This window comes from Bufo bufo, chromosome 7 (genome assembly GCF_905171765.1).
Source record: "Bufo bufo chromosome 7, aBufBuf1.1, whole genome shotgun sequence".
NCBI lineage: Eukaryota > Metazoa > Chordata > Amphibia > Anura > Bufonidae > Bufo > Bufo bufo.
Window position 1 is genome coordinate 214,165,573 of NC_053395.1, and position 133,327 is coordinate 214,298,899.

At 41.7% G+C, this 133,327-nt stretch overlaps 1 protein-coding gene across 1 annotated transcript; it reads left to right on the forward strand.

Moving 5' to 3' along the window:
- The first annotated feature begins 17,870 nt into the window (after positions 1-17,870).
- NXPH2 (neurexophilin 2) lies at positions 17,871-111,223 on the forward strand. The gene is made up of 3 exons (XM_040440244.1): positions 17,871-18,025; positions 18,228-18,360; positions 110,483-111,223. The coding sequence occupies exons 2-3, from the start codon at positions 18,310-18,312 to the stop codon at positions 111,221-111,223; spliced, it is 792 nt and encodes a 263-aa protein (XP_040296178.1). The 5' UTR covers positions 17,871-18,025; positions 18,228-18,309.
- Positions 111,224-133,327: the final 22,104 nt, after the last annotated feature.

A 133,327-nucleotide genomic window follows, 5' to 3' on the forward strand; every position in this document is an offset into this window, starting at 1 on the left:
CAATAAAACTGTGGTGGGATTGTGTTTTTTTTTTTTTCCCAATTCCACCCCATTTGGATTTTTTTTTTTCTGCTTCCCACTACATTGTATGCCAAAATAAATGGTGGCATTAGAAAGTACGACTTGTCCCACAAAAAAAATTAAACCCTCATATGGCTATGTGAATGGAAAAATAAAAAAAGTTATGGCTCTGGGAAGACAGGGAAGAAAAATGAAAACACAAAAACCTCCGGTATTCAAGAGGTTAACATAAACTGGATACGTTGCGTTATTGTTAAGATTTGGAATTGAATGTGTAGTATTTCCAGTGCATTTGCATTTCTGAAAATAAGCTAAGATAATGATTTTGCAATTCATTTGCTTTTAAGCTCACTGCTTATGTAAGGGACTGAAGGCTTTGGGCCTCATTTATCAAAACTGTAAGGACAGAATTGCAGGACACATGGCTATAATCTTACAATGTGCCACTAGTGGTGCATCAAAAGAGGTCCCTTTAACGGTCGTCGTAAAAACACGAGGCAGTGATTAAGGCTGAGTTCACACGGGCGAGTATTAGGCGCAGGTGCGATGCGGGAGGTGAACGCATTGCACCCGCACTGAATCCGGACCCACTCATTTCTATGGGGCTGTGCACATGAGCGGTGATTTTCACGCATCACTTGTGCATTGCGTGAAAATCGCAGCATGCTCTATATTGTGCGTTTTCCACGCAACGCAGGCCCCATAGAAGTGAATGGGGCTGCGTGAAAATCGCAAGCAAGTGCGGATGCGGTGCGATTTTCACGCACGGTTGCTAGGAGACGATCGGGATGGAGACCCGATCAGTATTATTTTCCCTTATAACATGATTATAAGGGAAAATAATAGCATTCTGAATACAGAATGCATAGTACAATAGTGCTGGAGGGGTTAAAAAAATATATATATATTTAATTCACCTTAATCCACTTGCTGGCGCAGCCGACATCTCCTTCTGTCTTCATCTTAGCTGTGTGCAGGAAAAGGACCTGTGGTGACGTCACTCCGTTCATCACATGATCCATCACCATGGTAAAAGATCATGTGACGGACCATGTGATGACCAGAGTGACGTCACCACAGGTCCTTTTCCTGTACACAGCTAAGATGAAGACAGAAGAGAAGCTGGGCTGCGTGATCAAGTGGATTAAGGTGAGTTAAAAAATTTTATTTATTTTTTAACCCCTCCAGCGCTATTGTACTACGCATTCTGTATTCAGAATGCTATTATTTTCCCTTATAACCATGTTATAAGGGGAAATAATACAATCTACAGAACACCGATCCCAAGCCCGAACTTCTGTGAAGAAGTTCGGGTTTGGGTTCCAAACATGCCGATTTTTCTCACGTGCGTGCAAAACGCATTACAACGTTTTGCACTCGCGCGGAAAAATCGCGCATGTTCCCGCAACGCACCCGCACCTTTTCCCGCAACGCCCGTGTGAACTCAGCCTAAGGGTTTAAAAAATTTTTAACTTGTCCTGAGCCTCGTATAGCCGTGTCGAGTGAAAAGTCCAAAAGTTATGGCTCCTGGAAGGCGGGGATGAAAAATCCCCCCCACCCCAAAAAAAAGCTGCATAATAAGTTGGTCTTCAAGGGGTTAAAATTTGCCTTTTTTTGAACATTAGAATTTTTAGTGAATGAACGCATCACAAACCCTCACAATGGTGATCTCAGCCACAAATAGAGATTCCCAGAGCACCCTGTCATCTATCCAGACAAAGCAGCACAGATCTGAGCCTCCCCGAGGAGAAGCTGCAGTGTTGGGGCCCTAGGGCCAAACCTCATTCCCATTTATTTCTACATGGTGACGGCTGTATGTGCCATCAGCTATGCGTAACCTACATTTATGAAATGTAAAAAACAGAGCCTGCAATTCCACTTTCTACCAGTAGATGGCAGAATAGACACAGGTAACGAACCAAAGTACTAATCAAACTGAAGAAGTAAAAAGATTTATCATAAACCTGCAGTGTAATATTAATAAAATGAGTAAAACCCAGATTAGAGAAGAGCAAATCGATTTGTCTCATTAGCCAGAGTTCTTCACCTGGTGAAGAAGCACCCACCTGCCATTTGATTGACGGGGCGGGATATCTAACCAAGCCCTGTCAATCTTCTGTCCGTGCTACTGCTCAGAGTACAAGTGCTCATTTGGCTTCTGGAGCAGCAACTGTATGTACACCCAGATGTGTAGCGGGGCAGTCGTTGCACCCACAGCTGAATCAGCGCTTCTACACTTTCGCTGCTAACTCTGAGCAGATGTCTGGCCCAGTCAATCAAATGGCAGGTGGACGCTTCTCCACCTGTGGCTAATTGATTTGTTAGCATCAGTTCACTCACCTCTAACCCAAATAAATACAATTATAGTTAATATATTAAAGAGTTCTTCTGTCATGTAGGGTAGGGAGCAGTGCAGGCATGTACTCCACCCGCACCACTGTCCCTACCTACTTGCATGATCCACCCTAAATGGCTGCCCACAGCTCGTCGACGGTCCCTGACTTAGTTAAATACAAAGGCCTAAACCAAGTGAGGTAAAGGACTCGTCAGACAGAAATAGGGCAAAACCAGAATCTAAAATTAGGCCAGAGTTTATACCACAGAGATATGTCAGAGCCAACACAAAAAACAAACACAGAGTCAAATACCAGAGAGGGTCAGTGCCAGAAGATAACGTCATAGGAATAATCGGCAGTCAGAACCAGGGTCAGGGACAATTCAGAAGTCACATTACCAGGGATCCAAACAATAGTGAGAAAGAAGACAAATCACATCTGTTGCCTGCAGTTTGAGAAATACAGTCAGGTCCATAAATATTGGAATATTGACACAATTCTAACATTTTTGGCTCTATACACCACCACAATGGATTTGAAATGAAACGAACAAGATTTGCTTTAACTGCAGACTGTCAGCTTTAATTTGAGGTTATTTACATCCAAATCAGGTGAACGGTGTAGGAATTACAACAGTTTGCATATGTGCCTCCCACTTGTTAAGGAACCACAAGTAATGGGGCAATTGTCTTCTCAGCTGTTCCATGGCCAGGTGTGTGTTATTCCCTCATTATCCCAATTACAATGAGCAGATAAAAGGTCCAGAGTTAATTTCAAGTCTGCTATTTGCGGTCAACTCTCAAGATGAGATCCAAAGAGCTGTCACTATCAGTGAAGCAAGCCATCATTAGGCTGAAAAAACACAACAAACCCATCAGAGAGATAGCAAAAACATTAGGCGCGGCCAAAACAACTGTTTGGAACATTCTTAAAAAGAAGGAACACCGGTGAGGTCAGCAACACCAAAGACCCGGAAGACCACGGAAAACAACTGTGGTGGATGACCGAAGAATTCTTTCCCTGGTGAAGAAAACACCCTTCACAACAGTTGGCCAGATCAAGAACACTCTCCAGGAGGTAGGTGTATGTGTGTCAAAGTCAACAATCAAGAGAAGTCTTCACCAGAGTGAATACAGAGGGTTCACCACAAGATGTAAACCATTGGTGAGCCTCAAAAACAGGAAGGTCAGATTAGCCTTCACAGTTCTGGAACAACATCCTATGGACAGATGAGATCAAGATCAACTTGTACCAGAGTGATGGGAAGAGAAGAGTATGGAGAAGGAAAGGAACTGCTCATGGTCCTAAGCATACCACCTCATCAGTGAAGCATGGTAGTGTCATGGCGTGGGCATGTATGGCTGCCAATGGAACTGGTTCTGTGGTATTTATTGATGATGTGAATGCTGACAAAAGCAGCAGGATGAATTCTGAAGTGTTTCGGGCAATATTATCTGCTCATATTCAGCCAAATGCTTCAGAACTCATTGGATGGCGCTTCACAGTGCAGATGGACAATGGCCCAAAGCATACTGCAAAAGCAACCAAAGAGTTAAGCATGCATTTCACTTGCTGAAGACAAAACTGAAGGGAAAATGCCCCAAGAACAAGCAGGAACTGAAGACAGTTGCAGTAGAGGCCTGGCAGAGCATCACCAGGGATGAAACCCAGCGTCTGGTGATGTCTATGCGTTCCAGACTTCAGGCTGTAATTGACTGCAAAGGATTTGCAACCAAGTATTAAAAAGTGAAAGTTTGATTTATGATTATTATTCTGTCCCATTACTTTTGGTCCCTTAACAAGTCGGAGGCACATATGCAAACTGTTGTAATTCCTGCACCGTTCACCTGATTTGGATGTAAATATCCTCAAATTAAAGCGGACAGTCTGCAGGTAAAGCACATCTTGTTCGTTTCATTTCAAATCCATTGTGGTGGTGTATAGAGCCAAAAATTTTAGGATTGTGTCGATGTCACAATATTTATGGACCCTACTGTATATGGCACTCTTTGGGCACAGTATCATGCTGTTTATCTGATGGATTATACTTTTTTTCTGAAACTTTTCTACTGATGACATATTCTCTGGATAAGATATCAGTATAGGATCAGCGGGGGGTCCGCCACCCAGGACTCCTTCCGATCAGCTGTTTGAGAAGGCGCCGGTGCTCACAGTAGCGCCACTGCCTTCTCACAGCTTACCTTAGGCCATGTGACGTTATGTTTATCAGTTATGTGGCCTAGGTGTTAATAGGGCTGAGCTGCAATACCAAGCACGGCCACTTTACAATGGATGGTGCTGTGCTTGGTGCCTTATTGGCAGGGGGTCCCGGGTGTTGGACCCCCGCAAATTAGATACTGATGACCTATCCTGAGGAGAGAACATAAATAGAAAAGTCTCAGAAAAACCCTTTAAAGCGGTTTTCCATGATTTCCATACTGACGGCTATCCTCCTCTCATGGGTGGCGGTTTTACACTAGGCACACCCGCCGATGAGCAGTTTGAAGAGGCGCTACTTTTGGTACGCTGGGAGGAGGCCGCAGTGCTCACCAGATCACAGCGGCCTCCACAAACAGCTGTCCGGCGGTGGAGTTGTCAGATCCTATTCATCAGATATTGATGTACCCTGAGGATTGGTCATCAATAGTTTCGTCCTGGAAAACCCCTTTAAAAAATGATATAGATAGAGCAAGAAATATGATCATGGTTGATGACAATAGATTTTTTTTTAAATAGGAATATTGGGATTTTTATAAATTTTTCAATACGTATTATTATTTTTACATTGTATTTTCAGTTCAGATTGATGTGATTCATCGTCCGTGGCCCCATCCATCTCAATCAGTTGTAAGGCACAAAAAGTGGTAAAAATAAATGGCGGCTTTACTTTTCCTCATTTTGAAGTTCTTCAAATTTTAAGTGGCTGTTATAAATCAGCGCGATGAGCGGAGAGTCGTTTGGCGCTACCTGTTCAGCAGATCCAGGTTAAATTAAACCTTTAGAAGGAGTCGTCATTAATATACTGCGAAATTAATGAGGCCATAGAAATGCAACTTCTACCTCAACCTATTAATAATGTTTGAATTGTTACATTAATGTAGGATCTAATGGAGCATAAAATTTGTATCCTCTCAGGAGTCGGACAGATACGATATTAATTGTTATCCTAGACGAAGGTCACAAAATAAATTTCAAGATTCCTCCTATCTTAATGTGCAGGGAAATAAAAGACCTGAACTTTTTGGATTTAAAGGGGTAGAACGATATTAAAAGATTCTAAAACCGGGGATAGCCTGTAAGGGCGGGTGCAGATAGATTGTGTCATACGGCAATGGATATTCACCCATTGATTCTAATGGAGTCTTCCTTGACCCCCACTTGCCTTTATAGAAGTGTCTATCTAAAGCGGCCTGTACCTTGCTCAGAGTGGTCGCTTTTCCCTTCCCCCCCCCCCATTTTTTTGCAGGCAATATACATAATGTTACTCAGCAGGGGGCGACGGTGAGCGCAGGAGGAAATTCCCAGGGTCAAAGGGTCAAAAGGCTATGAAATGTGAGCTCCACCCTGTGTTCAGAGGAGAGTGAAATTCAATTCAGAGTTGTGATTTTATAGAACGACATTGATGCGATGACGCAAAAAAACACATTTTCTCAACATAAAATTGGTCACACATTTAGCGTTTTTCCTCTACAAAATAGATTTGGTAAGAAAATGGGAAGTTGAACACATACAGATCCCATAGAGCCCCAGAGCAAAACAGTATGGGCCCCAGTGAGATTTCTGAATTTATGATTTAAAAAAAAAAAAAAAATATAGACAGTTACCATTGAAATCAATGTAAACTGTAAAATGTCAGCATTGTGCTCACTCTAGAGTCCAGCATGGGGCCCCCTTTCACCACGGGCCCCATAGTAGTTGCGTGGGCTACCTCCATGGTAAGTACAGCACTACATGAGAACATTTTTATATAGATTCAGAAGCTGCAAATTGATAGAGACCTTCTCACTGGGGAAGTTTTGTTACAACAGTCAGCTGAGGCTTCTTTCACATCTGCGCTTTTCCTTTCCAGTATTGAGATCCGGCAGAGGATCTGAAAACCAGAGGAAACGCTTTAGTTTTGTCCCCATTCATTGTCAATGGGGACAAAACTGAACGGAACAGAGAGCACCAGAATGCATTCCGTTCCGTTGCGTTCCCATGACGCACCCAAAAGCGCTGCAACTAGCGATTTTGAATGCGTCATGGGATACGGAGCAAAACATTTTTCTCGGACACAAAAGAAAACGGATCCAGCACCCATTGACTTACAATGGATTTAGTGACGGATCCATCTTGGTCATTTTAGAGATAATACAACTGGATCTGTTCATAACGGGTGCAGACTGTTGTATTATCCTAACGGAAGTGTTTTTGCTAAGCCCTGCCGGATCCAGGGCCGTCTTTAATATTGATTGGACCCTGGGCAAGAGGGAGAGCACAAGTGCCGCTGCCGCATTCATGGGTCCATACTTTATTAACTAAGTAGCAGGACATGTAGGGCATACATGGGGTATGTCCCTGCACTTACTATTATTTCTGGGCTCCACTCCGTTGCGCTGCTGTGGCCCCCGTTACATTCTCCCGCACTGTATGCTAAGTAACAGCATCGGAACACCAGGGAGGAGACATCAGCTTTTCTCAGCTTGCGATTGGACAGCGCTAGAGCCAGGAAGAAAAAAAACCTCACCTTCTCCCTGACTGTGACTTTCTGCGCTGCGATTGGACAGCGCTACAGCCAGGAAGAAGGAACGCCCAGGGAGAAAAGCTGATGTCTCCTCCCTGGTGTTCCGATGCTGTTATTTAGCATACAGTGCGGGAGAATGTAACGGGGGCCACAGCAGTGCAACGGAGTGGTGCCCAGGAATAATAGTAAGTGCAGGGACATCCCCCATGTAGGCCCTACATGTCCTGCTACTTAGTTAATAAAGTATGGACCCATGAAAGGTCCTGCAGTGGCCAGCGGGGCTCAAGAGGCAGCTGCCTTGGGCCCCCCAGGAGCAAATGCGCCCAGGGCAGCTGCCCCTTTTGCCCCGCGTTAAAGACGAACCTGGCCGGATGCATCAAAAACGCTGATGTCAAAGTAGCCTTACTAAACACTCAGGACTCCAGACCGATACATTAACCTGTACTGATACATTGTAACAATGTCCCTAGGCCAGAGGGATGATGCACACAGCGATGTCACAGCATAGAGAGTATAACTGTGGTAATGTCGTACTAAAGAGAAAATCCACTTAAAGGGGTTGTTTCATCTCTAGGATATGCGCCCAATGTCTGGTTCCACCTACAGAGCCTGGAAAGTGAAGGAAGACGCAACACGCAAGCACGGCCAGCCTGCATTCATTTCTATGGTAGTACCGAAAATAGCCAAGCGCTGGCTCGGCTATTTCCGTCAGCCCCATAGAAGTGAATAGAGCGGTGGCCGCGCTTGCCATTCATTTCAGTGGAACAGACGAAAAGTTTAAAGGTGGCCATGTTTTATTATGTGGGGGCACAAAGTTGGTTGCAATGACTTTTTTCTTTTTAGAGCAGAAAGGGAACGTATTAATAACAATTCCCCCTTTTTAGGGCAGAAAGGGCACATAATTGTTTGTAGGGAACCCAGTGGTGGACATTAGTACTATATGGGGGCACTAAGAGGTGCACTCACTGTGCGGGCCCACATGGGGCACTATTACTATTTCAGAGTACTAAGAAAATCACTATTAGGGCTCATGCACACAAACGTATTTTCTTTCCGCTTCCGTTCCAGCTTTTTTTGCGGACCGTATGCGGAACCTTTCAATTCAATGGGTCCGCAAAAACAACAGAAGGTACTCTGTGTGCATTCTGTTTCCTTATTTCCGTTCCGCAAAAAAGTAGTGCATGTCTTATTATTATCCGCAAATCACAGTCCGAGGCCCCATTCAAGTCAATGGGTCCGCAAAAAATACGGAACGCACACGGAGCACAACCGTATTTCATCCGTATTTTGCGGATCCATACTGTAGAAATGCTAGGCCCAGCCTATATTGCTCGTGTGTTTGGTGATTAATAAGTTACTATAGTTTCCGATCCGCAAAAAAACTATCACATACGGAAACCATACGGATATGTTTTGTGGAAGAGGACTTAAATCAGAGGGGAAAAAAACTCGGATACGGAAGAACGGATCCGTGAAAAACAGACCGCAAAACAACAATGGTCGTGTGCATGAGCCCTTACAGTGTAGAGTACAAATGGTGATACTATTACTTTATGGGCCATGAAGGGGTGCACTATTACCACATGGGGCACAATATGGGGCACTATCTGTCTGACGCTTGTTTTCAGGGGTGCTCCCTTTGGCACTATTTTGGGGGCTCATAGTTTTATATATAGTTATGATACTATTACGGTGTTTCTGAATGTTTGGGGGGCACTATGCAGCAGGTCAGACGGGGCAGCAACAGGCAGGATGAGGAGGTTGTGTAGGTTGGTATTATTTATATTTTTAGTGTTCAAACTTTTGCTTTTCAGATACTCGCTGCCTTCCCGGAGCCATAACTTTTTTTTATTTTTCCATTCACTTAGCCGTATGAGGGCTTGTTTTTGCAGTACAAGTTTTACTTTCTAATGTCAATATTTTATATTGCATACAATGCAGTGGAAAGCTGGGAAAAATTCCAAATGGGGTGGAAATGAAAAAAAAAAAAAATGCAAGTCCACCACGGTTTTATGGGTTTCGTTTTTTGTGGTGTTTCCCATGTGGTAAAACTGACCTCTGCCCTTCCTTCTCCGGGTCCGGATGATTACAGATTATATAGTTTTTCTTGTGTTTTAATACCAAAAATAAAATAAAAACTTTTGAAAAAAAAAATAACTTTTCTTTGCATTATATTCTTCCCCGAAAACTTTATTATAGTTATGTCTACAGAACTGTATGAGGGCTCGTCTTTTTGCAGAGCATTTTTATTTATACCATTTTGAAGCGTGTATGACTTTTTGATCACGTTTTATTCAAATTTGTATTTATTTATATGCTGTAAAAAGATGTATATATTAATAGTACGGTTGTTTTAAGACATGACGGTGCAATTATATTTTTAAAATGTGTTTTCCCCATTTCCTCCTAGGAGACTCTCTTTATAGTCCTCCTCGCGAGTGGGCTCCATTTTTAAAATACCAGACTTTCACCGTACATGTACGGGGTGAGGTCCAGAAAGGGTTAAAGAAAATGTCAATCAATTTTGCAGGACAATCTGATTTCCACCACTAGATGGCGATGTTTCATTGTGAAGGATATATTCACATTTCTTCTAGAATTGAATGAGAGCAGAGTCTAGATTTATAGAACAGCCGCAGGGATTGTCCAGGATTGATAGGCCATCAACATCAGATCGGCAGGGGTCCGACACCGCATACCTGCAGCTGCACATCTCCAACCATTGTGTAGTGGGCGAAGCTGGTAACCGCAGAGCTGCTCCCATTGAAGTGAATGCAGTAACCAGCTCTGTCCTCTTCCAGTGCCTGCTTCTGGCACCAGAGCTACAATGATACAGCTGATCGGCAGAGGTGTAGGACCACCTCGATTTTAAGGACCTCTCTGTCTAAGCCAAAGGTGGTGGTTTGCTAGAGCGACGACATATGTGCAGCTGTACATGGGCCCAGTAGGTAAGAGGGCTCGCTGCAGGGCCAGCGCCACCCATAAGCAGAGTAGGCCACCACGTAGAGCGCACTCTGCCTGTGGGCGCCGGCACTCTGGAGTCCGAATCCCAAGCACTAGCACCCAGCCGCCGCCCGCGCCCCCGCCCCCTACTTGTAATCCATCTGACATCATCTCCTTGATTCCTGTTTGGGTACTTGCTGGCCGGATGCGCTGCGAGTGCGAGCCTGCACGGAATCCCGTGAGACCCGTGACCTCCCGAGGTGGGTCTCGCGGGATCACGCACCGAAGACACATGATCTTGGCAAGAGCCAAGGCAATGTGGACCTGGAGCATAGCGAGGAGCAGAACCTGGTGAGCACCCCTGGCAACCGCACTCTGACAACCTGCACTAGGGTGTCAGAGGCTGCGGGACAGTGACTGGCAGCAGCAGGGTGGCACACACTTGTGTACAGGGGTCAGGGCACACCTGCTGCTTGACTAGGGGCCATAGATTCTGACTGGCAGAGGGTGCCCAGCAGTGGCACATAGAGCCTAATAGGTGGCACAGACTGTCTAAAGGGCTATGAATGGTACAGGGTGCAGGACAGTGCCAGACTGGCAGAGGGCACAAGGCAGCATACTGTTTTATGTTGCCCTGGTGGCACAGGATTTCAGACAGTGGCTGAATGGCACCTGGCAGTGAATAGGTGGCACTGCTCATGTTTGGTGTGCCAACCTGCTGAACAGCATAGAGTGATTGGCATCACTGGGATGGTACTAGGTGGCAGACAATGGCTGGATATTATATATACATGACCATGATCAGACTGGCTCAGGGTACGTGATCATAGACTGGCACAGGGTACGCGATCATAGTCAGACTGGCACAGGGTACAAGACCATAGACTGGCACAGGGTACACGACCATAGTCAGACTGGCACAGGGTACATGATCATAGACTGGCACAGGGTACACGACCATAGTCAGACTGGCACAGGGTACAAGACCATAGACTGGCACAGGGTACACGACCATAGTCAGTCTGGCACAGGGTACGCGACCATAGTCAGACTGGCACAGGGTACAAGACCATAGACTGGCACAGGGTACACGACCATAGTCAGTCTGGCACAGGGTACACGACCATAGTCAGACTGGCACAGGGTGCATGATCATAGACTGGCACAGGTTACACGACCATAGTTAAATATTGCATGCAATAGGTGGCAGAAAAAGGGGCGGGTAAAAGGGCGTGGTCAATGGGCGGAGTCAAGGGGGCGGCAAAATTTGCTTTTGCCTAGGGTGGCAAAAATCCTTGCACCAGCCCTGGCTCACTGCCACCTTAAAAGGTACATTCCCAGATTTGATGTTCAATTGAAAAATCCCTTCTGTAATCCAAACACAGTTCTGGTGGATGCATTGGCTGTCACAGCAATTTTTGCAACAAAAATGGACAATTATTGTGAGAGAGACATGAGGGTGGCTATCTTCGATGTACCACTGGAAGACAAAGGGCCCATTTACTGATCTTGCCCTATGTTTCCCTTTGGTTTGCTAAAGTAATCAGTTCAGACAATCCTCTGTGAGCCGAACACAGCAGCAGCAGCACAAATCTCTGTCCCGTCATGGGCTCCGGACCGACGTCTCTCATCTGCATAGATATGCTATAAAATATAAGGTGACTGGTGGGACTCTGTGAGCAAGGCATGGTCGGGGTGGGTTTTCAGCCTCAAAATGAAAATAAGTTGTTTTCCATTCACTGACACTATAAGAGATCTTGAAACTGGTGAGCCATTGTTTTTAATATAAAATGACTGAAGACAGATGGTCCACATTCACGAAAGTGGTCTGATCTTCGACAATTTTTTACATGTAGTGCGGTCTTATTTCCACCAGATGGCGCAGTAAGAACAGATGAACAATGAGCAGAAGAATCGGAAAGTTTTGCAACATTTTAGACGACTCGTTACTTATTATAATTGTCTCATTTATGAAATAGTACTGTCAGATCTTAAACGAATGAAATAATATTAGGTGCTGATTATGAATTACACTAATGCTGTATGACTACCATTCGTACTAATTATATGCAGCTTTAGTAAGTTACAATAACAGTTATAATTAGAGATGAGCGAATTTCATATTTTAAAATTTGTTCACGCTTCGGTTGGTGGTAAAAGCAGAATTGCGTTATGGATTCTGTTACCACGGACCATAACGCAATTCTATGACGGAATGCACAACGGAATGCCTTTAGAGGCATTCCGTTATTCATTCCGTCATAATAGAAGACTACGGAATGCATAACGGATCCGTCCCGTTTCCGTTATGCAGGAGAGGACTCCCCTGCATAATGGAAATGGGACGGATCCGTTTTGCAGCCCATAGACTTCTATTATGACGGAATGAATAACGGAATGTGCATTCCATCATAGATTTGCGTTATGGTCCGTGGTAACGGAATCCATGACGCAATTCACCTTTTACCAACAAACGAAGTGTGAACGTATTTCATAAGCGGAAATTCGCTCATCTCTAGTTATAATTATAGGGTTATTCTGGTTACATTAAGTTATCCACTATCCTGTGGATTATTAGATCGTTGGGGGTCCTACTGCTGGGATCCCCACCGATCACAAGAACGGGGGCCCCGTACCCCCTGCAGCCCCAGAAATGAACGGAGCGGATGGTCGGGCATGCGCATGGCCGCTACATTCATTTCTATGGGAGTTGTGTTCAGCTATCTCTGGAATTCCCATATAAATGAATGGAGCGGCAGCACACATGCATGACTGTCCACTCCTTTCATTTCCGGTGGCTGCAGGGGGTACGGGGCCCCTGTTCTTGTGATTGGTGTGGGTCCCAGCGGTAGGACCCCACCAATCTAATAATTATATCCTATCCTGTGAATAAGGGATAACTTAATGTAACCGGAATACCCCTTTAAGATATATATATACATACCCCTGGTCAAAATTACTGTTACTGCGAACAATTACGCAAGTAGAATATGAAGTGATCTCCAAAAGTCATAAAATTTAAGATAAAACTCACTGGTCAACATTTTAAGTAATGTCAGTGTATTATTTTTGTACGTTGCAAAATTATGGGAACACAAGGAGATTTGAGCACTCTAATAATTTTGACCGAGGTCTCACACCTTAAATAGCCTGTTAGGGTTAAGGCTTGTTCACAATCGTAGTTAGGAAAGGCCAGGTGATGCAAATTTCAAAGTTTTATAAATTCTCAGACTACACTAAGCATGTCCCAAAAACAGCAGCCATGGGTTCTTCTAAGCGGCTGCCTAACACTCTGAAAATGGTTAAGGTCCACAAAGCAGGAGAAGGCTATAAGAAGACAGCAGGTTGCCATTTCCTCAGTTTGAAATGTAATTAAGAAATGGCAGTTACCAGGAACAGTGGAGGTCGAGAGAAGGTTTGGAAGACCAAGAAAAATTTGAGAGACAGCTGCCCGTATGATTGCTCGAAAGGCAACTCAGAACCCCAGCTTGACTGCAAAAGACCTTCAGGAAAATTTATCTCTTGAGATACATTGTTCTACTGTTCAGCGACACTTGAATATGACCTTCATGGAAGAGTCATCAGAAGTAAACCTCTCCTGCGTCCTCACCACAAAATTCTGCGTCATAAGTTTGCAAAAGAACATCAAAACAAGCCTGATGCATTTTCGAAACAAGGCCTGTAGACCAATGAGATTATCCCCTTTGTGACCAGCAGCGCTAATTTTCAGCATAAGTAGCACAATAACTTTATTCTCTGGGTCAGTACAATTACAGCGATGCCAAATACATGTAGTTATTTTAGGTTTTACTACTTTTGTGCAATAAAACCCCTTTTTAAAAAAAAAAAACTAAGTAAATCTTTTTGCATCCCAAGACCCATAAAAAAATTTTCCAAGACCCTTTTTTTTTCTAAAGAGCTGTATGAGAGCTTGATTTTTGCAGGATAACTTGTAGTTTTCTTTGTTATAATTTTGGGGTACATAACACTTTTTGATTGCATTTTATTACTTTTTTGGTGGCAACTAAGCAAAAAAGCAGCAATTTTGGCATTTTGTTTGTTGTTGTTTTTTAACACGACGTTCACCGTAGTGGGATATTTGCATAATGCGGGCGGTTACAGACATGGCGATACCAAACTTGGGGAAAAAAATTTTTTTGCAACTTTTTCCATTGAAAAGCATTTTTTTAATGGAAAAAAAAACAAAAACATATTTCACATTTTTTTATGTAATAAATGGTTCTTTTTCTTTACTTTTTTAACCAAATAATAGTCCCATAAGGGGACTTTAATAGGCGATCTTTTGATCACTTCTAAAATACTATAATGAAAACCTCTATAATGGGAGGAAATGGTGCAGTAACCAGGTCTGTCCACTACACGATGGATGGCGCTGCGTAGTTCTGTTGCCGACTTCCAGCACCAGAGCTAGTTCTGACCACTGATTGGTGAGGGTGCAGGGTGTCGGACTTCTGCCAATCAAATATTGATGGTGAATCTTGAGGATAGGCCATCCATATGAACATTCTAGAAACCCCTATAAGTTTCAGATTCAATACTAGCCGCAGCCAACTTTAAAGGCATTTTCCGACCTCAAAGCGATTTTAGTTATGCCCCCAAAAGTGCTTAGCATTAGGATAAAAAGCCACTTGCCCATTCAGGGTCCAGTCCCTGGTCATTCTGATCCTCTATGGATCGGAAGTGTGACATCACATCTGTCCTGCACAGCTGCAGCCATTCACTGACCTCAGTGGTGGAATGCCTTGGGACGAGGATAAAGAGCCCAGGGAATATACTGATGTAGTCATGGAGGCTTATAGAATAAGAAGTAAATGATGGCAGCTCCGGATGGAGATTAAGCTACAGTTCTCATCTCCTCCTACAGTACTCATCTCCTCCTACAGTACTCATCTCCTCCTACAGTACTCATCTCCTCCTACAGTTCTCATCTCCTCCTACAGTACTCATCTCCTCCTACAGTACTCATCTCCTCCTACAGTACTCATCTCCTCCTACAGTACTCATCTCCTCCTACAGTACTCATCTCCTCCTACAGTACTCATCTCCTCCTACAGTACTCTCATCTCCTCCTACACTACTCATCTCCTCCTACAGTACTCATCTCCTCCTACAGTTCTCATCTCCTCCTACAGTACTCTCATCTCCTCCTACACTACTCATCTCCTCCTACAGTACTCATCTCCTCCTACAGTTCTCATCTCCTCCTACAGTACTCTCATCTCCTCCTACACTACTCATCTCCTCCTACAGTACTCTCATCTCCTGCACCTTTTGTGTTCTTAAATTGCTACTAATCTTACTGAACTTGTCAGAGGCGAAGCTATCCAAGCCCTGACCCTATATATCCTTCCACATTAGCATTAATTGAAGTGTAAACATACTGCAGACAACTAGCATCTTCAGCATTCAACCATGTGCCTTTTACAAAAATATTCTGTATCTAGTGTAAAGGATGGTCTCATCAGGACGCCACCTTCTATATCGCCTATTAGCACATATGGATGTCATCGATAAGGATCCGCCATCCAGAATTTATGAACACTAAAGGCTGTATTACATTCAGCAACATGTCAGGAGGGATACCTTCCTTCCCGGCAATCGACTGATTTTCTTGCAGTAAATATGGCTGGTGGCAGGAGTAGGATGGAACTGAGCATGTGCGACCAGCTCAGTAGGTGGACGTACACACTATTATACAGATTAAACACCAGGGGTCGCCATTATAACGAAGTAAAATACCATTTATTGGTGGCACAGCCATTTCACATTGTGTTCACAAACCTTACTAGCTGATCATAGGACAGAGTCTGTGCAGGTGCAGAGATCCCCAACCTCTCATCCTCAGACCATAGTGCACGCGCCCTGTTCTAAGGAGACCCATGCACAATTCTTGTGGGATGTCGGGCGGTTGCCTCGGCAACTGAGCGGTCAGGGGAGAAGCAGCATTTGTCCCCGTCCAATGGGGTGGAAGAGAGAGAGGCAGTGGGCGTTATATTCACTGAGGTGAGACACCGCGAATCTACTTCTCCCGCGTGTTGATGATTTAGAAATACTGTGTCACAAGATGTCTATCCCATATGTGTTTATGTGTGGTTGTGATGTGAGATAAAGAGATAGATAGATAGATATTAGATAGATAGATAATAGATAGATAGACAGATGATAGATAGATATTAGATAGATAGATAATAGATAGATATGGGATAGATAGATAGATAGATAGATAAATAGATAGATGATAGATAGATAGATAAATAGATAGATAGATATGAGATAAAAGATAGATAGATATGAGATAGATAGATAGATAATAGATAGATGATAGATAGATAGATAAATAGATAGATAGATATGAGATAGATAGATAGATATGAGATAGATAGATAGATAGATAGATAGATAGATAGATAGATAGATAGATAGATAGATAGAAATAAAAAAGAAAAAAAGCAGCACACAATTCACCGGGTGTAAAACAATCCTCCTGGGGACCTGCGACCAAGATCCCAAATTGTATAGAAAGCGAAAGAAGGCAGCACTCCAAATAAACTTGAAAAAAGTGGACGGTTTATTCACTCATTCAGCGACGTTTCAGCTCTCCCAATGGAGCCTTTTTCCAGCTGGGAGAGCTGAAACGTCGCTGAATGAGTGAATAAACCGTCCACTTTTTTCAAGTTTATTTGGAGTGCTGCCTTCTTTCGCTTTCTAGATAGATAATAGATAGATGGATAGATAGATAGATAGATAGATGATAGATAATAGATAGATAGATAGATAGATAGATAGATAGATAGATAGATAGATAGATAATAGATAGATAATAGATAGATAGATAGATAATAGATAGATATGAGATAGATAGATAGATAGATAGATAGATAGATAGATAGAAGATAGATAGATAGATAGATAGATAGATAGATAGATAGATAGATATGAGATAGATAGATAGATAGATAGATAATAGATATTAGATAGATAGATAGATAGATAATAGATATTAGATAGATAGATAGATAATAGACAGACATTAGATAGATAGATTTGAAAGAAACATATAAGGCAAATCACTGAAATATAGATATTAGAAGAAAGAAAGAAAGACAGAAAGAATAGATAATGAGATAGCTAGAGTAATATATATTGTTAATAATAATAATAGATATGAGATTAATAAATAGATAGATAATAGATAATAATTATGAGATAGATAGATAGATAATAGATAATAGATAATAAATAGATAATAGACAATAGACAGACATTAGATAGAAATGTTTCTATGTTTTCCTCCAGTTCCTTCTCTTTTTCCTGCACATTTTTCACACAATCTTCCATTGACTTATTTTTCTCTTTCTAACAAGAAGCTGGAATCCATCTGAATGGCGGCTCAGTCCCAGGCAGGGGCGAGGGACGTGTCCAATCAGAGCGCTGCCAGCAGGACCGGGCTCAGGACCGCAGCCGACACGTGCCAGGTAATCAGCAGACTCCACAATGGACTGGGAGATGAATTAAAAGTGAGGGCTGGGATGTGAGAGCAGCAGTCCAGGCTGAGCAGAGCTGTGGATGCAGGATACTCTGGATCCATTGGAGATAGTGGCACTGGCAGGCGCGGTGCGGTGGGTAAGGGCTGCCAGTGACATGCTTGGAGGTGTGCCCAGCCCCTGATGTAGCACTGAGAGCTGGATACTGCTGTGCACTGCTGTCATACAGCTGCTTACATGGGGATGCTAGCACGGAGATGAGCCTGGCTGCAGCTGACAACCTGGAATTCGCCCACAAGACAGCGGCAGCCCAACTTACAATGCACCTGTTTACTTAGGGCACAATACCTGGCAAAGTTGGCAGAACCAACACTACATCTCCTTTGGGTGCCCTGCATATTTTATTCTCTGAAGCTAGGAGAACACTATGCCTTTAAGTTCTGCATGGGACCTAGAAAGAGGAATGAACCGTCCTGGGGTCACCGTCTGAGATAAAGGTAATGACTATACTCAGCATCAATCCCTGTTATAGATGTAGCAGAGTTGACTGTGTCACTGAACTCATTGATGCATGAGCTATTGTGACTAAGAGCTGTCAGTTTACCCGGAGTCCTACACTATGTAAAACAGATGACAAAGTCAGCTCCGCTACATCTGCATGTTGATTGCTCGGTAAAATACGGTTCTTCTTGTCCTTAGGACGTTCACAGGACATTCCCAGACTACTCAATGTAAAGACACAAGCTCATGAACTAATCTCCCAGACTCCTGAAACACCAAGATGGAACTACATCTCTTCTCTCTTCTCCTGGTCAAGTGTCTCCTTCATCTGGTAAGTCCACAGAAAACTAACAGACAATGGATGGACGGAGAAAAACATAGATTGATATATAGATAGATAGATAGATAGATAGGAGATAGATAGATAGATAGATAGATAGATAGATTGATATATAGATAGATAGATAGATAGATAGATAGATAGATAGATAGATAGATATTAGATAGACTTACCACATTTCTTAATGAATTTCTTTAAGAATAACCACTGTAGAACAATTTCAGCTCTGCTACATCTGTATATAGCACATGAAGTCTAGTTGTAGAGCCAGCACCCCTGACCTGGGGCAGCTCCTGCTCCTGATAAATATTTCATGTCTGTATTCGGCACGTATCTCGCTCACAAGGTGTGTGTGTTACCGGTTGTCGCCGCCGCTCTGCGTTGCCTTATTGTGCAGCAGGGAGGTTTCTTCACGGTGTCATTGAAGTTCCTGAAACGACTGATATTTCTTTTTGAATTGTTGCTCGTCTGTTCTCTGGAGTTCGGTAGGAAGGAGATACAAAGTACAGAGTCACCGAGAAAGGAATCTAAAGATACTGTCATATTACATCCATATTATATGTTTAGGACATCAACTTGAAATAATCTGTCTATTATCTCATATCTATCTATCTATCTATCTATCTATCTATCTATCTATCTATCTATTATCTATCTATCTCATATCTATCTATCTATCTATCTATCTATCTATCTATCTATCTATCTATCTATCTATCTATCTATCTATTATCTATCTATCTCATATCTATCTATCATCTATCTATCTAGTTATAAGGGGTTCATTTGATTATTATGTTTTATTACAGATTTCCTAAGTTATTTATATGATCTTTGTGCCCAATATCTATATCTATCTATTATCTACTATTTGTAGTGTTTTATCACCTTATGTTTAAAACGTATATCAATAGTAAATATAGAAAGACAGACAGAGAGAGTTGTTGGATAGATAGATAGATAGATAGATAGATAATAGATAGATAGATAGATAGATAGATAGGAGATAGATAGATAGATAATAGATAGATAGATAGATAGATAGATATGGGATAGATGATAGATAGATATGAGATAGATAATCAGGCCAGGCCTATAATACCCCCTGCAGACTGGTGTCATATAACGTCCATATAACTCCCCCCCCCCCCCTCCCGTGGTTCTGCTGGCCCAACCTTACCACGTGGCCTAATCTCAGTTCAGTAGAACCACAGGGAGTCCAGTTGTTGCGGCGGTGACAGATAGCGGTTGTATTAGCAGCAGATATATAGCTTAGTGGAATTTAAAGGTCATCAACTATATGGTTATAGCATGTGCAGCAGAGCCAAATTTGTTATTTGGTCATATCCCAATCTGGCATGGGTATCCAAATATATAACCAGTGTAGGCCTAAAACGTTAATGACAAATTCAGCTCTGCTACATCTATATGTATCGGTGTGATTATACGCAACAGTCTGTTCTATTCTGATTATTATTACTACATGGTAATATTAGGGCATTTTCAGTCACAGCCTGGGCTTCCATCACCTTGGGCAAAGATTTCATCTTGTTGCCCCTGCCCAGTATCTCAGTTCCCTAGCCAAGGTAGAATGGCGTGTTGATGCCCCCCCCCCCCCCCCACCCCCAGCAAGCTGAAATACTTCTCTCTTGCCAGAGTGTGTTTAGGTCTTTAGGCTCCTCGGTCTACCCTACATAATGTCCACCCTACATAATGTCCACCCTACATGATGTCCACCCTACATAATGTCCACCCTACATAATGTCTACCCTACATGATGTCTACCATACATAATGTCCACCCTACATAATGTCCACCCTACATTATGTCCACCCTACATGATGTCTACCCTACATAATGTCCACCCTACATAATGTCCACCCTACATGATGTCTACCCTACATAATGTCCACCCTACATGATGTCTACCCTACATAATGTCCACCCTACATAATGTCCACCCTACATAATGTCCACCCTACATAATGTCCACCATACATAATGTCCATCCTACATGATGTCTACCCTACATAATGTCCACCCTACAAAATCTCTACTCTACATGATGTCTACCCTACATAATGTCCACCCTACATAATGTCCACCCTACATAATGTCCACCCTACATGATGTCTACCCTACATAATGTCCACCCTACATAATGTCCACCCTACATGATGTCTACCCTACATAATGTCCACCCTACATAATCTCTACCCTACATGATGTCTACCCTACATAATGTCCACCCTACATAATGTCCACCCTACATAATGTCCACCCTACATGATGTCTACCCTACATAATGTCCACCCTACATAATGTCCACCCTACATAATGTCTACCCTACATAATGTCCACCCTACATAATCTCTACCCTACATGATGTCTACCCTACATAATGTCCACCCTACATAATCTCTACCCTACATGATGTCTACCCTACATAATGTCCACCCTACATAATGTCCACCCTACATAATGTCCACCCTACATGATGTCTACCCTACATAATGTCCACCCTACATAATGTCCACCCTACATGATGTCTACCCTACATAATGTCCACCCTACATAATGTCCACCCTACATAATGTCCACCCTACATGATGTCTACCCTACATAATGTCCACCCTACATAATGTCCACCCTACATAATGTCCACCCTACATGATGTCTACCCTACATAATGTCCACCCTACATAATGTCCACCCTACATAATGTCTACCCTACATAATGTCCACCCTACATAATCTCTACCCTACATGATGTCTACCCTACATAATGTCCACCCTACATAATCTCTACCCTACATGATGTCTACCCTACATAATGTCCACCCTACATAATGTCCACCCTACATAATGTCCACCCTACATGATGTCTACCCTACATAATGTCCACCCTACATAATGTCCACCCTACATGATGTCTACCCTACATAATGTCCACCCTACATAATGTCCACCATACATAATGTCCATCCTACATGATGTCTACCCTACATAATGTCCACCCTACATAATGTCCACCCTACATAATGTCTCCCCCACATGATGGTACAGATAGAGGGAGAGGATCATGAACTATGCTTTATAGAGCCAGTCACCTGTTGATTTATCCACATCTTCTGCAGTATAGCTGGTCATATACATTAGATAGTTGTCAACTGAACCCTTAGGGAGGGAGGAGGCCAACATATACCTGATGTGTGAGAGCAGCTTAACGGAGGTCAAAATATAGACTGGAAACGTAAAAGCCCCCAAAAATATATTCATCTCCTATCTATCTATCTATCTATCTATCTATCTATTATCTATCTATCTATCTATCTATCTATCTATCTATCTATCTATCTATTATCTATCTATCTATTATCTATCTTATATCTATCTATCTATCTATTATCTATCTTCTATCTATCTATCTATCTATCTATTATCTATCCATCCATCATCGATCTCATATCTATTATCTATCTATCTATCTATTATCTATCTATTATCTATTATCTATCTATCTATCTATCTATCTATCTATCTATCTATCTATCTATCTATCTATCTCCTCCCATAGCACCTGTAGACTGGGTGTTTGTGGCCCCTTTGGCCCCCTGGGTCTGGGTGTTACACATGTAATAGTCTGCGGTGTTGGCTGATAGTGGATTGGATCTGCACGAGAGCCGCCCGGGTGTCGGGAACATCTTGACATCCAGACATTGTAAAACTTTTCCCTTCTTCTCCGTCCTGCATCTTCTGCCGCAGCCGCACTTTACCTAAACCGGTGTAAAAAAAATGTAATAAATAAATGAAGGGAACCTTGAAGAGATTAAACACCCTCTTAAAGAGGCGATTTCTCCTCCGACTACATGAGTTGATTGATTAGTTCCCGAGAACTCGTGTGTCAAATATTAATCCGCCTCTGGATTGTGCTCGCAGTGTAATGGGGGGGGACAATGAATTAGAGAACTGCAGTCCGGCGATAAGAGGAACAGTTCTTTCAGAACTGGCAGATTGGCGGACAATGGCGTCCTGTTTACCGTCCCCACATTGCACTGGAGGGGCTTTTCTTTGCCGCTTGATGAACAGAAGACTGAGATGCACATGTTCTCCGTAGCTTTGGGGGATGGAAATGATAAAAAAAGACTTGCGGTGGTGTATATGTCACATAGAGCGATTATACTCTGCAGAGTTTCAGGCGCTGAGAAAAAACCTCTCTAAATGAGAAAAAACCTCTCTAAATAGGGAAATTCCCATAATCTGGCATCCGATAATCCAGCACTTTGACCCAGAAGCAGAACAAGGTTAGGCCGGGTTCACACATTGTTTTTTATGCATTTTTCCTGTTTGTTTTGTTTTAACCATTTTTCACAGCAATTTTTAGTTTAAAAAAAAAAAAACTCTTCCAGATTTTTCTGAATTCTGAAACTTGGGACAAATATGTTTTTTTTTTGTGTTTTTTCTCTTCACTTGCAGTGCGTTTTTTGGGTCCATGCTCTGGCTGGAATGTTTGTTTTTTTTTGGGGGGGGGGGGGCTCATTTGCTTGTGCCGTAGACATCCAATGTTTTTTATGCCAGAAAAAGTGCCGAGGGCGGTGTAAAAAGAGGCACTTGCGACTTTTTTTATTTTTTTTCAAAAAGTCGCATTTAAAACTCACTCATAAACACAGCTTGTGACTTTTTAAAACCACTTTGTTGGTGCAAGAAAGATGATAAATCCACCCCCATCGCGCAGATTTGCGACATTTTGATGGGAATTCCAACATTTTCCAACAGTTTTTACACCGGTTTGTAGAAGAAGAGCAGGAAGTACTGAATCTGTCCAGCTCTTTGTTAGCAAAAAGTAGCAATTTCAAATACTGCGTGTAATTTTTCACGAGTTTACGCTCTCTGGGTATGCTTACATCATCGCCTATATTTGCGCCTTTTCTATGGAACACATTCATGAATGTGACGGTCCTAAAGCCGCTTTACTAACCACGCCCACTTTATCTCAGCAGATTTCTATTTTGCCGCAAATCCTTCCTTATGGCGTAAATACTGATGTTAATATGTGATAAATTTGGCGCAAACTGTATGAATTATAATTTTGGCAGATTTTGGCACAGATTGATAGGTCTACCCTTTAGGGCTCATGCACACGAATGTGTTTTCTTTCCGTGTCCGTTCTATTTTTTTTGCGGACCATATGCAGAACCATTCATTTCAATAGGTGCGCAAAAAAACGGAAGTTACTCCGCGTTCATTCCGTTTCCGTATGTCCGTTCTGAAAATAAATAAAACATGTCCTATTATTGTCCGCATTACGGACAAGGATAAGACTGTTCTATTAGGGGCCCACCGTTCCATTCTGCAAAATACGGAATGCACACGGATATCATCCGTATTTTTTGCGGATCCGTTTTTTAAGGACCGTGAAATAGATACGGTCGTGTGCATGAGCCCTTGGCCAACATGCTCAACATTGGGTAGGGCTCATATGAAAGGGCAGAGCTTTGACAGATGGGGGGTAGAGCCTAAGGTGAGCCATTTTGCGATTATCAGTAACGGAAGCGTTTTTACTGAACCCTACCAGATCCAGCAAAAAACGCTAGTGTGAAAGTTACTTTAGAGACAGATCTTGACACCAGAATTGTGGTGCACAATGGCGCACGTTAAGTCTGCCCCTTTTCCACTAAGCCTCATCCCTTGTTTTTCATGTCGGAAAAAAGAGTAGAAACACTGGGGCTCATTTACTAAGAATGGCTTTTTATGTCGGTCTTAGTTTCCCCCTCTGCGCTGCCGCTAGATCGTCTAATTTATGATGAGGTGTGCACCTTGTCAGAAATTAGGCGCGTCTGTGGTAGTCCGTGCGCCTGGGGTAAAAAGTAGGCCAGCCCGTGTTTCCAGGGGCAAATGTCAGTAAGGGCTCATGCACACGACTGTATGTATTTTGCAGTCTGCAAAAAACGGATCCGCAAAAATTACGGATGACGTCCGTGTGATTTCCGTATTTTGCGGAAACTGAACATCTGGCCCCTAATAGAACAGTCCTATCCTTGTCTGTAATGCGGACAATAATAGGACGTATTCTATTTTTTTGCGGAACGGACATACGGACACAGAATGCACACGGAGTAACTTCATTTTATTTTTTGCGGACCCATTGAAATAAATTGTTCGCAAACAAACGGAAACGGACACGGATAGAAATCACGCCCCCCACCCTGCCGATATCACACCCAACTGGTTTACACAGTGCAAAACAGGCCATGCGACAAAATACCGTCACATGGCCGGACAGAAAAGGGAACCTGCGACACTTTTTACGTCTAAAAGTGTTACAAATCCATCAGTAAATGTGTCCCACTAGATGTACCAAATTGCACTAATTTGTGCCACTTCTTAGACAGATTTTTGGAAGAGACACAATAGTAATTCTGGGCCACTATTCAAAAAAATAGCCACAAAAATGCCAGAAAAACATTGAAAACAATGCATGTTCTATACTATTTGCAAAAAAAAGTCACAAAACACCTCACAAATTCCATAAAATGCATGTACTGTCTAAAACACAGTATTTGTAAAAAAGAAAGCCAAACAAAAATGCATGTACTAAAGTACACAGTTTGAAAAAAATGCCACAAAACAAGAACATTTTTAAGAAACAAAGATACATTTTACTCATCTTTGGCGGTTATATCAGAAATTGAAATATATAATTTGCATGTTAATTTCTGTTACAGGCAAAAAAAAGGCATAAATTATAGCGCAACTTTTTTTGCTGCAAAAAATTTGTGTAAGGCCTCTTTCACACGACAGTATAGCTTTTTCAGTGTTTTGCGGTCCGTTTTAAACGGATCCGTTGTTCCGTTTTTTGTTTCCGTTTCCGTTTTTCCGTATGCCATATACAGTATACAGTAATTTCATAGAAAAAATTGGGCTGGGCATAACATTTTAAATAGATGGTTCCGCAAAAAACGGAACGGATACGGAAGACATACGGATGCATTTCCGTATGCATTCCGTTTTTTTTGCGGACCCATAGACTTTAATGGAGCCACGGAACGTGATTTGCAGCCAAATATAGGACATGTTCTATCTTTCAACGGAACGGAAAAATGGAAATACGGAAACGGAATGCATACGGAGTACATTCCGTATGCATTCCGGAAACGGCCCGCAAAACGGAAAAAAAAAAAACGGTTGTGTGAAAGAGGCCTAAAGCTGTTGATAAATTGCCTGAATTCCACCATGAAAAAGGTGGATGCCATTTCTTACATAAAATTGTGTAAAATGGGTGTGGTTAGCTATGTTAATTAGGTGTATGTCAGATTAAACGGGCTGTGCGCACCTTTGGGGACAATTTTTTTTTTTTTTTAGCATTTCTATTTCACTCATTGTTGGCGGAAAATCATTTTTTCTCATTGGTCTTTATTAGAAATTTTCAACAGCTTTTCTTCTACGGCCTTTCAGTGTACCTGCAGAGCATTTCTTTTTGCTTTATTCTGAATCTATCGGGGAGCTGCTCTGTCAGCTGGATCTGTAGCCCTTATCTCTGATCTCCTGACAGCTCATAGACTCATTATAGCTACTGTACAGTCTTATCAGCTGAGAAGAATTTGGCTCTAGTGAGTATTTATGTCAGGAGATCAGAGACAAGGTCTACAGATCCAGCCAACAGAGCGGCTCCCTGTCGGATTCAGTGTAAAGCAGAAAGAAATGCTCTGCAGATGCACTGAAAGTGAAGGCTGTAGAAGAAAAACTGTTGAAATTTTTTAATAAAGACCAATGAAAGAATTGATTTTTAGCTCAAAATGTGTAAAATGCAATCATTAAAAAAAAAAATGAATCCAAAGTTGTCATTAACCTTTAAGTCTGGGGCTGTACAGCAGCATCTGTCACATGAGCCACTACCGGGCCCTACCATGCAGTATATCTGGTTTAATAGGGTTGATCCTGCTGAAAAGCTGCTCGTTAATCCCAGTTTAGAGGAATTTTATTGACTATACTGTAGCTACAGGTGACCATACACCCTAATTTCAGGGGTTGGGTCATCTCAGACATTGATGGGATATCGCTAGGATTTGCCATCAATGTTACGCAGGTGCAGGTCCCACCTCTGGCGCACGCTGCTATCTCCAGAACGAGCCCCCAAAGTAACTGCACTGGTGCTCTCCATTAAGCGCTATAAAAGTTCCTAAAATAGCTGAGCAAACGCGCTTGGCTGTTTTCGGGAAGTCTCATAGCGGTGAATGGAGAGCACTGGGAGCAATGGCGGCCACCGCTCCATTTATCACTATGAGACTGCCAGAAATAGCCGAATCGGCACTTGGCTATTTTCAGAACTTCCATAGCGGTGAACAGAGGGTGGCGGCACATGCGCAGATACTCTGTGTTTACTTCGAGGGCCCCTTTCTGGAGATAGGAGCGAGTCACAGAGGTTAGACTCATACCTATCTGACAGCGATGTCATATACTAGCACAAGAGCTGGCAACCTGCAGCATTTGTGCCACAGATGGCAAGCAGGCCATGTTCTGCGGGCACGCCAGCGGTCGGCAAATGTCAGCAAGACTTATCAGTCTTGCCGCCATTTGTTGTTAGCCCCACCGCCGTGCTGTATCTTTTATTAGGGCTCATTCACATGACTGTAGTGTTTTGCGGCCCGCAAATTGCAGATCCATGCAACACGGATACCGGCCCGTGTGCGTTCCGCGATTTATGGGCCGCACATGGCCGCCATTATGATAGAAATGCTTATTCTTGTCTGCAATAGCGGAAAAGAATAGGACATGCGCTATCTTTTTTTGCAGGCCCGCGGAACGGAACTACGGATGTGGACAGAGCACTGTGACCAGATTGGGGGTTGGGGGCGGATGGTGAGCCTCCATGTAATTGCTGGGAGGGAGATGGTTGGAAAATGGGAAGCCCACTCTCTGACCACTTTGGAGGTTGAATGGGACGTTGACCACAATTGATTGCTAGAAAGATGATGGGAAGCAAGCTTTCTGACTACTTTTGGGGGGTGGAGGGGATGGTGACCCTACATGTGGTCACTGGGGAGGACAATGGGGAACTATATTTGTGAGTAATTTGGGGGATGGGGGAAGTGGCGAGCCTGAAAGCGATTGCTGGGGGAATGGAGAACAAGCTTCCTGACCACTTTGGGTGGTAGACTGGGTATTTGGTGAGCCTGCATGTGATTGCTGGGGGGAGACGATGGGGAACTAGTTATGTGACTAGTTTGGGGGGTGGTGGGAGGATGGTTAGCCTGAACGATATTGCTGGTGATGGAGGCAGATTATGATGAGAAAGCAGCTTTCTGACTGCTTTGAGAGATGGGCAGAGTGGCGATCCTGGAAGTGATTGCTAGGGGGATGGGAAACAAGCCTTCTGACTACTTGGATGGGTGGGGGGAGGTTGGTGTAAGGGATGGTGAGCTTGCATGTGATCGGTGGGGGGGACGATGAGGAACTAGTTTTGTAATTAGTTTGGGGGTGACAGGAGGATGGTGAGCCTGTACATGATTGCTGAAGGCTTCATATCATGGGAAACCAACTTTCGGACTATTTTAGCGGATGCAGAAAGTGGCGGGCCTGAAAGTGAATGTTGGGGAGATAGAGAACCAACTTTCTGACAACTTTGGAGTGGGGGTGGGGGGTGGAGAGGTGACACGGTGCGGTTCACAGCGAAGTGTGTTGTCTGTGCAGGCTGGCTGCAGGCCCCTTGAGTACTGGCTGCAGGCCGAAATCCTGTGCAGGCTGGTTGCTAGGGGCTGCGTTCTGGCTGCGCTGTCGCTAGTGTGTCCCCTGTCCACGTACGTGTGTACACCTTTAACTGTATCTGTGTCTGTTCTAGTATTCTGTTTCGGTGTTCCTGGTTACCATAGGCAACGCCCGGTACTGCAGCCTTGTGCTGTGTTCCGGTTCCCTGACCTGTAAGGGTTAATTCCCCTGAGTTGCTCTGTGGGTGTGTTCCTCACAGGTGCACTCGTTGGGCGGGTTTATCGCCCTGTGATCCGTGTTTCTGGGTCAGTCTTCCTGGTTCTGTTCTGTGAGTCTGTTCCTTGCTATGTCTTGTTATGCCCCTTGCTGCTGATCCTTGGGGTTCTGTCTGCCATACTTTGGTGTGGTTCTGCCTTGCTCTGCATTGTTGTTTTTGTTCTGTTTGTATGCCATGTTCTGTCCTTGTCATTTTCTGTCCATGTCCTATGTCTTGTCCATGTTTCATCCTAGCAGTGCGTAACTGCGTCCGTTATTCAGTTTCTGCCTTTGTTCTGTATGTCCGTCTGCCTGTGGAAGTGGGTTCCTGGCTTCCCCGGAGGGGGAATCACCATCCTTGTGGAGCTCTGCCTGGGGCTGCTTAGCTCCCACTGCTTGCGGCGCAGGTAACTGCTTCTGGCTCTGTCCTGTCTTTGCCTGGATTCCGTTCATGCCTGGTCACTTTTTGTACTGTCAGTAGGTATCTCCTGGTCCTCCTGACCGGTTGCTACTGTACGGGTGTGGCTCTGGAGTGGCACCTGGCAGCTACCCTAACGGCAAAGTCTATCCCCACCATCAGGGGCCCTAGTGAAGTCCAGGTAGCTGCTTAGTTAGTCACACCTCTTCTGGGTACTTACCGTCAGTAGCACAGTGGGTTTTCACCCGCTGATCTGTACAGTACTCTGCGGCACGTCTGTCATTGTCATGTGCTTCTGTTACCTTGCATTAATGTTTCCATGTTCAGTAGCCTGTTTTGCCCGTGTCCTGCCTTGCCTGACGTCTCGGGGGTTCCCCGCGGGATCCCCGGCACGTTACAAGAGGAATGGCAAGCATGAATATAATTACTCTTTGTATGTGTGTAGGGAGGGGTGGGAGATCTGGATGTGAGTGGTGCATGGGGGTGAGCTCTGATTGTTATTGTTGTGGGGGGACACCAGTGTATGGCGGACAGTGGTGGGGGAGGGCAGCCGTCATCCGGTTAAAACTGTCAGTAAGTGTATGCTTGGCATGGTGCGGTCTCCCATATACTGGTCCCTTAGGTGAATTCAGAAGAGCAATGACATGCTGTATCATCCATATATTTGCCGGAATGCAATTTAAAAAAAAAAATTTGGAAACCTCTTTAAACCGTGCACGTTGGGGCAGTGTTGCCGGGAATTTTGGGATGTAGCTAGGAAATACCTGCTTTATGTCACCTACAGTTTGTTGCACGGCACTGAGCGTTTCAGTGTTGACGTTTTTTTTTTCCTTAGGCTACTTTCACACTAGCGTTAATATTTTCCAGTATTGAGATCCTTCATGGGGTCTCAATACCGGGAAAAAAACGCTTCCGTTTTGTCCCCATTCATTGTCAATGGGGACAAAACGTAACTGATCAGAACCCAGTGCTCCAAAATGCATTCTGTTCCATTTGGTTGCGTTCCCATACCGGAGAGCAAACCGCAGCATGCTGCGGTTTTATTTCCGTCATGGGATGCGGAGAAAGACGGATCCGTCATGACCCACAATGCAAGTCAATGGGGACGGATGGGTTTATCTCTGACACAATATAAAACGGACCCGTCCCCCATTGACTTCTAATGGAGTTCATGACGGATCCGTCTTGGCCATGTTAAAGATAATACAACCGGATCTGTTCATGCAGATGGTTGTATTATCAGTAACGGAAGCGTTTTTGTTGAACCCTGCCGGATCCAGCAAAAACGCTAGTGTGAAAGTAGCCTAAATTGGCACTTTGTACAAAAATGCTGCCCACCCCTTTCCTAGAGATATGCTATTAATGCCCAATGTCTGGGCCAACCCTTAAACTTTGTATCATTTTTTTTTATTTTATTTTTTAACTTCTTGCCACTCTGAAGGTTGTGGTGCCTCAGGAATCCTAGCAGTCTCTTGTCTTACAGACTGGATGACCACCACTTGAGCTCATGTAGTAAAGTCCATGTAAGACGTGGTCACAGGAAGCTCTGCTTTACGTTATACTACTTCTCCAGGTTGTACAGACTTGTCTTAGGTCTCTTCAGGACTTTAGATAGTGTTGTACTGAACAAATCCTCCCATCATGTGCCTCGATATACATACCCAGCATGCGCCATTTCCACCACTTACACAGTACGATGGAGGTGCCTTGCATCCCCTTTGTTGCACTTTAATTCACTCTACAAACTGTGAATCTGTAATTATTACAGAGAAAAACAACAAACTGAACCGTGAAAAAGTCCAAGCTTAATTGTATGTAAATTAAGGGTTTATAGGAGTGAAGAGCGGAAAGATGAGCTGTATCGGTTTTGTACTTCATCTCTTGGAGATATACGTCAGCAGAAGTGTCCTCATCCTGGGTCGTAATATTATATGGCTATATAAAATGAGGGTCTTGAGGTATGCCAGATATACTGTATTATGCAGCATGTATGGGCTGAGCATGACAGTAGCGGTGGCAGGAGATCGAACATTCGGTAGCAGCTGGAGAAGAGTGTGCTGATCTTGTGGGTGAAAGTGACCTATCTACTCATGGGATTCTGTTGGTAAAGTCAGATCTACCTATGACAGGGGTGATATCCTGAAGTAGGGCGAAGCAGGTGCAAAGGTAGCAGTCACACCTCTTAAGTTATGCCTCTGTTTGGAACAGTCTAAAACCAATCAGGTCATGGAACGGACAGCAGCAGGAGAAGAGCGGAAGACAGTCTTGTGAGTGTCTGTGACCTATCTACTAATGGTATTATGTTGGTAAGGTAAGACCTACCTATGATAGGGGTGATATCACGAAACAGGTTGAGCTCAAGAAATTCGGAACAAATCCTGAACCAGTAGAATCGATTTGTTCATCCTTACTCTAAACCAATTAGGTTACAAAAGTGACAGCAGCAGGAGAAGAGTGTGCTGATATTGTGTAAAGCAGTGACCAGGATCCTCGTGTGATTATGTCAACAAGAACTGGGACAGGGTCATGAAGTGGGTAGTGGCATCATTGTTATGATCCTTCTGCAAATCAAAGGAAAGATGTCGGCAGCAAGAGAAGAGTATGCTGATCTTGTGAGAGGAACTGACCTGTCGACTACTGCAGGACTGCTGGTCCATATACCTACCAGAGGGAATTGTTCTGAGGGTCTCCTCCCCAATCCATACAGAATATGTATAAAATCCGTTTTAATTGCACCAGAAATCTGTATATAATCTAATAGGTTGGTAGTCATTCAACCCAAGCAATGGGCTCCAAGAGAGTTTTTCTTCTGCTGGACCTTTTGGCTCCTGTTGCATTAGAGTCCTCTGGTGCCCCAGTCCAACCTTGCTGTCCACCCATGTAGTTTTCTTAGACAGAGTTGCCTGTGACCAATGAGTATCATGGGAGGAGCAATACTATTATACTTTGTAGCCAGATATTGTAGGAATAATGACAGCAGTGGAATCTGAGTGTGCTGATTTTGTTGGAGAAAGTGACCTATTCATTCGTAGGATTATGTTGTTAAAGACATAAATGTAAAATGGGCAGTGCTGCGATGGAAAGTGGTCAAATAGAAAGAACTGTGCTTACTATAGTAACTAAAATGCCAAGTTCTCAACAGTAAAGCCTCTTTTGAACTTATGAAAAGATTGTGAAAAAATTGCGTCATATGAAAAAAAATCATATTTGCATATCTCACCCCCCCCCCCCCATCCCTTAAATCATATGTCAACACTTCCAGCTATGTTCTGTAAGTTACAAAACAATAGTGAGAAGGATTCTATTTAGAACATGGATCATTTCAGGTGGTACCATGCGTTGTGCATGCTGGTTTCACAAGATACTACACCCATATGGCTTGGGTTGGTTCAGGGCCCGAAGGTTGGGTCGGCTGCATTTTTATACCGAGAAGTGTTGCTTTTGCATTTCTTTTGGTAATTGATGCCTTATACACATGGATGTATTGAGGATCTACACAATTTCCAGATGAAGAATTGGAGATCAAGGGTCTCATATCGTTTTTCTACCATGGGGCCCTCGGGTGTCTGTGCCCACCCCCGAGTTATCCGTTTAATCCTTCCTACATCTATAGATTTAAAACAAAACTAAAATAAAGTTCAAGAGGCAGGCACAAGAAATTTGCTGATATGGAATGTGTTGCCGGATTCACACCACACAAAATGTGCTGATTTTATTAGTCACAGTGCGACGTCGTTGGCTCCTTTTAAAATCTTCAGATAAATCAAGCTCCTAGTTATGTGCCGTAAAACCAATGTAATTGAAAACATAAAATCAATAAATACGACCAGTGAAATAAAAGGCTGCATGGAAGTCCCATTACTAGCATGAATCTATTAATACCTTAATCGCCTATCACTGGCTGAAATTTGCAGGATTCGTTGCTGGCGACCGGGTGGTGTAAGTGTAAACATTACGTTGTTATGGGGGGTTTTATACTTGCAATGGCGAGAACATAAAAAGAATACAATGAGGAATGTAAAACGGTTAGAATAAACGCTCAGTCTCAGGGGCGTGATTTAAGGAACATAAATTTGCGGATTCCTGTGAAGATATAGGAAGGTGATTCAGGAACATGACAGGCGTGTAAATGACTTCTATGGGACGCACACATTCACTTACAATTAACCCACTTCCCATAATTTGCCAATATCAAGATAAAAAGTCCTAGCTAGTCTTTTCATGTAGTCACTTTGCTGCCCTAAACCTGCAACTAAATACCCTGTCCAAGGCAGAATGGATTCTTTGCACTGTGCTCATGGTGCCCAACACCTGGGGCACGTGCCCAACAGCCTCCGTCCCATCTATGACTCTGTGAGGCAAAGAGGCATTCAAAGAAAGCCATTTAAAGGAGTTGTCCAATCAAGATAGCCTCTCCCTTTTTAGCAGGAAAAAAAATGGTGGCAGTGTGCTCAGGAAGACTAAAAAAGAACTAATACTCCTCTGGCCGATCGCTCACCGCTCCTGTTCCTCTGCTCTTCAAACCCATATAAAACCGTCCCTTTTTCTCGTATATATTCGTGGCAGCAGGATCCTAAAAAAGAGAATAGGTCTATATTCTCACTGTCAAATACCCACACATTACCGGATCTGTGCCGTGCTGGTCTCTACTTCCTGGTCCTGTTTTGACACACAGGAAATAGATGCCCAGCCAATCACTGGCTAAGGATTGAGAATCTCCTTTCTGTTGAGATGAGACCAGGAAGTAGAGACCAGCAGGAGCCCAGGCCACAGCGGAACAGGCAGAAGACTCTTGAGAGGATTCGAATATTCTTCCCAACGTGAAACAGCTGCTCTCCTAAGGGTTATCCACAAACACGCCCTTCCTTGTCTTCAGTCTCCACCATTCCTTCATGCTGCAATTAATCATTGGCATTGGTTTCTTTCCTTTTTTTTTGTGCCTATGTCTCCAGCAGTACCCCTCGGACAAGAAAAATACCACAGTGACATACCAGATGCACAAAATAAATAAAACACTTGAATTCACTCACAAGATAAAGACTTTTAAAACGGCATATAAAAACTCCTTGCGGACTTGCCCAACCCGGGTTTCGCTCTCCTTCATCAGGAAACTTGCACTGCTTCATCAGGGGACTCAAGTTTCCTGACTAAGCGGAGCAAGACCCGGGGTAGAGCAAGTCCGCAAGTAGTTTTTACATGCTGTTTTACAAGTCTCTATCTTGTGAGTGAATAAAAGTGTTTTATTTGTATTGTGCATGTGGTATGTCACTATGTGGTATTTTTCTTGACCGAGGGGTACCGCTAGAGTCATAGGCACAAAAAAGGAAAGAAACCAATGCCAACAATTGATTGCAGCATGAAGGAATGGTGGAGACTGAAGACAAGGAACGGCGTGTTTGTGGATAATCCCTAGGAGGGCAGCTGTTCCATGTTGGGAAGAATTTTCTGAAACTCTCGAGAGTCTTCTGCCTGTTCCGCTGCGGCCTGGGCTCCTGCTGGTCTCTACTTCCTGGTCTCATCTCAACAGAAAGGATATTCCTAATCCTTAGCCAGTGATTGGCTGGGCATCCATTTCCTGTGTGTCAAAACAGGACCAGGAAGTATACACCAGTGGGGAACCCAGTAGCTACTGTAAATGAAAGCGGCAAGGAATCAGGGAGGTGTGCATCGGTTCTTTTATTTAATTTTTTTAACCTAATCTGATCCCACTGTCACCAAATTTTTCTTGCTGAACCCATCTGATTTCCAGATGTCTGGAGGTTGCAGGGAAAGTGTAGAATTATGCATTAAAATTAATAGAAATGTTTTGTTCAGTAGCTCTTTGTCCTGGAGGATTGAGGAGCTGAGCAGTACTCCATGATGTCCATGCACCCTAGTAGAGCACATAGGAGGGGGTTGTCCTGATGGGACAACTCTTTATTTCAAAGGGGTTTCCTCACTGTAATCATTTATGAATTTTCTGCAGGATTGAACATAAATCATTGATCGTAGGGGGAGTCTGATCATCTTTTCATCAAGTGGGAGCAACCCATGTGTATGCACTCTCTGACCACTGAAAGGAAAGGGTTCTTCCACATTTTGAACAAATGTGGGTCCCCCCCACCACCACGAAACCTGTGGAAGGAAGTATACTTTACCTACTCTTCGCTGCTTTTTTCCGGCTCCTTCGATTGGCGGTACTCCAGTCTCCACTTCTCAACTTCCAGCATAAAGCCTCATTCACACAGCAGTGTTTTGGTCAGTTATTTCCATCAGTGATTGTGAGCCAAAACCAGGAGTCTAGACTACACAGAGATCAGATCTAGTGGAAAGATTTGCACCTGTTCTGTGTTTAGAGCCCCACCTGGTTTTGGCTCACAATAACTGATGGAAAGCACTGACCAAAACACTGACGTGTGAATGCGGCAAAAAATCTTTACTAAGGGTTTGATTGCTTTCAGGTGGTGGTTTCTATGGCTTCCAAGGAGTTCTTCACCTCTGATCCCTGCTTGTCAACTTCCGGATCCCATTTGCGGCTGGAGCCAGTGCCTTGTCCCAACGATGACATGTCCCCCAAAAAGCATGTGCCACTTGGGGGGCAAGTCACTGCTGTAGCCAGTCATTGACTTCGGCAGTACACTTGACCTCTGTCTACGCCAGAAGTTGACAAGTGGGGATCTGAGGTGGAAAACCCCTTGGAAGCTATTGAAACCACCAACTGAAAGCAATCAAATCCTTCGTGAGGAATTTTTGTTATGACCTGTTGACGTTGTTCTGGTGACATTTAAAGTCATGACCCCAGTGATACCGGGGGAGCTTCTAAACCCAAAATTGAGATTTCACATTGCCAAATGAGAATATTACAATCAGAAAGGGGTCATATTTGTAGATGTTCTGGTCTGGTGATGTTCGCATTTCCATCTGAATATGAGCTAATGTCTCAGCTTCTCAGATTCCAGTTCTCTGTACTGATGATGAGTTATTACATGTATAGAAATATTTGCACTTAGGTTGATAAAATAAAATAAATGTACCTATTGTGGAGATTTCTATTTGGACGTTTAAAAATAGCCACAATTGTATCTCCCCAATATGGACTTCCCTTTTGTTAGTCTAAACCAGGCATGCTCAACCTGCAGCCCTCCAGCTGTTGCAAAACTACATCTCCCAGCATGCCCGAACAGCCTATAGCTATCAGCCTACAGCAGGGCATCGTGGGAGTTGTAGTTTTACAACAGCTGGAGGGCCGCAGGGTGAGCATGCCTGGTCTAAACAGTTTCAAAATTCTGTTCCAAATAGATTCCTAATGAATCTTTATAGCAGTTGGAGCTTACTTTGTTTTCTGATATAGAGCTCTAACATTGACTTATAGGATAGCTACTTTTCTTCTGGTGGCATCAGAGGCAGAACTTGCCAAGAGCTCATTTGCATACCTTATTCCCAGAATTCCAGAGGAGCATTGCCTTGCCTATAAGATTCCTCACGCCCATTAAGGCGCTCTCCATAAGGAGATACAGTACCCCCCAAATCCTGACCTTGGCCTCTCACCTCCTGACCTAGGCCTCCGTTATGCCAGTACTCTCTGTTCTGCACTGATGAGGGTCAATCACCGTGAAACAGCTGTCTGCAGATGAGATGTTGGCTTAGTTATTATCCAAGTCATGTCTCAAGGCCTACTTAAAAGGTCAAACACTGACTTATAGGATAGCTGCCTTAAATCTGGTGGCATCAGAGAAATGTATTCTTCCTGCGGTCATTTCTAGGGGAAGCCTACTGCACGCTTCTGATGCATTGAACTTCATAAAAACACAAGGGTACATTTATTAAGACTGGCGATTTAGACGCCAGTCTTAGTCTCTCTGCACTGCCGGTGGATGCGCCAAAGTTATCTGGAGGCGCAGGGCTCTACATTACTTTGGTGCTTCCTTCAGCAGGCCGTGCTACTAAAATCTATGCCAGCTCCCTTGCTGTTGTAGATTTAAGTCATTTTCCACACCAAAAACTGGAGTAGAAAATGATAAATGAAATGGGCCTCCTGGCCCATCCTCTTCCAATTACACGCCACGCCCCCTGTTCTTGGCACTTAGGAAAAGTGGCGTGAGCGGCAAAAAGTTACAGGTTTTGCTGGAAAAAAAAAATTGCAACAAAATCTGCAAGAAAAAGTGGTTTATAATTCATAACAAATGTCCCCCATAGTGTGCACTTACCTTCTCCTAGTGGTGACAGGAAGACAGACTTTTATCATTTCTGGTGAATGTCTGGAGCTTTGTATTAGAAAATGTTATATCCACCATCTATCTACCGTATATATATATATATATATATATATATACACTCACCTAAAGAATTATTAGGAACACCTGTTCTATTTCTCATTAATGCAATTATCTAGTCAACCAATCACATGGCAGTTGCTTCAATGCATTTAGGGGTGTGGTCCTGGTCAAGACAATCTCCTGAACTCCAAACTGAATGTCAGAATGGGAAAGAAAGGTGATTTAAGCAATTTTGAGTGTGGCATGGTTGTTGGTGCCAGACGGGCCGGTCTGAGTATTTCACAATCTGCTCAGTTACTGGGATTTTCACGCACAACCATTTCTAGGGTTTACAAAGAATGGTGTGAAAAGGGAAAAACATCCAGTATGCGGCAGTCCTGTGGGCAAAAATGCCTTGTGGATGCTAGAGGTCAGAGGAGAATGGGCCGACTGATTCAAGCTCATAGAAGAGCAACGTTGACTGAAATAACCACTCGTTACAACCGAGGTCTGCAGCAAAGCATTTGTGAAGCCACAACACGCACAACCTTGAGGCGGATGGGTTACAACAGCAGAAGACCACACCGGGTACCACTCATCTCCACTACAAATAGGATAAAAAGGCTACAATTTGCACGAGCTCCCCAAAATTGGACTGTTGAAGACTGGAAAAATGTTGCCCGGTCTGATGAGTCTCGATTTCTGTTGAGACATTCAAATGGTAGAGTCCGAATTTGGCGTAAACAGAATGAGAACATGTATCCATCCTCTGATGGCTACTTCCAGCAGGATAATGCACCATGTCACAGAGCTCGAATCATTTCAAATTGGTTTCTTGAACATGACAATGAGTTCACTGTACTAAAATGGCCCCCACAGTCACCAGATCTCAACCCAATAGAGCATCTTTGGGATGTGGTGGAACGGGAGCTTCGTGCCCTGGATGTGCATCCCTCAAATCTCCATCAACTGCAAGATGCTATCCTATCAATATGGGCCAACATTTCTAAAAAATGCTATCAGCACCTTGTTGAATCAAAGCCACGTAGAATTAAGGCAGTTCTGAAGGCAAAAGGGGGTCCAACACCGTATTAGTATGGTGTTCCTAATAATTCTTTAGGTGTATATGTATATATATATATATATATATATATATATATAAAAGAAGGACGTATATATGTGTGTGTGTGTGTATGTATGTATGTATTTTCTGCGATCACTCAAAAACGCAACCATCGATTTCAACAAAACTTGGTATACACATCCCTTGCCACCTGGAATGAATTCTTGTTGGGGGTCATACGCCCCTACACAGCAGCTGCATGGAGTTTGTATGCTCCAACTGTTTTTGCTACACACATATTGCTCTGTAACTCAATAACTTATCGATCAATTTCTACTCAACTTGGTGCACATATTACTTACTATCTGGGAAAGAAAACTGTTGAGGTAACATGCCAGTACACAATGAGTTTCTGTCTGTCCCGACGTCTGTCTGTCTGTTCTTTATGCGCGACCAAACGACTGGACCGATCTTTACTAAAATTGGCACACAGGTACATCAGGTGTCCGGGAAGGTTTTAGACCAGGTATCAGCATTCTAGGACGTACCGTTCCTGAGATTTCCCAAAAAATTACCTGCATTAGCCAATACAAGCCTGCAAGTCTTTCTTTTCATATCCCAACTGCCATACACATGGTCACATGTCCCTTATCTGCCAAAAGATGCTCGCGGGCTCTTAGTCTCCACATACACACAGTTTTACTCCGGGTTTCCATAACAACCCAGCCATTTTTCTTCACTGCTTTAGTTTAGCTTTAGGCTAGGGCTACACAACGACATGTGTCGCGCGACAATCGCACGACACATAGGGCACAGCTACACTGCTACATGTGTCACGGGACATTGATGTCGCACAACAATTTTTATAATGATAGTCTATGGTGTTGCACTGCGACATGTGATATGCTGCGACAGTCGCAGAAAAATCCATCTTCGATGGATTTTTTTCGCGACTGTCTCAATGCGGTCGCAGCATGTCACATGTCGCAGTGCGACACCATAGCCGATCATTATAAAAGTTGTTGAGACTTCTGCTAGTAAAGACATAAAAGTAATGAGCACATGACTTTGGCCCAAAAACAACATGGCACACATTCATTTCATAGCTTCCTCTCAAGTTTTCTTTGTGATTGACAGAACCAGGCAAGATGCCTATAGATGACTATGCAGGTACCTTGAAGGAGAGGTAAAGGCTAGCAGAGGAACCATGAGAAGCAATGGTGCACAGAGTGTCTTGGGCCCACCCTTGGTGCACCTAACTGCTCATTTGCATATGCATTTAAAGTACTTTTTCTCCAGAATGAAGCTACGGATCGCTCAATAAAATGTATCATTGCATTCAGGTGACAGGTTCCCTTTAAGTTGCCCATCAACTGCCAATCCTAATCAATTGCAATGCATGTGCTACTGATGACCTCTGCTATTAATGTTGATTATCCTCTTGAATTCAAGAGTCATTACCAAGCATGGTGGAATATGCAGAGAGAAGAGGACCATCAATAGCCCCTCATGCCTTGGCACTGTGCCATTCTTCAACTCCACTAATAGAAAACCTATGGAGCTGGAACCAAGCAGATGCTTGTTGAAATAGTGTGGTCTCGTCCCAGTTTGTTACTCACATGTAAAAAAAAAGGCAATTCAATTTTATCATTTTGTTTTGAAAAAAGGCAATTCTTTACAAACTGATAAACAGAAGGCAAATTTCAGATTGGGATTGACATGCACTGCATGACATTCAGTGACTGCAGCACGGGTAAAGGGGGTCATCAACATTCAGCCCGATCAGTGACAATGATAAACAGTTCTCAACTGATCCTAAATTAATTCCCCCTCATCACTTACAGATGTGTCCACCCTTAATTTCCCCCCAAATATTGCTAAGAACTCAATTGTCTCACAATACAAATTTAATACAGTACAGGCTAGCAAAATCACTTTCTCTGGGTGGCCTCACATAAACACCTATAGCATAAACAACTCCCAACAGAGTATCACAGAATCATTCTTGGTTAGCCAAGCTGCACCACTTACATTGGGCTATATCATGTGTGAGAAAAGGAAGGATACATTGGTGTGTTACACACCCACTCGTGTGTCCTGATCCCCGCCGGCTCAGACACTCCTCCTGTTCCCCCTCCTTCCTGGTGGGCCCAGAGCTATGGGGTAGCACTGTCCCTCCGCACAGGCTGTGGCCTGCTTGCCAGCTAGGCCTCTCTCACTCTGCCTCTAAGGCATGTGGGTCCCCCTCTGGTTCTTAAAATGCCAGTGTGCACGCACCATAATCTTCACCGGCCAATATCTAGCCACTGTTGGATACTTTGGGCACCTTGCCCTGTGGGAAGGTGCCTGAGCAATATGTTCCAGTTTGCTAGTATCTTGCAAAAGTGTGCATTTATACGTTTGTCTTCTCATTTACCAACTTCTGCCTGTTTCCCAGATTTGACCTTTTACTGCCTGACCTCTACCTGATCTCCGAACTTACCCCGAGCTGCCTGCCCTGACCTTGGACTGTTTATTGGATTGCACATTCTCGGCCTGTCCCTGACTATGGTTTTGCCCGATTCCTTGATGCTCTGCACCTGTTTCTCTGACCCCCATCAATCAGAGACTACTCCAGGAGGTAGCTACCTGGTGGTTCCCCTGCAGCGAAGTCCAGATTCCTGTATAGAGGTAAAGGATGAATTCCAGGGGGGCCCTTAGATAGCGCCCCTGGGAGTAGCCCCAAATGGAATCTTTTCAAGTGACATGGTGGAGCCACAACTGCTGCTAAGTCAGTGGGAGCAGCCTTGCAGTGACAAGCTCAGTCCATTACAGAGTAGACAGAGCTGTCTGCTTCTGGTGCCAGAGCATCTCACACAATTTATTATTTACAGAGCAGGTGCTTTTTAAACAAGCCAGGTTAAAGGGAGAAGACCAAGGGACTGCCAGGATAACGCCCTTAGGAGTAGCTCCAAGTCAAATCTATTCGGTTGACACAGTTGGTCCACACCCAGTGCCTAAGAGTGTGCATGCAGAAACTAAGCTATGCCTACAGAATCTAAAATTGCTTGTGGTTCTCAGATTGTAGAATAATAAGCTTTAGAAGTCTCATTCTCATTACTGCAATTCTAACAGATTTTTAGTGTAATTTCACAAAATGTAATAACTAACTAGTGGTTTCAGTCTCAAGTATCACAGGGATCATCAACCTACGGCACTCCAGCTAATGTGAAACTACAGACCCCAGCATTCACACTTACACAGGTGTTCTTGTATCTCCCATAGAAGTGAAAGGAGGATTCTGGGAGTTGTCGTTTCAGAACAGCTGTAGTGCCGGAGGTTGCTGATCCATGAAGTATCTGAATCCTCCTGTGCATGGTCATGTGTTTTGTGTGATTCTTATATTCTCTTTGGCTTTAGGTTGTCCTGGTCATTCTCACATTAACTTGAGAATGACCTTCTAATATTTCATCTCTTCTCATCTTCACAGCCCCAAATGAAATGGTTAGCTACTGGCTTCAACTTTGTCTCTATGGTCAGATTAGGTTATTCACCAATACACACAATGTACATGTGCAACTATAATTTGGTGCATCAAAGTAGCTTTCACGTAAGTGCTATGAATGATTCTTCCACTCTGGTTGACTGTGTGTGTGAGAACGATTAGGGTTACCCATGGTATTCTCACCCAGATCAAAAAACATGAGATAATCTGCACTCTCAATAATGCAATATGCGGACTCATGAGCAAGCAAAGAACAGATCTACTAGATCAAGGTTAGAGATCGAATTTTTGATACTTTGCTAATTTCAAATATCCATCATAAAATTAAACACTGGTTTCAATATCTAGTGTCACAATCAACCTGCACATGGCCGACTGACATTTATACCTCATAACTGATCAGTTCATTTCTATACAAAGAGACTAAAATTGGTGCATCGGGGTAGCTTGCATTGATATGTTATGCATGCTTATTACACTCTGGTTCTCAGCATGCAAAAAGGTTTTGGAGTTACCCAGGTCATTCTCATACAGAACCAAGAATGTGATAATGACCCTGCATCCCATGTTTAAACCTTACAGATGTGTCCATCCTTAACTTTTCACGAATTTAAGATCTCAATTTCTACCTATGTAGATTCAATACATTATTGCAACATGTTAGCAAAACCCTTGACAGGCCACCATACACATGTCCTTATAGGCACATACAGCATAAACAACTCCTAACGAAGTATCACAAAATCATGTTTTTTTTTTTCCAAAACGTGTCATTTCGTGCCACTCTATCTTGGATATGTCGAACCAAGGAAAGAAATGTGTATCTGCAAAATCTAGCACACATCCCAAAGTGGATGCACAGACTGCAGCATGCAAAAACTATTCTTGCAGAGAAGTTAAAGGGGTTGTGCACCTTTTATTAAGTGATGGCCTATCCTCATGATAGGCCATCACTATCTGCTTGGCAGGGGTCCTACACCGAGCACGCCCGTAGATCAGCTGCTCAGCAGGAGCTCTGGTGCTGGTACTTTGTAGTGGATTTAGCTCACCACTGCAATGCTACATTATGTCGGTGGCCAGCACTCTGGCAGGCACGGGCACCGCTCTACTCACCTTCCCCTCTGCTCCCATACTCCCACAACAAAGACCCAACGGTCCCTTCCTGGCATGCCCAGCCACCGTAGCAGCCCGGCTGTACCTTCTAGCCGGCCATGGCCTGCTTCTTGCCAGCAGCGCCTGTCACTGCCCGTAGGGTGCTCCCTCTGACTCTTAAAGGGCCAGTGTGCGCACACCCTAATTGTTCCCATCCTATAATCAGTTACCCAGGGATACTTATGGCACTCTCCCTGTGGAAGGCTGCTGAGCAATAGATTTTAGTCCACTAGTGTCCTGCAAAGGAGTGGTGTTCTATGTTCCTCTGTCCATGTACTGACTTTGGCCTGTTTTCTGGTTTTGACCCTTTACTTCCTGACCAGACCTTTGTCTGATTTCTGTTCTGACCCTAAGCTGCCTTCCCTGACCTTGGTCTGTTTTCTGGATTTGACCCTTTACATCCTGACCAGACCTCTGTCTGATCTCTGTTCTGACTCTGAGCTGCTCGCCCTGACTTTGGACTGTTAATCTGTTTGCATGTACTCTGCCTGCCCTAGCATCACCTGTGTCTGACTATGGTTTTACCTGATTCCTTGTTTACCTGATTCCTGCTAATCTGAGATTTAGCAGCCTGGTGGTTTTCCTGCAGCGGAGTCCAGATCACTGTACAGAGGTTAAATTAATAATGTATTACTAAGCCAGTTAAAATGGGTGACTTAGAGCGCAACCTTTTTTTTCCACTTCATAAAAAAAAATTGTAAATTGATTTTACCATCGGGTACTATAAGATCCATGTACACCCCATGCAAATTCTATTTGATGTTTAGATATGTATCCTTATTATATACCTGGTAATTTGTTTCTGTATACAGGCGGTTGCATATAAAATTCTGATTTGCAGTGCACATGTCTGGCAGTTGCAATCAGATGCGGTTTATTTGTTATTAAGATCTATTTTTGAGAAGAGCGGATGATGCATCGGCCTTGAGATGCGTTGAGTACAGCATGATTATACGGAGGGTAAAGGTCTCTGTTTAGAACACGCTACAAGCTGTCCACATGTACAACCTTCTATTAAATTTTGCTAATTGCAATTATACGGTGTCAGTCCCTGAACGCTACATTTAGTGTCTGAGTTTGATGAAAAGGTATCTCTTAACTGCTCATGGTGAATGATCGGAAGATTATAAATGACAATGGCTGGTGGCGTCGCTTGCATGGAATATCAATTGGTTCTCCCGTTATTTTTTTCTTTTTAACATGCAGATGCCTGGTCAGATCTGAGATGGCTCTCGTGTCAGACACATTCTTTTGACTAATGGTTTCCATTTACCTGTCTCTGAGTGAAAGGTCCTAGGTGTCAATGACAAGTGTGTTATGCTGTGGACATTAGTGCAGTGGGGTGACGCCGAGGCGACCCTTGTAAACAGAAATCTTTCATTAAGCTGAAGTTCCCGATCCTGTCTTGTTTAATTTTTCCCGACTCGAGCTTACCCCTTACTATCCACGCGCTTCCATTTGCTTCTAAACACATCATTAAAACAGTGTGTCATCACCTTGTGTTAAGTCTTACGTGACTGAGAAGTCTTCATTTCATCTCTTACTGTAAATGGTGATTGAAAAGTGTTATTTTAACGATTTCACTATCACCAGACACATTCATATTTGTAGATTGTCTTCGGCATGTCACAGACAAGGCCCATCATCCTTTGCTGTTGAGTCAATGGGTTCTTACATTTCAACTCTGTCAACATTGTATTAAAATAAAAGCCATCCCAGCCCCAACATGCTCTCTCCATCTGTCTAGTTATTATGTGTATATATATATATACAAAGAAACTCCTAACTGGATTCCAGAGATCATAACCTTGATCAGGGGTCCAGGCTAAAAAGAGCTGTAATTTCTTTGCTCTTTTTATGATAGATAGATAGATCGATAGATAGATAGATAGATAGATAGATAGATAGATAGATAGATAGATAGATTAAACTTGTATTACAAATTCTTAATTTATCTTTTTCAAAACACTTTTAAATAAAAAGTATTAGATTAATAATTCTAAGTCATTTATTCATTTGGCACATGGAGCATTTAACCTACAGGAGAGGACATGTCATGCGTCAAACTGATAGATTATAGACAAGCGATATCATTTTACAAGCGCTGTCCATACGCTAGCGGTTACATTAAATTTAAATGACATATTAAATGAATTCCTAATTAATGTATTAGCGCAGCTTTAATGGCCTGTGACGTGGCTGATCACAGAATATCACTATAATGGGGATTTTAGCGCAACTCAATGTGATATATTGTGTTTTCTTCATCAACTGTGTCCAGGTTTTAATTGGAGTTAATCAGCCTGCTGTAATATCACATTCCGAGAGGATTTTTATAACAAACTTGAGTGTAGAAGCCATGCAACGTGATTCTGAGATCATTTCTGGTGTACAGTAAATGCCTTAAAGGAAACCTGTCATCACCTTTATGCAGCCCATACTAACGGCAGCATAAAGTAGAGACAGGTGAGCTGATTTCAGCGATCTGTCATTTATAAGTTAAAAATAAGCGGTTGACGAGAACCAACATCACAATCATTGGAGACTAGGCCTGGAAAAGAGTCTCGGCCACGTGAGAAGAGTCCTGGTTAATCATGGATTCCTGCTGATGACTGGCCGGCTTCTACCTAGTTTTCTCCCTTTCTCTCTAGGACAGAACTGCCAATCATCAGCAGATGGGCGAGGAGAGCAGGAGATTAGGAATAACCAGGACTCTTCTCAGGTGGCTATGACTCTTTCCCAGGCCCAGTCTGCAATGATTATGATGCTGGTTCTCAGAAACCACTGACTATTAGCTCATGAATGACACATCGCTGAAATTAGCATTTCTGTCACTAATTTATGCTGCCCTCAGTGAGATCAGCGTAAAATTGATGACAGGTTCCCTTTAAAGTGGATTTCATGTACGAGATGAGTCAATTAACCATATACTGGGAAGGTACTGACTCTACATGGCCATGTTAGTATCAACGAAGGTCACACTTCCAACTGCACCTGTTTTCACAGGAAAGCCAAGGGCAAGGGTTCCATAGATGCAAGCCATGTGGCTAATACGATGTTCTTGGGTGCTGGGAGAGAGGGGGCAGCCCTGGTTCATTACATCTGTATTAATATTCAGTGGCAATAACCTGTTTGGGCCATATCTATAGGCGAGGGGTCTCATCATCTCAAGCACTGACCTTTTCAATGATCTAGGTCTAGGTCATGAAGAAAGCTGATATTAACATCTTCGCTTCCCTTTAGCATCAGGGTAGTAGGCTGATTATTATTTTTTTCAAATCTCAGAAGAAGCTTAGCGTAATAAAAAAAATTCTATGCTCATCTCACCAATCCTCTGCTTCTCCCGCTCCGAAACTTACTACTACTTACTGCTTCCTGGGGAAAATAATCACTCAGCCAATCACTGGCAGAGGCGGGTCATCACTGCTGTCTGTGATTGGCTGAGCAGGCATTGATCGAGACAGATCAGGAAGCCGACATCAATGGAGACCTGGTAAGTGTTCTATGACTGCAACAGGGGATCATTCAGTATGACTTTTTTATTTTGTTGAGCCATTCTGACCCTTTCTATGACAATTTCATACGAAGTCAATTAATCCTTTGCCGCTAAAAGACGTAGCTGTACGTCCAGTTTGCAAATGACTAAGCGCAATTTGATGTACAGTTACATCAAGTGAATGGCGCAGGCTCAGCAGCTGAGCCTGCACTATGCCCAGTGGATATCCACTGTGATATACAGCGGATACTTTTCCAAGACTGCTGGAAATGGAGATAGCTTAAATCCTGGCAATTTAACCCCTTAGATGCTGTCAGTAGCCTCAAGAGCTTGTTCTTGATCTGGAGGACATCGCATGACTATTCATTACATACAGGGGGCCCCAGGAGAGGGAACAACCATGATCAGCTCACCTTGGCGAGAGATGCAAAATGAAAGGGTGTTGTTCTGGACAAGTATACATTTCTTCTGTTGAGTCCAGATATAGAATCATAATTGAATGGGGGTGGTGTCCTGAAGATAACTTCTCCATATGCTCCAATTGGTCATATGGATATCATAAAGGAGTTCCTTCTACTTGGCATCCCCTTCCACTAACAAACAGCAGGTCCCTCTATGGTGGACCCAGCCGTTTGTTATATTACATGGTTGGCCATTCAGTGACTAATGCAGAGGAAACGTATGGCCATCCACAGCTTCTCCCAGTGATGAAAGCTGATCACTGGAGGTTTCTGACCACTGATGATCAACTGACCACTAGGAGGGCTTTGAGCTATAAACAGGTTGTGGTGATGAGACATGTAACTCTACTTCCTTCTTTTGTAGGAGCCTATGACCTAAGCCCCCTAAAAATCACAATAAAGGAGTTCCTTCTACTTGGCATCCCCTTCCACTAACAAACAGCAGGTCCCTCTATGGTGGACCCAGCCATTCGTTATATTACATGGTTGGCCATTCAGTGACTAATGCAGAGGAAACGTATGGCCATCCACAGCTTCTCCCAGTGATGAAAGCTGATCACTGGAGGTTTCTGACCACTGATGATCAACTGACCACTAGGAGGGCTTTGAGCTATAAACAGGTTGTGGTGATGAGACATGTAACTCTACTTCCTTCTTTTGTAGGAGCCTATGACCTAAGCCCCCTAAAAATCACAATAAAGGAGTTCCTTCTACTTGGCATCCCCTTCCACTAACAAACAGCAGGTCCCTCTATGGTGGACCCAGCCGTTCGTTATATTACATGGTTGGCCATTCAGTGACTAATGCAGAGGAAACGTATGGCCATCCACAGCTTCTCCCAGTGATGAAAGCTGATCACTGGAGGTTTCTGACCACTGATGATCAACTGACCACTAGGAGGGCTTTGAGCTATAAACAGGTTGTGGTGATGAGACATGTAACTCTACTTCCTTCTTTTGTAGGAGCCTATGACCTAAGCCCCCTAAAAATCACAATAAAGGAACTATTGTTGAGCTACCTACATTTACATTGATGTTAAGGTCAAAGTTTTTTTTGTTTTTATTAAATATTTTTATTAACATTTTGACATAGTAACATAACAAAGAACCCCCCCCCCCCAACACAGACACACACACACACACACACACACACATAACCCTTCCCACCGCCATCCCCCTGACAGTGTCATATAGCAATAATGTATGTATGTCCATCTCCTACCGACCCCTCCCGGGATATAATAAAATAACAAACCATTTTTTACATTTGTAACCCCTGTGGATTAAGGACATGCCTCAATGCACCTCCACCTAATAGGTGGTGTCATGTTCGGGTGTGGGAGGGAAACACCAAACCGAACATAGGAGTGAAAGGGGTGAGGGAATAAGGCCTGGAAACTAGGGAAAGGAGATGGACACCTCCTAGTAAAACCAAAGTCCTGACTAACTACCAGTATGAACAGACCCAAGAGGTAGGTGAGTTCATACACCGGATACCTAGTGTCCTAACTCACCCTATAGGTTCCTGGTACTAATGTCAGGACTGAGACAACCTGTTCCTCCAAAAGGAAGGACGAACAGGAGTCTCCCTCAGGCCTTAATACAAATGACAGGGAAATGCAACACACAAAATAACCCAAACAAAATACAAAAGGGAAAGAAAACACTTAACTTCAAGTGGCTATGGCAGCACCAGGAACTCAGCCGAGATCCACACATCAGCTATCCACAACTCCAACAGAAGCTATAAACTGTATAGCATAGTGGGAAAAAACAACCATGCATAGAGAAGGTTAAATGACCATAATAACCACACCTGGGGAAAGAAGGTGTGGCAAGCACCACAAACAACACAGATGTCATTTAATCCAAACGGAAAACATGTCAGATCAAACCACGTGTTGCCAGTCTCACCGATCTCCTGTCACCTATTGGGGGAACATCCGTGACAGGTGGACTATCGATACAAAGTGGGTCATATCAAGTGTAACATAATAAAGAGAATTTGTTGTACCACAGAGCGACAAAAGCCCTCCAGAGCTGAGCACGATTATAGCATATGCAGCATACCCCCCCTCTCCTTCCCTTCCACACCGGAGACATCTAGAATCCAAGCGAGGTCCTTTGTCAAATACAAATGTGATAACCTGTGTGCTTCAATGAATGAGAACTGTGGGATCCTATCTAATATCTTCTGCCATTGGTTCTCCTCTAGGTGCCCTACCTCTGCCTCCCACCTCTCCCTACTTCGCATTGGGTAGTATTTCAGTACCTGATCCAATATTTAGACTGATAAAGTAGGGAAATAATCCCAGACGAGGAATCTGCCGGTCTATTAGCCCAACCATTTTGTTCTGGTGAAGAATGCTTACGATACCACAATCATGGTCAGCTCGGAAGGCATGGCGCAGCGATACCTATAAAAATCTGAAGTAGACAAACCATAATGTATCTGAAGCTGCTCACAGGTTTTCAGGACTGTGCTATCAGTTAGGATCAAAGTTAAAAGCCATAGGGACATAGCACCATGGCCTTCATTCTATGGATTGATGGAGGTTCCAATTCAAGGACCACCATTGATCATCATTATCATCTGACACACAAAATGAAGGTGAAGGTACATTTGAAAGGTAATGCTGCTGTAGATACATGAATGGTCCTTGTAGATGGTGTATAATTACCCTTTCCCTTAACTGAAATAAAAGCCTGGACCTAAACACTGTTTACTAATGATCATACTTCCTTTGAACGGGAGACGACGAGTAATGTAGAGGCTTCTAATGGTTTCACCTTTGCAGATGGGGTCTTCACGAATTAGTAGGTGGTCATAAATACTGGTCATTATTGACTTTATTTCAATATCCGCTCAGGGTAAACACTGTTAATCACATTAATTTGTGAATATGTTGGAGAAACGAAATTTGCTACATTAGAAAGTAAAATCATCAGCTCCATCTATTCAATGAGCTGTAGGAATACAGGTTGAGTGTTGCGTATCAGATGGTGAGAGCACTTTATTCCTGAATACAAATATTTTACTTGCATTTAAAAATTCTATTGGAAATTTGTAGCAAATGTGAATTTTTGGGCTCATTTTAACCCATTGCTGGTTGATGTTTAATGTAATTGACTTCTCTATAATCCACTAAGCACTAACCTTTCCAGAGTTGATGTTAGTTGTCCTGTTACCAGTTGAGGGCAATGACCGGTCTTTGTTGATTTAAACTGGTTGTAATGTTCATTCTTCCTCGTGTTCATGTCAGATTTTCTGTTTTGTAAAGTTCTCATGAATAAGATCACTGAGAACCTAATTTCTGATTAATGATGTGTGTAAGATGCATTTAGATTAATGGGGTTGGCTGGGTTCCACTATTTACTGATATGTCCTACACATTGAAATGTCAGTGCTACCTTTAGTGGGACACTGGAGCAAATTTCCCAAAATTAGTTTTGAGTCCAATTCAGTCAGATTTGATTTGGTTTGAATAAATTCAACACAAATTGAAAGTCTCCCAATCGCCCTGAAAATGCGTGTCGTGGTCTAGGAAGAGACTGCGGTCTCTGCAAACAGCTGATGGGCGGCGGTGATGGGAGTCAGACCCCCACCGATCAGATACTGATGACCTATCCTGAAGACAGGTAATCAGTACTAAAATCTCAGACAACCCTTTTAAATCTAGTTCTATTCCCATCTCCTTGCTTTAGGTAACTTATTTTAAAGGAATGTGTCATGACATGAGTAAATGACTTATAAATGAATTTTAATGTTAAACATAATTTTGAGAAATTTTGTTGATGTTTTAGATTTTTTATAATATTTTTTAAAAATACTGCAGTTTTCACACTGGCCATTAAGCCTGATAATAGGTACCACTTCATATCACACAGAGTCCACCATTCACAATAAGTGATTGTCAAAGCCTATCAACTCCTTCCCTGTACAATGGCCTCTGCATGTGTCACGCTTCGGTGTTGGAGGGAAACACCACACCGAGCATAAGAAGGAAGGGGGGGGAACAGGGAATCAGGCCTGAGAACCAGGGAAGAAATATGGACACCTCCTAGTAAAACCCTAACCAAAATCCTGACTGACTACCAGTATGAACAGACCCCAAAGGTAGGTGAGGTCATACACAGGAATACCTAGAGTCCTATCTAGCCCTATAGGACCCTGGTACTAATGGCAGGGACAAGACTACCTATTCCTCCAAAAAGGAAGGACGAACAGGAGTCTCCTTCAGGCCTAATACAAACAATAGGGAAATGCAACACACAGAACCCAAACAAAATACAAAAAGGAAAAGGAAAGACTTAACTTCAAAGGGGCTATGGAAGCACCAGGAACTCAGCCGAGATCCAACCACAATCCATCCAAAGGTCCAAACAGAAGTTATAAACCGCACAGCATTGTGGGAGAAGTAACTATAAATATGGAAGGTTAAATGACCACATTAGAAACACCAGAGGCAAGGGATGTGGCCATTACCAGAAACAACACAGACGCCTATTAATCCACAAAGGAAACCTGTCAGATCAAACCACGTGTTGCCAGTCTCACCGATCGCCTGCCACCTGTCGCGGGAACGTCCGTGACAGCATGCCCACAACACTCTTCCATAAAAGCCAATGAGTCCCATCCAGTCTAATGTGCCTATGATCCATGTGAATGCTACAAAGCATATGTCCCCTATAATTATATTCAGGAAACAGAATAAAAAAAAAACATTGCAATAAAACAGATTTGAAAAAAGGGTATGTCTGTATCTATCTGGTTTTAACGGGCAGAAAAAAATGAAAGGTGTCACATTCCCTTTAAGAGTGTCAAAAAGCTCCTCTCAGGCAGAGGAGAATATGCAACGTCTCCATGGCATGATGGGAGTTATCGTAAAAATTAAGTGCTATTTAAAATGCCCTTAAAGTGAATAGAGATATGCTGCAATACCACAATGTGTTAGCAGGGTCCCCTTGACAATAAACCGATCTAAAAGTGTCTCCCTACTGAGATCGATCAGCTGTAATCTGTGAGCAAACCTGGCGGCGAGCGTTCAGTTTATCTGCAGCGCCCCCACTGGGGAAACTGTGTTCTGCCCAATGACCATTCATATCAATGGATTATCATTGTAACCGCTGTCTATTATGGCCAACAGATAAGGATCTTGAACCGGGGAACCCCTCTACTAACTCAGAATCTGTTGATAGGGTGGAAGAAAATGGGTTTTGAGTATTTCCCATGCGTTAGCTCAAATGATTACTGCACACATGATGAAATCAATAGAAACTCATATTGCTTTTGAAAAGTAGGAATTTTAAGAATATATTAAAAGGATTTACCATTGAAAGGAAAATATTTGTCCCCAACCTGTAGCGATCCTATTCCTCATGTAATATAACGTCACTGCATATTCGCCCGGCAGTCCAGCGCTGATGAAGTGGTATACGCAGTATGATGTTCCTCCTCCTCCTCGAGGGCTGCATGGTAATCTGGAGTGGACTGGGAACTTAAAGTGGCCCTGTAAAAAGTCCTAAAAGTGGCCCCATGTTGTCGGGGGGGGGGGGGCCTAAATTGACAGAAGGCGGGGCAACATAAATAAGCGGGGTCAGCAATACCATAGCGCAAAATACCATATATCACAGTGCAGAACAATATATATTGGTAATGTAAAGCCTGGCTGTACACTGCGCCTATGCGAGATCTCAGCAACATCGGGAATAGAAGGAGATGTCCGCTAGGAGAAAGGGGCAAGAGAGCTACTCAGTTAGGAGAGGAGCGCCTTTGCCGTACTGCTACCTCCTGACTGGGCACTTGCGCTTCATATCTGATCCAATTTCTGTTTCTGGCTCCCCTGGCAATGAAAAAAAGGCACACCCTACGTGCTGGTTATGTCACCTAGAGCCTGCTGGCAGTAGTGTAATTGGTGAGAATGTGCTAACCGACTCCCTTTAAAGTGAATGTCTGTTTCTTGAGTAGCATTACATTTTTCAGTTAGAGACATAGAGGGACATTTATTAAAGGGGTTGTCTCACTTCAGTAAGTGGCATTTATCATGTAGAGAAAGTTAATACAAGCCACTTACTAATGTATTGCGATTGTCCGTATTGCTTCCTTTGCTGGCTGGATTTATTTTTCCATCACATTATACACTGCTCGTTTCCATGGTTACAGACCACCTGCAATCCGTCAGTGGTGGTCGCGCTTGCACAATATAGGAAAAAGCACTTTTTCCCATAGTGTGCAAGCGCGACCACCACTGATGGATTGCAGGGTGGTCGTAACCCCCGGATACAAGCAGTGTATAATGTGATGGAAAAATAAATCCAGCCAGCAAAGGAAGCAATACGGACAATCGCAATACATTAGTAAGTGGCTTGTATTAACTTTCTCTACATGATAAATGCAACTTACTGAATTGAGACAACCCCTTTAAGGATGGCAGTCTCTTTGTGCATCCAGAGGAAGCACCAAAGTTATGTTCAGGTGCAGGTCTCTACATAAGTTGAGTATGATATTGCGGTTCAGTCCCAGTCACAATCCATGGGGTTGAGCTGCAATACCAGACACCACCCATGGACAGGTAAGGCACTATTTTTGGAAGAAAATGATCTGAAAATAGCTAAAATAAGCCCAGAACCCCAACCAATTATACCCATTATATGCAAAGCAACTCTTCACCTAATGAGACTAATAATGAGAGGCATTAGAGGAGTTTTCCAGCACAAAAACATGGTGGCAGTGGGCTCAACGTGGCTCAAAACCCATATATCACAGTTCCACGGCTGCTCTGTTTTTCCTACTCTTGTCTCAACACACAGGAAATGCCTGGAAATGTCCTATCAGCCAATCACTGGCCACAGCAGTGACCCGCCCCACCCAGTGATTGGCGGAGTGGGAATTTCCTGTGTGTAAAAGTGGGAGCAGGAAGTAGAGAAGAGCATAGGAATGGCAGCAGCGGGGGATCAGTGAGCAAAGTATTACATTTGTAAGCCTGCTTCCACCAATTCTTTTCTCATTGGTAACCCCGTTAATAATCATGTAAACTCCCAGATTATTGAAATTTTACAGTCATCAATACAAATGTTCTCATAGAACAAAGTTGATGAGCCAAAGTCTATGCCATAGAGGACTGAAAGTCTAGAGGGGGAGCAATCGCAATAGCGCCACCTTCAGGCTCATTAGGTAATAGAACAAAAATAAAAATTCCTCCTTATACACAATTCAGGGAATTAAAATCGCGAAGAGTGTGAAAGTTTTGCCAACGACTGCCCTGTCTGTTATAAACGTCCATAAGCTACAATTTTCTTTTAACACGTACATTAAAAAAAATCGTCAGAAGGTCATTCAATGTGACAGCAGAAATAGGTATTCATTTGTTTTCCGTACGTCCGTGAATATATTTTCTGCTTTTGATCGCATAAAGGATAGGCATAATTTAAACGTAAGATATATGCTCTCTGTTTTGGGAACATTCGGTGATGGAATAAAGGCGGAAAGGGCGATATCTTGAGAGCTGTCACAATGATGAACAAAGTGTCCACAGCACAGTGTTTCGCAACACATAATGAATGTAAGTCAGATTCGGTTCAGTTAGTTCAAGGTACAGTATAGCATAAAAATAATCGGGACAGAATTCACGGACAGAGGAGCTAAATAGCAACAGATTTATATAGAAACCCCCCCCCCCCCCCCCCTCCACACTCCTGCCCTCCCCCAATAGCTTAAACAGACAGGGGTAAAACGCGAGGTTCAGCAATGTCGCCTATTTTTCTGTGATTAATGCGTTTTCCGTAAAGTGCTAAAACCAATACCTTTAATTATGTACATAACTGATCTAACAAAAGGGACGGTCTGCCATCTCGCTCTTGCATGTTTAGGTGTGAAAACACATTTGCAATGTTAAATGCAAGGGAAAGAAAACATTTATTATGTTTTAATAAGATGAAAATTTATGTTCAGAGGGAAAGAGGGAGGAAAAAAAAAATAGCGATTTCACGTAATTGACTTCTCTTTCTGCAACAATAAATTAAATTACTGTCCTGCTTAGGAAACATCTGGCACCTTTCATCGAGGTTCACCTAGTCAAAATGTTTGTAGGGAACATCAGACGGCGGCACGGTTGAATTCTTTTTATGTGATCGCCGACTTGAAGGTTTAATTTGCCGCCGTTCTGCGTCAGGGGGAAATTATTTAATCAGATGAAATGCGCTTTAAGTGTACAGTCGTTTACATTTTAATGCTTTTTGATAATTTGATTAAAGACTTGGAAGTAACAAAGGGAGAAAGAAAAAATAACACCTGCCGCTAGCGTCTCGTAAAAACGTAGATATGTTGTGCGTTGGTGTGAGTTTGGGGCGCCTGCATCCGCTCAGCTTAAGACGCCTAAACGAAAAAATGACATCAGGCAATGAATTTTTTAAAAGCAGTTCTGTAGGACACCAAAAAAAGAGCATAAGGGGGGCAATATACGGGTTCGGGTTGCCCTCTGAAATGAACATACCACAGTGTACCAGACCAGGGATGGTAGCTTATCATCTCCTTAGGGCTCATGCACATGACTGTATGTATTTTGCGGTCTGCAAAACAAAGACCCGCCAAAAATACGCATGACGTCCCTGTGCATTCTGTATTTTGCGGAACGGAACAGCTGGCCCCTAATAGAACAGTCCTTTCCTTGTCCGTAATGCGGACAATAATAGGACATGCAGACGTACGGATATGGAATGCATACGGCGTGACTTCCGGTTTTTTTTTGCGGACCCATTGAAATGAATGGTTCTGCATATGGTCCACAAAAAAAACAAAAACGGAGCGGAGGCTGAAAGAAAATACGTTTGTGTGCATGAGCCCTTATTTATACTTGCCAACATTTGTTTTGGTAAATTTGAGGCATTTAAAGGGAACCTGTCATGTGGATATTTGATTATAATCTAACTAATTATATACAATCATTAACTACTAAAAAGTGCCTTAGATGTATTCACTTACTGGTGTGACAGATGGTTACCTCATAATATACACACAAAGATGCCGGATGCTAATGAGCTGATTTGAGTCCAGCGTGATGTCATTGAGTCCAGCGTATATTTAATTAACAGCTATAGCCACTCCCCTGCCCACCTGCTGCTGATTCATATGGAAAATAACTGTCAATCAGCAGCAGGTGGGCGGGGAGAGTCAGGAGCTCATAAATATTCATGACTCATCATTATCAGCTGGAGCTTTTCAATACAAGATGTTGGCAGATTGACTGGGTCAATTAAAGAAAGTGACCCAGCATTGTGCTAAGAGAATCAGTCACTTATTTATGTTGCCCTTAGTTAGGACTCCATAAAACTGGTGACAGGTTCCCTTTAAGCACCACCCCTTAGCCAGCCACAAACTTTTATCAGTAACAGCTATTTACATAATCTCCACCCATTTTTGTATCGGGACATGCCAAATTTGCCAGGAAAATCTCAGCAAATTTTCCCGGGTTTTCCGAGGCTTTGTAACTGATGACCTATTCTCTGGATAGGTCATCAGTATCAGATCAGTGGGGGTCCAACACCCAATCAGCTGTTTGAGAAGGCAGCGGTTCTCGCAGTAGCGCCACGGCTTTCTTCAGCTTTCCCTAGGCCAGTTACGATAGTTCATCGGTCACGTGGCCTAGGTGCACCCCAGCCTCATTGAAGTGAATGGGGCTGAGCGCGATACTAAGCACAGCCGCTATACAATGTACGGCGCTGTGCTTGATTAGCAGGGAGAAGGCCATGGAGTTCCTGTGAGCACCGATGCCTTCTCAAACAGCTGATCAGCGGGGGTCTCGAGTGTCGGACCCCCACCATTCACATTCTGATGACCTATCCAGAGGACAGGTCATCAGTATTAAAATCTTGGAAAACCCCTTTAATGCCTCACCCTTTTTCTGTATATAGACATAAATTATAGGGAACGCACAAGGGTCAAATGCTTCTCCACCACTTATTAGAGGATTGGTTTTTGCCAATCTCATCTAGCCAAGAGGGCGGCTCTCACTTTTGAAGTCTAAGGGAGTCACTGAGTTGTCCATAATTCCAGTAGACAGTGGAGACGGTCATATGCTTGCTCACCTACCGTGCCTATAATTGACTGCTTTAAGGAGGTAAGAGGGTTTGGTCTCCAGTGCTGGGTTTAGGGTCCCCACCAACTTTAATCCAATGCAAAGCATGAAATGGACTCCAATGTGTGCAGAAAGAACTGGTATAGCATGGAAAATGTCAATTTCTTCAAGGCATTCTTCATTCAGGAATGTTCTTGTACCCACACAGTCCAACCTAAACTTCTTTCCTGTACTAATAATAATAATAATAATAAAAATAATCTTTATTTATAAGGACCAATATATTCTGTGGCGCTTTACAATCAAAGGCATCAGAACATTACATAATAACAATCTGATCAATAGCTCAAACAAGAGGAATATCCTTGCTCACAAGAGCTTTCAATCTATGAGAAAATAGAAGTGACATAAATGGTAGAAAGTGCTTGTTTTGTACGATGGTCCGGCCATCATGGGGCAGTATCTGTGTATGTACAGTCATGGAGTGTAGGGGTAATGGTGGATAAAAGGATCAGGTTTTGAGGAATAATGCAAAAGGGAAGGCAAAGCAACGGAGCCATATTACAGAATATCATAGGTCTGTATAAAAAGAGGTGTTAAAGGGAACCTGTCACCAGGATTTTGTGTATAGAGCTGAGGACATGGGTTGCTAGATGGCCGCTAGCACATCCGCTATACCCAGTCCCCATAGCTCTGTGTGCTTTTATTGTGTAAAAAAAAAATCGATTTGATACATATGCAAATTAACCTGAGACGAGTCCTGTCCCTGACTCATCTCAGGTTAATTTGCATATGTATCAAATCGATTTTTTTTTACACAATAAAAGCACACAGAGCTATGGGGACTGGGTATAGCGGATGTGCTAGTGGTGATCTAGCAACCCATGTCCTCAGCTCTATACATAAAATCTCGGAGACAGGTTCCCTTTAAGGTACGCTTAAAGCTGAGGATGTTGAAAATTAATCTGATTTAAATTAAAAAAACATTCAAGAAAACTGGTGAAGCTCAGGAGAAGTCTTGTCAAGTATCGTACTGTTGAGTAAAGTGGACGCGTCATAGTGATCGGAATCCAGTGGCGGTAGAACATTTTGCCCTTATGCTAATCAGTATGCCCCTGTATATTAAAGGGTTAAACAAAAACCATAACCAGTGTTCTCTCTTTGACATGCCTCACACAGTTTATACGATATCTAAGATCTAATGCTCAGCATCGCTGGTCTGCAAAATAATCCGGGGATGCGACGCTCGCTACATCTGCCTGATAGTCATTAAATGATCCCCGTTGTGCAGAAGGCAAAGGCCCCTGTGTATCGGCTTGCAAAAGAACAAGCAGAAGCCTGGAGACAGGTGGCACATCCATTCATTTGAATAACATAGCCTTAATCTTTGCATTTACACCATGGTCTTGAAATTAAACATCTGGAGCAAAATGAGAAGACTCCAGGGCTCGAGGAGAAAAAGAGAGTTTGAGCGAGCCCGCACTCCATAGTCTAAGTCCTACTCTGCAGATATTACCCAGGACACGTGATACACTGTGTCATGATGTATATATAACAGGGCCCAAGTTGCCTCTCACTACAGCCCTGAGTGACTGCCAATAAGCGATTTGCCAATGAGCTGTATTAAGAGTTGGATTTACATCTAGCGAATGTAATGATAACTTCCATATAGGCAAGAGGATTATGCAAATATTTTTGCCTGAATGACCGGATTAGTTTTGTAGGTGGCAAGTTGTATTGTTCATCATTTACTGTATATATGGAATAATTATGAACACTCACAAGGATGCTATTCCATGTGTGGCATGAGCCCAGGACATCGCACAACAGGTACGTGGTAGTGACATTATTATGACCACCAGCTAATATCCAGAGTAAACGCCGTGTGCAGCACGGACAGCAGCTAGACGGGCGAGGAAGGACTCAAGGTCCTGGTAGGTTGTCACAGTTATCTGGTGCCATGCTTACTGCAGCGACTGGAGGGTGCGTGGTGGAGGATCCATAGAGAGAACACGACCATAGAGGTGGTCCCACAGATGCTCAATTAGGTTCATCTTTGGGAAATTAGGTGGCCAGGAAGTACATGGAAGTCTCGATCATGCTCTTCCAACCAATGTCAGACATTTTTAGTCGTGTAACATGCCGCCTTGTCTTGCTGGAAGATCCCATCCAACCCATGGAAGACAATAAGCATGTATGGGTATACGTGATGTGCAAGGATGGTTTCATATCCAAATCAGCTGAGAGTGCCTTCAACATGGATGAGGGGCCCAGAGAATGCCAAAAAAACATCCCCAGACCATAACACTGCCCCCACCAGCTTGTGCTCTTCCAGAAGTGGCTGCAGGGGGTTTGTTCTCTGATGTTTCTCTCCTGACACGCCAACGTCTGTCTGTTCCATAAACCAGAAAACGTGACTCATCGGAAAAGACAACCCTTTGTCAATCAGCGGAGGTCCAATTCCAATATGGCAGCCAAAATTGAAACCTTGCGCACCTTCGTAGCTGACTTTAACCTCTCACATCAATGGCACATGGTGCCCCACAGTTATCGAGTCATTTATTCACAATTATGCCATTTGTCCACTCACCATACATTTTCACCAAAGCAGCAGAGAACAGTTCACACTGTGCAGTTTCAGAAATACCGCAACCGCTGAGCCAAAAGCTGATAATGATCCCTTTTTACAATTTTGATAAATCACTAGTGTTGATCGAGCACCAAAGTGCTCAGGTGCTCGGGTAAAACACTTTGGGATGCACCCGAGCACAATGGAAGTCAATGGGAGAACCCGAGCATTAAACCAGGCGCCCCCTGCTCTGAAGATGGGAAGGTGTCTGGTTCATAGGAAAAGGACAGAAATTGATGGAAAGACCACTGAAATGGTTCGGGAACAGCATGGGGAGGATGTCTGGATGCATCTTGGACTCCCAGGTCACTGCTGGGAACGATGTTGTCCGAGTAGTACGCCACTTTTACAGACTGACAATAATATGCACCAAACCGAAGATAAAATTGATTTTAAAGGAAAATTTGTTAGGAAACAATCTTTTCTGTATATTTACTTGTATATAAAGTGCAAGTGCTGCCAAAAATTACAAGGAAGAGGCACTCCGATACACCTGTATATCACATAAAGGAGGGCCTCATTCACATTGTGGTACAATTGTTCAGGTAGTGGGACTGCTACACTCATAAAGCCTATGCACTAAGGGAAAAATCTGCCAAAAATTACAAGGAACCAGCACTCCAATACACCCTTTATTACACATAAAGGAGCGCATTATACACCCTTGAAAAATTATGATTGCTGGCCTGCGGGTGACCCTCAAAAACATTATGGGCGAGGGTCTGCTGCTGATCTGACCATCTAAAACATTAGGAGCGAGGGCAGCCTAATAAGCATGTTAATATAATGGAGGAGGATGAGAAAAGGAAGATTGAACCATATACCCTTTTTAGTGGTGGAAGGAGTGCAGGGAATACAGTGTGTTCAATACACCATAAAAGCCACATTTAAAGTGCCTTTATGTTCAGCCGCTTTCCTCTGGTGGAGCAGAGAAGTCAGGGGCAATCCAGGCCTTGTTCATTTTGATAAGAGTCAACCTGTCAGCATTTTCAGTTGACAGGCGGATGCGCTTATCAGTTATTATGCCTAGATAAAACGCTGGCGGCAGGGCAGGCCAGCACCTTCAAGGCGTAGAGCGCCAGTTCGTGCCACATGTCCATCTTGGACAACCAGTAGCTGTAAGGCCTGCTATGTACTCCTTCACCATCTTTCAAAACTTTTCTCTCCTTGTGACACTAGGCCACGCATCAGGGTGAGGGTGCTGGCGGGGTGTCATGAAACTATCCCAGGCCTTGGAGAGCGTTTCCTTGCCTCTGTTGGAACTGCTGTGTGTTCCCCTTGTCTCCCCTCCTCGGTTGACCAAAGAACTACGTACTCTGCCGCCAGCGTTGTCAGCAATTTTGTTTTGGAGCAAATTTTCCACAAGGACCTTCTGGTATTGCACCATTTTGCTCGTCCTTTCCACCACAGGAATGAGAGATGAGAAGTTTTCTTTGTAGTGGGGGTCGAGAAGGGTGAACGACCAGGTATCGGTGTTGGCCAAAATGCGTATAACGCGAGGGTCACGGGAAAGGCAGCATAACATAAAGTCAGCCATGTGTGCCAGAGTCCCAACAGACAAGACTTCGCTGTCCTCATCAGGAGGATGACTCTCAATTTCCTCATCCTCTTCCTCCTCTTTGGCCCATCCACGCTGAACAAATGGAATAAACCTGCTATGGGTACTACCCTCTATAGCGGAGGCAACAGTCTCATGCTCCTCCTCCTCCTCATCATCATCCAATTTGCGCTGAGAAGACGAACTGAGGGTGGTCTGGCTATCACCCTGTGTACTGTCTTCGCCCATTTCCACCTCTTCCACATGCAAAGCGTCTGCCTTAATTGTGAGCAGTGAGCGTTTCAGTAGACACAGAAGTGGGATGGTGACGCTGATAATAGCGTTATCGCCACTCACCATTTGTGTTGATTTCTCAAAGTTTCTTAAAACCTCAAAGAGGTCAGACATCCATGCCCATTTGTCTCTTGTGAAGAACGGAAGCTGACTAGAAAGGTGACGAGTGACGACCAGCTGGTATTCCACTACTTCCCTCTGCTGCTCACAAAGCCTGGCCAACATGTGGAACGTGGAGTTCCAGCACGTACTCACGTCGCACAACAGCCGGTGAGCTGGCAATTGCAAGCGCTGCTGCAGCATTGCCAGACCAGCGGCAGCTGTAGAGGACTTTCAGAAATGGACACACACGCGGCGCACCTTCACCAGTAGCTCAGGCAAATTGGGGTAGGTTTTGAGAAACCGCTGAACCATTGGTATATATGCTTGCAAGTATGTCACACATACAGTAGCACAGGTTTTGTAAGTATATGCGCAAATAAATTAGACTGAATGTCACTGATATTTCGGATGGGCAAATGTTATACTGGAGATGTAGCGCAGGTAATGTTTCTGTCACCAGCGGCCAAACAATTGCGCTGAATTTCACAGCGCAAGTGTAACACAACAGATGTAGCAGAGGTTGTGTCATTGTCAGCAGCGGCCAAACAATTGCAAGCAATTTAGCGCAGGTTGCACTAAAAATATATATGGCAGCCAGATAAAACAATAGTCCTTAAAAGGACTTTTGGGTCTCTAACACCTTTCACCAGTAAAACCTGCCAAACAAACAAACCAATTCCTGTCCCTACACTATCTGTCCCTTCTGCTGCAGCTCTCCCTGACTAAGACTGAGCCGAACCACGTGTCATCGGGTGCTATATAGCACCTGATAACACGTTCCGGCCAGCCAATCACTGTAATGCCAGTAACCAACATGGCTACAGCATTACAGTGAGTGCCAGTACTTCCCCGCACGTTTATTGGCTGCGTAGCAGCCAGCAAGCATGCGGGGAGGAGACTTGAGCATCGCATTCAAGCACATGCGGTGATCGGCCGAACACCGCGATGTGCCGAGCATCACGATGCTCGAGTAAAAAAGTGTTCGGCCGAGCATGTTCGCCCTACACTATAAATCACCCTTTTTTACCCATGACAGCAACAAGCGATATGTGTGCAGATGTGACTTCCTTAGAGAGTAACATGATGTCAAAAGTAGGAAGTGGTCAGAATAATGGGTGACTGTGTATATATCAAATAAAATGTGGCAGAAAACTGACATTCACCATATTTATGAAAAATGAGTCACTTATAATCAAGTTCTGAATCACGTTATTATCTTTTCTTTAAATCCAACATGCTCGATGGTTCCTTCCTCTGACAGATTAAAGGGCTTCTGTCACCCCACTAAACCTTTTTTTTTTTTTTTGCTTACTTATAATCCCCACACTGCGATTTATGCCTACATAATCTAATTAATCATTTTGGTCCTGTAGATTTTGTTTAAAACATGTTTTAAAATATGCAAATTACCTTGCTACCAGCAAGTAGGGCGGCTACTTGCTGGTAGCAGCCGCATCCTCCGATCCTAAAGACGCCCCCTCCGCATTGTGATTGACAGGGCCAGGGAACGGAATCGTTCTCTGCTGGCTTTGCCTGTTAGCATTCAAAATCTGGCGCCTGCGCCGCGGCCGTACCTGTCTTCAATCGGCGCAGGCGCACTGAGAGGCGGCCGCTTGCTCAGCCGCTCCATCCTCAATGCGCCTGCGCCGGGTGTAGATGTGACGTCATCGGCGCAGGCGCATTGAGGATGGAGCGCCGAGCAAGCGGCCGCCTCTCAGTGCGCCTGCGCCGATTGAAGACAGGTACGGCCGCGGCGCAGGCGCCAGATTTTGAATGCTAACAGGCAAAGCCAGCAGAGAACGATTCCGTACCCTGGCCCTGTCAATCACAATGCGGAGGGGGCGTCTTTAGGATCGGAGGATGCGGCTGCTACCAGCAAGTAGACGCCCTACTTGCTGGTAGCAAGGTAATTTGCATATTTTAAAAGCATGTTTTAAACAAAATCTACAGGACCAAAATGATTAATTTGATTATGTAGGCATAAATCGCAATGTGGGGATTATAAGTAAGCAAAAAAAAAAAAAAAAAGGCTTAGTGGGGTGACAGAAGCCCTTTAAGTCAAAATAGAGTTGGGATACCACCATAAAGTTTACCATAATAAAAATGTTGGGTTTGAATGACTTTTTTTTATGTGTATGGCCACCTTAAGAAATGGCTGAAAAGAACTTTTTTGACAGAAGAGAGGGGAACGTTATTTAGCCATTTAACTTTATAATGCATAAGGTTACACCAAAAGCAAAACAAAAATAGGCAGATTCCCATGTAAGGATGCAGGAAACTGTTGTGCAAATGCTGCAGATTTCCCATGCAGCTGCTCATAAAAGAATCCACAGCAGGAAATTGGCATGCAGTGCCCCTATGTACAAGAAAATCAGTACTGTAGTACAGCCCCTATGTTCATGAATATAATTACTGTAACACTGACCCCTATGTACAAAAACATGACTACTATAATACTGTTTAGATGTAACTGCCAAAATACTGCTCCAGTGTACAAGAAAATAACTACTATAATACTGCTCCTATGTACAAGATTATAACTACTATAATACTGCCTCCTATGTACAAGAATATAACTACTATAATACTGCTCCTATGTACAAGAATATAACTACTATAATACTGCCTCCTATGAACAAGAATATAACTACTATAATACTGCCTCCTATGTACAAGAATATAACTACTATAATACTGCCTCCTATGTACAAGAATATGACTACTATAATACTGTTCCTATGTACAATAATATAACTATTATAATACTGCTCCTATGTACAAGAATATAACTACTATAATACTGCTCCTATGTACAAGAATATAACTACTATAATACTGCCTCCTATGTACAAGAATATAACTACTATAATACTGCCTCCTATGTACAAGAATATAACTACTATAATATTGCCCCCTATGTACAAGAATATAACTACTATAATACTGCCTCCTATGTACAAGAATTTATCTACTATAATACTGCCTCCTATGTACAAGAATATATAACTACTATAATACTGCTCCTATGTACAAGAATATAACTACTATAATACTGCCTCCTATGTACAAGAATATAACTGCTATAATACTGCCTCCTATGTACAAGAATATAACTGCTATAATACTGCTCCTATATACAGGAATATAACTACTATAATACTGCTCCTATGTACAGGAATATAACTACTATAATACTACCTCCTATGTCCAAGAATATAACTACTATAATACTGCTCCAGTGTACAAGAAAATAACTACTATAATACTGCTCCTATGTACAAGATTATAACTACTATAATACTGCCTCCTATGTACAAGAATATAACTACTATAATACTGCTCCTATGTACAAGAATATAACTACTATAATACTGCCTCCTATATACAAGAATATAACTACTATAATACTGCCTCCTATGTACAAGAATATAACTACTATAATACTGCCTCCTATGTACAAGAATATGACTACTATAATACTGCTCCTATGTACAAGAATATAACTATTATAATACTGCTCCTATGTACAAGAATATAACTACTATAATATTGCCCCCTATGTACAAGAATATAACTACTATAATACTGCCTCCTATGTACAAGAATTTATCTACTATAATACTGCCTCCTATGTACAAGAATATAACTACTATAATACTGCTCCTATGTACAAGAATATAACTACTATAATACTGCCTCCTATGTACAAGAATATAACTGCTATAATACTGCCTCCTATTTAGAAGAATATAACTGCTATAATACTGCTCCTATGTACAGGAATATAACTACTATAATACTGCTCCTATGTACAGGAATATAACTACTATAATACTACCTCCTATGTACAGGAATATAACTACTATAATACTGCCTCCTATGTACAAAAATATAACTACTATAATACTGCTCCTATGTACAAGAATATAACTACTATAATACTGCCTCCTATGTACAAGAATATAACTACTATAATACTGCTACTATGTACAAGAATATAACTACTATAATACTGCCTCCTATGTAGAAGAATATAACTGTTATAATACTGCCTCCTATGTAGAAGAATATAACTGCTATAATACTGCTCCTATGTACAGGAATATAACTACTATAATACTGCTCCTATGTACAGGAATATAACTTTATAATACTGCCTCCTATGTACAGGAATATAACTACTATAATACTGCCTCCTATGTACAAGAATATAACTACTATAATACTGCCTCCTATGTACAAGAATATAACTACTATAATACTGCCTCCTATGTACAAGAATATAAGTACTATAATATTGCCCCCTATGTACAAGAATATAACTACTATAATACTGCCTCCTATGTAGAAGAATATAACTGCTATAATACTGCCTCCTATGTAGAAGAATATAACTGCTATAATACTGATCCTATGTACAGGAATATAACTACTATAATACTGCTCCTATGTACAGGAATATAACTACTATAATACTGCCTCCTATGTACAAGAATATAACTACTATAATACTGCCTCCTATGTACAAGAATATGACTACTATAATACTGCCTCCTATGTACAAGAATATAACTACTATAATACTGCCTCCTATGTACAAGAATATAACTACTATAATACTGCTCCTATGTACAAGAATATAACTACTATAATACTGCTCCTATGTACAAGAATATAACTACTATAATACTGTCTCCTATGTACAAGAATATAACTACTATAATGCTGCTCCTATGTACAAGAATATAACTACTATAATACTGCTCCTATGTACAAGAATATAACTACTTTAATACTGTCTCCTATGTGCAAGAATATAACTACTATAATACTGACTCCTATGTACAAGAATATAACTACTATAATACTGCTCCTATGTACAAGAATATAACTACTATAATACTGCTCCTATGTACAAGAATATAACTACTATAATACTGCTACTATGTACAAGAATATAACTACTATAATACTGCTCCTATTTACAAGAATATAACTACTATAATACTGCCTCCTATGTACAAAAATATAACTACTATAATACTGCCTCCTATGTACAAGAATATAACTACTATAATACTGCCTCCTATGTACAAGAATATAACTACTATAATACTGCCTCCTATGTACAAGAATATAACTACTATAATACTGCCTCCTATGTACAAGAATATAACTACTATAATACTGCTCCTATGTACAAGAATATAACTACTATAATACTGCTCCTATGTACAAGAATATAACTACTATAATACTGCTCCTATATACAAGAATATAACTACTATAATACTGCTCCTATGTACAAGAATATAACTACTATAATACCATCCATTATAGACTGGACTATGAAGCTTATTATACAGGAATCTGTGAATTATGTGTCTGATTTATACTAGTAACATCTTCCTTTACATCAGATGCGGTAATTTACTCCCAGCTAATTGTCCATAGTGATGTCATTATTCACAAATTTTACAGTGGGGATACAGGCACAGAGAACTACCCAGTGCTGCCATGTAATGGACCATGCTGTTTAAACCATTTTGTTTGTGGTACCTCCGGGGCAGATGAAATGTTGTGTCTATTGAGGAACAGATACCAGAACTGCGCAGCAAACACCTCAGTGATCATGTATAATAAATGGACTTGTATCTGCAGCCGCTGCAGGGGATTTACTTCTTCTTTGTGGTTAAACTGCATCCTAAACATGTATTAAAAGTCTGGGTAACTTGATATGGGTCCAAATCCATGGCCTTCAAGGGCAATCTAGCCTCTGGAAACGGTCAGTGTGATGTTATGCTTTATTGTAAAACATATTTTGAAAACTTGTTTTGAAAACTTGGTAAATTTGCTTTTCCAGCATGCTAACAAATTCAGTGACAAATTGTAGCAAATGCCTGTAGTTTCAGAAGGAAGCTAAAGGGGTTCTCTGAGAATCTAATATTGATGGTCTACCCTTAGTTGAGGAGTCCTACTTTTGAGACTTTTGAGACCTCTTCTCAAAGGGATTGCCTTATGATGGCAGACACTTTCCATATGCTTGCTTAAAGATCATTGGTAAGGTATAGAGTACAGTCCATTTTATAGAGGGGTGTCTCCTGCACTCGATTCCCTCTATTGACCACATTGGAAAGCTGCTCACAAAGAGACCCAATTGCTAGAGATGTCTGAAGCAAATGGTCAAACTGGTTTCTACTTGAAAAGAGGTTGTCTTCATGAGATATTCCAGTTTTCGCACTGGCTACTAAGTCTAGATAGGCTGACATTTTCTCTTTTGTCATTTTTTAGCTTGTGCTGTGTACATCGGGAAAGGGGTCTCCAATCATCTCATTATAACGCTAGATACAAATAATGTAGGGTCTCATGCTTCACAATAGACGATAAAGACATTTCAGTTCCTCCTCCCCCTCTCAGCACAGTGAACTTTTTATATGACACAGAGCATGCTGACTACACTTCTCCAGAGTAGTCAATAGGGATGGAGCGAGGGGGTTGTCTTCCTAATTTTTATGGGGTTTTTTTGTGTGTCCAGGAGCCTGCTGGGCAGAAGATCTATCCAGCTGCTGTTCACCTCTCAAAGCAAGATCTCTATAATCATGTAGTCAAATAGAATAAATATACATTTAGAAAAAGATTGGAGAAAACATTGCAGCACTTTTTGGAATCCTACAGACCATATTTTCTTAACCCACAGGGATAAGAAAGGGAATTTTTTTTAAACTCAATATTTTGTAACTGCGGCCGTCCTGCCCCGTTTCTTATTGTCTTTTATTGTGTATTTATTGGCACCCAGGGAACAGAGTAACATCTGAGAGATAGAAATCCACAGGGCATCTTAACGTTCCTTGTCTGCGGCATTGATATACAATCATCTTATATTCCCAGAGTAACATCTGCGCCAACCACAGTGTCTTTCTGCTAAAAACAAATTCCCCTCTTCCTCCTCAGCTAAACATATTTCATCGGCTTTGAATTCAATTTTGCTTGCATGGCAAAGAACAGGATCCAATAAAAATATAGCCATGCGGACGCGTTTTTCACGCCATTGCCGGATTAATGCGAGAGTCACCTTGTCCATAATGTGTTTATGCAAACAATTCGCTACTAAGAGATTCTTGTATCAATAGAATTCCAAAGGTCTTCACAAAGTGAAGATCCACCTGACCCAATGTTGTAACTTCGTCTCTAGGTTATTTATATAAAAAATAAAATACGGCTGTCCATTGTTCATAAAATTTTTGTTAAAGCATGTAATGCAACTTCCATACTGTTAATTCTTTGGAGGTTTGTGTGTTTTGTATAATCTTTATATTTATAATTTTTTGTCGTTTCGTTTTAATTGTATATTAATTTAATATTATAATTTATAATTTTGTCTAATTTTATCACTTTTTATGTTTTGTATAATTTTGTTTCCATTTTTAATTTTGTTGCATTTTTAATTTATCATATTCATTTCGAAATTTAAATGTGTTTTTTTTTATTTTTTATATAATTTCTAATCTAACACTGTATAAAAGTCCATGGGCAATAAGGTTTCTAATTTAACTGGTTGAGCTGAGGTTTTCTTCATCAATTTCATTTTATTGCATTTTTTATATTACAATTTATTTAATTTTTTATTTTATTTTTTATTTTTACCAATGTCTAATGGCTTGTAGGGGAAGTTTGCGACAATTTTTTAAATTTGAGATTTTAAAAATTTGTATGGTTTTATCTTACTGCATTTCTATTTATCATACAGTTAGCAATGCAGTTCCTCTGCACCACTCAGGTCGATTTCTCCCACTTTATAGTTCCATGCTTCCCTTGGTGCGATCTTGTAAAGTATAACAGAAAGAATTAGACAAGCTGGCGCCATGGGCAAGAACATGATGCATTCATTTTAAGGTTTATAAATAAATGCACCTAAGCCGCAGTAATCGTATGGCTGCATATGCAGTAGATGAAATAGAATTGGGTATTCTGGCTACAAGTAAGCTAAGCAGCAGTACTCAATGCCAGACAGCAGCTGCAAAAGCAAGTAAGATTTTTGGGTGTATAAAAAGATAAAAATCCACACTCTCAATATAATATTACTCTCTATTAATCCTTTGTAAGGCCACTTCTCAAATTTGGGATTTAGTATTTAGTTGCCAAAGGCAGGAGAGCTAGAGAGAGCTCATAGGTGGGAAAACAGATGGAAGGTCTGTCTTATAATGAGATTGTTAGGCTGGTGGCCCATGTTCACCGCTCTTCTGCTGTCTTGGGCAGGCGCGGGTGTCACTCCACTCTCCCTGTGTGTATTGGGACTAGTCAGGGGTGGATTGGCCGTAGACCTTACAGGAAAATTCCCCGGTGGGCCTATGCCCAGGGGGTCGCCTGAGCCCTTCTCACGACCGGCAAATAGAAGTTTTTGGGGATGTATTTTGTGATGGACTGTGATATTTGGATCTGTTGGGGTGGTATAATGTGCCACAGTATGATATTGCTGGCCCTGCCTTCCAACAATTTGCACCCCAGTACAAAACAGGGCCACTTTTAGTATTTTTTCCAGGACCACTTCAAGTTCCCAGTCCACCCCTGGGACTAGTGCTCAGCACTGTGGGAGTTAACCCTTACATTTTGCTCCCTGTCCAGCTGATGACTGATCAGCCTCCCTATTTTGCTGGGTTGTGGTTCCACCGCCTCGCCTGAGCTTTGAGGTTTTCTAGTCCCTAGTAACCAGCGAAGGTGATCTCTTGTCTGAATACCCATGTACTGAACCTTGTCTGTCTACCAATTCTGCTCCTTGCCGCCTGCCTCGAACTTGTAACTGTGATCTTGACTACGCACGTACTCTGCCTGACCTAAATATAGCTATTTAGAATACGCACATACTCAGCCTGCCCTGACTTTGGACTGTGTTCTGACTACTCTTTTTACCTGAGTCCTTGGTGCTTTGCACTGGTGTCTCTGACCCCTGTAGAGCCGTCAACTACACCAGGACTACTCCAGGAGTGGAAATCTTCCAGCACCCTATGCTACTCAAGTGATGTACTGAGAAGTGTAGTCTTTACACCTGGAACTAAACTGAAATCTGAAGAAGGAAAACCTACCTACCCTTTGCTTTATTAATGCCCAGCTGGACAAGGACAGTATGTAAGTTTTAGTGGCAATAAATAGGGAGAAGTGTTAGTTTTTAGTTCTATGCTGTAATGCTTTCAAGTCATAGCAGCTTTAGCGTGGTTCTGCAATAGCAACTGCCTTGCAGTATAATGAGTGCAGCTCTGGAGTATAATACAGGATGTAACTCAGGATCAGTACAGGATAAATAAGTTAATATATGTGTAATGCCCTGGAGCAGGAGTACTTTGAAGTCTAGACATTTGTGGACAATTGCCCCTGTTTCCCCTATGCAAAGTCATAAACTTCTTACTTTATTTCACTTAAAAAGGGTTAACTTGCATTTACTTATACTGTTTAATACTGTGTCTTGTGATATGTATCCTGTTCATTTGCACTGTATTTACATGGTCTTTGTGGAAAGGGTTCATGAATATGGAGAGAGACTTGAGGGACTTTGAATGAGAAACTCGTAATTTTCCACAGCTGCCATTAGGTTTCAATAAGAGCATGTTTTGGAGGGAAAAATGTTGTTAACTACCAAAACCAGACAGACTGACCTTTTGAGTGTCTGATTTAGCTCTATTGTTATGTCTGAAAACTTGTTTTTGTCTGGAAAACGTCTGTGTCATTGCCATTGATTATCATTAAAGCTCTAATCTAGGTCTATGCCAGACTGGAGTGGTAAATTAGTAATTGTTTGTGCTGATTTTCTCTACTCCACCCCAGGGGTGTAACTAGAGGTGACTGGGCCCCACAGCAAATTTTTGTCTAGGGCCCCCCCCCCCCCCCCGTGTAAACCCCGCTCCTTTGGCACGATCTAGACCAGACCAGGCTGCCACGCCATCCTTTTCCTATTATATATATTATATACATACACGCACACTCTATCTGTCATCTAGTGTCATTCTATCATACTGTTATGGGGGCCGTGTCAAAGTCTTAGGCCCCTTTGACACCGGCGACTTTTCCGCACGGGTGCAATGCGTGATGTGAACGCATTGCACCCGCACTGAATCCGGACACATTCACTTCAATGGGGCTGTGTACATGATCAGTGATTTTCACGCATCAGTTGTGCGTTGCGTAAAAAATCGCAGCATGCTCTATATTCTGTGTTTTTCACGTAGCGCAGGCCCCACAGAAGTGAATGGGGCTGCTTGAAAATCGCATTGCATCCGCAAGCATTTCGGATGCAATGCGATTTTCACAGATGGTTGCTAGGAGATGATAGGGACCCGAACTTTATTATTTTCCCTTATAACATGGTTATAAGGGAAAATAATAGCATTCCTAATACAGAATGCTAAGTAACATGTGGCTTGAGGTGTTAAAAGATAATAAAATATTTAATTATTCACCTCATCCACTTGATCGCGCAGCCCGGCTCGTCTTCTTTCAGGACCTGGCAGGGAAAGTATCTTTGGTGACAACGTGGTGAGCGTGGTGACGTCGGAGCAGGTTCTGCTAAATGAAGATAAAAATCTTCTATCTTCATTCAGCAGGACCTGCGCCGACGTCACCACGCTCACCACCAGGTTGCTAGGAGATGTGGTTTGTAAACTTTTAGTTTTTTATCACGTGCAAGAAAAACGCATCAAAACGCATTGCACCTGCGCAGCAAAAACTGAACGCAATCGTAGACAAAACTGACTGAACTTGCTTGAAAAAAGGTGCGAGTTTCACTGAATGCACCCTGAACGCATCTGGAGCCAACCTGTATCGTTCGTGTGAAAGGGGCCAGCCATTCCCGTATTGCGGACTGCAAATGGGGATTCGGTATATGATGTCATTGTAGGCGAAACCTTGGGATCTAGTGATCACCAGTCAGTGTGGTTTAATATAAGAACTGTGAAAGAGTCCCACCACACAAAAACAAAAGTTTTAGATTTTAGAAAAACAGACTTTTCAAAAATGAAATTAGTCATAAATGAGTCCTTATCAGACTGGAACGGATTACATGGAGTCCAGGAGAAATGGGACTACTTAAAAGGTGCATTATTGAAGGCAACAGAAAATTGCATTAGACTTGTCAGTAAAAGCAAAAAAAGGAGGAGACCAATGTGGTACTCAGCAGAAGTGGCCCAAATCATTAAAAATAAAAAGCTAGCATTTTGTAATTATAAAAAAACCCAGAGCAATGAAGATAAGGAAATCTACAAGATTAGGCAGAGAGAGGCCAAGCAAGTTATAAGAACTTCTAAAGCGCAGGCAGAAGAAAAACTAGCTCAGTCTATGAAAAAAGGGGATAAGACATTCTTCAGATATATAAATGAAAAAAGGAAATTAAAACAAGGAATAACTAAATTAAAAACAAAGGACGGAAGGTATGTAGAAGAGAATAAAGGGCTAGCCGACTGCCTTAATGAATACTTCTGTTCAGTTTTTACAAAAGAAAAAGGAGAAGGACCTCCACTAGAAAGGATGACTAATAAATCATTTGATGCATGTATCTTTACAGAGGAAGATGTTCTAAGTTTGCTGTCTAAGGTGAAGACAAATAAGTCACAGGGGCCTGATGAGATACACCCAAAATTATTAAAAGAGCTTAGTGGTGAGCTGGCAAAACCGTTAACAGATTTATTTAACCAATCATTAGTAACAGGAGTCGTCCCGGAAGATTGGAAATTGGCTAATGTCGTGCCCATTCACAAGAAAGGTAGTAGGGAGGAATCGAGCAACTATAGACCAGTGAGTCTGACATCAATAGTAGGCAAATTAATGGAAACCCTATTAAAGGATAGGATTGTGGAACATCTAAAATCCCATGGATTGCAAGATGAAAAACAACATGGGTTTACTTATTTTTTTTGACTGGGTGACTAAAATAATAGACGGTGGAGGTGCAGTAGACATCGCATATCTAGATTTTAGTAAGGCTTTTGACACTGTCCCACATAAAAGACTTATCAATAAACTGCAGTCATTGAGCATGGACTCCCATATTGTTGAGTGGATTAGGCAGTGGCTGAGTGACAGACAGCAGAGGGTTGTAGTCAATGGAGAACATTCAAAACAAGGTAATGTTACCAGTGGGGTTCCACAGGGATCTGTACTGGGACCAATTTTGTTTAATATCTTCATAAGTGATATTGCAAAAGGCCTCGATGGGAAGGTGTGTCTTTTTGCTGATGACACAAAGATATGTAACAGGGTTGATGTTCCTGGAGGGAAACGCCAAATGGAAAAGGATTTAGGAAAACTAGAAGAATGGTCAGAACTCTGGCAACTGAAATTTAATGTGGATAAGTGCAAGATAATGCACCTGGGGCGTAAAAACCCAAGGGCAGAATATAGAATATTTGACACAGTCCTGACCTCAGTATCTGAGGAAAGGGATTTAGGAGTAATTATTTCAGAAGACTTAAAGGTGGGAAGACAATGTAATAGGGCAGCACGAAATGCCAGCAGAATGCTTGGATGTATAGGGAGAGGTATAAGCAGTAGAAAGAGTGAAGTGCTTATGCCGCTGTACAGAACACTGGTGAGACCTCACTTGGAGTATTGTGCGCAGTACTGGAGGCCATATCTCCAGAAGGATATAGATACTCTAGAGAGAGTTCAGAGAAGAGCTACTAAACTAGTACATGGATTGCAGGATAAAACTTACCAGGAAAGGTTAAAGGACCTTAACATGTATAGCTTGGAAGAAAGAAGAGACAGAGGGGATATGATAGAAACTTTTAAATACATAAAGGGAATCAACTCGGTAAAGGAAGAGAGCATATTTAAAAGAAGAAAAACTACCACAAGAGGACACAGTTTTAAATTAGAGGGGCAAAGGTTTAAAAGTAATATAAGGAAGTATTACTTTACTGAGAGAGTAGTGGATGCATGGAATAGCCTTCCTGCAGAAGTGGTAGCTGCAAATACAGTGAAGGGGTTTAAGCGTGCAGGGGATAGGCATAAGGCCATCCTTCATATAAGATAGGGCCAGGGGCTATCCATAGTATTCAGTATATTGGGCAGACTAGATGGGCCAAATGGTTCTTATCTGCCGACACATTCTATGTTTCTATGTTTCTATGTTTCATATGCGGATCAGCAATAAATGGGCACCCTTCCGTGTGCGAAACAGAATCACGGAACGGAACACTACATAAGCACTACGCAGTGCTTCCGTGGGGTTCCATTCCGCACTTCTGTTCCACCAAAAGATAGTACATGTCCTTTTTGCAGAATTGTGCTTTCCTGGGTAATATACCCGGAGAGGTGAAGATGACATCACACTACACTGTATGTACAGCACAGGATGACCCCTGCTGTAGGAGAGGCGTCCATTCTATGTATTGCTGCAGAGCTGACACCGACTGTAGTCTGTCCCCATGGTCTGAGCCCCTGGTAACCAGTGGAGCAGCTAGAAATGACTGGGCCCCACAGCAAATTTTTAAACGGGCAGGCAGGCGTCATACAGTGGCATCTGATTCTTTAACATACATGTGTTTTTACTGGACAATGACGTACACGATACAAAAACGCAGTACTCCACGTTCTTGTATCCTGCACAATCCGGTAAAAAAAATGGATACTTTTTTTTTTTTGCAATGAAACTCTATGTTGAACGGATGTCTCTGTCATGGCATCAGTATGAGGCATCCGAATACGTTTTTTTGTATACGTTAAACGGATGGGAAAAACGTGATGTGAACCCAGCCTTAAATGTGGGACAAAAATGTGATGTGAACTAGCGGTGCATTGTACAGTTGTTGAAAAAACCATACTCACCTGCTCCCCGCCGCTCTGTGATCTTCCAGTCTCCATTCTGGCCTCATACTGGACATGGGCGCCCAGAGGAGTGTGGCATCAGATGGATAGGGGGCCTAGAGGGCAGGGCATCAGATAAGTAGGGGGCCCACAGGACAGGACTGGGGGGGCTTCTGAAAGGACAGCAGATTAATGCAGCTGGGGGGGGGGGGGGCAAAGGACAGCAGATGAATGCAGCTGGGGGGGGCTACATGAGATGCTGCAGGACAGCTAGGGTTGGCAGGGATGAGCCTGGAATGTATGGGCTCCTGATAGTGACAGGCACAGGCTCTTCTTTCTGCAGCACTTTCAGTCTCCCCTCTCCCTCCTGTTACTGCCGACTACAGAGCAGTCTCTGTAGCAGAAGCTGGGCTGTACTAATAGTTAGGAGAGGGGGGGGGAGACAGGATCTCCCTGTAGCACCCTGTACTGAGCCCTGGCTGCATTATTAAAGGGCTTCTGTCAGCCCACTAAACCGTTTAGTTTTTTTTGCTTAATAATAACCCCTACACTGCGATTTATCCATACATAAGTAAAATAAGAATTTTGGTTCAGTAGAATTTGCTAAAACCCTATTTTTATAATATGTAAATTACCTTGCTACCAGCAAGTAGGGCGGCTACTTGCTGGTAGCAGCCGCATCCTCCGATGGTAATGACGCCCCCTCTGCTTGTTGATTGACAGGGCCAGCGGACGGGATCTTTCTCCGCTGGCCCTGCCTGTTTTCATTCAATATCTGGCGCCTGCGCCGCGGCCGTACCAATCTTCAATCGGCGCAGGCGCACTGAGAGGCGGCCACTCACTCGGCCGCTTCATCCTCAATGCGCCTGCGCCGATGACGTCTCATCTACACCCGGCGCAGGCGCATTGAGGATGAAGCGGCCGAGTGAGTGGCCGCCTCTCAGTGCGCCTGCGCCGATTGAAGATTGGTACGGCCGCGGCGCAGGCGCCAGATATTGAATGAAAACAGGCAGGGCCAGCGGAGAAAGATCCCGTCCGCTGGCCCTGTCAATCAACAAGCAGAGGGGGCGTCATTACCATCGGACGATGCGGCTGCTACCAGCAAGTAGCCGCCCTACTTGCTGGTAGCAAGGTAATTTACATATTATAAAAATAGGGTTTTAGCAAATTCTACTGAACCAAAATTATTATTTTACTTATGTATGGATAAATCGCAGTGTAGGGGTTATTATTAAGCAAAAAAAAACAAAACGGTTTAGTGGGCTGACAGAAGCCCTTTAAGCAGCCAGGCTCCTCTATTAATGGTCCGTGCTGATGGGCGGGGCTTAGCTCCCTGCTCTGCTCCGACATTCTAAAGCAGCAGTGAAGTGAGTGTAGAGGGGGGTGTGGCCAGTCTGATTGTTTACTACTGCTCCGGGCCCCTTGTCAGCCCGGGCCCCGAAGCAGCTGCTTCCCCTGCTTCCCTGGTAGTTACGCCACTGCTCCACCCCTAATACTAGAAGGTTCCCGTGTAGCTACAAATGGTATATAAGGAGAGCAGTCAGAGCCCCTAGTGTTCTTCAGTTAGAGACCAGTGCTTGGAGGGGAGAGTCATTCCAGTCTGTATGAGTGACCAGAAGAAGACGCTGAGATGGGAATGCTGAGCCACAGACCATGGGTCACTAGCCCTGTGACCAAGGAGCCACCCGGACTACTGAGCTACAGACCGTGGAGCTCCAGCCTTTGGTCAGGGTACCAGCCTTCTGAGAGAGAGCGACAGCTAGCTCAGGTTTACCTCAGCATCAAACCCTTCTTCAGCCAGGGAGGAGACTGGAGAAGCCAGCCCTATGCCTCTCCTGTTTTGCACCTGAATTCCTCCAGTAAAGAAGCACACTGGTTTACTGCAGACCCTGACTCTCTGGATTTATTTCCTTTTGGGGTGCACCATGCCTTACCATCCCTTCTGGAGAGCAGCAACACATTGTGACACCTCAACAGTGTCTGGGGGACCCAGTGTAGCGTTGGGGTCACCCCAAACTCGGCCACTGCATGTACACAGTGACTGCACCAGCAGAAAAGTGAGTGCAGCTCTGGAGTATAATACAGGATGTAACTCAGGATCAGTACAGGATAAGTAATGTAATGTATACAGTGACTGCACCAGCAGAATAGTGAGTGCAGCTCTGGAGTATAATACAGGATGTAACCAGGATCAGTACAGGATAAGTAATGTAATGTATGTACACAGTGACTGCACCAGCAGAATAGTGAGTGCAGCTCTGGAGTATAATACAGGATGTAACCAGGATCAGTACAGGATAAGTAATGTAATGTATGTACACAGTGACTGCACCAGCAGAATAGTGAGTGCAGCTCTGGAGTATAATACAGGATGTAACTCAGGATCAGTACAGGATAAGTAATGTATGTACACAGTGAGTCTTCCAGCAGAATAGTGAGTGCAGCTCTGGAGTATAATACAGGATGTAACTCAGGATCAGTACAGGATAAGTAATGTAATGTATGTACACAGTGAGTCTTCCAGCAGAATAGTGAGTGCAGCTCTGGAGTATAATACAGGATGCAAGTTAAGATCAGTACATGTGAAATAATGTAATACTAATAATACCCTACATTATGGTTCTTTTGAACTGTATCTGTGTTTCCTACGATGGATCATGATGAGTGCAGCACTGATTTACCAGCTCCATCCACTACACAATGGCCACATTATGTATAGTTTCAAGGGGTGACTTCCCACACCAGAGCTACTGGATAAAAGCTAATCAGTGGAGGTGTCAGACCCCATCTGATCAGATATTGATGGCATATCCTGAGAATTGGCCATCAATACAAAAATCCTAAATTGCCACTATAAGGGTCCCGCCCCTGCCTAACTTTCTAGTATGCAAAATCTAGCAGCTACATCTAAATTCTGAAATCTGATTAGTATATCGTGACCTCACCTTCAGTGCTGATTGTAATGGAGACATCCCTTCACTTCGTCTAAGCAAAACAAAATGCAAAATATGACATTAAGGTTTTTTTATTCTAACTCCCAATATTATTTTTATTATTTTTTTTTTTTATAAAAATGGCTTTAAAATTATTTTGACATCAAATTCACAGACACTATTGTTTAGGTATAGATCACCTTTTCCATAATAAATGCCCCATACACTGCCCGTGACTCTTACTGCAGGAGAGCTTCAGATTTTATGCTCAGTAACATCAGGAACAAATGGTCTTCACTACGCTTTAGGATATCAGCCCATTGTACATTTTTTTGCATTTAGAATACGGATTTGTTCCAGGCCAGGAGTCTTTTATACCTTAGGGCTTCAATAACCACATTTATATAAAACTCATTTAATTGAAGGCTACTAATCTCTTGGTGATTATTCTCGTATTCATTAGTCCCTGATCTAAAGGTTTAGTTAAAAAAAATATATTTGGAACAGTACTCATCTCGGATTATTGGGAGAGTCACCCTAATACCTGCCATTTTTTCAATAGGCTCAGCAAATAACGTAACAGTGACCAGTGAAAAAACAATACATATATACTTAATAGTGCTCTGTCTTATGATTACTGTAAAAAGTGAATATCAGACATCATATAGTACACGACAACCTCTTTTTAGCAAATCTAGAACCAGCCCTACACCTCACATGGGTCCAGAGATCTCCCCATTCATTGCTCTGCTACATTCCCTTTAGCATAGCAGTATTGGGGGAGTGTCCTTTCTGTAGCAGCTTTCTCCATATAACAGCTTAGGGGGGATGTCCTTTTTTAAAGGGTGTGTCCTTTCTGCTGCAACTCTCTCATGGTAACTTAAAGGGGTTATCCCATAAGTAATGTAAAAAATGAAAATCAGATATCATATAATACTTGGCAGTCTCTAACAAAGCTAGAACCATCCCTGTACCTCACATGGATCCAGAGAGCTCCACATTGCTGCAATTGCTCTGCTAAATTTATTTTATGTGGTAGCCTAGGGGGCGTGCACTTTTTCAGGGTGTGTGTCCTTTCTGCTGGCTGGTTAAATGTAACTAAGCATGTACGTCAACCTTGGCGAGCTGGACAGAAAATTTTGAAAAATGTCAAACAGCAGGTGGCGCTATACAGATTGATTTCAGTGAATAACTCAGTGGCTATTCTAAAATGTTAATTACGTGCAATTGTAAAATTATTCAGATCTAGGTACTGGTTTGAAAAATGTAGAATATAGAATAGTAGATATGGCTGGTGCCAGTTGAAGGATGGAACTGAGCATGTGCGACTGACTCATTGAGGTGGACATAGAAATAAGTAAAAGAACTAACAGCAGGTGGCGCTATACAGATAGATTTTAATTCGATAACTTACTGGCTATACTACATTTCTAATTACAAGCAGTTACAAAAGTATTCAGATCCAGATACTGTTTTGAAAAATGTAGAATATTTTTCATGAGAGAAACCCATTGTAAGGTATAAATAATGGGGGGGAAATGTATCGTAGGTTGATTTCTAATAACCATACTTTTTAACACCCATTTTATACCTGCCCGGTCCAAACTGACCTTACATCATCATCATGGTGTTCTATGGTTGTATTACATTTAACAATATGCCTGAAAGTGTTCCTTCCCGACTACTGCCTGCTCGTTAGTGGAGGAGAAGGCTGCGGTTACATGCAGCGATCTCCATAGTATGTAGAGGAGCAATCGTTATGCCACTGCTCATCCCCATACTGAATATTTGTTTGACACCACGATTTGCCACCAGCAAAGAATGATTTTTCAGCATGCTTAGAAATCTGGATTTCTCGAAGAATGAGGGTTTGTTCGTCTAACTGGGAGCAGTATTAGACTGTGAGATCATAGCTAATGAGCGTTCTTAGTAACTATCAGTGTAATACAGCCTTAAAGGATATGTACACCTTAGGGGACTTTTTTTTTTTATTGCATTCTACTCCGTTTTTTTTTTAATTGGTCTTTATTACAAATATTGTACCCTTTTTTCTGTACAGAGCTGAGAAGCTCTACTAGCTGCCTGTGGATTTTCTTTTCCATCAGTTGGGAAGCTGATGGGCTCCTTATCTCTGCTCTCTGACATTATAAACACTCATTATAGCTCAGTTATTATGTTACTGATAAGAATGTGGCTTAAATAAGTGGTTATGATCTCTTAGTAGTTTAGAAATATGGCTTATTATATGACCCGTACAAAGTGAAAGTATCAGTCACACAGCTAGAAAAACAGTTAACCCTTTGTGACAGAATGGCTTAATATTTTTAATAAAGGCCAATTGAAAAAAATATTTTTAGCCCAAAATGAGTAAAATGCAATCATAAAGAAATTGCCTTCGAAGGTGTACATAGCCTTTAAGTATAGATTAGTAGAATCGTTGGTGGTCCAAGTGATCTGGCCATAATACAAACCCTAAAATCCGGCCATATTACAGCTTTGCAAAACTAATTTTACAATGTAAAATGCCCCAGAAGTCTGTTACAAATTGTTCCACAGATATATTGATTATGTCTTGCAGCTACCTGGACCATATATCTTGCACAGATTTGGGGAAATTTGCACCATTTTACCCCAACTTATAAAGTCAAGAAGCTCATATGATGCCATTGATAAATCTTAAAAGTTTAGAGGAACTTTTATTTTAACACTACAGTAAAAACTCAAATAAAATACATTTGTGATCCAGTATCGGGGATCAGCCACCATATCTGTTTTCTAGGCTCCAGGATCGGAAAGGTTGGTTGTGAGTATCACTATGGATCACCAATATTCGTACTGATTGGTGAACAACACCAGCAGGTCACCACAAGTGTGTGAACATTCAGTATTTGCCGTCCACAGTCTGTGTTGCTAAGCAACAGCCTGGATACAATGAAGCTGCTGCTTAACTGAAAAAAAAATAAAAAATAAGGGAATGTGAATAACTAACAAGAGATTGCAATGGAAAATTTATTTTTTAACCAGATTTTACCATTAAGGAGATCATACATTTTCATAAACATACAATCCAAAAATCTAAAAGATTTGTAATTATAAGTCATTCACCTTTTATTTTATTTTTGTAAATGATTAAGAATGAATTTCACAAAGTCTCATTTTTGCTCGTTGATGAGCCGCCCTGTGTTTCCCACTTTGTGGTAGAGACTAGAAGATCAGAAAGTAAGCTACTCAGCAGGAAATCCCTTAACTCTGAATCTTAATAGTCTAAAACAAAATGGAGGTAAAATAGATTTTTATTTTTTTTTAGAAATTAAACCTTCCACTCCCTTACTGCTTTGCCACTGTCTGGCCCTGTCAATTAAAACAGCCATAGAGCAGCTGGACAAAGAAAGAAACGGAGCTTGGATGCAACAAGAGCAATGGGGATGCCCTTATTGCACCAAAGGTCTAATTTGCATAAAAATAAAAAGTATCATAACTCGGGAACAGAGCCTCAGATCAACAAAAGAAGAACAATGTTTTAATCAGGTGAACCACAGCTATGTGTCTATGTAAACAGTTGGATAGAGAGGTCACTGAGTACCTTTAACCCCTTAACGCCCAGCGTCGTACATGTACGGCGCAACCGGACCTGACTTAACGCCCAGCGCCGTACATGTACGGCGCGCTGATCGGGCGGGTGCAGGAGCTGCGCCCGCCCGATCCGCTGCAGGGGTCCGGCAGTCACTGATAGCCGGACCCCTGCTGTATGCACCGGCATCGGTGAAATCAACGATGCCAGCGCATTAACCCTTTCTCTGCCACGGTCTGGCACGTGCGGGAATCAGACGTGTGCGGGGTGTCCATCGGGTCCCCGCGTTGCTGTGACGGGGACCAGATTGCAGGGAAGGCAGCCTGATGCCTTCCTTAGGCATCGTGGCTGCCTTACAGGAGAGTTTGTGAGATCCAGCCCCCTGGGTCTCACAGGCAAGCTGGCTGAAGTGTATTACAGTGTGTAATACACTTATAGCCAATGCATTACAATACAAAATTATTGTAATGCATTGTAAAGGGGATCAGACCCCCAGAAGTTGTGTAAAAAAAAAAGTTTTACGAAAAAATTTAAAGTTTCCAGTAAAAAAAAAAAAAAAAAGTGTCCTTTTCCCAAAATAAAGTAAAAAGAAATTGTAAAAAATAGGGAAAATAAGAAAAGTAGACATATTAGGTATAACCGCGTTCATATCGACCGGCTCTAGAAAAATATCCTAGACCTAACCCCTCAGGTGAACACCGTCAAAAAAATAAAATACAAAACTGTGCTAAAAAAAACTTTTTTTGTCACATTACATCACTAAAAGTGCAACACCAAGCGATCAAAAAGGCGTATGCCCCCCAAAATAGTACCAATCTAACCGTAACCTAATCCCACAAAAAATTAGCCCCTACCTAAGACAATCTCCAAAAATGACAGTTTTAAAAATGCTTTTATTGTGTTAAATGTAAAAAAAAAGAAAAAGTAGAAATTAGGTATTGCCATATCCGTAACAACCTGCTCTATGAAAATAATATATGACCTAACCCCCCAGGTAAACACCGTAAGAAAAAAATATAAAAACGGTGTAAGGCTCCATTCACACGTCCGCAAAATGGGTCCGCATCCTTTCTGCAATTTTGCTAAAACAGCTATTTTTTGTTACCTTGCCTTACAAAAAGTGTAATATAAAGCAACCAAAATTCATATGTACACTAAAATAGTACCAACAAAACTGCCACCTTATCCCGTAGTTTCTAAAATGGGGTCTTTTTTTGGAGTTTCTACTCTAGGGGTGTATCAGGGTTCTTCAAATGTGACATGGCAGCTTAAAATTATCCCAGTGAAATCTGCCTTCCAAAAACCGTATGGCATTCCTTTCCTTCTGCGCCCTGCAGTGTGCCGATACAGCAGTTTACGACCACATATGAGGTGTTTCTGTTAACTACAGAATCAGGGTAATAAATATTAAGTTTTGTTTGGCTGTTAACCCTTGCTTTGTTAGCGGAAAAAAATTGATTAAAATGGAAAATCTGCCAAAAAAGTGAAATTCTGAAATTTCATCTCCATTTTAATTCTTGTGGAACACCTAAAGGGTTAACAAAGTTTGTAAAATCGGTTTTGAATACCTTTAGGGTGTCGTTTCTAAAATGGCATGTTTGGGTGGTTTCTATTATGTAAGCCTCACAAAGTGACTTCAGACCTGAACCTTAAAAGTGGGTTTTGGAAATTTTCTGAAAAATTTCAAGATTTGCTTCTAAACTTCTAAGCCTTCTAACGTCCCCAAAAAATAAAATGACATTCACAAAATGATCCAAACATGAAGTAGACATATGGGGAATGTAAAGTAATAACTATTTTGAGTTAATATTATCTATTATAAAAGTAGAGAAATTAAAATTAGCTAATTTGCTAATTTTTCAATTTTTTTGGTAAATTTGGTATTTCTTTTATAAATAAAAATGACATTTTTTGACTCAATTTTACCACTGTCATGAAGTACAATATGTTATGAGAAAACAATCTCAGAATGGCCTGGATAAATAAAAGCTTTAAAGTTATTACCACATAAAGTGACACATGTCAGATTTGCTAAAAATGGCCTGGTCCTTAAGGTGAAAAATGGCTTGGTCCTGAAAGGGTTAAATATCATTTTTATCCATAAATAAAACTAATTAGAAGGTTTTATTTCTAAGGGGGGAAAAAACGAAAGACAAACCCTCTATTTAGTTTTCAAATGTTTATCCAGGGGTGAACATTGAGTCTGCCTGACATTAAATCAGTTGGCCTATCTGGGGCATTTATGGCAGATCTCTTGGATATGCCATCAATAGAGATGAGCGAATTTCTTAAAAGTTCGATTCGACAGATTTTCCGAATTTCACCAAAAAATTTGCTTTGTGATGAATTATTTCGTCACGAAGCACATTTTTTTGTAAGTAACAGGTGCAATGACAGGTAGCTGCGATAGCACCGCCCTCGTCATTGTACCCCTCATACATGATCGCGGCATCTGAATGTAAAATTAACAATAAAAAACGAAATCAAACTTATCGACTCCATTTAATCGCGACGGGCAGGCCACCACCATCTTGCTTGAAAATCTCGGCGCGAGATTATGTCACCACGCCGGCCGGCGTAATGATGTAATCTCTCGCCGGCCGGGATTTTGACCGAGATCTTCAAGCAAGATGGAGGTTGGCGGCCCGTCGCGACCAAATGGAGGCAGTAAGTTTGATTCTTTTTAGTTTTTTATACTATTTCAGGTTAAATAGATTAGTTAAATCGAATTTATCCTGAAATTCGGATCAAATTCCACTTCGTGGGATGCGATTCGCTCATCTCTAGCCATCAAACTCAGGATACCAACTCTGAAACCTGCACCTATCTGTAAAACTGGCCCCCGAAAGTGAAGAAGAACACACCGAGCATGCGCGGCGTGCTCTTCATTAATTTCTATGGGAGTTCAGAAAAAAAACAAGTGAGCACGCTCAGCTATTTTTGGAAGTTCCATAGAAATTAATGGAGAGTGCACGGCGTAAGCACAGCAACCTCACTATTCACTTCTATGGGACTGCCCGAGATAGCTGAGCCAGAGCATGGCTATTTTCTGAACTCCCATAGAAAGGAGTAGAGAGTGGCCACTTCGGAGGGTTGCCAATTCTGGAGATAGGTGCGGGTCCTAGAGGTGTGACCTGCACCTATCTGACTTGGTGGCATATCCAACAATATATCCCACTAATGTCTCAGATGACACAACCCCTTTAAAGATCATGTCCCCCCTTACAAACCACTATACCCATCATGCACTTTTCATTTTCATGTTCTGCACAAATTTAATAACCAAGATATTGTAGGCTTCTTCTAGCTAAGGACCTCCAGATATTACCCTAATACCCAAATAATAAGTCTTCCACATTTACACATTGAAGGAAAATAAAGGCATTATGATTTAGAGAACCAGACCAATAACTACCTGGACACCTCTCCACCTCATCTGCCCCTCTCTGTAGTGCCACATAGGGGTCAGGAGACCCCCATTCTGCCAATACACGGTGGTCCCAGAGAAGGCTACACAGTGTGCCATTGGTACATGCCAAACTTTTCTCCTGCACAACACATCACTTCACTTCTCTGATATGGAAAATACATGTGAGCAGCCACTAGAACCAGGCCATTAAGTCTGTGATCAGAAGGTTGAGGGCCACACAGAATTATGTTGTGTACCTCATATGGCCCCTATGCTGCAGGTTGTGCGCTCCTGCTTTACAGTATATAGTGTTAATAGCAAAAATTATATCCAACCTTTAGAGGCCTCTGGTAGGTCTATCAGATCACATAACCAGAGGGGTCACTGCCTCCCACAAGGTCATCACACTCCTCTCCTGCTGCTCTCGTCATTCTACAGGATTTCAGCACTCTCTCTCTCTTTTTTTTCAATTAAAAATAGATCATTTTTCTCAAGCTGAGCTCTATCGCTGTGTTTCTGTATTCACGTAAAGTAAAATTATTTGCATTTCAATGTTTCCTGCTCGTGGAAATAAGCGAGTGATCGGCGGCATTAGGATCATTGTTATTTTTGGCAAATTTGATTGACTCATTCTTCGGCGTTCATCTTATTTTTTGCTCCAGTGTAATATTTTTGGCAAAGGCAAGCATATATTTTCCATTTATATAATGCCATTTTCACACCCTGCAATTTGTCCATGAATAGGTTTTAATTAGAGAGCAGATACGGATCATATATATCTATTTATTCAACGTAGCATTCTTGGATCTTGGGTGAATGTTCTGCTTTTCACAAATTTTCTTGTATAGTAAGTATGTATACTGCTAAACAACAATTTAATCCAAGAAATAGTTACATTTTTATTTATTCATTTATTTAACGCTTACATATTCTGTAGCGCAATCATCACTTATATTGATACCCCAGCTGGGGCTCACAATCTCAATTCAAAAATAACCTACTTTGCTGCTACTGTAATACTCTACAGGCTTTTCGCCCTAAGTTCTCTGGTGGACAATGAAACATATCCGTCACTTTGGATGTTCCCTAGGGCAAGACACTGAAGTTAAGTGGTGATTTTAGAAGGGGCTGGGCTGTGACAACCTTCCACTTTTTTTTTATTTTCATGATATCTCTTACACAGAGACTGAAGCAGACGAGGTGGAAGATCTGCCGTCTGTTTATAAGGTTTTTAACCATGAATTCTGAGATCCAGGAATAAGATAGGCTTAACACAGTCTAAGTGAATAAAAGTTTACTAACAGTGGTAAAGACATATACAGACAAATCACATACGTAGTAAAACCAATCACTCTGACCTGTATTCACTTGGTAGGTTCCTGTCATCTGTCCTGGCAGCTGACACTCTTGTCAACCGTCCTAACAGGGCACAGGCCCATAGCAGTCATGGTGGAATGCAAGAGAGGGAGTCTCAGACATCCTTCCTTATGGATGTTCCATTGGAATGTAAAGCTTTGTTTTAGATACATAGAAGTTCATACCTTCCAGCCCCTCCATCTATCCAGTTTGCAGAATGCATGTCTCTGAGATAATCGCTCAGGAATTCGGCCTGTACTTAGGCCCAGAAAAATGGCTTTGTATATGTTAACTAACTATCCCTAACTGACTACATTACAAGGGATATTATTACATTAAAAGGTAATATAATAATTAAAGGAGAAATAACCAATCAGTACTTAATTAAAAATACCCAACACAAAGGGATGGTACATAGGCTAATAAGTTATACGGCAGATTTATTTATGTAAGTAACTTTCAGCTGTGTGACAACTGTCTAAGCAAAGTAGAGACATATCAGCATATCCCAACAATGCAGAAGGTTGGTACGGCTGCAGGAACTGAGAGGCACCCAGGGAACAGATTAGTACTCTACATGCAAACTGTGCTTGCAACAATTGAACTCAATAAGACCTGTATAAATCTGTATGCAGTGACATCCCCCTAGTGTTGGCTGCTTAAAAGGCATTATTTGAGTACTGTATGGAGATATTATTTGAGCACTGTATGGTGATCCTATTAGACCACTATATGGTGGTATTATTTGAGCACTGTTCAGTGATTCTATTGGACCACTGTAGTGTGGTATTATTTAAGCACTGTATGGTGATCCTATTGGACCACTGTATAGTGGGATTATTTCAGCATTGTATAGTGGGATTATTTCAGCACTGTATAGTGGGATTATTTCAGCACTGTATAGTGAGATTATTTCAGCACTGTATAGTGGGATTATTTCAGCACTGTATAGTGAGATTATTTCAGCACTGTTTAGCGGGATTATTTCAGCACTGTATAGTGGGATTATTTCAGCATTGTATAGTGGGATTATTTCAGCACTGTATAGTGGGATTATTTCAGCACTGTATAGTGAGATTATTTCAGCACTGTATAGTGGGATTATTTCAGCACTGTATAGTGAGATTATTTCGGCACTGTATAGTGGGATTATTTCAGCACTGTTTAGTGGGATTATTTCAGCACTGTATAGCGGGATTATTTCAGCACTGTATAGTGGGATTATTTTAGCACTGTATAGTGGGATTATTTTAGCACTGTATAGTGGGATTATTTCAACACTGTATAGTGGGATTATTTCAGCACTGTATAGCGGGATTATTTCAGCACTGTATAGTGGGATTATTTCAGCATTGTATAGTGGGATTATTTCAGCACTGTATAGTGGGATTATTTCAGCACTGTATAGTGAGATTATTTCAGCACTGTATAGTGGGATTATTTCAGCACTGTATAGTGAGATTATTTCAGCACTGTATAGTGGGATTATTTCAGCACTGTATAGTGAGATTATTTCGGCACTGTATAGTGGGATTATTTCAGCACTGTTTAGTGGGATTATTTCAGCACTGTATAGCGGGATTATTTCAGCACTGTATAGTGGGATTATTTTAGCACTGTATAGTGGGATTATTTTAGCACTGTATAGTGGGATTATTTCAACACTGTATAGTGGGATTATTTCAGCACTGTATAGTGGGATTATTTCAGCACTGTATAGTGGGATTATTTCAGCACCTTGTAGTGTAATGACTACTTAGGCAAGTTTATTTGGCCAAAGTATAGCATTGTAATTCAGGTACTATGATGCTAATTAAGCACTGCCTGGTCTGACTATTTCCATACTGTACATCCACGTTTAGGCCGATACAATTAGTCATTACTTTATTATATAAATTGTGGCTGACAAAAGCTACCATCAAGTTTGGAAACTTAGCTAGGAAGCAACGCATTGCTGAATATAAATCCCTTCTAAGTGTTAGGCCTCTTGCACACAAACGTTTTATTTTTGCGTTCCGTATACTGACCCTATACGGAACCATTCATTTCAATGGATCCTCAAAAAAAACAGAAGGTACTCTGTATGCCTTCCATTTCCGTATTTCCGTTTTTCCGTTCCATTCAAAGATAGAACATGTCCTATTATTGTCCGCATAACGGACAAGGATAGTACTGTTCCATCAGGGGCCAGCTGTTCTGTTCCGCAAAAAATGAAATGCACACTGACGTCATCCGTATTTTTTGCGGATACGTTTTTTGCGGACCGCAGAATACTGAAAAAGCCATAGGGTCAATGTGCAAGAGGCCTTATACTGTTCTCTTACAGCTTTCATAAAGGGGTAACACTTGGTGGATAGATGTTATCTGCTGACACCATGTATCTGCAAGGTCCAAAACCTGAGAAAAAGAGTTAATTTAAACCATAATGTAGCAAACACTTCTCACAGTGCAATGTTTGGTCTCAGCGGCTGCCCAGGCAACATACAGCATGTCTTATTAGATTTACAAGATGAACAATGAACTTGCTACTGTCTATCTATCCTGTAAAATCCAATGGCTTCATTTCATGTTGCTATTTCCAAGGACAAAAGGTTTATTGATGACTTTTGAACCCCAAGTAGGAAGAGAAGTTAACTAAGGCTACTTTCACACTTGCGTTCGGAGCGGATCCGTCTGATGTTTCATCAGACGGATCCGCTCCGATAATGCAGACGTTCGCATCCGTTCAGAACGGATGCGTCTGCATTAAAACTTAGAAAATTTTCTAAGTGTGAAAGTTGTCTGAGCGGATCCGTTCAGACTTTACATTGAAAGTCAATGGGGAACGGATCCGCTTGAAGATTGAGCCATATTGTGTCATCTTCAAGCGGATCCGTCCCCATTGACTTACATTGTAAGTGTGGACGGATCCGCTCGCCTCCGCACGGCCAGGCGGACACCCGAACGCTGCAAGCAGCGTTCAGGTGTCCGCTCACTGAGCGGAGCGGAGGCTGAACGCTGGCAGGCGGATGCATTCTCAGTGGATCCGCCTCCACTGAGAATGCATTGGGGCCAGACGGATGCGTTCGGGGCCGCTCGTGAGCCCCTTCAAACGGTGCGCACGAGCGGACACCCGAACGCTAGTGTGAGAGTAGCCTTATTCTGTTCTCGATGATGTCACCACTTAAAGGGATTCTCCAGTTTAGAAAAACATTTTCACATTCTGCTTTTAAGAAATTCCAGTGGGTCCTGCTTTCAAGATCTTCATCTAGTAGACAGAGCAGAGAGCATTTACAAAAGACATCTCTCTTCCTGGAGGACCAGTCCTGTCCTGCATTACACAGACATCCTTTTGATGAGAATAGACATTTTGTAATGCTTCATTTCCCCTGTGGTGGTGCTGTAGGGAAAGTGAACACTTATTGCCAGGTTTCTATACAAATTATAGCTGAACATTGGTACCAAATTGTGATCAAATTATTGTGAACAGATCATGCCAAAAAGTAGGAATTTAGCTTCACTTCCCACCATTCTTCAAGAAAACCTTTGTACTGTACAGTCTGTATATTAGGGCGAAGGCACTAATCTGTCAGAGGGGGCAGATTTGGCATTTCTGGGGCATTTTAGGTGTACTTTCTGTCCCAAAAATTGAAGGGAGGGTATCTAATTTACACATTCTATACATGATCGTGACATGCCAGCAAAACCTTTGACAGGCTGCAATCCACGTCACAACCACTGGGAGGCCGCATATAGACACATATAGCATAAAGAACGCCCAACAGACAGTTGTAAAATTATGGCTTTTTTCAAGAATGGTCATCTGGCGATGCTCATCCTGGAATATGTCGAGCCAAGAGGTAAGTTTAGGGAGATCATATCTTTGTCTTTGTAAGACATTGATGAATTGTCCACCATTATAGCCTGCACATAGGTTGTGATCCATTGTGTTCTGGCTCTATAAATAGCAATCCAGTTATGTGATTCCAGGAACTGAACCACTTTTGTGGATGAGAGGTTCTTCATGGTCCAGTGCTATTTTTTTTCTTTTTGTTTAATTCACGAGAACATCGGTTAAGAAGTTGTGATCTACTTAGAAACCTAAAAATCAAGTGGCCATCAGTCTGTAACTAGACATGCTTCAGCTTTGTTAGGACTTATCCTGACACTTGACATCCAAAACTTTTCTTGGTCCTAGAACTTCTAGCTGTCCATGTCGGCAGGTTTGTGGGTCATTTAATGGCTTGGTTGAGCTGGTTTGGGTATATCAGTCAAGGTCTATTGTATTTGTATGAATCTATGATGAAAAAAGCAGTATCGACATTTGAACCCCCATTACCCTAGAGCTCAGGGTCAGCATACAAGCAGTGATGGCGCCGTTTTAACTCCATGTGAATGCACCATCCTGGTGCTATGTGTGACCAGTTTATGGCCCACCTCACATAAGGAGTTTTTCAACCTTTACTGATGACCCAGTCATTATGAACATCCAGAGCCCTCAAGGAAGCCTCAAAGATAATGATCCCCAAAGATCATTGGGGGTCTTATTACCGTAATTCTTATACATTTTAATTTGTCTGATTTGCTAAATGTACGCATCTGTCATTGCATGTTGTCTGGAAATTGATAATGCAATACTTCCAGCAGATGTTCGCAGATTCATTAGTTCAATTCTCGAAGGACGCGAGAGATAATAATTCTTTTTGTTAATTACCTGCAAAGCGTTCTTGTTATTCCAAGTGTATGCGTAAACGGAGGAGAAGTTTGGCATTTTACATTAATAGTTTGCTATCCTGTTGCTTTTGCATATTAACATAATTTAATGGCACAGTAATAGAAGTGATAGAAGGAGCACAAGTCTACGACGAGTCCACAGGGTCGGCTGCTGTGTTAGCATTTTCCTGAAACAGTCATCATGCATGAAGTGCCTTACACCTCATTGCTTACTCATAGTAATAATGGGGCATTATATAACGGGAGAAGTTTTATGATATGATAAAGGTGAATGAAGCCAAATGTGAGGTCATAGACTGAAGGAATAATGTCGGCGTTCCGGGCCTGCGGGCATCTACCTGGTCCTGGCGAATACGACTACTTAAATGCCCATGCGTCCCGCATTACAGTTTCTCCGACAGACCCTGCCCATCTCCCTGCTTCTTCACGGCGGGCATGCCCACACAGGTTTCTGCAACCACCCTGCCTCTTGCTTGAATCTCCACTCCGTGCCCATAGGGCGTGTGCACACACTCTCTCTAGCTCTTAAATGGCCAACATATGGCTAGCCTTTCCTGGGTATTTAAGCCACCTTCTCCTATGGAAGGATGCCTGAAAAAAGGTCCCTAGTTTGCCCAATCCCTGTGAAGGTGTGTTTAGTTTTCCCTAATCTTTTTTCCCTGGACTTTGCCTATTTACTGTGTTATACCTTTAAAGGGATTCTGTCACCTCTTTTATATATATGTAAATAGCCTGGTAAGGAGCCCAAGGGGTTGCACTAACCGTTCTGGAGCCCAGCCTCGCCCCCCTGTGAAGGAGCCCAGCCTCGCCCCCCTGTGAAGGAGCCCAGCCTCGCCCCCCCTGTGAAGGAGCCCAGCCTCGCCCCACTGTGAAGGAGCCCAGTATAAGGATCACCTACACACAGTATGAGCATCACCTACACACAGGTTGAGGATCACCTACAGTATGAAGATCACCTACACATAGTATAAGGATCACCTACACACAGTATGAGCATCACCTACACACAGGTTGAGGATCACCTACACACAGGATGAGAATCATCTACACGTAAGATGAGAATCATCTACACGCAGGATGAGGATCACTTACCTACAAGCAGGATGAGGTTCACCTACACACAGGTTGAGGATCAACTACACACAGGATGAAGATCACCTACACACAAGATGAGGATCATCTACACACAGCATGAGGATCACCTACACATAGTAAGAGGATCACTTCCAGTATGAACATCACCTACACACAGGATGAGGATTAACTACACACAAGATAAGAATCACCTACACAAAGTATGAGGATCACTTACAGTATGAGGATCACCTACACACAGGATGAGAATCACCTACATGTAGGATGAGTTTCATCTACACTCAGGATGAGGATCACCTAGACACAGGATGAGGATCACCTACACACAGGATGAGGATCACCGACACATAGTATGAGGATCACCTACACACAGGATGAGAATCACCTACACACAGGATGAGAATCACCTACACGCAGGATGAGAATCACCTACACACAGGATGAGGATCACCTACACACAGGATGAGGATCACTTCTTACATGCAGCAGGTTACCAAGTTCAACTAAGGAGTTCGAACCTGTTACAGAATTGAGAGATTTTTTCTTTTTTTTAGGCTGGATCCACACTAATGTTTTTAAACATCTTTTTTTCCTCTCAGAAAACTTTTATGAAGATTCTGATTATACAAATTACAGACCCAAAGTCTTCAGCTTTTCTGCTTTAGTGTCCCCCTGTCAAGACTTCTTGTCCTATACTACACTATGACAGTCCAGTATTGTCACCAAGTCTACATCTAGCTACTGTCCTGGGAAAGAGGAGCTGCAGGCGTCAGCCCTGTAAGCTTAGTCAATTATATCGACACACTAAAAAGTTTATTCTTTAAAGGCTCATTTTTTGTTAGTTCTCCTTTATTTTGAGGAGCCTATTATTACTTTTATTAATCTCAAATAATAAAGCTAAAATGGTTTTCTTAAAGGAATTGTCTGATTTGAATAATCCTTTCTCATTAGAAGGGTCACTCAACCAGAGGCTGATCATAGATGATTAGCTGTAATCTGTAATTTAACTTGGTAGCAAGTGCTTAGTTTCCCTACGGCGCCACCACAGGGTGAATGAAGCATTACACAGTGCCCTTTAAAAGACTGTCCACATATTGTTGCGTCCTCCAGAATGAGGGGTGCGTTTTGTAGCCAGTTTCTACTCTGGCCGATAGAAGATGGACCTGACCTCCACCTTTTGAGTCAAAAAAATTTAATAGAGTATCTGGAAGTGGGTTTCCTGTACCATATACCTCCATTAATTTTTACTTCATTTTATTGGTTTGGTCTGAAATTATCATGGGAACGTCTGAGGTTATTAACAAAAGTCTCTTCTGGTTTACTAAAATACTGAATTCCTCATCTCCCTTGAGTCCAGGAGAGCTGATATCATAATGATGATTGATTGCATTAATTGGCCTGTCATAAAGTGAGCAGTTCCAGCTGTAAATCATGTCCATGTCCGCTGCATATAGAAGCCCTCGCCGCCGCTATTTTATTCTGGAGATGATCAGTTTAACTGGTTTAAAAGGAAATCTTGGTAGAGCTGAGGAAGAAATTACCTGAGATGGTATTAAGTTTCTCTGTATGCAGCTCCCCTGGTAGTAATATGTATGTATAGTGCATGCTGTTACTATTTCTTGTCTTATATAACCTTGCAGCAGTACAATTGAGCCATTATCTGGAATTCAATCACCTGTCCTCAAAAAAATAAAAATTAAATTAGAAAAAATGAGATGACTCTGCTGATTCTGCCCAAGTCTACACAGTTGACAGTGAGCTAACATGATATAGCAGCCTATTGTGACTGTTTCAATCATCAGTGTGAAAATGTCTATATTTCAAGAGATTTTATGTGCACAGTAATAACATGAAAAATTAAAAAATATCTACTTTTTAAAATATGTTTGTTATAGAAGCCTTATTTAAATCATATGCTGTTTAAGCACTCAGTTTAAAGCAGTTTTACAGGACTTTAACCCCTGGAGGACATCTACCATACATGTATGGAGGAAATCCATTTTTGATAAATAGTGCTCAGTAGAGTGTGCTCTGGGCACCATATCTGTCGGGTATCTGCTGTTTTAACCAGCAGACACCCAGAGCTAATGTCTGTGATTGGTACTATTGCCAATCATAAACATTTAACCATTTGGATGCCAAGGTCAGTGTGACCACGGCATCTGAGGCAGCGTATCCAGGGAGCACTGTGCTCCTGTGGCCTTAATGGCTCCCTCGTGGATCAATTGGGGGAGATGTTTATTCTTTGTGGTAGCCTCAGTCCCTCTGAAGGTTCCGAAGCTATGACAGCTACCCTGTGGCAGGGTTTCATAGGAAAGCATTGAATGTTCCATAGGCTGCAATGGTAATTCATTGCAGTCTATGGGACAAGCGATCTAGCAATCGCATGTTCAAGTCCCCTAAGGGGACTTAAAATATGTGTAAAAATAAGTTTAAAAAAATGTTTTCGAAAAATTCTAATCACCTCCTAACCCATAATAAAAATAAACCATGAAAATGTATTTATCTTGTCTAGTGAACGCCATAATGGGAAAAAATCAAAATGGCCAATTCGCTGCTTTTTCGGCCCTTTACTTTCCACAAAAAATTATTAAAAAGCCATACACTTTCCAAAATGATATCAATAAAAACAAGAAAAATTAGCCCTCATACAACTTTGTAGACATAACTATAAAATGTTATGGGGGGGGGGTCAAAATATGGCAATACAAAGAGAAAATCATTTTTTTCCAAGTTAAAACACAAGAAAAACTATATAAATGTTGTAGCACTGTAATCGTACTGACACAGAGAACAAAGGTAACAGGTCAGTTTTACTGCATACTAAACGCCAGAAGAAGGAAACCCATAAAACTATGGTGCAATTGTGTTTTTTTCCAATTTCACTGGATTTGAAATATTATCCAGCTTCCCACTACATTGTATTCAATGTAAAATGGCGTACAACTTGTCTTACAAGAAACAGTCCCTATACGGCTATGTGAACATAAAAATAAAAAAGTTATGTCTCCGGGAGGAGAGAAAAATGAAAGTGTAAAAATGGAAAATCCTTAAAGGGTGAATATTGATAGCCAATCCTTAGTCTTGACAATCTATATCAGATTGGTCATAGTCTGATGCCTAGCTGATTAATGGGAACCATCCCCTTCAGTTTTTACCAGGAACAGCTCCGTACATTTTGTAGTGGCTGGGCTTGGTATTGCATTTTACTGCTGCTCAGACCTATTCAAGTGAATAAGAGGCATGCCACTACTAAAAGTATGGATGGAACTCTTCCTAGTAAACAGTGAAGGGGACATGGTGCCAACTGTGGCCCATTCAATCTGCTTATCGGTAGGAGATTAGACCCATATCTGTATCGGAGTACCACGAAAAAACACATTTAGACCTTATGCTCAAAGTATTCACCGTCTAAAATATCTGAGATCCAGTCTAGATTATCACCTAAATTTATAAATAAAAAAACAGCAAAAGGTTTGGGATTAAAAAACTTACCTGCTGACTTTGTATCTAGCAGCACACCTGTCTACAGGTTATGTCTGATTTTGCAGCTGAGCTGTATTCAAAGGGCATCTGCCAGCAGTTTTGACCATGCTAAACTGCTGACAGCACTAGGTATGGGTTGGGAAGAGCAGTGCACACATACCTTTTGTAGAGCTTTTCTTTATCAGGAGTAGTGTGAATATGAAGTTTTATACTGCCAGGTTCTGTAAGTACCCAGCATGGGGATTCACTGTAAAGTGCTCTCTGGATCATAGCTCCTCCCCTCTACTGTGAGTGGCAGCTGTAGTATCCAACCAGGAGACTGCTAATGCTGTCACTGAGAGCAGAGGGGAGAGGCTATACAGCCTCAGCTCAATGCAAAAAAAAACATGGTGAAGACCCGCCTCCTGGGCACTTGCAGGAGTAGAATTTGGCAGAATAAAACTACATATTCACACTGCTTCTTATAATAAAAAGGCACATAAAAAGTATATTTGTATTGCTCTTCGAGTCCCTACCTAGTGCTGTCAGCAGTTAAGCATGGTTAAAACTGCTGACAGAATCTCTTTAAGTGAATGGAGCTGAGCTGCAATACCACACACAGACTGTGCACAGGTGTGGCGCTGTCCTAAAGAAAAAAAAAGCAGCAATGTTTGTCTAATCCTGTACAAACCCTGGATACTTTGTATCCAGTAATCCTATTTTGTCACTTTGGAGAGGGAACTGCTGAAGAGGGGGCGGATTGCTCACATATCATTTAAATTGCAGTCACATTTAAAAACATTTTTGTTGTTTCCTAAGACAATGTAACAAATGCAGATATCATGACACAAGCCAATGTATATAAGGGATGCAAAATCAAGGCTGCTTTGCTAATTTGTATTATATCTGCATGGCTGGATTTGCCAATTTTTGTCAGATTTAATATTCGTGCTAATAGATTCCCCACCGCCGGCTTCTCTGCGGAGCCTCTAATGGAAGCGAGCTAAGACACTGCATAAAAGATATCATTATGTCGGCTGGCAGGTAACGGCTCATTATTATGCATTATTTTGAAAGGTTTCCTTATTGCTGACCTTAAAACTTGTACTTCACAAATAATAACCCTCCGCACAGAGAACAGCGCTGAACTCCGGGGCCCACAGCCGCCATGAACTTTACTGCAATTAGGGGACAAATCTAAAACCTCTCCACATAAACAGAGAGATGATCAGCGGCTGAAATTAGTGATTAAATGAACTGTTCTTAGCAAATGCTCCACTAAATTGTATCAATTTTATTAGAATAGGACCGCGAGGAGCTTGGAATTAGAGACACAGTGAGGATTGGAGAAACTCAGATGACATTTTGGGTTTTGGAATATTTTACATACACAATTTAAAGGGGAATTCCACCTAAAATACACACTGTGTTTATTCACTAGTGTCGAAAGTTTGCATCAAGGGGAGCTTACGGTTTGTAGTCCTTGAATATTTGCACCCTCCTTTTTTCTTATTTTCTGTTATGTGCTGCTATCTTTAGACTTTTACCTTATCATAAAAAAAATGCCTCTTTCTCCCTGTGGCAGCTCACTTCTCCTCCCCTCTCCATAGACTTCTCTGCATGTCTGTGTATTTCTCTCTGCAACTCCCTCCACCCCCGTCTCCATTAAGAGGCTGATGAGTGAAGAAAGAGGCTTTTTCTCTGATATGTTTTATTACAAAGTTTCTTATTCATCTCTACTTTTGACTTTGGGCTCATGCACATGAACGTATTTTTCTTTCATTTTTTTTTTTTTTTTACAGGTCCATATACGGAACCATTGATTTAAACGGGGCTTGAAAAAAAAATGGAAATGACCCCGTGTGCATTCTATGTCTGCATGTCCGCATCTCCGTTCCGCCAAAAAATAGAACATGTCCTATTTGTGTTTTCTCAGTTTTGCGGACAAGGACAGGCATTATTATGGCTCGTACACATGACCGTATGCATTTTGTGGTCCACAAAAAAAACGGATCCGCATAAAATACCGACGTCCGTGTGCATTCTGAATTTTGTGGAACTGAACAGCCGGCCCCTAATAGAACAGTCCTATCCTTGTCCGTAATGCAGACAATAATAATAATAGGACATGTTCTATTTTTTTTGAGGAACAGAAATACGGACATACGGAAACGGAATGCACATGGGGTAACTTCAGTTTTTTTTGCGGACCCATTGAAATGAACGGTTTCGCATATGGTCCTTATTTACGGACACGGAAAGTAAATACGTTCGTGTGCATGAGCCCTTACAATGGATCTGCAAAAAAAAAAAAAAAGGTGCAACACGAACGTCACACGGATGTCATCCGTTTTTTTTTGCAGATCCATGTTTTGCGGACCAGAAAATACATAAAGTCGTGTGCATGAGCCCTTATGCAAAGTTTGTTAAAAGGTGACCATTTAAGTTTCTATACTGCTCCAATTCCAGCTCTAGATCTTTTAGGGTGGCACGTTCAAATTGCTGTATGTCGTACCCCCTATATAATCTGTTCTAAAAGGGAAGCTCTCCCTTCTACCGTATTCTAGCATTGCCTGCCATTTTAGATAAAAGGTATACAGCAGGAACTCAGACCGATATTACAGCCACATGAATGCGCCCTAAGCGTCAGGTTAGATACGTCTTTTCTGTTGCACACCTGTTCTTCTCCTGCTGCTGAAGGGCAGAGGTAAAACTGCTTTTATTGACTGGTTGATACCTCTTATATTATTCATTCACTAGTGCTATACGTGCTATTTATGTCACAATTGTGCATCACCCAGCTAGCATGGCTAGCACAGAATGTAATAATTGCAAATTTGAAATGAACTAAGGTCTGTGTAATTCTGTACATTTTATTATTATCTTCACTATCAAATGGAAAATGTATTTCCTCCTGGAAATTCTAAGGAGTCACCAAGGAGTTCTGTCACTATATCGTATCATGAGGCTGCAGGACCTGCTGCATTTAAAGCGGCTATGGCATGATTAATGTGAAAAAACGAAGGGGAGTGTCCTTTCTGCTGCAGCCCATAGGCCATTTCCTTTCTGCTGCAACTCATGGGCTGTGTCCTTTCTGCCGCAGCTCTCTCCCTATCACAGCTCAGGAGGCAGTTGAAGGATGATACTGAGCATGTGCGACCATCTCAGTAAGCCAGAGAAATAAACAGCAGGTGGCGCTATACAGATACATTTTATTGAATAACTCATTGGCTATACTAAAGTTTTAATTACATGCAATTGCAAAAGTATTCAGATTCAGGTGCTGGTTTGAAAACAGTAGAATATTTTACGTGGGACAACCCCATGTATTGGCAAGCTGAAAAAATTATAAATGGGGTGAAAAAAACAATTCACTGTGCGGTAAAAATGAGATGTTAATTATATTCTGCAGGTTAGTTCTTTTGTCAAGTTTTAAAAATAAAGTAAAACTTTGAAAAATATTTGTTTTTTATATGTTTAAACTTCCTAAGGGGCTTGAACAGCTAATCATTGCATTTCTTATACCATAGATTGCAGTAAAATACTATTGCAGTCTATGGCAAAAACGTTTTCCGACTTAGAAACCCCAGGTTTGTGGCTTTTGAATGCCATTTATGCAAACATTTTTAAGGGGCCAGCACGTCGATTTTCTAATTCTTCCCCAGCAAATATTTAATGGTAAACTATAAAGCTGGGACCCTAAGCTCAGGCACCCTCCCACTGGGGAAGGTGCCTAATATACCCTGAGACAGTCAGCCACAGTCTAGGCACCTTCCGCAGTGGGAGGGTGCCTGAGCTTAGGTTCCTAGCCTTATAGTTTACCATTAAATGTGTGATGTTCTGATTGTCTGACCGTGTACCGTACTACTGCCTGTTTAACGACTCAGATTCTCCACTGCCTGCCCTGACCTTTAACATAAAAAAGGGTAATCACCTCTAACTGATCCCCAGCTGCTCCGGTTCTGATCTTGGCCAGGTCCCTGCTGTTCTTTTCTTCCTGTTGTTTCGAAACCCACAGAAAATGCCTGGAGATGCCCACTCTGCCAGTTGAGGCAGGTCAGTGAGTCAGTATGCTTTTTTGTTACAGGGGTTTTCAGAACCCTGGGGGTCCTGCAAACCCACCATAATTACACTTGCCTGTGGAAGAAAGTTTGTAATATACTAAACATTCAGAAGTTGTAGGACATCTCTTACACTGTGCAAAACTATTCCTCTATCTGGTGAAGTTGCAGATGAGGTGGATTCAGGAGTTTGGGTATGTGCAGAGCGAGGAATTGTTCTGGCTCCATCAACAGTGGAAGTGATGTCCCTTCCATAGCCCATGCCAGAAAGCTGGTAAAGGACATAACATCTGCGGAAGCTGGATTTTCTGAATAGGAGCATCGAGTGACTGGGTTCCTCCACATATTAGGCCCCTTTCAGACGAGCGAGTTCCACACACTGGACTCTCAGCGTGAGTATGTGGCAGCTCCCGTCCTGACCTCCTGGCACTGACCTGACCTTAGAGGTCTGGAATGTATTGGATAACACTGACATAATGCTGTCAGTGTTATCCAATACATTCTGGATGGGTTACATATCATCATAAATCAACATAATGCTATGCAACCCCTTCGGTGCTGGGAGGTCAGGACGGTCGCTGCTGCATGCTCACTTTGCGAGTCTGGAGTGTGGAACTCGCTCGTCTGAAAGAGGCCTCAGTATAATTTCTCCTACGGGTGTGTTCTGTGTAATTAGGGTGGCTTTGGCAGCTAACACCTCTAAGGCCCCCATGATTGGCAGATCTTAGTATATTTTCATCTGGCTGTAAAACCCCTTTAATAAGACAAATGGAGTAGATGAAGCTATTGAGTATAGTAACATGATAAATAAAAGTATAAAATATCCAAAATGATATAAAAAAGTGCAATTAATTTTAAAAAAATTGAGTTATCTGTTGTGGTGAGCATGGCCAGGTTGCTTTCTATGCAATCTACATCATGCAGTAGAGCAGGTTAGTTTCCAGATCATTAGATAAGTCAACATCCGAAGATTTTCTATCAAAAAGTTACACAATCCAGAAGAAAGAAATCACATGGTATGGACAGGCTAGATCTGGTATATCGAGAAAATAACAGAATTTTCCTGACAGCTAGAAGTAAACTACCGAAATCATGAATAAAAACAGTGGTGGTCCCGTCATAGAAGCTGTGGGTCTCTTACTGAGGTATCTACAACTAGGACACATCCTAGGACAACTACAAGAGGGATGAACAAAGGACATTTAAACCTACCATATAAACTGGTAATAGGAGGCTCAAATTTGGTGGGATACCACCAACCAAAGAGGGTCAAAATTGGAAAAACAAGAGTTCACTGGATGGGAGGGTGCATTTTGAGAGACTGTCTAACTCAACTGTTCTAAGTGCCCTTATTTAAAGGCATCCTTCCAGATGACAGATGCCCTTAAAATGTCTTGCGTAGTTAGATTTTGATGGTGGTTCTTTCACTCTGGACCTGAAGATCCTGCTGCTTTGAAATCTCAAAATAGCAAATGACAAATATAAATTCTCCTGACATTTGGTTCCCGTTTCTTTTATATCTAAGCAACTTGCAGCTCTGATGCTCCAAAGTTTTATGTATTCCCAGAAGTTTCACAATTTCAGGCTATTTGCTCTTAAGTGCATCAAGCCCAATATGTTCAAAAAGCTCCCAAATCTTCTCCTGCATAAAAATGAGTCTCTGCGCAATAACAGTAGCTGCAGAGTTATTATAGCCAGCAAAATGACCAGCTTTTTGTTTGCTCGTATTCTGTTTTAATCTCGGATGATTCTGCTACTTTTTTTTATAAGTGCATATAGGCAATTCTGGAGAAAAGTAACTTAATAGGAGAAAAAAAAAAAAGAGAACACAGTCGGCACTACTGCGCGGTATGGTGCAGATGGCTAACTCTCAGCGTCCATACAAAAAATCGAGCGGTGCCCTGCCTAGGTAATTAGCTGAATGTCATCAACGGTAGAAGAAAAAAAGAGAAAAAAGGCGGCACTCACCGAATCTTCGTTAAATCGTAGCTTTATTCGGTTTGAAACATAGCGGGTGCGGGTCACATATAGCAGAAGGAAAGGCAACCGCCGTTTCGCGCTACAGTCGCGCTTTGTCGACAAAGGCTGACAATTCTGCCTGTGATGATAATGGCTACCTACAAGTTACCTGTTCAGAACAGGAAATCATGACTTATTGTTAGACCTAGTGGCCAGTTTGAAAATTGCAGGATTATACACATTTTTTTAAATAGAGAGGGCATTAGAATTAGATGAACAATCATCGTAGGTTTAGCTGGCTGAAATGCTCATGCACATTACAGGCAATTCGTAGAAAGCCAATAAGTGGCTAAAAATTTTTACATGATGAAAAAGCTCTACTATATCATAGGTAATGAGGTGCAAGCCTGGTTCCCAAAATAGTACATGTCCCAATTAGTATTCCTTCCCCTCTCTCACTGAATATATTGCAAGATCTCCTTTCATTCCATAAACCCTAATAGCACTATAAAATCTATCTGGCCTCCTGAGGAGCTTCTGGTGGGCTTGTGCTTAAACACAGTAGACAATCAGAACAAGCAGAGCTGTAGCTAAAACGAAGGATGAAGAGCAGAACATCAACCAAAGCTCGGACTCCTAAAATTACAGTAGGAATATACAATATCTATGAGTCTAAGTCAAATTCAACATTCAGACTTCCAAAAAAACATGAGACAAGCTTTATAGGACCTGTACTGGCCACCATATTGGTTGCCATCATAAACAAAAATATAAGAAACTGGTAAATATCATTTTTAAGAGGACTCAAGGACTTCTATTGTCTAGTGATTTGGGGGTAAATCCGATTGACATGTGCGACGTCCGACAGCGGCAAAGGGTCCCTTTAAGAAATATTCCTGACGCCAGCTGCAGTGAAGCAACAACGGGACAGAGTCCCTTTAAGAAATGGTGATGGTCCCCAGGTGTAGGAATGACCAAGCGGTATAGGGTGGCCTACAATGTCCCTTACTGTTTTGTATGTGTCACGGGGCTCCTACCTGGATATGCTGGACCCCAGGCGTTGTCTTCCGAAGCAGCAAATAAGGGGGGTAGTTAACTTGGGGATGAAGAATAAATTGAGTCCAGACCTTGTGATGAAGTTTAATAACAGCTTTACTTGGCCTAAACGTTTCTCCAAACGGGTTACAGACTTTGTCTTGGTTCCAGCAGGCTTTAGCATTAAAACTCTGGCAGGCAAACTTGTCTTTGCTACATCTGTTTATCTCTGGCTCTGCTGTACTAATAGGGTAGCTGTATAACTTAGCTTCCTCTGGATGCTGAAACTATTCTTTGTATGATCTGTCTTTTAATTATGCCAGGGAACTCTCCTTCTGGCTCCTGAGGCTCTAAACTGTGGCCTCCACATCTAGCAGAGCTGAAGATGCTCTAGCTGGCTTGGCTTGGCCTGGGCACGTCCAGCAGAGACGAACCCAGCACTTGCTTCTTTCCCCTAGCAGGGGGTAAGCTAGACTGCAACTAAACTTGAACCCACCCTTCCTGCAGGAAGTAGGGCTCGCCCACTCCTCCACAGAGGGGGGTTAGAATGTAATGGTAAGTTCCATTCTACGTACCTGTAGCTCTGCTGTATTTTCTGCCACCTGCTGGTGAACCAGGCACATTACACGTGAACATAAACAGTTACAAAATAGGAAATACACAGTGTTTGGACCTGAAATAAATACACATGATGCCATGAGGTTAACCAGTAAAGACACTAGCCGGGTCCAGAAGTGGTAATGCCACTACACGTGTGACTGCCTCTAGTTGGAATAGATAACCCGTAGGCTTCACTGAGCTCTTTGGGTCTGGAAGGTACTTTGTAACAAAGTTTCACTAGGAATCGCTATTCCTGAGTGTTAACGCAATGATAGATGTTTTGATTCTCTCATCTTTCATAGCCTCCATGTCATTGTAAAATTGTATTGATTTGAGTTTCCTTGCAGGGTCAGGAAAGAGATGACTCCTGGGTAGACGGTATCACTAATCATTAGCAGCGATCTATTCTACCGTCAGCAGATACTGTGATTCACTTTTGTCAGCAAGACAAGTAATACTATTAAATAAGTCCAGAAATGGAAGTTTCATTGTAGATTAATTTACAAGCACTAAATGTAACGGCTCTTAAGGCTCCATCACTCCCAGACTTATTTGCTGAAGCAACTTGACATCTAAAATGTATCGACTGCAAATGACAGGATTGGTAAAGTAATGCGATCAGGCAGTCGTAAACCTATAGCTGAACTGATTGTTTCGATGATGGTGCCAAGGACGGTAAATTTGGGTTCATCTGATCTTACTACAGTCATGTATTGGTTATAACACTGTCCTTTCTTAAAGGTAAAGTACTGGGAAACCATTTAGCTAAACTGACTTTTGTAGCCCCATTGACTTGGATAAATAATAACCAAGCACAATCACCCAACCTTATTGGGATCGGTGAGTAACCCGTCCTTCAGCCCCCGATACGCTATAGTATAGCAGTTGGGACTATTCTTTTAAGCCTTTCCTCCTTGTACATACAGATATTTCCACCCAATTTCTCACTATACAAATTCAATAGTTTATATGTTTGTTAAAACCCTTGCTGGCCTGCAATTCACATCACGATCACCGGGTGTCCACAGATAGGGACATATAGGATAAACATCTCCTGACAGAGTATCGCAAAATGATATATTTTTGTTCAAAGCTGGTAATCTCATGCTCTGCATCTTGGAATATGTCGAGCCAAGGAAAGGTAAGGAATAGTGTTGAGCGAACTTCTGTTTTAAGTTCGGCGTCTAAAGTTCGGCTTCCGGTTAGCGGAGAATCCCGATATGGATTCCGAATTCCGTTGTGGTCCATGGTAGCGGAATCAATAATCGGCCACAATGGAATTCGGAATCCATATCGGGATTCTCCGCTAACCGGAAGCCGAACTTTAGACGCCGAACTTAAAACAGAAGTTCGCTCAACACTAGTAAGGAAGGAAGAACACACCTGTAGCGATATGAACGATGTTAGAATGAGGCTACTTTCACATCTGCGTTTTTGCTGGATCCGGCAGGGTTCAGCAAAAACGCTTCCGTTAGTATAATGCAACCGGCTGCATCCGTTATGAACAGATCCGGTTGTATTGTCTTTAAAATAGCCAAGACGGATCCGCCACTAAAACCATTGTAAGTCAATGGGCGCCAGATCCGTTTTCTTTTGTTTCAGAGAAAACGGATCCAGCACCATTGACCTACATTGTGTTTTATGCCGGATCCGTCATGCTCTGCGTCCCATGATGCACTCAAAAACACTGCTTGCAGTGGTTTTCTGTCCGGCATGGGAACGCAACCAAATGGAACGGAATGCTTTCTGGTGCACTCCTTTCCGTTTAGTTTTGTCCTCATTGACAATAATTGGGGACAAAACTGAAGCATTTTCCTCCGGTATTGAGATCCTATGATGGATCCAAATCCTACATTTTAGTCTAGGGACAAAAGGATGAGAAGTCATGACTCATGGTGGTATTTGAGTTTATCCTTTTGTGACCACAAATGGCAGAAAATCCCATCTATTATGCCAAAACCTGGGCGTTAAGCCTCATTCACATGTCAATGCTTGGTCAGTGATTGTGAGCCAAAACTAGAAGCGGAGCCTCCACAGACATCAAGTATAAGGGCTCATGCAAGCAAACGTATTTTCTTTCCATGTCCGTTCAGGTTTTTTTGCGGACCGTATGCGGAACCATTCATTTCAATGGATTCACAAAAAAAACTGAAGTTATTCCGTGTGCACTCCATTTCCGTTCGTCCGTATTTCTGTTTTGCAAAATATAGAACATGTCCTATTATTGTCTGCATTACGGACAAGGATAGGACTGTTCTATTAGGGGCCAGCTGTTCCGTTCCACAAAATACGGAACGGACACTGACGTCATCTGTATTTTTTGTGGATTACTTTTTTGTGGACCGCAACATAAATACGGTCGTGTGCATGAGCCACAAGGGAAAGATTTGCACCTGTTCTAGGTTTAGAGCCGCGCCTGGTTTTGGCTCAAAATCACTGACTAAACACTGACTGTGTAAATGAGGCATTACCCTTACAACCTAAAATTACAAATTAACCCCTAGGATTCTGCCACACAGATCTATATGTCTCTACAACATACCATCTGGACAAAATTAAGATACTCTTAGGCTACATTCACACGACCGTATGTGTTTTGCAGACCGCAAATTGCGGATCCGCAAAACACGGATACCGGCCTTGTGAATGTAGCTAGCCCTATGATAGAAATGCCTATTCTTGTCCGAATAGGACGTGCTCTATCTTTTTTGCGGGGCCGCGGAACGGATCTACGGATGCGGACAGCACATTGTGTGCTGTCCACATCTTTTGCCGCCCCATTGAAATGAATGGGTCCGCACCCGTTCCGCAAAATTTCGGAACAGATGCGGAGCCAAAAATACGGTCAAGTGAATGCACCTTTAGCGTTGGGAAAACCAAAGAAAAGGAATTCCTACTATATCAAAGGGAAAACCCCTTTACAGGACATCACATATAGCTGACTTGCTGGTGAGCTTTGAGTGGGCTTGTGCTTCAACACAGCAGCCGATCTGAAGAAGCAGAGCTGCAGCCTAAAGGCATGGAGAGGCACAGAGCAGCAACCTGACCTAATAATGGAGCTTAGCAGGAGGCGTAATGATGAGGCATTAACAAAATGAAGTGAGTTTTTTAAAACTTTTTTGACCACAACTGGACACCCCCACCTTGTTTATAGTGGTATGAACCATAGTGGAATAACCTCCTGGTATTTATATCTATGCTTAGCCGGCTATCATCCCCTCCATCTATCCATCCATTTTATGATAACCTCTCCATGGTAAATGAAAAATTCCTATACTCTAAAAACCTAATTGGCGCCAAGTGCAGCGGATTATGGAAACCGTACTGTACTGCACCTCTTTCCGACGGGTCCTCCAGGATCCGGAAAATCATTTTTTAAAGAGGCAAAATCCCCTAAAAACCAACTGTTCTCTGTTCATAATGGCGAAACTTGCTGATTGCTTCCATTCCTGGCACCAGATCCGCTCATTAGGAATCACATTTAGAAAATTACGACCACTACGCTTTCCATATCACTGCATTGTACCGCGGGAAGCCTTCAATCGTTTAACTTTCTGAATATCAAGTATTCCCTGAGCTTCCCTTCCCCCCCCCCCCCCCCAACTCTGCACCGAGGCAATGAGGCTGACTCCAGAGTCGGCGGCTGGAAACCATTGTTTTATTTAGTTCTTAACCAGTTTGTGCTTTTCATATACTGTAGCTCTGGTGTCTTATAGATAATACTTACAGCACTTCATCGTATGCCTGGTGGATAAGGGTACTGCCCATGTGCTAATCCCTGGGAGAATGGATCGGCACAGGAAGTGGAAGTTACACGTCAGTGGCTGCTGATTGGCTGGTTATAGGTAACTTCCTGTGAGTGGAGGCGGTCTCTAATATTCTAGGGCTGGCTCTGTTATAGAGGCATGGTAGCTGGTACAATAGTTCTGGGCACTGTGGCTAGTATTATTATAGGGCCACTAGAGGTAAGATAATGGCTCATAGTTACTAGAATTGGGAGTAAATGGCACCAGAATGTGGCAAAGTTGGTGCATCTAGCTCCTGAAAGGGGCATGGTTTTCAGTGAGTATGAGTGTGGCCTAATGTAATGCAATTCTGTCTCAAAGTAAACCACCCGTATGTATCAGCCATTTGTGCCATTTTTGGGGAATATGCCATAAATGTCTAAAATGGGGATACCCCTTTAATAGTACACTAATAATACAACCATATAGTGCCCAAATAGTATTGTCATAAAGTGTCCAAAATATCACCGTCCTATAAATAAACTAGGGAATGTAGCGGCATCCCGTGCCATAGATTTACCATAGTTTTGGGCACCTAGTGTCAGGTCAGAGGTGCAATTAGCTAATTAGCCTTTCATTAGTAACAGGTTGTGTGGCCCTACGCCCATCCCTTATTTTCAAGGCTATGACATATTTACAATGTTGCAATTTAATGGGAAATAAATCTATTTTTCCCAACCTTGCCAAATGCATAAAAGATAATGTGGAAATCAGCAGCGACGTGTCTGCAGTCCTACACAATGCAACGCATAATGATCTTTTTTTTCTACCCATCCATCAGTCAGAAAATTAAAAATCAATATAGACACAAGCATGGAAAAAAAAATATGAAAAGTTTCTTTTTTTTTTGGCCATCAGCAGCTTGGCCGGCCCTGATGGGTATTGTTCAACCTGCCTGCCTTCTCCAACAAAGGAATGTCACATCCCTCCTTTAATTGATGTAAAACAAATTCATGTTATTAATCTTGCAGGACGGCACATTGAAGCGACAATAATATCAGGGAATCTAGCAGCCACAGATGCTTTTGTGAAATTCATAAGCTGAGCCAAGACACAAATTACTCAAGTTTTGATGAATGCTTTGAGATCCGCGTGCTCGGACAGATTAAGTGCAGTGATTTTTCTTTTGAAAGTGCATTTCTTCTTAATTCTCTGTAGTTCGGCATTAAAAGTGCCTGAATAACTTAGCTAAACTACAAAAAAAAAAAGTTTGGCGAGGACACTTGTACCTGGAGAAGTTGTCCTGAAATGCGTTGTGCATTGAGGAAGAGGGTCCTGAAATGCATTGTGCATTGAAGAATAGATTCCTGAAATGTGTTGTGGATTGTTGAAGAGGGTCCCGAAATGCGTTGTGAATTGAGGTACAGGGTCATGAAATTATTTGGGCATTGAGGTAGAGGGTCCTGAAATGCATTATACATTGAGGAAGAGGGTCCTGAAACATGTTGTGCATATAGAAAGTCCTGAAATGCGTTATACATAGAAGAGGGTCCTGAAACGTGTTGTGCATTGAGAAAGAGGGTCCTGAAATGTGTTGTGCATTGAGAAAGAAGTCCTGAAATGCGTTATACATTGAAGAAGAGGGTCCTGAAACGTGTTGTGCATTGAGGAAGAGGTCCTGAAATGCATTATGCATTGATGAAGAGGGTACTGAAATTCATGACATACTCGGGAAGGTTCCCCGATATGTATTTTTACCCTGGGGAAAGGACCTCAAGAAATATGCTGTATTCTGTTAAAGGGGACCTTGACATGTGATGTACCCTAATAAAGGGGTCCTTGAAATGTGTTATACTGTACCTTAAGAAATAGGCCCCTAAAATAAGTTGTATCCACTCCCTGTTTAAGGGTTGCTATGCTTCTCTACATATTGAACTTCTCTTTCCCCCTGTATTATTATAATGCCCCAATCAGTTACCCCTGTATTTATAATGCCCCCTATGTACTGCCCCCAGTAGTGCCCCCTGTGTTATTATAATGTCCTTCAGCAGTGCTCCCTGTATCATTATGCCCTCTGGACATCTCCTGTAATTATATATGTACAGCTGCCTGTGAGGCAGTACAACAATGCGAGAGGTCGCAACGACATCATTGTAACCTCTTGTGCTGTGTCTCAGGCGGCTGAATAACATGGTCACGATCACACTACCTGTACATCCAGTATAAGTTATACATCTTCTTGTATACAGTGATATGGACCATGCTGGTATAACCTGGGTATCTTGTGTGTATGATTATATATGTACGCTGGTAGAACCTGAGTATCCTATGTATATAATTATATATGTACAGCTGGTAACATATCCTTATGTATGAAGCGATATCAATCATGATGCTGGTATAACCTGGACAACTTCTCTATATAACTATACATGTACAACTGGTATAACATAAGCACACATCTACAGTACAGACCAAAAGTTTGGACACACCTTCTCATTCAAAGAGTTTTCTTTATTTTCATGACTATGAAGGCATCAAAACTATGAATTAACACATGTGGAATTATATACATAACAAACATGTGTGAAACAACTGAAAATATGTCATATTCTAGGTTCTTCAAAGTAGCCACCTTTTGCTTTGATTACTGCTTTGCACACTCTTGACATTCTCTTGATGAGCTTCAAGAGGTAGTCCCCCGAAATGGTCTTCCAACAGTCTTGAAGGAGTTCCCAGAGATGCTTAGCACTTGTTGGCCCTTTTGCCTTCACTCTGCGGTCCAGCTCACCCCAAACCATCTCGATTGGGTTCAGGTCCGGTGACTGTGGAGGCCAGGTCATCTGGCGCAGCACCCCATCACTCTCCTTCATGGTCAAATAGCCCTTACTTTCAAAGTTTTCCCAATTTTTCGGCTGACTGACTGACCTTCATTTCTTAAATTTATGATGGCCACTCGTTTTTCTTTACTTAGCTGCTTTTTTCTTGCCATAATACAAATTCTAACAGTCTATTCAGTAGGACTATCAGCTGTGTATCCACCTGACTTCTCCTCAACGCAACTGATGGTCCCAACCCCATTTATAAGGCAAGAAATCCCACTTATTAAACCTGACAGGGCACACCTGTGAAGTGAAGACCATTTCAGGGGACTACCTCTTGAAGCTCATCAAGAGAATGCCAAGAGTGTGCAAAGCAGTAATCAAAGCAAAAGGTGGCTACTTTGAAGAACCTAGAATATGACATATTTTCAGTTGTTTCACACTTGTTTGTTATGTATATAATTCCACATGTGTTAATTCATAGTTTTGATGCCTTCAGTGTGAATCTACAATTTTCATAGTCATGAAAATAAAGAAAAGTCTTTGAATGAGAAGGTGTGTCCAAACCTTTGGTCTGTACTGTATATAAAACGCTTGATTGACAAGAAAACGAAACCTAGAAGTGGATGTTTATATCCAATAACTAATCTAAAATTTTATTTTTATATTGCAACAGATTTTGTGTGATAAAGAAATACCCCGATCCGCAAACACATTAAAGTGGGAAGAGAAGGACACCTCCGACAACTTGGTGAGCAATGTCGCCCACCCCCGACTCCACAGCCCTCTCCGTCTCTTTGTCAAACAGTCGGCTCTTCAAAGACAAGCCCAGCTCTCTTATTTCGACACCACAGAACACTTCTGGAACTGGCTGTCCAATGTCACCCACACTCAAGAGTCCTTGGTACGAACTAAACGTCGGCCCATAGTGAAAACGGGCAAATTCAAAAAGATGTTCGGCTGGGGGGATTTTCATTCCAATATTAAAACTGTCAAGTTGAATCTTCTCATCACGGGGAAAATTGTGGATCATGGAAACGGGACATTCAGCGTTTATTTCCGCCATAACTCAACGGGACTTGGGAACGTTTCTGTGAGTCTTGTTCCTCCTTCCAAGGTGGTGGAATTTGAAACTTCTGCTCAGTCAACCCTGGAGAACAAGGATTCCAAGTCCTTTAACTGTAGGATTGAGTACGAGAAAACGGACCGGGCAAAGAAAACTGCTTTGTGCAACTTTGACCCCGCTAAGATCTGTTACCAAGAACAAACCCAGAGCCACGTCTCCTGGTTGTGCTCAAAGCCCTTCAAGGTCATTTGCATTTACATTGCTTTTTTCAGCGTAGACTATAAACTAGTGCAAAAAGTTTGCCCTGATTACAATTACCACAGTGAGACACCATATTTGTCCTCTGGATGATATCCCCGCTGTCCTATGTACTGCTGTGCCCCATAAATGATGGTCAGGGAAGCTCTTATCATGGAGATACTTTGCGCTTCTTGAATGGGCAATGTTCCTTTATCAGGTGGACAAAAAAAAATAAAAATTGTAACAGTGTTTAGACTTGTATAATATATTTCGGTTTCTCTAATTTCTGTAATTTTTAAAATACATAGGGAATAAATCCTGCAATGGGAGCACATAACTGCATTATCGGTATTGTGAGGATTCTGTATGTTATACGTGTGACGTAGGGATGCGTTGTTTAGTGGCGTTCTTAAAGGAACACTCAACTTAAAGTCTACAGCCTGCAAAGGTAGAAGAGCGTTGTAAGATGACTTACCAAGATCAGTCACCTATGGTAGGTAGGTGTATCTGGAGGTTCTCAGAACTGAAGATAAAGTAGTGTTTATGGGCAGGTGGGACCTTTTCGGACTTTCCTCCAGTTAACCCATTGAAAAATAGAAGAGTGGGTTTCTTCTCAACCTGAAATGGCTTCTTACATGGAATAATAATGCAACTGCACAGCAAATAAAGGTAAAATACTGTAGACTTTAAGGTTAGTGTGCCTTCGAGGCAGCAGACTGAAGATGAAAATACTATAGACTTTAGGTTTACTGTGCCTTTTAAGACTATGAACTCCTTCAGGGGGATTTTTTTTAATGATTGCATTTTACTCATTTTGGGCTAAAAGTCATTTTTTCAATTGGTCTTTATTAAAAAATTTCTGTAGTTTTTGTCAGAAAGGGTTGACTCTTTGCCTAGCTTTGAGGTTCTTACTTTCACTTTGAGCTGTCATCTGTAGTAAAGCCTTATCCTTGACCTACTAACAGATCATAAACACTTATTAAAGCCATATTCTTATCAGTAAGATGACAACTGAGCTATAACTAAGTGTTTATGAGGTCAGGAGATCAGAGATAAGGAGCTGCCTAACGGAAAACCTGATACTGGGGAATCTCCAGTCTGTACAGAGAAAGGGTGCAATTTTTTTTTATAAAGACCAATAAAAAAATGATTTTTAGCTCAAAATGAGAACATTGCAATAATAAAACAATTCGCCCCCGAAGATGCCCATACTCCATAGCCTTTAAGGCAGCAGATTGATGATGAAATACTGTAGACTTTAAGTTTAGTGTGCCTTTAAGGCAGCAGATTGAGACTGTTGATAACTTGATGAACCTTTTAATGTCCTGATAAATTTCCCTATGTGCAATATAAATAACAGCTCATGTTTGAAATTAATTATGTTTTTTTTTTTTATATATATATACTTTGTGTTTCTGGGGTAGAATTAGAAAATATTTAGTAACAAAGTATCATTATGCATGGATCCATAGCAGCGAATCCATAATTAACTCTGATCAGATTCAGTATTGAGTTGTGCAGTGCACCCTGGGAGCATCAGACCTACAAACAGTTCTACGATTTTATTCATTAAATTTGAGCTTAATACATACCCGTTTACCAAGCCATGGATTTATTTTTTTATTTATTTTTTTACAGTAGTGCGATTTGCATCTGTGAGTGGGATTGTGTGATAGTATGGATTGCAGATGTAGTGTGCTTTGTGTAATGTATTACTACTTCACCTTGCTGAACTTTACTTGCAATACCATGTCCGACCACGTGGTGTGCTGCTAAATGGAAATCTATCCATGGGTAAAATATTTAAAGCTCCCTCTAGTGGTAGTAATGTTTAGTGCAATATTTCACAGAACAAATTACAGTGAGCTTGGTGCACAGAGACAAGGATAGACAAAAAGTAGGGTCAATAGACTGCAAACCCGCGCTGACTATATCTGTTATGATATGTCCAACGTTCCAAATTTAATGTATCTTATTGCTTGATCACAGTCAGAATTGTTACCTGCTCCAGGCGTGCTCAGGGTAAGCCGGGTTCCATACAAACTAGGTTAAGGCCCCATGAAGCATTCGATTCACTGAAGGATAAATATTAATAACATGCTCTCCATGGCGTGAAATCGTTGTCATTCATGTCCTTGATTTTATTTTATTTTTTTATTATATTATGAAAAGGCAAATAGTTCTATTTCAAGGTTTAACCCTGAGGGTGCCAAGCTGTTCAGATTACATATCCATTTGCTTTAGTTTCTGGACATCAACTTGATATATTCACCCCCTCTTGGGTCACGTTGTATTTTTTCAATCCCCCCCCCCCCTCCAAATGTGGAGCCTATAAATTTACTTCCATGTTTATCTTTAAAGTACCGTGATCGGGGATGACCCTCAAATTTTTTATCGACGTTCCTTATATGTTCACCAATTCTAACCCGTTTTGTTCTGCCCACATAGATCTTCTCACACATGGGGCATTTGTAACCAGTTTGTATGGAACCCGCCTGGAGCGAGTAACAATTCTGACTGTGATTAAGCAATAAATATGGAACGCTGGACATATAATAACGCTTATAGTCAGCGCGGGTTTACAGTCTATTTATTCATATATCTATATAAAATATCTCGGGGGTCGGCAATCAACCCATATAAACCCAGCAGCGGCATTAATAAGTGTTAATAATAGGACTGACCACTATTTTGAGGCGGGAGCGCTAGTATTACTTTTGTTCGTCTCTATGTAAAAAGTAAAGTCAGTTCATTTCTTTCCGTTTCTGTTCAGGAAAAAAAAAAAAGCTGGAATCTGGTTGCTACAGACAACGGCGCTAATTGTTTGCCCGCACCATCTTTTATTAACCCAGCAGGATGGAGATTTGTCTGTATAGAGACGGCCTCTCACAGATGCAGGATTCGTTGAGACGAACACATCGATTCACTCATCCCGAATGCACATCTGAGAAGCCACATAAAATGAGTCACCCCTCAGCAGTCATCTCATTATCATCACAGGCAGGATTACAATTAAAGCATCCCCACAATATTCTCCTATAGAAGTCAATGAGTCAAAGCCAGACTACAGATTCTTATGGTCCATGTGACTACTTGAAAGCAAATCTCTGCAGCTCAGATGGTTGCCCCCATAAACATGTATTGATAATAGTAAGAAAAAACTTTGTATCTGGTTATAATTAGTAAGAATGAAATATATGTGCTATCTTTAGAGATGAGCAAAGTTCTTAGAAATTTGATTCGGCTGCTTCGACGAATTTTACCCCAAAATTTCCTTTACGAATTACTTCACTCACGTATCGCATTTTTTTAAAGTAGCGGGCGCAGTGACAGGGAACGGTAATTTCGCTGTCCAGCACAAAATCTGGTGCGTGATGACGTCATCACGTTTCTTGGCGTGGTGATGTCATGCGTCACCAGGCATGAGATTTCACGCAAGATGGCCGCAGCGGCCTCTTCACACTCAATTGGACGAGGTAAGTATTTTTTATTTTTACTGCCATGTAAGGGACAATCGATTCGTTACCACAAAGCAGGAGGAAATTCAGCTTTGCGGCGAATCAAATTTTTCCTGAGATTTGGATCAAAGTCCACTTCGTTAACTTCGATTCGCTCAACACTAGCTGTATTCTCTAAAGGATGACGTTTCATCTTAACACAGCTTTCATGTCATATCAGAATATACCTAAAGTGAGTCAGCGAGGTTTTTCTGAGAGTTTTCGGAAAAAAAAATGATGTAAAAACGCAGCACGTAAACCGTGACACATGCCTCGCTTGGATTTTTTTTTATTTAGAAATGTAATTACAATGTGCAGATATGGCCCAAAAAAAACACTATTTACAGGATAAGGCCTCTTGCACACGACCGTATGTTTTTTGCGGTCCGCAAAAAACGGATCCGCAAAAAATACAGATGACGTCCGTGTGCATTTAGTATTTTGCGGAACGGAGCAGCTGGCCCCTGATAGAACAGTCCTATCCTTGTCCGTAATGCGGACAATAATAGGACATGTTCTATTTTTTGGCGGAAACAGAATGCACATGAAGTAACTTCCATTTTTTTGTGTGGACCCATTGAAATGAATGGTTCTGTATACGGCCTGCAAAAAAAAAATGAAACGAACGCTTAAAGAAAATAGGTTTGTGTGCATGAGCCCTTAGGGATGAGCATCTTGAGTGGGCATCGACCACTGAGACCCCTACTGGTCCTGCTGATGTTCTACCATATGACTACAGTCTTTGTACTGAGCTACACGGAGATCTTTGACTGTATGAGTCGCACCAACGTTGCAGTTTAGCCCTAGTCATGGGCTCCATTCACATTGTGCTCAAGATGCATGTTTAGATATACAGTCGTGGCCAAAAGTTTTGAGAATTACATAAATATTGGAAAAGTTGCTGCATAAGTTTTTATAATAGCAATTTGCATATACTCCAGAATGTTATGAAGAGTGATCAGATGAATTGCATAGTCCTTCTTTGCCATGAAAATTAACTTAATCCCCAAAAAACCTTTCCACTGCCTTTCATTGCTGTCATTAAAGGACCTGCTGAGATCATTTCAGTAATCATCTTGTTAACTCAGGTGAGAATGTTGACGAGCACAAGGCTGGAGATCATTATGTCAGGCTGATTGGGTTAAAATGGCAGACTTGACATGTTAAAAAGGAGGGTGATGCTTGAAATCATTGTTCTTCCATTGTTAACCATGGTGACCTGCAAAGAAACGCGTGCAGCCATCATTGCGTTGCATAAAAATGGCTTCACAGGCAAGGATATTGTGGCTACTAAGATTGCACCTCAATCAACAATTTATAGGATCATCAAGAACTTCAAGGAAAGAGGTTCAATTCTTGTTAAGAAGGCTTCGGGGCGTCCAAGAAAGTCCAGCAAGCGCCAGGATCGTCTCCTAAAGAGGATTCAGCTGCGGGATCGGAGTGCCACCAGTGCAGAGCTTGCTCAGGAATGGCAGCAGGCAGGTGTGAGCGCATCTGCACGCACAGTGAGGCGAAGACTTTTGGAATATGGTCTGGTGTCAAGAAGGGCAGCAAAGAAGCCACTTCTCTCCAAAATAAACATCAGGGACAGATTGATCTTCTGCAGAAAGTCTGGTGAATGGACTGCTGAGGACTGGGGCAAAGTCATATTCTCCGATGAAGCCTCTTTCCGATTGTTTGGGGCATCTGGAAAAAGGTGAGCGCTACCATCAGTCCTGTGTCATGCCAACAGTAAAACATCCTGAGACCATTCATGTGTGGGGTTGCTTCTCATCCAAAGGACTGGGCTCACTCACAATTTTGCCCAAAAACACAGCCATGAATAAAGAATGGTACCAAAACACCCTCCAACAGCAACTTCTTCCAACAATCCAACAACAGTTTGGTGAAGAACAACGCATTTTCCAGCACGATGGAGCACCGTGCCATAAGGCAAAAGTAATAACTAAGTGGCTCGGGGACCAAAACGTTGACATTTTGGGTCCATGGCCTGGAAACTCCCCAGATCTTAATCCCATTGAGAACTTGTGGTCAATCCTCAAGAGGCGGGTGGACAAACAAAAACCCACTAATTCTGACAAACTCCAAGAAGTGATTATGAAAGAATGGGTTGCTATCAGTCAGGAATTGGCCCAGAAGTTGATTGAGAGCAGTCGAATTGCAGAGGTCCTGAAAAAGAAGGGCCAACACTGCAAATACTGACTCTTTGCATAAATGTCATGTAATTGTCGATAAAAGCCTTTGAAATGTATGAAGTGCATGTAATTATATTTCACTACATCACAGAAACAACTGAAACAAAGATCTAAAAGCAGTTTAGCAGCAAACTTTGTGAAAACGAATATTTGTGTCATTCTCAAAACTTTTGGCCACGACTGTACACTGGGAAATTTCACAACATATAGGTCAGGGGTACTCAACTGGTGGACTGCAGTCTAAATCCAGACAGCGGTAGCCAGTGTCCAGACCCCTGCACATACCACTCTCAGATACAGTTGAATACTTCTTTATCGTTCCCCTGCCACCGGTGGTTCATCACTGTGTGTGTGTGGGGCACAACGATATCAAGAACCGCAATGATATCAAGAATGGAGCGGGCTAAAGCGATGGCTGGAGGACTCAGGTCCGGCCACCGCCAAGCGTTCTCCCCCTGCATGCACAGTGCTCCCTCCACCACTTTCAGGGCTCCGTTTAGGACATAGGTGCGGGTGCCACACCTACAAGACAATTGGGGCATATTCCTAGTGATATGCCCCCATTGTCTCAGATGAGACAACCCCTTTAAGGGGGCATCACTCTGTGAGGGGACACTGAAGGGGTCAGCACTGAGCGTGGACATCATACTGCATGGTAGGGACTTTGAGGGCATCCCATTGTGTGAGGGACATATAAGGCTCCCTTATTCTGTGTGGGGGCACTTAAGGGATCATCCTGCTGTTAGGGGGGCACATGAAAGAGCCACTTGGGAGCGTCATACTGCATGGGGGGCACTAAGAGAGCATTATATTGTGAGGGGAGGCACTAAGTCGGCTTTATACTTTATGGTAAGGCTCTAAGGGGCATCATACACTGTGGGGGAGTATACTGTCCAGGGGGGCACTAACAGGCGTCACTATTGTGAGGTGGCATTAAGGGGACATTCTTATTGTGTTTTGGCACTAAGGGAATTGGGTGGTGACTTTTCTGCAACTCTGATCTTCACCCAATGACAGAGCCAGGTATGTGGACCTTTACAAAAAGTACTTGCGTACCCCTGATATAGACTGTACATATGCCATACATTTGCAAATGTTGCCCATTAACTCTCATCGATAAAAAAAAAAAAAGAACAAAAAAAACCTGTATACAGCACAATATATTTCACATGATATACAAATCTACTCTTTAAGGGAGATACAAATTTACCACCTTGATAATATCACAAAACCTCTGACAAATGTGTACTGGAATATTTGACCCCTTGGTGAGGTCATACGTGACTTTTACTGAATTTGCATTGCAACTGTGATGTGACAGCGATCTGTGTGACACTGCGCATCGCCCTGCAGCCTGATCCTTTATATGCAGTGTTGCAATTTGCATAGATACATTGTATAAACGTCAAAGTTCACAGGAAGCAATACAGAAGTTTACAGGTCACAGAAGCGAATAATCGACGACATCTCACCCATTCCACAACACTCACATCAGGGTTCTCACCTTGTAAACTGTAAAATCTGTTTCATGTGAATATGATGAACACTTATTCATGCAAACAATATATATTTTTACATCGTTTGTCATTAAAGGGGTCCTCCGTTTGTAGCCTCCACCCTCTTTCTTTCTGAAGGACTTGACACAACCTTGCATCACACAAACAGCACATTGATTTCAGTAGGTGACAGGTAATTCTTCATTTCTATTGTGGTGTCGCTACAGAGGAATGAAAAGCTTGCTTCTGTAATGTGCAGGTGGACAAGAGACAAACAGACCGTTTATTTTTTCTTGTACATAGGAGCAGTATTACAGCAGTTATATTCCTGTACATAGGAGGCAGTATTATAGTAGTTATATTCTTGTACATAGGAAGCAGTATTATAGTAGTTATATTCTTGTACATAGGAGCAGTATTATAGCAGTTATATTATTGTACATAGGAGCAGTATTATAGCAGTTATATTCTTGTACATAGGAGCAGTATTATAGTAGTTATATTCTTGTACATATGAGCAGTATTATAGTAGTTATATTCTTGTACATAGGAGCAGTATTATAGTAGTTAATTCTTGTACATAGGGAGCAGTATTATAGTAGTTATATTCTTGTACATAGGAGCAGTATTATAGCAGTTATATTATTGTACATAGGGAGCAGTATTATAGTAGTTATATTCCTGTACATAGGAGGCAGTATTATAGTAGTTATATTCTTGTACATAGGAGCAGTATTATAGTAGTTATATTCCTGTACATAGGAGCAGTATTATAGTAGTTATATTCTTGTACATAGGAGGCAGTATTATAGTAGTTATATTCTTGTACATAGGAGGCAGTATTATAGTAGTTATATTCTTGTACATAGGAACAGTATTATAGTAGTTATATTCTTGTACATAGGGGCAGTATTATAGTAGTTATATTCTTGTACATAGGAGGCAGTATTATAGTAGTTATATTCTTGTACATAGGAGCAGTATTATAGTAGTTATATTCTTGTACATAGGAGGTAGTATTATAGTAGTTATATTCTTATACATTGGAGGCAGTATTATAGTAGTTATATTCTTGTATATAGGAGCAGTATTATAGTAGTCATATTCTTGTACATAGGAGGCAGTATTATAGTAGTTATATTCTTGTACATAGGAGGCAGTATTATAGCAGTTATATTGTTGTACATAGGAGGCAGTATTATAGTAGTTATATTCTTGTACATAGGAGCAGTATTATAGTAGTTATATTCTTGTACATAGGAGGTAGTATTATAGTAGTTATATTCTTATACATTGGAGGCAGTATTATAGTAGTTATATTCTTGTACATAGGAGCAGTATTATAGTAGTTATATTCTTGTACATAGGAGGCAGTATTATGGTAGTTATATTCTTGTACATAGGGGCAGTATTATAGTAGTTATATTCCTGTACATAGGAGGCAGTATTATAGTAGTTATATTCCTGTACATAGGAGCAGTATTATAGTAGTTATATTCTTGTACATAGGAGCAGTATTATAGTAGTTATATTCTTGTACATAGGAGCAGTATTATAGTAGTTATATTCCTGTACATAGGAGCAGTATTATAGTAGTTATATTCTTGTACATAGGAGCAGTATTATAGTAGTTATATTCCTGTACATAGGAGGCAGTATTATAGTAGTTATATTCTTGTACATAGGAGCAGTATTATAGTAGTTATATTCTTGTACATAGGAGCAGTATTATAGTAGTTATATTCTTGTACATAGGAGGTAGTATTATAGTAGTTATATTCTTATACATTGGAGGCAGTATTATAGTAGTTATATTCTTGTATATAGGAGCAGTATTATAGTAGTTATATTCTTGTACATAGGAGGCAGTATTATGGTAGTTATATTCTTGTACATAGGGGCAGTATTATAGTAGTTATATTCCTGTACATAGGAGGCAGTATTATAGTAGTTATATTCCTGTACATAGGAGCAGTATTATAGTAGTTATATTCTTGTACATAGGAGCAGTATTATAGTAGTTATATTCTTGTACATAGGAGCAGTATTATAGTAGTTATATTCTTGTACATAGGAGCAGTATTATAGTAGTTATATTCTTGTACATAGGAGCAGTATTATAGTAGTTATATTCCTGTACATAGGAGCAGTATTATAGTAGTTATATTCTTGTACATAGGAGCAGTATTATAGTAGTTATATTCCTGTACATAGGAGGCAGTATTATAGCAGTTATATTCTTGTACATAGGAGGCAGTATTATAGCAGTTATATTGTTGTACATAGGAGGCAGTATTATAGTAGTTATATTCTTGTACATAGGAGCAGTATTATAGTAGTTATATTCTTGTACATAGGAGGTAGTATTATAGTAGTTATATTCTTATACATTGGAGGCAGTATTATAGTAGTTATATTCTTGTATATAGGAGCAGTATTATAGTAGTTATATTCTTGTACATAGGAGGCAGTATTATGGTAGTTATATTCTTGTACATAGGGGCAGTATTATAGTAGTTATATTCCTGTACATAGGAGGCAGTATTATAGTAGTTATATTCCTGTACATAGGAGCAGTATTATAGTAGTTATATTCTTGTACATAGGAGCAGTATTATAGTAGTTATATTCTTGTACATAGGAGCAGTATTATAGTAGTTATATTCTTGTACATAGGAGCAGTATTATAGTAGTTATATTCTTGTACATAGGAGGCAGTATTATAGTAGTTATATTCTTGTACATAGGAGCAGTATTATAGTAGTTATATTCTTGTACATAGGAGGCAGTATTATAGTAGTTATATTCTTGTACATAGGAGCAGTATTATAGTAGTTATATTCTTGTACATAGGAGCAGTATTATAGTAGTTATATTCTTGTACATAGGAGCAGTATTATAGTAGTTATATTCTTGTACATAGGAGCAGTATTATAGTAGTTATATTCTTGTACATAGGAGGTAGTATTATAGTAGTTATATTCTTATACATTGGAGGCAGTATTATAGTAGTTATATTCTTGTATATAGGAGCAGTATTATAGTAGTTATATTCTTGTACATAGGAGGCAGTATTATGGTAGTTATATTCTTGTACATAGGGGCAGTATTATAGTAGTTATATTCCTGTACATAGGAGGCAGTATTATAGTAGTTATATTCCTGTACATAGGAGCAGTATTATAGTAGTTATATTCTTGTACATAGGAGCAGTATTATAGTAGTTATATTCTTGTACATAGGAGCAGTATTATAGTAGTTATATTCTTGTACATAGGAGCAGTATTATAGTAGTTATATTCTTGTACATAGGAGCAGTATTATAGTAGTTATATTCCTGTACATAGGAGCAGTATTATAGTAGTTATATTCTTGTACATAGGAGCAGTATTATAGTAGTTATATTCCTGTACATAGGAGGCAGTATTATAGCAGTTATATTCTTGTACATAGGAGGCAGTATTATAGCAGTTATATTGTTGTACATAGGAGGCAGTATTATAGTAGTTATATTCTTGTACATAGGAGCAGTATTATAGTAGTTATATTCTTGTACATAGGAGGTAGTATTATAGTAGTTATATTCTTATACATTGGAGGCAGTATTATAGTAGTTATATTCTTGTATATAGGAGCAGTATTATAGTAGTTATATTCTTGTACATAGGAGGCAGTATTATGGTAGTTATATTCTTGTACATAGGGGCAGTATTATAGTAGTTATATTCCTGTACATAGGAGGCAGTATTATAGTAGTTATATTCCTGTACATAGGAGCAGTATTATAGTAGTTATATTCTTGTACATAGGAGCAGTATTATAGTAGTTATATTCTTGTACATAGGAGCAGTATTATAGTAGTTATATTCCTGTACATAGGAGCAGTATTATAGTAGTTATATTCTTGTACATAGGAGCAGTATTATAGTAGTTATATTCCTGTACATAGGAGGCAGTATTATAGTAGTTATATTCTTGTACATAGGAGCAGTATTATAGTAGTTATATTCTTGTACATAGGAGCAGTATTATAGTAGTTATATTCTTGTACATAGGAGCAGTATTATAGTAGTTATATTCTTGTACATAGGAGGCAGTATTATAGTAGTTATATTCTTGTACATAGGAGCAGTATTATAGTAGTTATATTCTTGTACATAGGAGCAGTATTATAGTAGTTATATTCTTGTACATAGGAGCAGTATTATAGTAGTTATATTCTTGTACATAGGAGCAGTATTATAGTAGTTATATTCTTGTACATAGGAGCAGTATTATAGTAGTTATATTCTTGTACATAGGAGCAGTATTATAGTAGTTATATTCTTGTACATAGGAGGCAGTATTATAGTAGTTATATTCTTGTACATAGGAGGCAGTATTATAGTAGTTATATTCTTGTACATAGGAGGCAGTATTATAGTAGTTATATTCTTGTACATAGGAGGCAGTATTATGGTAGTTATATTCTTGTACATAGGGGCAGTATTATAGTAGTTATATTCCTGTACATAGGAGGCAGTATTATAGTAGTTATATTCCTGTACATAGGAGCAGTATTATAGTAGTTATATTCTTGTACATAGGAGCAGTATTATAGTAGTTATATTCTTGTACATAGGAGCAGTATTATAGTAGTTATATTCCTGTACATAGGAGCAGTATTATAGTAGTTATATTCTTGTACATAGGAGCAGTATTATAGTAGTTATATTCCTGTACATAGGAGGCAGTATTATAGTAGTTATATTCTTGTACATAGGAGCAGTATTATAGTAGTTATATTCTTGTACATAGGAGCAGTATTATAGTAGTTATATTCTTGTACATAGGAGCAGTATTATAGTAGTTATATTCTTGTACATAGGAGGCAGTATTATAGTAGTTATATTCTTGTACATAGGAGCAGTATTATAGTAGTTATATTCTTGTACATAGGAGCAGTATTATAGTAGTTATATTCTTGTACATAGGAGGCAGTATTATAGTAGTTATATTCTTGTACATAGGAGGCAGTATTATAGTAGTTATATTCTTGTACATAGGAGGCAGTATTATAGTAGTTATATTCTTGTACATAGGAGGCAGTATTATGGTAGTTATATTCTTGTACATAGGGGCAGTATTATAGTAGTTATATTCCTGTACATAGGAGGCAGTATTATAGTAGTTATATTCCTGTACATAGGAGCAGTATTATAGTAGTTATATTCTTGTACATAGGAGCAGTATTATAGTAGTTATATTCTTGTACATAGGAGCAGTATTATAGTAGTTATATTCCTGTACATAGGAGCAGTATTATAGTAGTTATATTCTTGTACATAGGAGCAGTATTATAGTAGTTATATTCCTGTACATAGGAGGCAGTATTATAGTAGTTATATTCTTGTACATAGGAGCAGTATTATAGTAGTTATATTCTTGTACATAGGAGCAGTATTATAGTAGTTATATTCTTGTACATAGGAGCAGTATTATAGTAGTTATATTCTTGTACATAGGAGGCAGTATTATAGTAGTTATATTCTTGTACATAGGAGCAGTATTATAGTAGTTATATTCTTGTACATAGGAGCAGTATTATAGTAGTTATATTCTTGTACATAGGAGCAGTATTATAGTAGTTATATTCTTGTACATAGATTTATAGTGTTAATACAGTAATATTATTCTACTGGTTTAACCATTCCTTGGGCTGCAAAAGCTTAAACAATGCTCAGAGAAATTGTTAGGAGAAAGCCTTTCTAAGGGCAGAGAGAATTGAGAAGTTCTATTACATCCCAAGGAATGACTGATAGACCCAGTTTTATCATTTATTATGGGGTATTTGCTGCATCACCGATGTAAATATGAATTATTATGCAGACTGTGAGTCCAGTAAAAGTTCAGATACACATCACATATAGAGAACAATGACCACATTTCTGTCCTCCTAGAAATCCAATAAGCATTTTTTGCATAAGGCACCAAACTGTATGCAAATTCTGAGTCCATTTATGAAGATAATTGAAAGTAGAACTTTCATTAATGTTTAATAGGCATTCAATGCTAACTCATTACTTTGCACAGTTAATATGGCGTCTTGTTCAGATTCGTAAGGGCTGTTTTATTGGTTAGACATGTTCATAGTGCGACATGTGCACATGACTGCTAGCCCTGCCGAAATAGAGTGTAATAAACACATAGTCTCGCTGCTGCTGAATGTGTATGAAAGCCTAATCAGGGAGCAACACAAGACGATAACCCTGCTATAAAGATGTAATAAGCAATTAATCAACACCTTTCATAAAAGGGGTCGGACCCGTCACCTCTCCAGACATGTCTGTTGCAGTAACTATTTGCATTCACCATGTAAAAACAACTCTGGAGTTTCTATTCTTAAGACTTAATTTATTAGTCATAAATTAATTACTAGCAGTTTGCAATTAAAGGGCATCTGTCAGCAGTTTTGTACCTATGAAAGCGGCTGACCTGTTGCACGTGCGCTTGGCAGCTGACGGCATCTGTGTCCATAAGTGCCCGCATTGCTGAGAGAAATGTCTTAATATATGCAAATGAGCCTCTAGGAGCAACGGGGGTGTTGCTATTACACCTAATGGCTCTGCTCTCTGTGCAACTGCCGTGCCCCCTGCACTATGATTGACAGGGCCAGGCAGGCGTGATCGCGGTTACACAACCTGAACCTGTCAAAGTGCAGAGGGCGCAGCAGTTGCAGAGAGAGCAGAGCCTCTAGGTGTAACGGCAATGCCCTTTTCGCTCCTAGAGGCTAATTTGCATATATTAAAACTTCATTTTTCTCAGCAATGCTGGCACATATGAACATGAGACCAACACAGATGCCTTCAGCTGTCGAGCGCACATGCAACAGGTCAACCAGTGTCATAGGGACAAATCTGCCCTTTAAGGTTTAGATGGGTGTTACCATTTGGGGTGTGTCCCTGCCGGGTCTCTATCCAACCAGTGCTGCCAGCATCATACTGTGCAAGGACACACCTCCAAATGGTTACATCCAGTCGGACCTTTATTGCAGCCTGCTGGCAATTCATTATTAAAGGGTTTCTACCACCTCGTTTTGAGAAATTTAGCTGTCAGACACTAGCGATCCGCTAGTGTCTGCTCTACCAAACAATGCTATTATAATAGCTTTTTGTGCAGCCGTTTCCATAAAAATCTAACTTTTATCGATATGCTAATGAGCCTCTAGGTGCTATGCGGGCGTCTTTTCAGCACCTAGAGGCTCGGTCTACCTTCACAAAATGCCGCCCAGCGCGTCCCTCAAGCCCGCCCATCTCCTCCGGAATGCGATCCTCCCTCTGAGCCAGCGGACGAATTCTCGCGCATGCGCCGTGAGCGTCTGTCTTCGGCGCAGTAAATGTCTGACTGCTTTCTGCACAGACATCTCCACGGTCAGACATTAACTGCGCCTGCGCCGAAGACAGGAGATGGGCAGGCTGGAGGGACGCGCTGGGCGGCATTTTGTGAAGGTAGAGCGAGCCTCTAGGTGCTGAAAAGACGCCCGCATAGCACCTAGAGGCTCATTAGCATATCGATAAAAGTTCGTTTTTTATGGAAACGGCTGCACAAAAAGCTATTATAATAGCATGGTTTGGTAGAGCAGACACTAGCGGATCGCTAGTGTCTGACAGCTAAATTTCTCAAAATGAGGTGGTAGAAACCCTTTAAACGTCTAGCAGGAATAAGAGAGGAATGGCACAACATATAATTATTGGAAAAGATGCTCCAGAATTGTTGTTACATGGGGAATGCAAGTAGTTAATAAAACAAACGTGTCAGGAGAGGGTAAAAGGTAAGGAAATATCTCTTCCCCTGCGCTCATATACACCATGCACTGCAGACACCCATTATTTCTATATCCCTTTTGGAAAGCTGGAGTAATAACTATGGGCTGTGGCGAGTCCTAGCTTAAACCTATTCAACCACAGGTCGTTTTTGCTGGTTCTCTACCAGAGATAAGAAAACTCAGCTCTTATTCTCATAGTGCAGTTCTGGTGCAGATTTTGCACGAAAAGCAGAATTTATTTTTATTTTTTTAAACTAGGCATGTCTTTTTGGATCCAATCCACTCTTCTCTGCCTCTCTTTCTCTGATCTCTGCCTCTCTTTCTCTGATCTCTGCCTCTCTTTCTCTGATCTCTGCCTCTCTTTCACAGATCACCAGTACAATTTTCAGGCTTGCATCCAGATTCCTCCTTGCTGCAGTACCCCAACTATTGTTTCTTAACCACAGGGCGGCAAACACACACTTAAAGTCCTAATCCTCTAATGGCGCGTCCTGCAGGGGTCTGGGGAGAAGACTTCTGCTGCTGCTTCCATGTAACAGACAACGGGTAAGGATCCTATTAATATTCTACCCACCCAGCACCGCAACCGCGGGGTCAGCATCGCGCTCCACTTCAAAAAATTGACAATTTCGGAAACACTTTAAAAAAACGGCTGTTGGTTCGCATTGGTCTCATGTCGATGACGGATGAGGTTATCCCATCAAGAACCGGAGCGAGGCCCAACACTAAAGTGGACAACCTGGGCAGAGGTGTGGCCCGATGGTGGATGTCCAGCAATGAGCTACTCATGGCACCTTGGACCTTTCCATGAAGACTGAAATTTGGGTATCAATCTGGATACTATAGACCAGGGGTCAGCAACCTTCGACACGCCAGCTGCTGTGAAACTACAACTCCCAGCATGCACACGTACTTGGCTGTTCTTGTAACTCCCACAGAAGTGAAAGGAGGATTCTGGGTATTGTAGTTTCAGAACAGCTGGAGTCCCGGAGGTTGCTGATTCCCGTTATAGACAATTGTGCATTGAGTGCGTTATCTTCTGGGGGGGGGGAATTAGCTGCTGCTTAGACTTTTCTGCCAGAGGTTCCATCCCAAGGAGAATCCGGCATGCGGAAAACCAGTAAGGACGATTCATTTTCTCCCCCAACATCTGCTATTGGAGGACCATTGGCTGATATCGCCAAAATCGTAATACTTAGGTGTATGACAAGGGCAGCTACGGGGTCAGAGTCATAGCCAAAAGTAGGTTCCAACGTGGCGAGCTGAAGCTGCTCAGTCGGTTGTGTAGCAGAGACCTTCTTGGTCTTCTTCGAACCCCCCCCCCCCCGATCAAATTCCTACTCCTTTTTAGTGTGTGATTTTTGTCTATTCCCGACAACGAAACCGCTCCATGGAAGACGGAGTTGTCACCTCCAGCAGACGTTCCCAGGATCCGTCGTCCACCTCAAATTACGAAACAATAGATCATTCGTACTTTGTACAACGTGCGACAATGTTAATTAACGCTTAGAAGGTTTCAATTATCTGCTGACAGCCTCATAAAAGCAGACGATCCTCGTTTCTGGCAGTAAACACATTGTGTAATAACACGGGCAAATGAAAACTAATTTGTTTTTAAATTAAAAAAAAGTGAGATAATATGGAAAGGAAAAGGAAGATTCACTATCGCACCACGAAGATTTTTAATTAGGAAAAGGAGAAACATTTCTGACCTCCGAAAAACCGGAGAACTAAACAGACCATAGCTGACAACATTTCATCCTGCGATCTGGAAGCTGCTGCACGGGTCGTGGCGGGTACTGGAGCTCAGCGCCATGAACGGGAATGGATAGAAGCTGTAATACCACACACAGCCAGAGGGCAGGGGTGGCGCTGTTCTTGGAGGGCAGCCGTTCCCTCTTTTATTGACAAATGAAAAACATTTCATTACATGATTTTATTTCATTTTTTAATCCATCCTAATGTCCCCTCTTTTCAATAGGAAACAGTTGTTGGGATATTATTTCATGTTTGCCACTTTTTTTGCATACAGAAACAGCAAAAGTAACCTGACATTTAACACATTACATACTATGCTGCAGCAAACGTTAAACCGACATTTGAACACCTCACCTACTGGTAAAAAAAAAAAAGTGGGAAGTTAACGTTGGCTGCATCATGGTATATGAGAGGTTACGTGTCCAATGAAACTTTGCTACGTCTGTTTGACCACTAAAACCACAGAACTGCTAATTGCACGTAATTAAACATTTAGTATAGACACTGAGCTATTCACTATAATGTATCTGTACAGCGCCACCTGCTGTTTGTTCTTTTCCTCGTTTCTCAGTCCACCTCACTGAGGCGGTCGCACACGCTCAGTTTAAAGTGTAAGGCTACTTTCACATCTGCGTTTATGCGGTCTGGTTTTTGAGATCTGGCAGGGGATCTCAAAACCACCGCAAAAGGCATCCGTTTGAATAATACAACCGGCCGCATGTGTTCAGAACAGATCCGGTTGTATTATATCGAAAATGAAGAAACCGGATCAGTCTCTAAAACCATCGAAAGTCAATGGGCAGTGGATCAGGTTATTTTGGACACCATTGACTTACACCGGTTTTTGGTGCCGGATGCGGCTTGTTTAGTTTCCCACGCCGGACACAAAACCACTGCTAACAGCGGTTTTGTGTCCGGTCACAGAGAGCAACAAACCAGAACGGAAGCCATTCTGATGCACTCCGTTCCGGTTCGTTCACTTTTGTCACCATTGACAATGAGTGGGGATCCCGTACAGTATTAGAATGTATTGGCTCCAATGAGCCCGCTCGCTCCGTACAGTATTACAACGAAGTTTTAGGAGAATCGACTTTGGATGAAGCATCCCTACTAAATATCAAATTATTAGACAGCGCTGGTTAGCACCGGTGCCTTGCAGCGCTGGGATCCTAGTAGGGTTGGGGCGATATCAAAAATATTCCTATGATAACGATGCTAAGAAATTTATTGCGATAACTAAATATAAATCAAGATAAATACCCATTTCAAAGAAAAAACACTTGGGGCCACAAGGAGATATTACACTGTATGGGGGCCACAAGGAGATATTACACTGTATGGGGGCCACAAGGAGATATTACACTGTATGGGGGCCACAAGGAGATATTACACTGTATGGGAGGCCACAAGGAGACATTACACTGTATGGGGGCCACAAGGAGATATTATAGTGTATGGGGCGGCAGGCTACAAGGAGACATTACACTGTATGGGGGGCCACAAGGAGACATTACACTGTATGGAGCACCAATTTTACCACCCCCTCCTCCCCATGAGTATAATGTCTCCTTGTTGCCCCCACACAGTATACAGTAGTGTCTCCTGTATGAGGGCGACAGGGAAACATTACACTGTATGGGGCTTCTACTGACGGGACTCCTGACAGGTATATTCCCCATCTCCTGCTCTTGGGCAGAGATCCCTGTGCGGGGGCCGCTGATGAACCTGAGCGGATCTACACAGGAAGAGAGGACCACCTTCATTCATCAGCACCATCTTTCACATCCCGCTCCGCTGTCCTAGGTTCAAATCCGACCAAGGACAACATCTGCATGGAGGTTGTATCTTCTCCCCGTGGGTTTCTTCCGGGTTCTCCAGTTTCTTCCCACATTCCAAAGACATACGGATAGGGAATTTAGATTGTGAGCTCCACTGGGGACAGCCCAATGCTAATGTCTGTACAGCACTGCAGAATAGGTCAGCGCCATAGAAGTGAGTCAAATAAATAAATAAAATAAATTAGTAAATCTATCCCAACGGGTCATGAAGCCTGTACAGAAGCAACTTACATTTGCCCGCTGGACCTGAGATCCCCCCGTCACCCCCTCCCCCCATTTAATTATAGCTTTCATAATGCTCCCGATATAAATCTGTTTTGATGACATAAACCAAGGGGGGGAAAAAAAAAAAAACTGTCCACGCGGGTGAAAGGACAATAATGAGTTTTACATTTCTCAAACAGCCAACATAAGACTTCAAATGTTATTTTACAAGTCAATAATATGTTAAGTCACAGGCATCAGTTTTAATGCAGCCGACCTCTACAATTACACATTTACATACAGCACAGTGTTTGACATTTTTGGTACAAAATGTGTTTTTTTTTCTTTAAGTTGAAAATAACAGACGATGAAAATAGACTTTTTTTTTTTTACCTTATTTCAAGTATTTCAAAGCAACCTGAAATAGAATAGTTTTCTTCGATGCATTTATCACACCAGGCTCTGTGTCATACCGAAGAAGGGAGCTTTAAAGCACCTTTAGAACAAGGTTTTTACTAATTCAATTTGGCCAGGACCAAATAACATCCCGACAACCCCCCCCCCACCCAAAAAAAATAATAAATGTACATGTTATAACCTAAAAATATCCCCCTTATCTGCATCATAAATTAACAGTTTCCTTCAATGTAATGGATTTGGTTGACGTCCTAAGTGTTTTTAATCAGCGGAGAAATAATAATAAAAATTTAAAAAAAATATGCTAAATTGAGCAGTTAAAGAGGAATATTAGGCCATTTGGGGGAACTCTCTATCCATAAATATAAAGTAATGCATAAACAAAGCAACGGCTTAAAGTGAACGCCCATCTGTGATGATTAACACATCTTCACGGCGCTCAGTGCTCTCTTTTTCTCATACAGAACTCCAAAAACCCCTGCATAGAGTTAAATGATGCAATGCTGCCATCCACCACTAGAGGGAGGCTTGCTACCGAGTTCACTGCATAAACAGTCTGCAGTAAGCTCTGGAGCTCCCTCTAGTGGTGGCTGCAGCCAGACTTAAATGTACTGTATCATTTAATTATGTCTATCCATGGGTTTTGGGGCTCTGTATCACAAAACATCTACTCAAACCATTAAAAAGATATATTAAGAAGTTATTCAGCACACATTTAAAATAAAAGGAAAACATAATGCAATCCAAGGGTGATCATTTCAAATATTAATGGCATTTTCATAGCAGACATAGAAATTATAACTTTATAATTAATTCACCCATGGGTCTCTTTAATTTTATAGTGAAAGCCAGTGGTGTTTTTTTTTTTTTTTTTTTCAGACTACAATTCCCAACATCCGCTGGTAACAGCTGATGATCAATAAGTTGCCCTTGTAAGCAGATACAATGCCATGTATGATGATACATACTAACCTTGTATCTGATAGTATATACTGTAAGGGGAGGTCTACCTGACTGCTCAACCAAGGCTCATGTATTGAAACACAACGTGTTATTTATCGCAGCTTGTTACCTACAAGATGATAAAAAGGTCAACGGAGAAGAACATATCACACAAAAGGAGAAAAAAAGCAGATCTGACACGTTTTCCTGCAAATTACAGATTTGAAACACATTTTTCTGTTTATCGGATTTGACTGCAATCAGCACCTGTCCCCTACACAGGGAGCTCTATGTCCATACTGACCCCCCCCCCCGTCCATTCCTTTTTTCACACTGTTTCTGACAACCATCCATCGCCCGCCATACTGAAGGTCGCCTAAGGGGACTATTTCCTATAAAGAAATGAGCAGCCTGGATAATAATACAAAAGTAATTCATGAGCTGCAGTGATCTGTTACTTCAACCTGTAAAAACCTAAGCTGCCTGTTGTCACCACTAGGGGGAGCCCTCTGTGCAGCTCCATGTATACATATTGTCCCCCTAGTGGTGGCTACAATGTTTGCACATGCCTGCGTGGGAGCAGTGAAATAACAGAGCACTTTAACTTCATCAGGATAATTCTCCAAATATATTGTTGTTTTTTTTTTGTTTGTTTTTTTATATTTTCTACTTTTGAGCAACATTTGATATACTCAAAAGGTTAAATGGATATCAAACAGCAAATTTCCATAGATAAGAGTGAACACACCCTCAATACTATACATTATAACGTCCTATACTCCAGTCACATCAAGAGCTGCATTCAAAATGTTGCTAGTTTCCTGTGGCCAGTACACAGTGGGAGCGATCCGTCACAGGTCACCGGTGGGCACTAGTGTTTGCAGCTAGGGATCCGTTTAAACGTATTTACTTACAATAAAGTCAATGGAGTAAAAGTCACGCGCGACCTGCGACACAAAAGCAAACATGTCTGGATTTTTTTGTGACGGTCGCATGGCAGCATGTTGCGTGTTGCATGGCGACACCGTTGACAGTCATTAGAACACGTGTAGACTGAAGGGGCGATGCGGCTCCTTCACGGCGTCTCCCTGTCCATTGTGCAGGATACTGCTGCACATCAGGTGACCAGGAGAAAGATCTATGAAGCCTCAGTCTCTACCCAGCACTTAAAGGGGTTCTCCACATTTGCTGCTTGGATGTACCTGTATAAGTCACATCCAGTGGAGACTCGACGAAGCTTAAATCCAGCTCAAAATTGTGGAAAACCCCTTTAATTGGCAGAAGAATTTATGAAAGCTGAAAATGACTTTAAAACAAAAAAAAAAGAACAAAAACAAAAAAAAGAAAAGAAAAGCAAAACACAATTCTACCAACTATGTGATCATCCTGTCCACTAAAGCCTCTGAATACCTACCGTACAGGACTGAAGCACAATTACCTGGTCTACAGACTAATGAAACTGCGACTAAATCCCCCAAATTATATTGCACAGAAAATATAATCTTTTATTGAAATTGAAAAACTTCCGTCAACTTTTCTTTTCTTTTTTTTTTAAAGTGCATAATTAAAGTGAACCCGGCCCATGGTCATCGCTACGGGTCACGTTTGGGATGGGATAGAAAATGTACAGAAATGGAACCCTGAAATGAAGCGGAGACTGTAAACAAACTAAAAAAAGACAATCCCTTTATGATTCTTTCCAACTCGGGGGTGGGGGGGGGGGGGGGGTCAAGGAACGGGCCAGCTTATTGCACCTACGACGACCCAAAAATCATCGTGTCGTGTTGACCTGTCAGAAATATTTCTGCACACATTTGCTCTTCTTATGATAAACGCCTTCAGGCAGCAGCGTCAACCCTATTGAAATAGACACACTGTCTGGTAGGGTTGATCCTGCTGAGTAAAACGGTACCTGTCTAGTTTATTACTGTCGATCCTGCAGACAGGTGCTCTTTAAAGGGGTTGTCCAGGCCTTTAATATTAATGACCTATCCTCAGGATAGGTCATCAATATGTGATCGGTGGGGGTCCGACACCCGGCACCCCCGCCGATCAGCTGTATGA

What these genes read in the sequence shown, in the direction of transcription:
- NXPH2 (XM_040440244.1), top strand. Translation starts at nt 18,310, where the DNA reads ATGGAACTACATCTCTTCTCTCTTCTCCTGGTCAAGTGTCTCCTTCAT. An exon ending in TCAAGTGTCTCCTTCATCTG is followed by an intron (nt 18,361 to 110,482) that starts GTAAGTCCACAG and finishes ATATTGCAACAG; the next exon opens with ATTTTGTGTGATAAAGAAAT.